This window comes from Colletotrichum jinshuiense, chromosome 8, assembly GCF_051148585.1.
Source record: "Colletotrichum jinshuiense chromosome 8, complete sequence".
Classification (NCBI taxonomy): Eukaryota; Fungi; Ascomycota; class Sordariomycetes; order Glomerellales; family Glomerellaceae; genus Colletotrichum; species Colletotrichum jinshuiense.
Window position 1 is genome coordinate 1,998,219 of NC_139315.1, and position 112,946 is coordinate 2,111,164.

The 112,946-nt window shown below is 56.6% G+C and overlaps 26 protein-coding genes across 26 annotated transcripts; 11 read left to right on the forward strand and 15 right to left on the reverse strand.

Moving 5' to 3' along the window:
• Nucleotides 1-2,191: 2,191 nt before the first annotated feature.
• On the reverse strand, nucleotides 2,192-3,679 carry EsH8_VIII_000548 (uncharacterized protein; the record flags this gene model as incomplete). Its single annotated transcript, XM_083269590.1, has 1 exon — nucleotides 2,192-3,679. The coding sequence occupies one exon, from the start codon at nucleotides 3,677-3,679 to the stop codon at nucleotides 2,192-2,194; it is 1,488 nt and encodes a 495-aa protein (XP_083129358.1).
• Nucleotides 3,680-8,726: 5,047 nt separating this feature from the next.
• On the reverse strand, nucleotides 8,727-10,190 carry EsH8_VIII_000549 (Zn(2+) transporter YKE4; the record flags this gene model as incomplete). Its single annotated transcript, XM_083269591.1, has 4 exons — nucleotides 8,727-8,909; nucleotides 8,962-9,262; nucleotides 9,355-9,962; nucleotides 10,047-10,190. 4 exons carry the CDS (start codon nucleotides 10,188-10,190, stop codon nucleotides 8,727-8,729), a joined length of 1,236 nt encoding a protein of 411 aa, XP_083129359.1.
• A 2,342-nt stretch (nucleotides 10,191-12,532) lies between these two features.
• EsH8_VIII_000550 (glycoside hydrolase superfamily) lies at nucleotides 12,533-13,933 on the reverse strand (the record flags this gene model as incomplete). The annotated part of the gene is made up of 1 exon (XM_083269592.1): nucleotides 12,533-13,933. The coding sequence occupies one exon, from the start codon at nucleotides 13,931-13,933 to the stop codon at nucleotides 12,533-12,535; it is 1,401 nt and encodes a 466-aa protein (XP_083129360.1).
• A 2,206-nt stretch (nucleotides 13,934-16,139) lies between these two features.
• Nucleotides 16,140-18,146, forward strand: EsH8_VIII_000551 (Zn(II)2Cys6 transcription factor domain-containing protein; the record flags this gene model as incomplete). The annotated part of the gene is made up of 2 exons (XM_083269593.1): nucleotides 16,140-16,180; nucleotides 16,247-18,146. 2 exons carry the CDS (start codon nucleotides 16,140-16,142, stop codon nucleotides 18,144-18,146), a joined length of 1,941 nt encoding a protein of 646 aa, XP_083129361.1.
• A 274-nt stretch (nucleotides 18,147-18,420) lies between these two features.
• Nucleotides 18,421-22,510, reverse strand: EsH8_VIII_000552 (ABC transporter B family protein; the record flags this gene model as incomplete). The annotated part of the gene is made up of 4 exons (XM_083269594.1): nucleotides 18,421-18,447; nucleotides 18,506-20,743; nucleotides 20,824-21,600; nucleotides 21,662-22,510. The coding sequence occupies 4 exons, from the start codon at nucleotides 22,508-22,510 to the stop codon at nucleotides 18,421-18,423; spliced, it is 3,891 nt and encodes a 1,296-aa protein (XP_083129362.1).
• A 2,528-nt stretch (nucleotides 22,511-25,038) lies between these two features.
• Nucleotides 25,039-26,686, reverse strand: EsH8_VIII_000553 (sedoheptulose 7-phosphate cyclase; the record flags this gene model as incomplete). The annotated part of the gene is made up of 3 exons (XM_083269595.1): nucleotides 25,039-25,702; nucleotides 25,756-26,297; nucleotides 26,354-26,686. 3 exons carry the CDS (start codon nucleotides 26,684-26,686, stop codon nucleotides 25,039-25,041), a joined length of 1,539 nt encoding a protein of 512 aa, XP_083129363.1.
• Nucleotides 26,687-28,715: 2,029 nt separating this feature from the next.
• On the forward strand, nucleotides 28,716-29,801 carry EsH8_VIII_000554 (S-adenosyl-L-methionine-dependent methyltransferase; the record flags this gene model as incomplete). The annotated part of the gene is made up of 3 exons (XM_083269596.1): nucleotides 28,716-28,964; nucleotides 29,122-29,694; nucleotides 29,757-29,801. The coding sequence occupies 3 exons, from the start codon at nucleotides 28,716-28,718 to the stop codon at nucleotides 29,799-29,801; spliced, it is 867 nt and encodes a 288-aa protein (XP_083129364.1).
• Nucleotides 29,802-30,117: 316 nt separating this feature from the next.
• EsH8_VIII_000555 (coenzyme A transporter) lies at nucleotides 30,118-31,315 on the reverse strand (the record flags this gene model as incomplete). Its single annotated transcript, XM_083269597.1, has 2 exons — nucleotides 30,118-31,071; nucleotides 31,145-31,315. 2 exons carry the CDS (start codon nucleotides 31,313-31,315, stop codon nucleotides 30,118-30,120), a joined length of 1,125 nt encoding a protein of 374 aa, XP_083129365.1.
• Nucleotides 31,316-32,232: 917 nt separating this feature from the next.
• On the forward strand, nucleotides 32,233-33,363 carry EsH8_VIII_000556 (MT-A70-domain-containing protein; the record flags this gene model as incomplete). The annotated part of the gene is made up of 1 exon (XM_083269598.1): nucleotides 32,233-33,363. One exon carries the CDS (start codon nucleotides 32,233-32,235, stop codon nucleotides 33,361-33,363), a length of 1,131 nt encoding a protein of 376 aa, XP_083129366.1.
• A 135-nt stretch (nucleotides 33,364-33,498) lies between these two features.
• EsH8_VIII_000557 (mitochondrial 54S ribosomal protein uL23m) lies at nucleotides 33,499-34,203 on the reverse strand (the record flags this gene model as incomplete). The annotated part of the gene is made up of 2 exons (XM_083269599.1): nucleotides 33,499-34,024; nucleotides 34,130-34,203. 2 exons carry the CDS (start codon nucleotides 34,201-34,203, stop codon nucleotides 33,499-33,501), a joined length of 600 nt encoding a protein of 199 aa, XP_083129367.1.
• A 1,104-nt stretch (nucleotides 34,204-35,307) lies between these two features.
• EsH8_VIII_000558 (class I glutamine amidotransferase-like protein) lies at nucleotides 35,308-36,339 on the reverse strand (the record flags this gene model as incomplete). The annotated part of the gene is made up of 3 exons (XM_083269600.1): nucleotides 35,308-35,539; nucleotides 35,599-36,100; nucleotides 36,204-36,339. The coding sequence occupies 3 exons, from the start codon at nucleotides 36,337-36,339 to the stop codon at nucleotides 35,308-35,310; spliced, it is 870 nt and encodes a 289-aa protein (XP_083129368.1).
• A 921-nt stretch (nucleotides 36,340-37,260) lies between these two features.
• On the forward strand, nucleotides 37,261-40,544 carry EsH8_VIII_000559 (Hamartin protein-domain-containing protein; the record flags this gene model as incomplete). Its single annotated transcript, XM_083269601.1, has 4 exons — nucleotides 37,261-37,274; nucleotides 37,421-37,961; nucleotides 38,019-40,365; nucleotides 40,438-40,544. The coding sequence occupies 4 exons, from the start codon at nucleotides 37,261-37,263 to the stop codon at nucleotides 40,542-40,544; spliced, it is 3,009 nt and encodes a 1,002-aa protein (XP_083129369.1).
• Nucleotides 40,545-41,187: 643 nt separating this feature from the next.
• On the forward strand, nucleotides 41,188-45,189 carry EsH8_VIII_000560 (tubulin folding cofactor D C terminal-domain-containing protein; the record flags this gene model as incomplete). The annotated part of the gene is made up of 3 exons (XM_083269602.1): nucleotides 41,188-41,313; nucleotides 41,423-44,346; nucleotides 44,445-45,189. 3 exons carry the CDS (start codon nucleotides 41,188-41,190, stop codon nucleotides 45,187-45,189), a joined length of 3,795 nt encoding a protein of 1,264 aa, XP_083129370.1.
• Nucleotides 45,190-52,695: 7,506 nt separating this feature from the next.
• On the forward strand, nucleotides 52,696-54,368 carry EsH8_VIII_000561 (uncharacterized protein; the record flags this gene model as incomplete). The annotated part of the gene is made up of 2 exons (XM_083269603.1): nucleotides 52,696-53,030; nucleotides 53,159-54,368. 2 exons carry the CDS (start codon nucleotides 52,696-52,698, stop codon nucleotides 54,366-54,368), a joined length of 1,545 nt encoding a protein of 514 aa, XP_083129371.1.
• A 2,360-nt stretch (nucleotides 54,369-56,728) lies between these two features.
• EsH8_VIII_000562 (DNA-directed RNA polymerase core subunit RPB5) lies at nucleotides 56,729-57,605 on the reverse strand (the record flags this gene model as incomplete). The annotated part of the gene is made up of 3 exons (XM_083269604.1): nucleotides 56,729-57,254; nucleotides 57,313-57,395; nucleotides 57,522-57,605. The coding sequence occupies 3 exons, from the start codon at nucleotides 57,603-57,605 to the stop codon at nucleotides 56,729-56,731; spliced, it is 693 nt and encodes a 230-aa protein (XP_083129372.1).
• A 736-nt stretch (nucleotides 57,606-58,341) lies between these two features.
• On the forward strand, nucleotides 58,342-59,988 carry EsH8_VIII_000563 (uncharacterized protein; the record flags this gene model as incomplete). Its single annotated transcript, XM_083269605.1, has 3 exons — nucleotides 58,342-58,485; nucleotides 58,640-59,800; nucleotides 59,857-59,988. 3 exons carry the CDS (start codon nucleotides 58,342-58,344, stop codon nucleotides 59,986-59,988), a joined length of 1,437 nt encoding a protein of 478 aa, XP_083129373.1.
• A 1,603-nt stretch (nucleotides 59,989-61,591) lies between these two features.
• EsH8_VIII_000564 (uncharacterized protein) lies at nucleotides 61,592-62,362 on the reverse strand (the record flags this gene model as incomplete). Its single annotated transcript, XM_083269606.1, has 2 exons — nucleotides 61,592-62,180; nucleotides 62,235-62,362. 2 exons carry the CDS (start codon nucleotides 62,360-62,362, stop codon nucleotides 61,592-61,594), a joined length of 717 nt encoding a protein of 238 aa, XP_083129374.1.
• A 2,245-nt stretch (nucleotides 62,363-64,607) lies between these two features.
• Nucleotides 64,608-66,398, forward strand: EsH8_VIII_000565 (protein MTG2; the record flags this gene model as incomplete). The annotated part of the gene is made up of 1 exon (XM_083269607.1): nucleotides 64,608-66,398. The coding sequence occupies one exon, from the start codon at nucleotides 64,608-64,610 to the stop codon at nucleotides 66,396-66,398; it is 1,791 nt and encodes a 596-aa protein (XP_083129375.1).
• Nucleotides 66,399-66,810: 412 nt separating this feature from the next.
• Nucleotides 66,811-67,874, reverse strand: EsH8_VIII_000566 (class II aldolase/adducin domain protein; the record flags this gene model as incomplete). Its single annotated transcript, XM_083269608.1, has 3 exons — nucleotides 66,811-67,310; nucleotides 67,395-67,533; nucleotides 67,608-67,874. 3 exons carry the CDS (start codon nucleotides 67,872-67,874, stop codon nucleotides 66,811-66,813), a joined length of 906 nt encoding a protein of 301 aa, XP_083129376.1.
• A 1,064-nt stretch (nucleotides 67,875-68,938) lies between these two features.
• Nucleotides 68,939-71,651, forward strand: EsH8_VIII_000567 (tRNA (cytosine-C5-)-methyltransferase; the record flags this gene model as incomplete). The annotated part of the gene is made up of 3 exons (XM_083269609.1): nucleotides 68,939-68,956; nucleotides 69,010-69,239; nucleotides 69,299-71,651. The coding sequence occupies 3 exons, from the start codon at nucleotides 68,939-68,941 to the stop codon at nucleotides 71,649-71,651; spliced, it is 2,601 nt and encodes an 866-aa protein (XP_083129377.1).
• Nucleotides 71,652-72,942: 1,291 nt separating this feature from the next.
• Nucleotides 72,943-75,148, forward strand: EsH8_VIII_000568 (HET domain-containing protein; the record flags this gene model as incomplete). Its single annotated transcript, XM_083269610.1, has 2 exons — nucleotides 72,943-73,408; nucleotides 73,494-75,148. The coding sequence occupies 2 exons, from the start codon at nucleotides 72,943-72,945 to the stop codon at nucleotides 75,146-75,148; spliced, it is 2,121 nt and encodes a 706-aa protein (XP_083129378.1).
• A 1,806-nt stretch (nucleotides 75,149-76,954) lies between these two features.
• EsH8_VIII_000569 (uncharacterized protein) lies at nucleotides 76,955-77,605 on the reverse strand (the record flags this gene model as incomplete). The annotated part of the gene is made up of 2 exons (XM_083269611.1): nucleotides 76,955-77,239; nucleotides 77,357-77,605. The coding sequence occupies 2 exons, from the start codon at nucleotides 77,603-77,605 to the stop codon at nucleotides 76,955-76,957; spliced, it is 534 nt and encodes a 177-aa protein (XP_083129379.1).
• A 1,622-nt stretch (nucleotides 77,606-79,227) lies between these two features.
• On the reverse strand, nucleotides 79,228-81,588 carry EsH8_VIII_000570 (regulator of G protein signaling domain-containing protein; the record flags this gene model as incomplete). The annotated part of the gene is made up of 3 exons (XM_083269612.1): nucleotides 79,228-79,350; nucleotides 79,418-80,752; nucleotides 80,890-81,588. The coding sequence occupies 3 exons, from the start codon at nucleotides 81,586-81,588 to the stop codon at nucleotides 79,228-79,230; spliced, it is 2,157 nt and encodes a 718-aa protein (XP_083129380.1).
• Nucleotides 81,589-97,002: 15,414 nt separating this feature from the next.
• On the forward strand, nucleotides 97,003-97,740 carry EsH8_VIII_000571 (uncharacterized protein; the record flags this gene model as incomplete). The annotated part of the gene is made up of 1 exon (XM_083269613.1): nucleotides 97,003-97,740. The coding sequence occupies one exon, from the start codon at nucleotides 97,003-97,005 to the stop codon at nucleotides 97,738-97,740; it is 738 nt and encodes a 245-aa protein (XP_083129381.1).
• Nucleotides 97,741-102,679: 4,939 nt separating this feature from the next.
• Nucleotides 102,680-103,738, reverse strand: EsH8_VIII_000572 (uncharacterized protein; the record flags this gene model as incomplete). Its single annotated transcript, XM_083269614.1, has 1 exon — nucleotides 102,680-103,738. One exon carries the CDS (start codon nucleotides 103,736-103,738, stop codon nucleotides 102,680-102,682), a length of 1,059 nt encoding a protein of 352 aa, XP_083129382.1.
• Nucleotides 103,739-106,317: 2,579 nt separating this feature from the next.
• Nucleotides 106,318-109,107, reverse strand: EsH8_VIII_000573 (origin recognition complex subunit 4 C-terminus-domain-containing protein; the record flags this gene model as incomplete). Its single annotated transcript, XM_083269615.1, has 4 exons — nucleotides 106,318-106,893; nucleotides 106,947-107,375; nucleotides 107,432-107,593; nucleotides 107,641-109,107. 4 exons carry the CDS (start codon nucleotides 109,105-109,107, stop codon nucleotides 106,318-106,320), a joined length of 2,634 nt encoding a protein of 877 aa, XP_083129383.1.
• Nucleotides 109,108-112,946: the final 3,839 nt, after the last annotated feature.

A 112,946-nucleotide genomic window follows, 5' to 3' on the forward strand; every position in this document is an offset into this window, starting at 1 on the left:
AATCGGTACCAAGTACCAGAAGAAGTTTAACACCAGAGTCAAATCTAAAGGCAGCCTGCTGGAAATGACGCAACACAGCCACCGTAATCCTTTTCTCGAGACGGGGTCAGCCTTGGTTGGCGGTGTTGCTGAGTGAGAAGTGTGCGGATTGTCGCCGGGGGAGAGAGAGGACGACAGCAATACATACAAGCTCCAGATGGGACGAAGAGGGGGAGGAGAAGGGGCAGTTGAAGGGTGAAATGAGACGGGACGGAATGGGCGGGAATGGGAATGGGAATGGGGATTGCATGGGGGGCGCACGGTTCAAGGCCACTTTACATATACTACCTACCTAGGTAGATCGGCCATGGCCCAAACTATACTAAGAGTAACCGTGGCCCGGAATAATCCAACTGGCCCAAGTGAGAGAGGTTGCTGCCGTCCATCGCAGACGTTGACTGCCATTCCTCACTCGTTTCGGCACCTGGGACCCTCCCGCTCCTCTGGCCTCTCCTAGAAGACTCGGCAGAGGCTTATCGCAGTGGGGAGTCGCGGGCCAAGCTGCAGCAGCGTGCAGAGCGTGTGCAGAGTGCAGACGCCGATTACTTCCCACCCCCTATATCTGCCGCCGCCCGCTGCCCCAAGGCGCCAATCATGCGGTCCTGTTGGGAAGCTAAATTCGACCGACACGAGGGGGCTCAAGCTTCAAGGTTGTCCGCGGACGTAGCCAAGATGAAAGGGGGTTGGCGTCGTCACGTGCGTGCAACGGGCAGCAATCCCGAAGCCGCCAGCGCCATGAATCGTTTCTATATACCTAGTGCATCCGTATCCATCCTGCTCTGCTCGTCGTGGTCGTGCCCGCTTGACTCAGATGTTGTTACACCCTCAGCCGCCTTCCTCAGCCGTTGCTGAAGTGCACCGTGGAATGTAGAATGGAGCATGTGGGCGCGATCGCCGCTTGCCGTCCTAGTACCTAGTGTGCGCGGCCGCCTTCTATCAATAGAAACTTGGAGAAATTTCCTTCGTTTGCACAGGAGATGGGTCAATCATGATCTGGAGGGTGGGTGGTGAGACCCAAGATATCGTCATCCTCATCCTCAACCCACACCCGTCCCCATTCCCAGTGTTACGACCCGCGCCAGCTCTCCACTAAAACTCACCTTTCCCCCATGTTCGCACAGCGACCCTCCAGTCCAAGCTCTTTCGGTGTCTGGGGGTGAATACCAGGAAGAAGAGGAAGAAGAAAAAAAGCGGGATTTGAACACTTGCAACTTGAACCGCGATTTTCGGTGGTGCTCCACACATATTCCTCCGACCAGGTCGTTCCCAATGCCCCTTTCCGCTCCGCTCTCTCAATCCATCCATCGTCGCCGACGCCGCCGCCCGCCCCGTCATCCCCGGAGGATTGGCTTGGCCTTTGTCCCCCTTCCCGGCGTGGCGACAAAAGCCGCAAATTTTCCATAAACAATCGACCAAATATTTTTTAGTCCGTCGGTTTGAGTCGGCACCATTAACCCGCTGACGCCAGCTCGTCCGATGAGGCTTCAACCTGACACTTGTTGCCAGGGAGACACTTGTCCTTGAAGCAATCAGCGAAGGAGACTAACACTGCTCGGCGCAGCGTCGTGCACATTTGCATCTCGGTCTATCGCTCCAAAGCATTCATACGTGTGCGGTTTGCATTATACATATTTCAACCTCCCAGTTCGGGTGAGAGCGTCGGTCGATTCGCAATCAGGGAGCGGCTACCGAACAGGCGCAATAGAACACGAACCAATAAAGGACGGCAGAATTATTACTTTTGTCATAGATGTTTCTTTGCATTATTTATATAAATAAACTAATTCTCCAATTTGCCCCTGCTCTCTGGGTATCTCTCATACGAATGATTGGTGTAGTCCAAAGTAATAACTGAGATCCCCCCAAATGAAGCCCCTCCCTTCTTTTTTTTAGTTAACCAAACTCCCTAAACCCAACGTACAACCCTGCCATCACAATCCGGCAAATTCTTTTTTTGGACTGGATCCTGTCGATAAATAAAAGTGAAAGAAGCAAGAACAGGAAGAAAACGATCTAAAAGTCCCTTTTGAAAAAAAGAAGGGCCGAAAACTGAACAAAGGAAATTTTTTGACAATAGTGGTATCGTTTATGAAACTCTCGGGAAGTCGTAAGTCGTCATTGTAAGGAAATCATAGTTCAGAACGCGAGCCCATCAAGCAGCTGGAACTGCTGAACGCCTGGTTGCCAGGTCGCCATAACTGGGCAATACAGCGTTGCCTTGGAGTTCGGGCGCCGGTTGTTGCAACAGCCTCGGGCGAAGGAACTCATCCGCCTCTGCCTCTTCTTGCTGAGCCATCGCGGCATCGAAGCTGGGAAGACCCATGTCCACCGAATCCTGTCCCATGGAAGGTTCGAGGGCGATTTGGAGTGGAACAGCCAAGTTGATCTTGGAGTCGCCAACCGTAACCGTCAACTGCAACGTGTATGTTCGAGAGACGAGGCAAGCATGGAAAGTCGGAATGAACGTCTTTCGGCATGTCGGCAGCTTGAAGGGGACTTTAAGGGCAGCAGTGTGGAAGATGGGCGAGGCGCTTCCTTTGCTGCTCGAACGACGGCTCCAGCCTTGGCGTTGGTTATCCGAGTCGGAGTGGCTGCCTTCGCGCAGGCCATCACTGGAGTATCCGGAATCGCGGCGAGTGGTCGAGGCCAGCTGTTGGCGCCAGGACACCTTGTCCGTCGAGGTCGAAAAGAGAGGGACGGAAGTGGAGTAAGCGAGCTGCTGGGCCATGGCAAAAGCCTCTTGGCTGTCGCCCAGGTTTGGTAGCTTTGTCATGGGGGTTGCGCTATACCATGTGTGAGACTGGATCTTGGCAGATACGGCGTTGACCTTGGGAGGCAAGACGTCGACAGATGTAGGCTCAAAGTTGAGGTTAACCAAGACGGAGCCCTCAGAGGCTGTGCGACCATCGGCGGTCAAATAGACAGCCCCGGGCTGTGCAGTAGCAGCTGTAATGTAGCCTTGCTTGGAGGAAAACAGATTCTTGCGAACAGTCTTGGTCTTGCTGAGCGAGTAACCCCTGTCCTGCTTGGTGATGTTCAAGGGCGGGTCCTCGGGTGAGGTGGGGAGGACTTTGATCAGATGGGTGTCCTCCATGATCTTGGTTGGCTTGCCGCCAATCTCATCCTGTCGCACAACGCGGGCCTTGATGGCGTACTGAACCTGAGCCATGTCGGGGGACATGTCGTCCTTCTCCCAGCCGCCCATGGTCGGAGGCAAGCGCATGTGGTAGTCGTGGATGTAGTCGGACTGGGCCTTGTGGGCGCAGGCGCTGATGGTGAGGTGCTGAGGAATAACAAAGTTGAAGGGAATGGTGTAAGTCCTTCCAGCCTCGAAAATCCGGGGCACGGGGTAGGCCGACTCAGGAATGGGCATATCGAGCTTGAGGAAGGTGTGGGAGGAAACCTGGGGGATTTGAACGGCGTCCAAGCGAGTCTTTGAGGTCCCGATCAGGATGATCTGGACGTAATCGAATCGGCTGTCATGTCCCGGTGTGATGACCACCTCTCCAGAGATGGGGTTGCCGGATGTGTAGACCTTGGAGTGATAGTGGTCGTTCACCCTGACCTCGACGCTTTGCTTCCGGGAGGCGGGCTGCCGGGCAAAGGAGATGACCGAGCTCATGTCACTGTGGCTCGACATTGTGACTAGGCGTTTGCGAGTCGACGATTGTAGATGAGTGGTTGCGGCTAAGCACGATTCCGTGTTTGTGGCTGACCGGGGATCAAGAGCACAAGAGCGCCGGATACGTTGGTGTAAGTCAAGCGAGCATCAAGCGAGTGAGGCTCTAGCTGCGCGTGGTAGTGTAGACGTTGGAGATGTCGTCTTGGGGGGAGGCGGGTCCGGTGTATAAGGGATGGATTGAATGGAGATCCCCCAGATATTGTATGGGAACAAGATGGAGTCAAGCAGTTCCAAGTATGGCGAATGGGAATGGGTTAAAGCTTGTGAGAATGATGCACAGAGATATGGGGTATGGCAATGACGAGAAGAAGGGCGAGCCGTCTCTCTTTAAGGCTGGGTCACGTCAAGCGTGGGCAGCCCAAGAAGACTCTGCTTGACTTACCTCGACTTGAACAATCCATGACAGCAGGGCGCCAGGGCCGGAAACGAATCCTCCACGCCCAACACTTGCAAAAGGCGGGCTCCCCCATCTTCAGCCTGCGTGATGGAGGGAGGTAGGAAACGTACCGGTACATGAGCGAGGTACCTGAGGTACTTGGCCAAGGCACAGACTTGGGGGGGAGTCCCCGGCGGGAGACACACTCGAAGGGCTGTGGCTGGGTGGGTAGCGGAAAAGTGGAGACAAAACAGGACACAACAGAAGGGGGGCCCAGGTCCACAAGCTGTGGATGACTGATGACTGGCGCACCAGGAAGACAATGACGCCCTTCCTGTCGAGCTTGGGAGCAGCACACAGTTTACAGTGCACCACAATAATTAGCCGATCACCTAGCTCACTCTGTAGCCCAGCGGTCGATGTGCGCATGTGGGGTCCCCGACCCCCGGTAAGTGTCATAGGGCGGGCTCTGGACATGGCCTGTTCCCGGAGCCTGTGACAAGACAACATGAAAGGCGTGGATGGCAGCTAGCAGCTCCGTATCCATGCTCCGCAAAACAGACTCTCTTAGCCATCAGGGTCTACTGCCAGTCTCTATTCTTTACTCTGCCTTGGGTATTCCAGTATTGGTTTCCCAGGGACAAGCAAAACCATGCCATTGCTGCCATAGTTACATGCGATGCCACGCTCGAACCTAGCAACTACAGCCAACGACAGCCAACTGTCGTTTGGCGCCTGCTTGCTCGTCCAGGCACCAAAATCCCTTCTTCTCAACGACATATAGAATTGCAACATGTCTCACCTCCCTTGGGATTGGTAAGCCCGGAGCTCTCATCCCAAACCCGACCGCTAGCGCATCGCGCTTGGTCGCCTGAGGAGTCATCATGTCAAGCTGAGGAAGGTTCAATGTGATCGAAAGGCGTAGGTCCCACTTTTTGAATGACAGGTACCCTTTGTTGGACCTTCCCATCCTCAAGCCGCCGATGATCGGCAAGCGCTCCTTGCGCAAAACGCATTGAAGCTTCCACCTGCGCGGCCGTCGCTGAATTCTCTACGAAGTAATAGCTACAAACTAACAACTGGCAACCTCAAGTCAGTCACAACCACGGGAAACTCTGGTTTCGCCGACATTGCTTATGAATCCAATTGATGTTCTCCGGCAGGCTCTTGACTGTCACAACGGAACTTTCCAGGACGGACTGGCTGCTGACACGCATGTCCTACCAACCCGCCCTCCATGATTGTGACATCAGTGCCGACCACCTGAGAAAATTCCAAGCCTCTTGGAAGCGACAATCTGTCCGTTATCGTTGATTGTCAGGAATACCATGGGCGACAAGAAGCAACAAGCAGCGTGCCGAGAACCTTGGCCGTAACCTTGATCAAGTCCGCTTGCAACTTATCCTGCATTCGATTGGACCGGCAAGCAAGTTTGGGCCTCTGGCGTTTTCATGCCATTGGCATGGCGCAACTGTCCTACTACGGTACCGCTCTTGTCTCTCTCCAGAAACCACAAGACAAACCTACGGCACGCCAACACCCTGCATGCAATACAAGGCAACGCGAAAAGCTGGCGACTGGGTGAATAATTGGAGGCTGCATCGCAGACCGTCCGACTCGGAGCTCAATCGGAGGAGGCATTGACAGACTCGTTGCTGTCCCCCAGACTGGGGATAGAGCTAAGAGAGCCACCCCGCGACACCGTGCCACAAGCAACTCAAACCGAGAGTGGGATGCGGGCACGCGGGGGGCCATGATGGATTTCAAGATCTGCGACCCCATGATCTGCGAATGGCTGCAGCAGGTCAACCTCCTGCTATCTCAACCGCGGTTTTGTTAGCGACACGACACCCAAGATATGGCAGTAAATACAAGGCATGTGGCGGGCAGCCCCGAGGAAAAACATCACTTCGCTACCCTTGAAGATCGACTCTCAAATGTGCTGCCAGTCCGACTTCGCTACTCCAACCATCAATTACAGTCCATTCAGGACAAGTCGTCGCCCTACACGACGTCTGCAAGCAGGGGTGCGAGAATTCTCCCCCAGCTCGTCGCTTCGTCATGGCTGCATTTTCAAGTCACACGCTGCAACCTTTTTCTCCCGGCCCTGGGCGACAAGGAACGGTGGGCCGTCGCCAAAAGGAGGGAGGAAAAAATTCTGGCCCGTCACGCAAACCAGGAGTGCCTAGGCTGGTTGGCAGAGAGTACAAGCCTTGAGAAGTACCTCAAGTACCTCTACCTGTGCTGCCATTGAATTCACTCTCAAACAAGCCCAGGTGGATATCGCAATTCGATGGACAAACGACGAAAAAACTAAAAAGATGCAAAAGTTCGAAACAACACACGACAACCGGCTGCGCTTTACGTACACGGAATCGATGTCTAATGAGATCCATCCAGGGGCGCGGCGCCTTGCCGTTAGGTGCCTGGCGGCTGGCGCTGGCATTACACAAGACCCATGCCTTCGGGTCCCCTTAACGTACACGGTCGAGAGTGGATTCCCGCGGCGGAGGCACATCGGTCACCCGCTTCGGCCTCCCGTTAGCGGTCGTTTGGCTATGTCACGCCGGTGGAGCCCCGGTAGTCTGGGGGTCATCCCAAGGATGCGTGATGGGGTGCCTCGCGAAGGCTTAACGTTAGGGGAAACCGACGGTAATGAGATCCATCCGAGCTGCGACCATCGCCATCGTGAAGTGAAAATTTTCTATCACATCCCATGCGCAACGCCAGAATGGCCGCACGGTTGGCACGCTCACCCACACGAACATGGACACTTGCACAACCGCAACGCCCCAAGTCGCCAATGGCCAACCGCCTTGGGAACAGCAGGAGAGACCCTGGGCGTATAGCTGATCACGTTGCGGCCGAACGAGAGCGCAATTGGATGCCCTTGAATTGCAGGCGCACGACCATGGCGAGCTTATGACTGATGGGATCCATCTTGACGATGACGCTAGAATGCATGGAACGCTCGATGGACGCTCGATGGAAGGCTGGAATGGCCAGGAACGTCAGGCCAAGGCACGGAAGCAAGCGGATCTCCAAACATTTGAGGCTCCATCGCGGAACAAAATGGGGCTCTTCGGGCTACATGCAATGCGGCTTTGAGCAGCGGCTGAAGCTGTGAGGCGGCATCCTCGACTGCCCATTCCGAATCAGGGGTGCATGCAGATACGTGCGTTTATTACCATACGTATCCGTACATACGCAGTAGAGACCAGAAACAACAGTGTGGGCTTCCATGGTGGATTCACAAGTGTCGTGGACGATGGTGCAATGCGGTGTATACCCACTTACAGCCGACGGCTGGCCACGGCCTAATGATGTCGTCCTCGTAAGTATCACGGCGTCAGTGTTGAAAGCTTTTTTTCCATATTTTTATTTTTATTCGAGAAAATTTTTACGAGTATTTTTCTTCCCCTTTTGGAACAGGTGGGTCCTCGTGGGTCGCCGTCTCCTTGGAACCCACGATGCGCCGCCCCTGCTTGACAAAGACATCCCACGCTCCGGAACAAGAGCCCGGAAAAATTACCTAACACCCGCCCTTCCGCACATGGGCTCATTGCCCAAACGTCACGTCAGAGTTCAGAGTCCAGACGAGATTCCGTCTCCAACCGGGACGGGAGATCGATCGGATGGAAACCAGCATTTCCAGGCCATTCCCGGAGCGTCAACTGCCTGCTTCCACGCACCCAGACAGAGTCGAGCGCTAAGCCCACGGTGACTCACGCGCCCTGTGCACACTGCGCCCTACAGCGCGCCTCATGTCAATATAGTTGCTGCGCTAGCAACGGCCATGGATGGATGGGCCAAGCGATGTTCTCCAAGCCTACGGCAAGCACACTCAACTCAACAGCTTACCAACCTCATGGTGATTAATAATTCCTCGCAGCGGAAATTATTATCCTCTCTGGAGCTGAAACAAGCACCATCCCCAGGGCTGTATTACGCGAAACTGGATGCTGACACCAAGCACATTGCGTGCTCCACCAAATACACTTGCTAGTCTCGCCAGGACATGGCATCATCTACGCCCAAGTCCATGAGAGCGGTCAGCGCAAGCTTACACGCAGCGTTCGTATCACGAGCCCGGTCTCGTAAAAGAGGTCATTGAGCCACAGACTCTACACCAGAAACTGGCTTCGCCGGTCCGAACAAGCTTGTTCCATCGCGGCAGCAAAGCCTATTATTTGGCTACTTGGATTGACATGTTCCTGTACATTATCTACTTTACCCCAACCTTCAAGAAAGCCACCTCTGACGCCCGCACCTTGGCCAAAAGCGGCTGGAACCAATACCCCGTCAACCAAGCTGTTGGAGTGCTGTGCACGCGGTATGTGACACGTTCACGCCGTTCAGCTGGAGTACGCCTCAACTCAGCTTACCCTTTTCCCATGCGTTTGCCAGCGGGCCTCAACTCTTTGGAGCTTGTTTGTTCCAATTTTGGACATCGACTGCGTTAGGTCCAACCGTCAGCTTGGATAAATGATGCCCGACCGATATGCTGTGCGCCAGCTCCGCGGTCCAGATTTCCATGTTTAATGTTGCCCCGTTACCAGGCAGTTGGGACTCCTGATCGACATGTCTAAATGCGGTGCCCATGTCTCAGTCACATGAGGGCTAGTTTTACTAATGCCACGAAATGTAAAGCATGATGCCAGCGCCAACAGCGATGGCAGCAAACTGGACGACCGTCTTACGTAGCTCGGCCATCTTGTTCGGGCCCGTCTCCAACAGCTCGGGAATAACGGCAACCGTGCCCACATAGAGGAACGTACCCGCCGTGAATGGCAGGAGCATGTCGCCCCAGGTCTGGCGGCGTCGTCAGCATAAATCCATCGCACAAGTTAGCTACCGCACTCACCAAGCTAGTTCCCCAGAGCCCAGAGTTGCGCGCCATGGCGCCCTCGCCGGAGCTGCCGCCGAGTTCTTGGACAGCGATACCAATGAGGGTTCCGAGCAGTGCACCAAGCGCAGTGACGAACTGGGCGCCCATGGCCGCCCGCTTGCTGAAGCCCGACTGTATCAGCAGCGCAAAATCGCCCACCTCGTGGGGGATCTCGTGGAAGAACACGGCCACTGTAGTCGTCGCGCCAATGGTGGGAGAGGCGTAGAAGCTCGCCGACATGGCCAGGCCGTCCGTGATGTTGTGCGTGAAGTCGGCGCTACACGTCAAAGTTAGCCGATGGTCATGACTGGCAGGTGGCAGCCAAGACCCGCGGTATACGGTCTCATCACCGCCGCAGGGAAGCCGTACATCAAGTTAAGGTAGCCTCCGAGCTTCACGCTGGGGTTGACCTCCTTCTCCGTCTTCTCCACAGCGCCGTTGGAGCCGGCGGCGCCCTCGGTCTTCTTCCGCGATTTGAGCTCGCCCACCTTCTCCACCGCCGACGACACGCCCTCGGCCTTTGTCTCGGCATGCGAGTGCGCGTGTCCGTGGTCGTGCGAATGGCCCTCCCCGCCCGTCGCGATCCTCAGCCCCTTGTCCATGGCCACAAACGTCATGAAGCCGACGAGGATGGCGACGCCCAGCAGCAGGTTGCGGTTCGGCTCCACGAGCACGAGGCGCGCGCGCTCCGGCTCGTCCTCGCCGAGGAAGATCTCCGGGAGCAGGTGGAAGAGGGTGTCGCCCATCAGGCCGCCGACGGCGAAGGCGACCATGACGGACAGCGAGGAGGGGTCGATGTTTGGCGGGCAGAGGGCCAGCAGGAAGTTGGGCGGGCCGGAGATGTAGAGCGTCGCGAGGATAGCGTTGACGGCAGGGCTGCCCGGGAAGAGGACAGCAAAGGCGCGGGACAGGAGGGAGGGGGTGTCGTCCAGCTTGGACAGCTTATCGGCCGTGAGGCTCTGCACGATTGCGCATTGCTAACCCGCATCAGTCAGTCAGTATGTGTCGTCGCCCGCATGTCGCACGCCTGGGCGGGCTTTTGCAAAGTTGCCGGTTCTCACCTGCAGCTGCTCGTCGAGCTCCTCGAGGCTAAGGGAGGCCGCGGACTTGGTGGCCGAAGTGAGCTTCTCGGCCACCGAGGACGCGATGCCCAGCTGCACTAGCAGGAAAAGAGCCCAGAAAATGGGCTTCCAGGAGCGGGCCATTTTTTCAAGCAATGGTTGGGACAATAAACGGCGTCAATGGCGAATGTTGGTTGCAGTCAATCCAATTCCAACTCGCACGTGTGTGATATCGGACGAGCTTGCGACGGGGCGCAGGCGACTGTGATCCTAACACTTGTTGAGATCCATTCCGTCCCGTTTCCTCCAATAAACCTGTCCTTGGCGAGCCCCCCTCCCACTGCCTCCCTCCGCCGAAGGGTAATTCCGACAGTTCGGTCGGGGAACACTGGCGCCGACAGCGCCGATGACCGGTGCGAGCTTAGGCACCCAGGGGGCGGCTCGCGGAGAACGAGAGCTGGAGTGAACCGGGGGAGATGCGAGGGAGGAGGGTAAAAAAAGGCCGCTAGGCCGTTTTTGGTTTGCGGACTGCATTTCCTGCATCTGACGTTGTGCCTGGCATTATTTTTTTGACTTTTATGAGTGACTGGAATAAGTAACTCTGTGGGGACACCTGGACAGGCTGGACAGCCACATCAGAACGGAGCAGAGGGTCCCGTGTATGTATACGTGTGCGAGTGCGAGTGCACGAAACGTACAAGACGGACAAGGAGTCGACGAACGGCTGCGACGAAGAGCAAGAGGGGAGAGATGGGGGTGGGCGGTCCGGCTCGACGACCTATTTATTCCTTTTCTGCGACGACAGACACCGAGCTGCGGTTTTCGTCTGTTCCGCCAAGCTACCCAGCACTCCCGGCAAACTACAACCCACACTCCACCCGGATGGCCCAAACTAGCAGTTTTCGAGGACCCGGAAGGGGTGGGAGGAGACGAGGCAACGGCCCAAGCCGCTCCGCTCCGCCACTTGCCGCGCGAACGAACTCGCGGGACCGCGTGCGGTGGTGCCTGGCCCCCCAATGCTCGTTGCGCATAACTGTGGCACTGACTGACCGTCGGAGGGGGGGAGTGCCCGATTAGAGAGTGAGAGAGGGCGCGACCCCTAGTTTTGCTGGGGGCCGGTGGGAGAGATGTGGTTATCAGGGTGGTATTTTTTCGGGATGTGGGAGAGGAGGGGGGGAGAGGAAGGGTTCTGGGCGTTCATCTGATGGATCGACAGCTATCCATGAAGGTGTGAAAGTTGAAATCGTGGATTTCTTCTCTTTCTTTCTTTTTCCTAACCACGAGTCTCTGGACCTGAAGAAACCCTTATCGGGAGGGGTTATTGAAAATTGAAGGAGGGAGGAGGGGGGAAACCCTTGGTTGTACCACTGCGAACCCCCAACTGAACACAAACCTGGTGAAGAACTGCCCAGGGCGGTTTTCCTCGGGCATCGCACGCACTTTCACAAGCATGCATATTGTTTGTTCTTTTCTAGAGTGGCAGGATTAAAGCCGACGACTTTTCCGGGGCATTGACCAAGACTCACGACCACCAGGAGATGGGATGAGGGACCCCGAAGGGGTAGTTATGCACATTGTTACTTGGGACTGCATCGAACAGCCAAGCAGGCCGGTACCGAACCCCCATTCACGAAATCTGCCATGTTTCGTCTCCCCTCCGCCTCGGACAACTTCTGTCTACACTGAGGATGATTCACGACTGCTTCAAACTTTGTTGACACATTTTTTTTATTTGTTTACTGGGGGAAAAGCTCAGACTCTCCAAACCACATCGTACCAAGCTTCAACGAGAGGAAACTCGGTCACCTCCCAGGGGCCAACTGGTACGCGGGTTGTCGAGCTCGGGGACGCTCGTCAACGACCTTTCAGTCCGGCCCCAACAACGTACACCCCTTTCGACCGCGACTTGGAGAGCAAGGTCGCCGACGGAAGATACACTGAACAATACCGCAACAGAACTTGAAGGCGGTACACACTAAGAAACACAGCACTAGTATACCCCTGTTATACATTAACACTCGGTTTGGTTCAGAATGAGAGGCATCCGCTACCACGGTTGTATACCGTGAACGGCCCAACGGTTCACCTGGTCTAGACTAGGAAGCAACCTCACATATACGTGCTGGAAGCTTGGCAAAAAAAAAATTGCCACGAAGATAAGGTTTCATAGAGCTCATTGTGTGGTAGGTTTGACGTAAAATTTCCTAATTCATAATCTCCCAAGTCGCATGCGTGGAAGGCACCAGACTTTTATTAGAGGAGTAGTGTTTCGATCCAACTAACGGTCCTGTTCCCCTCGTCTCACAACCAAGAATAAAACCCCAGGGCCGGTGGGAGGAACAACGTAAGAACTCATATATGCATTTCCCTGCCCCGCAAACATGCTGTGTATGCAAAGTACCACATCTGTCTCTGCCAACCATCGTAAGGGTATAATGCCAATATTATTATCGAAACCAAGTCATCTGTGGTTCATTTTCGAGACCTCAAAACATCGCGAGAGCAAACATGCCAGCGAGGAAAGCGACGCTGAAGGTGGCGGTGGTACCGCTGCCGGGGACGATGATTGAGGGTGTCGACGTTGGCACGCCGGTGGTAGCATTACTACTGGGGCGGCCGGTGCCGATGCTGGAACCGGAACCGGAACCAGACCCCTGAGAGGTAGAGGCAATACCTGTGGGGTTGGCGCTGGTGCTGCCAGAGGCGGAACCACCAGTAGGCACGACAGTCGTCAATGTGGTGGCTGTACCGGCGGCAGAGCTCTGCTGGGTAGAACTCGAGCCGGAACCAGAGCCCGTGCCAGTGGTAGTGGCGGTGACTGTGGCAGTGACTGTGGCGGTGGAAGATGCAGAAGCTGAGCTGCTGGCCAAAGTGGAAGCACTGGTGGGTGCGGTCTTGGTGGAGGAGGCAGAGGCCGAGGACGATGAAGTACCAGAGTTGGCCTTGTCGCACGACAAGTCGTACAGAGGCTTGTTGGTCAGAGTAGAGCCAATGACACCGAAGCTGGGGTTGGGAGTCGTGGGAGATGAATCCTGGAAAGTGTACCACCAGACATTGGTCTTGCCGAACATGGGGCAACCGACATCGTCCCAGAACTTCTTCGCGTTTTCGAGCGAGGGGACAGCAGCGCCGACAGTCTTGCCGCTGACAGGCCAGCCCGTCTCGGTGACCCAGACGGGCTTGCCGCCAACAGCGCCCTGAGTCGCACCCAGAGCATCGGCCCAGCGGGCTTTGCTGTCGGAGATGTCGTTGGGCTTGGTGTCCTCGAAGTACGGGTAAGCGTCCATCCCGATCCAGTCGGAAGCATCAATGACCGCCTTGTTGCTGCCGTTAACCCAGGCGGTCCATGTGTCTACGTGGCCGAGAGGAGCGCTGCTCAGGGGCGAGTTCTTGATGACCTCTCTGACCTGCTCGAAATACTTGACAAGCGTGCTGGGCTCGGCGCCGGAGTACTCGCCGTTGGCAATGCCGGTGGGCGAATGGCGGTAGAGATCCTCACTGCCGACGGAGATGCCGGCAACCAGGCCACTGAGCTGGCTGCCATACTGCGAGACGGTCTTCTTCAGGGCCTCGAGCTCGTTCGCAAAAGCAGCGTCGCCAGCAGAAGCCCACAGGCCGAGCAAGAGAGTCGTCTTGGTGGAGATGGCGGCCGGGATGGCCGAGATGGGGTCGTTGGTGCTGCCGCCCTGAACCATGGTGTAGAGGCGGGCGGATGTGAAGGCGCCTTTGGTGCCCTCGAGGCTGGCTGCCGTCTTAAATTCGGATTCGAAGTCGGATTGTGTCTTTGCTCGGCCATCGGTAAAGGTAGAACCGTAGTTGAAGCCCTGGAAGGCGCTGACCGTCGAAGCGGCGTAAAGAAGAGCCGCCAAACTCAGAGGAGCGTACATTTTTACGGTTGAGAGACCTGTCGGTGGCACAGTAGAGGAAGGTGTCAGACGCTAGTTATGATATGAGCGAGTGCTGCAAGTCAAATGGACAAGAGAAGTGGTTTGTGGTTGAGGGAAGAGCCGGGTGATCGGGGGGTAGCAGCTAAGTATTAATGTACGTAGGTGTAAGACGTTAAACGAGAGATGGCTCGGATAGGTTAGCCCAGAGCCCCGTAGGTATAAAGAAGGGCGCGTATTGTTAAGGGCTGTGAAGGCAGTGAAGACGAGGAGATGCGAAGACGAAGAGAACGGGCGATGGAAGGGTAGAAAAGGCAAAGCCGGTAGAAGGGCAGCGCAGAGCCGATCAGGAAGGGTTCCCCAGATGCAGGCCAGATGCTTGATCGGATCACATAACAAAGCTCAACGCAACCTGCAGGGTTGGTTCCCTGTTCCTTGCACCCGGTGGCGGAACTCCTCTTTCCTTCCTTGTCGTCTCTTTGTTTCCCACAGCCTGCACTTGCTTGCCCGTCCCAGTCCAGAAGCGATGGGCAAGTCGGCAAGGTGCGATGCCCCTGCAGGGTGGAAGGGCGCAAAGGTCTGGAAGGGGCAAGTTTAGTGTAGTCAGTCGGGCACTCCACAGCCCCGAGTTGACCGTGTTGGCCCCTCCATCGATGCTGTCAAGCATTGAACAACACGCATCCAGGAACCGGGTGTATCCCGTATCCAGCTCCAACCCCCGGCGTCTTTCCCGCCATTCCTCCCCTGGAGAAATGGTGGCGATGAGGTCACCTTGGGTGCAGGGCAACCGATTCGGGGCAGGCCGGTCGAAACAAAGACCCAATCACGGCTGCCACCCCAATTTTACCGGCGTACCGGCGCCCAACTAGGACGGCCGGGTACCCGCTGGCCTGCCATTTTTAGCAGCCACATGCACCATCCTCACCCCCCGGCCCCTGTCGTCCGGCCAGACCGTGGCCCCTCCCCCGCCGCCTGTCAACTGTCTGCTCCTCCCCCGTATTTTCCAGCAACCACAATTCTGTGAATGACCACACAAACACTCCACTTGCATGCGTGACATACCACCCTGACCACCACACCACCTGCTGGGATTAGCTCAACGGGTGTATTTTGCTCAAGGTGGCGGTGGACTTTTTGCAAATACGAGCTTTTGCTCTGCCGGTTCTTCGGTCATCGCTGCTCCTGCCGCATATGCTATGTAAAAAATGAACGGGAAAAGTCCACCACAAACGGAGGACATGACAAACCGCTTGCGATGGATGCTACCCTCCACCACCAACAGTCTTGCTCGTATTGCTGCATCTGCGATGAGATCATCGGCTGCCGCCCTTCTTTTACAGTACAATAGCTAAACCGAGGTAGCCTCGTGACCTTGTGCCGGTTGGGTGCGCATCCCCTCGAGGAGAAGAAACTAGCCTAGGGGAAATACATCAGATCTGAAAGCAGTGTCACCAATGACGGGCGGAAGACAGAAGAGTTTGGGAAAAGCAAAGAAACCGAGCTGGCAGCTGCAGGTACCAAGCGCTCGCTTCCCCCACTATGCAAGGGGCCGGGGGGTTGCGCCCACCGAACTATGTCTTCGGCTCTGTTTCTCAGAGTCCCGCAAGCAACGTCTGCTCTCCCAAGGTCTATGAGTTCTGGACCACACATGATTTAGCATTATCGCCAAGTCTTCTCTCGTCTACTTGTCATGGCAGTATGCGAATATCAAGTGGGCCGCCAAGCATTCGGTGCCCCGGCGGTTGAACCACGATCAGGGCCGTGACAAGACGGGGTTGCCCGGCGTTCTTAGGAGCACAGCCCGTGTAGAGTCACGGAGGCTCCAACTCACACTGACATGGCCGCTATCTCGGAGCAGCAGCGCTTGCCTCGACACGACGGCACGAAACTGTCGCGGCCATCAGTTTCCCTTTCGAAGCGAAAAGAAGGAGGCCCCAAGCCCGCGCCGCACGATTATATAATCTGCGAGCCCGATGAATGCTTCTCGGCTCCGGCTGATCCGATATCCCTTCCAACCAACCAGCTGCAGCTCATCCGGCGACAGCTGGATAAATCAGCCAGCCGAAGCACATCATCACTCGCAGCTCCACCTGGATGCCAGCCAAAAGTGGGGCACTGAGACCAGGTACCTAGTTGGTTCCAAGACACTGCTGTATCGTTATCAACCCACCTGGTCTTCAGACGATGCTCACACAAGTGACGGATAACGATGGCAGTGTTCAAGGCTATAGTGCCAAATGGCCCCGATACGTGAGAAGAAGAACATCTGCCTGCGGACCGTGGAAAAAGAATGCCATGCTGATGACCCCCATCCAGATCCATCCTCCTGAAGACTGAGCCAGCCCAAGACGCCAACGCGGGAAAGCTGTCCCGTACAAGCACGCGCAAGGTGCGGACCGGCTGCATCACCTGCAAGAAGCGCCACGTGAAATGCGACGAGGCCAAGCCTCACTGCGGTAACTGCCTCCAGACCCGGGGCCACTGCGAGGGCTACCTCATCAGTCCGAGGAAGAACGCGAAACCTGGTCAGCTCTACTGGAACTCCAAGCAGATCGTCCGCCATGCAGGGCCCCCGAGGGCCCAGGTCAGGCTCGACACGAGCGCCACTGATTTCCGCGACGATGCCAGCATGCTCTACTTCCGCGAGTTTGTGGGCCTGGTCCAAGGGCCCTGGATGAGCGCCGTGTCCAGCGGCGACTTGTGGGGGGTGACGCTGCCTCAGCTCGCCCGGAACAACGGCACGCTTCGCTCGGCCGCCATGGCAGTCGGCGCGCTCAGCGTGTGGCATCGCCAGTCCACGCAGCGGTCTCTCCGCACCGTGTCCGTGCCGGATCAGCAGGTGGTCGCCAGAGACGCCCACTACTTCCAGGCAGTCGCTCACTACTGCGAGTCTCTCAAGCTACAGAGGCAACGAGCTTCTTTGCAGGATGCCGTCTTCTTGTCGGTGCTCCTGCTCCTATTCGAAACCCTGCGAGGCAACAGGAAGGCTGGTCTGGACCATGTCAACCACGCCCTGTCTCTGCTGCTTGCCCTCATGACGGACGCGGATGCTCATCTGTACCTGGCCGGCCTGGCGCCCAATCCGAAGCCCGTCCTCGGGGCGGTAGCAGACGTCTTCCACCAACTGGCAAAGCAGGCCCGCACCGTCGTGCAAGGGACGGTGGCGGACGGCCCGCCTCTCCCGAACCTGACCAAGGGCCTGAGGGACAGGAAGCACACGATGGAGTCCTTCATGGTTCTCCTGAGCGAGGTGTCTTGGTCCTCCGCGGCCAGAAACCCCATACCGCCCGTGTTCAGCAGCCTGGAGGAGTTCGAGCAGGTCTGGCCCACAGTCAAACGCGAGCAGGCCGCGATGGGCTCGGTAATAGAAGACGCCATATTAACGCTGGGCGCCCACGGCCGGCAGGACGAGCACGCCATCAACAAGTTCCACGACGACCTTTTCAACAACCCCCGCATCCGGGAGTACAGCGGCAGCCTCCACAGGTCGATGGAGCAGCTCGACGCCGCGTTCCGGCCCCTGTTCGACAGGATCATCATGGCCGACGTCGAGTCGCCCGCGTATCTCAGGGCAGTCGTCCTCCGCCTCGAGTGCCTGGGGGTATACGCCTTCAACGACCCGCGGCCGTTCGGCAGCGCCGAGTCGCTCGCCGCGCTGACGCCGTTGCTCCGCGAATACCTGTCCGTCGGCCAGATCGCCCTCAGCGTGGCCAGGCGCGGGGCCCGGAAGAACCCGGCGTACCACCTGTCGCTGCAGTGCGGGCTGGCCTGGCACCTCATGATCATCGCGCTCTACTGCCGCGACGCCACGGTGCGCAACGAGGCCATGTGGATGCTGGAGGACTACCCGGGCCAGGACGGGCTGTGGAACGCCCGCGCCCTCCACGCCGTGGCCCTGAGGAACCGTCACATCGAGCGGGTGAACACGGCCGAGGGCACGGCAGACGAGCAGTGGCGGCGGCTGTGGCGGCGCGAGTTCGTCTTTGAGAACGGCGGCGACGGCATCGTGCTCCGTTACATGGAGAAAGACGGGTCCACCGGGGCGTGGCATTTGGTGGAGGAGGTAGCCACGGTCAGGGGAGAGGACGACGACGTGCAATGGACGCGACAGCCCGTCACCGGCCATGACGGGCTGATCATGTTGGACTTGTACTCCGCCTCAAATGGCGTCGAATTGGATTCGACAGAATTACACAGCGACAGCGCGGGCGCATGAGATTCTAGGGGGCATTACTTTTAACCCATAGAAAAGCTATGTTCTAATTATGATCTAGTAGAACTCCAAAGATGCTAGTTTGATACCCCGACAAAAGAAACATAATCAACACACACACACACACACACACACACACACACAAGGTTACAAAAGGAATCCAACGCTCCTCTTTAAAAGATTGTGCTGAAGAGCCTTGCAAAATTTGCTCCGTGGTTTTGCTCCGTTTACATTCGACCGCGCAACACCCTCCAACCTTGCCTGGCAAATTCTTTCACTATTGATCCAACGCCTGGCTTTGGCACTATAATCACCACGTTAGTAAATATCACTTAGGAAGGAAAACGGAGGAAAAAGCTTACCATTTCCCAATAAACACCCTGTTTCCTGATGAGCTCGTGGTGAGACCCTTTCTCCACCACGCGCCCCTCGCTGAATACGAAGATGACATCGGCGTTCTGGATCGTCGAAAGCCTATGAGCTACGGCAACCACGGTCCTTCCGTCACGCGCCCGTTCGAATGCGGCCTGGACGATCTTCTCGGACTCGGAATCCAGCGCCGACGTGGCCTCGTCCAGGAGCAGAAGTTTGGGGTCGCGAATCAGCGCGCGCGCGATGGCGATGCGCTGCTTCTGTCCACCAGACATGGAGACGCCCTTGGCACCGACGTCCGTATCGTAACCTTCGGGGAGCGAAATGATGAAATCATGGATGAAGGCGTCGATACAGACCTCGTGGATCCTCTCGTCGGAGACGGAGCCGGGGTCCTCGATGCCGAAGAGGATGTTGTCGCGGATCGTTCCTCGGAACATGATCGGCTCCTGGGCTACCAACGAAAGATTCCGCCGGTAATCGTATACGTCGAGGTCGTGGATGTTGACGCCGTTGCAGAGAATCGAGCCGTGTTTCGGGCTCAGGTCGTAAAACCGTTCCAGGAGGGAGATGATGGTTGTCTTGCCGCACCCGGAAGGTCCGACAAAGGCCGCGTACTGTCCCTTCTCGATGGTCAAGTTCAGACCCTCGAATACGACAACGTCGCGTGTGGGATACTTGAAGTGGACGTCTCGGAGCTCAATTCTCACGCCGCCCTCTGCTTCAGTAATCTCCTCGCCTGTCCTCGTCGCAGCTTGGCCAACATCTGCAGACTCCCGGACATCAAGAATACGATCCGCTGCCGCGGCGGCTTGGGCAGCGCTAGGAGCGACAGCCAAGGTTTGACTCGCCGCCTCTGCGCCTTGGATGATGGCCATGAAACAAACGAAGAATGCATCCATGGTGTACTCGCCACTAGCTAGAAGCCTGCCGCCGTACCAGAACACCAGGGCCTGGCAGCCAAGACTTACACTGTCCGCGAAGCCATACAGCACGGCCGTCCACTGCGCCTTGCGGCGCGCCTCTTGGATATGGCCGTTGAGAAGCTTTTCGTACCGGGCGTTTATCGTAGACTCCATGCCGAGGGAGGAGACCGTCCTGATGGCTCCGATAGCCTCGGTGGCGAACTGGGAGCTCTCGCCAAAGACGGCCATGTTCATCTTGTCGAACTGCACCTCGTGTCTGTACTTCCAGAGACCTGCGCCCAACATAATTGGCATGGTAATGAACATGGCGACCAGGCCGAGCTTCCATCCGAAAAGGAGCGCGATGATAACACATCCAATCACAGTGAAGACCCCAGAAAGCAGCATCCCCAGGTTCAGACCAAGTAGCTCCTCAAGCAATTTCGCATCGCCTGCAATCCTAGCGCTTAGAGAGCCGTGGGAATTCATGTCCTCGTCGAAAAAGCTGAGCTTCTGGTGAAGCATGTCGGTGAGATACTGCTTCTTGTATGCCGCACTCACGAAGTACTGGAGGCGCAGACCAACCCAGCCCTGGGCGATGTACGCGAGACCAACGCCCGCGGCGAGGACGAACCACATCAGACCCCAGAAGCTTGACTGTCTCTTGAGTTCATCACCAGTCAGGAGGAAGACACCGATGACTTTCGAAAAAAGCCACGCTTGGATAGGTGTGCCGGCCGCTGTTGCCATACAGGATAAGATGACCGCCGCATAGGACGTCCACTTCGCCCGCCGTTCATACAATAGCTTGCCGAAGCTGCGGACCAGGCCTCGAGATTTCTTGGCCGAATTGGCCTCGGAACTCTCGGTTTGAGTCATGCTCGTGGCCTCATCGTTATCATCGACGGCCTTCTCTTCCGCTTCTGAGTCAAGGCCCGAAGTAGACGCGTCGGGTTCTGACTTTGCGGAAGTCGACAAATGCAGCGCTTGGGCCCGAACCAGGCCACTGTAGACGCTGAGCGGATCACTCACGAGACTTTGATGCGTGCCTTGCTCAACTGCCTGCCCACGTTGCAGCACAATGATGTTGTCGGCCTTCTTGATCGTGGAGAGACGATGGGCGATGGTAATAGTGGTGCGACCTTGCGTGACTCTGTCGAGGGCGGCCTGGACAATCTTCTCGCTTTTAGCGTCAATTGCGCTGGTCGCTTCGTCGAGGATGATGATACGGGGCTTCTTGATGATGCTCCTGGCGATTGCAAGGCGCTGCTTTTGACCCCCAGATAGCTTCGCGCCGCCATCTCCAACTCGGGTGTCGTAGCCCTGCAAGAAAGCCGGTTAGAAACAGCTCATTATGAACAGGAAAAAGCTTGAGAGCCTGAAGCTACAAGAACGGTACTTACATCGGGTAGTCGGCTGATAAACTCGTGAGCGTAGGCTTCCTGGCATGCGTCGCGAACAAGCTCTCGCTTTCGGACCTCGGGCTCATTCTCCCACTCAGTACCGATAAGACCGTTTGCGACGTTGCCGAAAATGGTGCTGTTGAACAAAAAGGGCTCTTGCTGAACTAGACCGACTTGTGCCCTCCACCATTTCAGGTCGAAATCTTCCAGATTCACACCGCCGATGCTGATTGATCCGGAGAGCTCGGGTCGAATGAGTGCCTTCGACTCCTCGTTGACGGTTTCCGTCGTATCGTTGTCTGGCCTCTCTGATGAAGCATTCTCGACCACCCGGGGCAGGGCGTGCTGCTCTCTCAGGGAATACCATCGCTCCAGTAATCCGACGATTGTACTCTTTCCCGAGCCGGACGGACCAACTAGGGCGATGTTCTGACCTGGCTGAATGCGGAAGCTCAGCGAGTTCAAGACTTTGACACCAGGTCGGCTGGGATACTCGAACATCACGTCCTCGAAGACGATGTCTTGCGAGTCGATTTCGGGCTTGAGAGTACCTGAGGCGGGCAAGGGGGCATCGATCACGGTGAACAATTCACAAGCCGCAACCATGGCCTTGCTGACGGCTATAAGCGGGGTCGAAATGCGTTCCAACGAAGTGAGAATCATCATGACGGACATCAACACGACAACGACGACACCAGCATTGCTGAGGGCGCCGGCCGCAAATCGCTGAGTGCCGTACCAAAAGGCCAGACCGAAAGCTCCGAATACACCAAAGAACTGTTTCCAAGTTAGCTTGCTCATACGATTCAAAAGGCTGGAGGTCGGGATGAAAACTCACGATGAGACCAAACTGAATCGCCACAACAGGGGCGGTTTTCTGAGCACGCTTCATGGCTTCCTGCACCCATCCCTCATAACGTGAGATGATGTGTTTTTGCGCTCCGCACGCCATGACCAGCCGGATCCCCCCGAGAGCCTCGCTGGCGATGGCTGTACCCTGAGCGTCGGCTTCGCTCGTTGCTGTCTGCCCCTTGACGATCATGGGCAGGACTATGGACAGAACGACCAGGATGTATAGGATCAACGAGGAAGTCACCAGGGTGAGATCCCAGCTCCAAAGGAAGGCAATGACCAGCGCGGCCCAAATGGTTCCGTTGAACTGCAAAAAGGTTCCCAGGCGGTCGGAGATGCCGATTTGCAAAATTGCCGAAGTTCCAGTGATGGCGGTTGCTGCCGCACCCGGAGGCATCGAGTCGATGACGTGAATCGACTGGGCGAACAGCGAGCGTAGGTAGTGCAGGCGGATGGCCGAGGAGAGGCGGATGCCAATCATTCTGAAGCAGAACTTGTTGATAGAGTTCAGCGCCCAACGACCGAGGAAGAGGGCCATGATATACAGCGCCTGGCGGTTGAGAATGCTCTCAAACTGCTCGCGGGTTATGGCGGTCCCTGCGGTGAAAAAGCTGGTGAACTGGCCGACGAGCTGGCCGAAGATGATGTTCATGAGAGGAAGGGTCACGCCGGCGCCGATGGAGGCCACCGAGGCGATCACATAAACTGTGAAGTCCCATTTCGTTGCGTAGGTGAAGACTCTGAAGTAGTCGGCGAGTTTCGGTGTCCGTACCGGGGATTTTGCTGTGCCTGATGTTGACGTTGTCTCGTTTGTTCGAACTGGACTTTTCGCCATGTTGGGCACGTCGTGCCTTCGCAGGTTGCTGATGCGACCTAGATTAGTACCTGCTATGTTAGTTTGACAGTTCCCTCCCGATTTTTGACAAGGAAAGAAGGAATTGGGGGTTAACTTTGAAATGTCCGGACGTCCCTACTGATCAATTTTGTTTGTTGATGTTTTGACGTCAGAAGGTCCGACCTCGTGCTTCAAGGAGGCGGACGTTCTTGGACCCTCAGAAAATGCAGGTGCAGAAAATCGAAACGAGGGCACTGCTCAGCAGGAGGTGTAACTGGAGGTCCGGGAAGCACCGAGAACTAGAGGCAGCATGTTTGACGATACACCGAAGAATCCGGTCACGAGCAGAAGTGGTTTAAATCCCCCCCTTACAAACTGTACGCTGGTTTCACGCAAACTCAGCCGTTCATCTGGAGGACTCTGTCATCTGTTTTTTATTTGGATGTCTCGTCAACGGCACGAGAAATCACCCCCAGGACCTTGGGACTTGTTCCTGGGTTGCAAGGTCCGTAGCATTACCGCTTTTGGAAGGTTACAGGCCGTGCGCTCGGAAGCCCGGTCGCGGCCCAGCATCGAAGCTCGGTGGGTTTGGGCCAATCAGGTTAGCCGGTAAGACCACCGGTTCTCCGTGTACTTTGGGTTACGAAGGAATGCCGCTTCGATTTCGTGTAACTGGTGGAGACGCAGCGCTATGGAGGTGGTACTTGGCAAGGCATCTATCTGATGCCGTGCAGTCTTCGCCGGACATGAGGCGTACCGACGTGGCGACACCGCCCCTCGTTCATTCTGCGGGTTCTAGTGGCTAGTTAGTTGGATTGCAAATCGCGTTCGACTGCATTTGACGGGACGTCTACTACCCTCATGCCTCGTGCCCCCCATAACATAGAAGTTCTGGCCGGCCAGTGAGTCGCGGTCTGAGATGCGGGAGTGGCTGGTTATTTGAAAGAGTTTGATCGTGCTTCGTTGACACTTTTGTCTTCATGTTGGCCATTCTGTCAAGTCCCTCCCCCTCAAACTAACCTTCTTTTATCATGATGCGAACTAGAGTATCTCCAGATATGCTTATTGACCGTAGACCACTGCTTACACGACGACACTAGTAATGGTCTCGAGCACCTTCGAAACTACAAATAATTCATATGCAACATTTCATCTAATTTCGTCTGGTTTCTTTGTGGATGAGGGTATGCCCAGCAATGTCACATGAAGAGAGAGTCCAGCGGTAAAATAACACTCATGCTTGTCTACTGCTAGCGATCGTAAACGCCTCATTACGGCACGGATGCTTTTCTATTCGACGCGTCCAAAGTGACGCGAAACACCCGCGCTTACATCAGCTGATTGGCAGATGGCTCGGTCACTGACCTCCCAGATATCGCCAACACCGGCCGATGTACTGGTCTATTTTGAAACCCCCAAAAGTACCGGTATACCCCTCCTGCCTATCCTATGCTTACCACCATTATATGAAAACACAAGACGCATCACATTCAAAGAGCAAATTGCGATCATTCAGGCCAGAACTCCGTGTTGATTCCAAGTGCTCTCCCGCAACCCCGGCGCAGAGCAGAATCGCGGGTCTGGATCACCAGTCAAGTCCTCGAACGAGTGGAAGTTTCTAGGCCGTGCAGGATGACAGGAAATAGAGACCCGATCGCGCAGTAGTTAGTCCTCATGGTGCCATAGTCCATGACATAATCGGGGAAAAGAGAAAGCCAAAGGGGGCGCATGTGTCAATGCCGCAGTCGGCAGAAACACCGGCCTTTCCGCTGAGGTCGAGAGCTTGCATAAACTATCACCAGCGCAGCGAGACGCACTCGAGCCTTTAAGGGCCCAAAGAACAGGTATCATAATAGGCAGTAAGCGTATTTCTCGGTGGGCTGCACGGGCGGGGGTTTCAATGAGCCGCCGAACGCAAACCAAAGTCGGTCTAGACGGCCCGAGCAGACGGAATAGCGGCATGGCTGAACTCGCCCCCACTTTCCTGCTCTTTACTCCACCACAGCTCGCATGTAATACAGAAGCAGCACTTCAATGACAACGGGATCGGCCTCCATCTCGTGTCCGACGCGATGAGTGTGCCCTCTCGCCTGGAATAAACCTCGGTGGCTAATACGGTGACATTGTGTCGCATAGCCACATCGTCAGTCGGCACGACTTTACTAACAACTGGAAGTGCCGTCCGCTCTTGAAGATGATTCAGTTCCCATCATGCTTTCTTGACATGCCACTATGAAGAGAACAGCTATTCAAAAGTCTATCATGGCAAGATTGGTTAAAGCCACTGCTTGAGAATTAAAACTTCGTGAGATTCCAAAGTTTGAAGGTTCGTGAACATTTCAAAGCATTTTAAGTAAGCTTGGAGCAAAGGAGATTTAAACATTCATATTCAAAGTGTTAGGATGCTGACAAGTCTAACTCTGATTTGAAACATTAACGCGAACTATAATCAACGGACTATACTCTCTTTTTTTCCACGAATGCAACATCACCAGGTGTGTAAACCCAAGTTCAAAATACTGCGCCTTTTATGATCCGTTGATCGAAATCTCCTCGGCATAAATCTCGATTTTTCCGTTCAGCCCCTTCTCGCCGTCGACATTCTCCGGACCATCAAAGTCCGCAACTGTGTATTTGGCACTCTCTTGTCCCAAAGTCTTGCCATTTGAGAATCCATAATCGGGTCCAGAAGAAGACCCTTCAGATATGGTATCATCATTGGTAACTTGCTCCTCAAGGCCGTCCATATACTTCCGAGATTCGTCCTCGACGGACACACCGTTCATGGTGTAGCCAGTATCGCTGGCGTCGACATAAGCCTCGAGGCCGGCACCCTGGCGGGGATACTCCTTCATCAGGTTCTTGTGCACTCGCAAGGCGGAGCACATATCCTCGTGCGAAACATCATTGAGAAACTCGCACTGGCCCAGGGGTGAAGGGACAGCTGCACGCAACTTGCCGTCCCGGGTCTTCAGGATCGCAGAAGTTGCCTTGTCCAGCATGGCCTCGTCGAATTGCGGGTGGTCCATTGAAAGCCCGGCGCGTGAGAACAGGTTTAGAAGGCGACGGTGCTCTTCCGAAGAGAGCTTGCCGAGGACATTGGCCAGCGTTGCTGAGTAGGCCATATCAATGGAAATGGCATGACCGTGGCGTAGAGGAACATCAGGGCTGAGCTCGTGGAGAGGTGACCAACTGCGATGTGTTAGCTCTTCAGACTTATGCGTGTTGCGCAATGGATGTCTCACGTATGGCCATAGGCAATGACACGATCCAGCATAATCTCGTGTAAGTTGGGAGTCTCGAGCTTCAACATCTCGTGAATGCCATTGCGGTTGATCCTGTCAGCCGCCTCCCTGACCTCCCTGCTGGAGCCGTCGCAACGACCGAAGCCGGTCTTGATCAACTCCTCGCAGAAGCGGTCTAGCAGGTCGAAAGTCTCAATGTGCGCACATGTGGAGATTTTGATCAGCTCTGCGAAGCCGTTGCGGATCTGGGCTATGGGCAGAGATCGTAGAAAAGTGAAGTCAAGAAAGGTGTGCGTGGGAGCGTGATACGCGCCCAAACGGTTCTTGTAGTTGCCATAGTTGACGGCGACCTTGATGGAGACCGAGGCATCGATCAGGCCAATGACTGTGGTGGGAATACGGATGAACGGGGTGTTGCGACGGTAGGCAGCGCATGCGAAGCTAAGATTTGTTAGGAGATACAAGGATTGAGGGGTAGATGGATGACAAACATACCCAGCAACATCAGTAACGAGACCACCTCCGACAACGAGGACAGGTTCCTAAGATGTTGTTAGTCAATTGGTACACCACAATACCCAAACACCCATTACCGTACCTTGCGGTAAACACCAAACTCAGTCATGGAGTCGACGATGCTTAGTAGGGTATCCATGGACTTAGCCTTCTCGCCAATCATGGTTTTGTGGATCTTAAGATCAATGTCGTAATGCTCAAAGTATTCCTCCATCTCCTTGCCGTAGAGGTTGAAGATGTTGAGGTCCATGACGGCCAAGCATCGCTTCCAGCGCGTGTAGCAGTCTGCTAGCTGGCTGTTCTGCTTGTTGAAGACACCATCGAGGAACTCGAAGTCATACTCAATCTTCTCGTATCCGCAAACGGAAAAGCCCTTCTTGGTGGGCTCAACCGTTGCCTTCATGTCGGATGCCATTTTCAATTTTTATTGTGATGTAACAGGAGAGTATCTGAAGGTTGTGATTTGTGAGAGATGAGAAGAGAATCGTTGAAACAGGAAAACCTTGGGAGCTGTTGGGAGATGTGTGAGTGAGGACGAGAAGAAATAATGTTTCCAGGTGCTTCTAATGCCCTCCTTTTGAATGCATTGCGGTCTGATGCAGAGAGAGTCGAGGAAAAGCCGCAGCCGAACAAGACATGTTTCTTTCGGCAGTCGTCCACAATGCGCGGAAGCAAGTCTCCGGGGGTGTCGACATCATCACTTGTGATCTCAATGCTCGTCCAAGCCCATTCGAGCCTGACCGACTCTTCTGAGAGGCTACAGTTACACGGTCCTAAACAGAGACGAAAACGACCGATCGATAGAGAACTACCAGGGGTCGGAGGTAAAGAGCAGAGAAGCCGGCTTGGCCTGAGCGCCAAGGATGAATGTAATCTTCCTTTGACACTGTAAATGTGGTAAGAAGGTAACTTGGGGAGGTAAAGGGTGACAAGTACATTTGACCCATCGTCATCGCCAGACTTTAGTCACATAACTAGTTCGTGGGTACGAGAAATTCAGAGAATGGTTCGTCGGGCGTGCTTGAGACGCGGTGCAACAAGAGAACTCCTCGTCTCTCCTTAGCATACGGCATCGCAGAGACCAGTGGACGAAAGTGATGATGCTCATGATAATTGCAAATGGTTCCATGGGTTCCAGCCGAAGACGTTCATAAGCGAGGATGATGGGCCGGCATACCAACACTAGTTCCGCATGCCACATATGCCTCTCTCAGAGTAACAGCCGATGTGGAGAGAAATTGCGTGCTATACTCCTAGTGCGATCTGATCTCCCCCCTCTCTTAGCGCCTCAGGGAAAACAGGGCGAAAACTAGAGAAATCCCATGTTTCAACGTAAGAAGTCGATTCAGTCATTCCATCATTGATATTGGTGTGGCTGCGTAGCTAGCCTAGCTTAACTGGCATATTCAAAGACAATGCCTAGACCGCCGCAGTAGCTACCTCGTGTTCAGGAGGCGATCGACTCAGATCTTGAGATCTAGATATTAAACGTGGGGAAGGAGGGCAGACCAGGGGGAGGGAATTGTCCGGCGAGCCGCATCCGGGCAATGCCAGTTTCTCGTTGGCTAGTGGAACACCTCAGACAATTTGGCATGTGTGGCATCTTTGGTTCATCGGACTTTGCAATCTCTGTATTTTACGACACACGGATCGGATGAAAAGCATCTGTTGCCTGGATCAGCAGCGCCCTCCTCTTCCTTTGATATGTATCAATCGCTGCGGGGCTCAATGCCGGCGAGAGGTGGCCATGGCAGTTGGAGAGGAGAAATGAATACCCCCGCAATCAGCAGAGAGCGTGGTGAGCTGGATGATGACCTCGATTAAATCGTCGACGCGATTTGATGAGGCGTTGTGCGCGTCATGACTTTGCGGTGCCCAGCTAACCGTCCCTCGTCGCGCACCCGATCACGAAAGCACCTGACATGAAATGCATGTACCTTTGTACCGTTGTACCTCCGTACCCCGAGGTAGTGTATGGATACAATTACCCCGCCATCCACCCTCGTGGCGTCTTGCCTCTCGATCCCAATTGAGCTCTGTTGTCCGGGCATTTTTGTCTGGACAATGGACCCGAAGAGGGGAAGAGCTCCACAGCTATTGGGGAAGGAAGGTTGGGGTAGAGGTTGTAAAAGTGGTCACGGTCGCCGAGAGCTGCGGTTCCGGGCCATGTCATCACTCGGGATTCCTTGCTTTGCGGGATGAAGTCGGCGTTCAGTAATGGCGGCATGTGTTTCAACCATCGTGATGATATTAGACGGTGCTGCCGCGAGCGAGCGGATGGTCTGCACCAATGTTCTCTCTCCTTCACACACACACTCTCTCTCCTCCCCTTCCTCTCTTGTTCCATTCTCCTGGATAAACCATACTCGTAAATCCTGAATACTAGCACGCACTGCCTAGTTCAAGCAGTACCGACACCAGCAGTAGTAGCAGTGACAGTCAAGATGCCTCACTTTGACGAAAGCAAGGCGTACGCCGAACAGGAAGAGGTCTTCTTCGACGACGGCCGCGAGATCGAGTTGCTTCACTTCGTCTACGGCCAGCCCGACATTGACGAGATCCGGGGCTCTCCCCAGCGCGTCCTGAAGGCCATTGACGACTTCGGCCGGACAAAGAAGTACCTCATGAACGTCGGCGAGGACAAGGGCAAGATTGTAACAGACTTGATCGCCGAAGTTAAGCCCAAAATCATGGTGCGTCAGAACCCTCGAGCCCCCCTCCCCACACCAATGCTCCTTCATTTTCAGTCGCGAGTTGAGTTGCTGTCGTCCGATGACCTACGACTTGAACCGCTTGCCCCTGTCGCAACCGAGTGAGAGCGTCGTCTAATCTCTTTACCCCGAGGAACAGATCGAACTAGGCGGCTACGTAGGCTACTCCTGCATCCTCTTCGGCGCCGCCGTCCGTAAATCGTCTCCGGGAGCGCGGTACTACTCCTTGGAGCGCAACCCCGAGTTCGCCGCCGTGATCGGCTCGCTCGTCGAGCTCGCCGGCCTCTCCGACGTTGTAAAGGTCGTCGTGGGCCCCAGCGACGCATCCATCAAGCGACTGCACGCCGCCGGCTCCCTCCAGAAGATTGACCTCATGTTCCTGGACCACTACAAGCCCGCCTACACCACCGACCTCAAGCTGTGCGAGCAGCTGGGCATCGTCGGCCCCGGGTCCGTGCTCGCGGCCGACAACGTCATCAAGCCCGGCAACCCGCCGTACCTGGCGTACGTCCGGAGCACGATTGCGCAGAAGCGCGCCGCCGCCAAGGACGTCACGGCCGCGAGGAAGGAGAGCGGTTGGTTTGACGACCGGACGGCGAAACAGTACGAGAAGCGCGAGGGCGAGGAGAATTTGGACCTCACGCGCATCGGGAACCCGAATCTCAAGTATGAAAGCCAGTTGGTCAACAGCTTTGAGCCGACAGGTGTGCCTGTAAGTTTCCGCTCAGCAATGGCTATGAACTTAAGTATGTTTTGGACGCTAACGAGGCCTAGGACGGTGTCGAAATAACGAGATGTGTTGGCGAAGAGAAAGAATAAGTGACGAATTACGTGATGCCCAGGTTGCAAAGGCAAGATATAGCTTCAAGCCGCTCACTGAAAGAGACTGTCGGCATCTGCATCCCAAGAACGAAAAAAATAAAACAAACTTGCGGAATGTGACGCAACTAATCCAAGTATTTATTGGACAATGTCATGTGCAATCAGCCACCCGTTCTATCGCTCCCTCATACTCCTTTGGTCCCAGAGAACTGCTTCTAACCGCGTATTTCATAAAAATAACCCCAAAAATGCTGTTTGTCCCAGAGTGTTCCAACAACGCCAAACTTAAACGGTTCTCAAGAGAGCACGCAGTCTAGATCCCCAGCCAGGTTTTGGCTCTCTCATAGGTATAAAACGCTACTGCCGCCATGGGCATCACCTTGACATAACCGATCGTCAAGCCCACAAAGAACCCCTGAAATCCCCTCTCTCGGAAAATCATAGCGGCCGTTTCGCTGATGCGGAGTCGGTGGCCGTCTCCAACGGCGCCACCAACCTGCATCCGCCTGCGAATGACCTCCATGGGGTACGACGCTGTCTGAGACACCACTCCGGCAATTCCACCAGCAAGCAGCTCGGCCCAGGACCGAAGCGGTGCGGGCTTCCCGGCCGGCGAGTTTGTCGGCCGGGGAAGAGTTGTCCACTTGGCGAGGCTAGGGTGGCGAAGGACGTCGCCTGCGGTGTCGTGTGTAAGGAAGGACATGCCGGCATAAGGAAGCATGCCCAGTAGAGTTGGCGAGAAGCCTCTGTAGAAGTTGACCAGTCCTGACCGCGGTGCAATCGCGGCGACAGCGGAAGCGGCCGTGGCTTCAGTCGCCGCGGTGCCGACTGCTTGTGACGCCGGCGAGGTCCGCACAAAGCGCTCATTGTAAATCCGCCGACAAATCGCGGCTATTGAAGAACCGCCATGTTTTGTCTCGAATGCTAAGCGGACGCGGATAACCTCCAGGGGGTATGTGAAGAAGACAGAGGTAACGCCCGCCATGGAGCCGCTGATGAGACGGCGCCAGGGGGTCTCTTGGTCTTTCCGGCGGATAACAATAGATCGGATTTGTTCGTAGGCAAGGAATTTGATGCCAGCATAAGGGAAGATTCGAAGCAGCGTGGCCGAGTGTCCTCTAAATAGTCCAACAAGGCCTTCGTGAGAGCGGATGTCCTTCATTGCCGTCGCAACACCGAACCACGAGCCCGTGTACTTTGCGAACTGGGGATTGCTCGCCTGGAAGAGAATCTTGACTCGATCGAGAGGTGCGACGACCGTCTTTCCCTGCAAAATACATTGGAGTCAGACTACACCCTTCTTATCGTCTGTCTTGTTATGATTCCCCGTTCACACTTACAGCACAGCCCGCCAAGCCTCCCGCGACGCTGGAGCGCCAGGCATAGTCGAGCGTCCGCATCTGCTTGTTCGCCGCTACCGCATCATCGTCGGGTGGGTGGACAGGAGGTGTCCTCGTCTCTGACCTCGGTCGCATGGCATCTCGCTGTTTGTTCGGCGCTATCTCCGACATGGAGGCATGTTCCAGCAGCGCTGACGGCATTCCCTGGTCAGCGCGACCCGCCGCCACGCTCGCTCGCTGTTTCTGTGTATGGTGTAGCCGGTGCTACTCGAGAAGCATTCCGCTACTCGTGGTTGTTGTGAGTGGTGGGGTTCGGGATCTCTGGTCGAAGAAGAACAAAAAAGCAAACACACGAGCTGTTACGCAAAGAGGGTAAGGATCGTGGGGTGGTGATCGTGGAGAAAGAGCAGCAAGGGAAGGGATGGGGATGGAATGGGATGGGAATCTAAAGCCGAAATGCAACGGGGTGGGACGTCATAAAGGCGAGATTTTAAAAAGGCTCCTTCTCATTGCACTGTTTCCTTTGGGGGAGGAGCTGTGGCGCACGAGCGGTAAATGGGGGTACCTTTTTGGTGGGCTGCCCGCTGAGTCTAGTACAGGGGTCTGGCCACGAGCCGAAGATTGCCGAGCGTCACCACAGGCGGCCGGGCAGTCGGGGAACGTCGCGGCACAGCCTCTCCGGGGGGAAGGTCTCTTGCCAGCATCTTCTCTCCTGCCTGCTCGGCTCTGATCAGGGGGACTAAGCCTTTGATATCCACGATACCCGCATCTCCCGTATCATGCGAGTGAACCGTTTGGGCCTGAAAGAGTTTTTTTCCTACCCAGGAACAAAGATTGTGCCCCCAAAGAAAACTAACCCCAGACCGACCATCAAAGGAGAGGAAACGCGCCAACACAGGACCTCGGCACCATTGGACGGAGCTATCTCTCCCACGGTCCACCCCACTCAAGTCAAGCCCCGGCTTTGGTTCAGTGCACTTGGACTGGGCCGGGCCTCAAATCAAGTCTCTGGGGAAGACGCCCCGGTCCTAGCCACAAAGCAAGGCACATTGGCCTGATAGGGCGAAGTAGAGAAAATAATTTCCATCATGGCCTCTAGCCCCCCGTCAAAGCACCCCGTGGTAGGCTCTTCGCCACGGTGCATCTTATTCCAAGATGAGAGCCGGTCGGTGTTCCTCGTCGATATCCCCACCTCCCTGGAAGAGAGCCAATTCTTGCCGGGTCGAAGTGCCGAGACAATACAACCACAGAGGCGGCTCCTCTCGGTCGACCCCGTTGCTGCACCCTTTCCGTTACCGGAGCCCCGGGATCCCCAAACCAACCATCAGACGCCGGCCAGCCAGCTCGCAGACCTCATGATCGAGGCGGCGGTGAGGAGTGCCCTCGACACGCTAAGGAGAGACTACGCCGCGCCGTTTTGTCTCCCTCGGGTGATCGGCGGCGGGAGCACCAGCGGCACCAGCGGTGGTAGCGATAGTAGGAGCCCGCAGGGCCATCCCGCATGCAAGGAGGCCGCGGAAGATGCGGCTACGGCGCACTTTATCCCCGAAGAGTCTGCGTACCTGAGTGGTCCAATCCAAGAGACGAGGAAATCCTTCCTCTCCATGGCGCCCTTATTTGACCTCATAGTCCTGGATCCCCCTTGGCCGAACAAGTCCGCAAGAAGAAAGACAGGCGGCTATTCTACCGTCTCCGGTCTCAAGGAGACCCGGAGCCTTCTAGACCAGATACCCGTCGCCGGCCACCTTGCCGACGGCGGCCTCGTTGCCGTTTGGGTGACTAACAAAGCTAGTTTGGTAGACCTTCTTACTTCACCCCACGGGATCCTCGCTGGCTGGGGGTTGGAAGTTGTCGCCGAGTGGATTTGGGTCAAGATCACCTCCCAAGGAGATCCCATCTTCGACACCGAGTCCGCCTGGAGGAAGCCGTGGGAGAGACTCGTCATCGCTAGAAAACGGGGCGACAACCGCAAGGTGCAGCAGAGGGTGATTTTCGCAGTCCCTGACATACACTCACGGAAGCCCAACCTGCGCCCCTTGTTCGAGGACTTGCTACCTGCGGGGTTTCGTGGCCTCGAGGTGTTTGCACGCAACCTGACGGCGGGGTGGTGGGGATGGGGCGACGAGGTTCTTCGTTTCCAAGAGTCTCGTCATTGGGTCGTTCCAGCCGAGCCAGAGCAGGCCGAGCTTGAGAGTAATGAACCTGATGATACCAATTGACATGTTCTATATCTCCATGCCACCCTTGTCTGTTGTACAAACATGCGACCCGCATGTCAACTAGTGTTTCTTTTAATTTTGTACACGCAACTTCCCCTTCTCCTGCTCCCCAACCGCCCAGAGATCCGCCACGCCTCATGATGCCTTCTTGTCGCCCTCCGATGCCCTCGCAACGATTCTGTCCCACTTGCTGTCCAACTCGGACTCGTTCTTCCACTCCTGCTTTCCCTGAAGAAGGCTCTCGGCCTGGTGACGCAAGTTCTTCCGCTCGGAGCTCTCCTTGTCCTTGCTGGGGTATGCGAGCTTGCCAGTCTGCCTTCTGACGTCGGCGCGGTACTGCTTCTGTGCAGTCGCAGAGCGCGCGTCCCACAGCTTCTTGTTCCACGGCTCCAGGTCCTGGGGAGGGGTAGGCCACACGAACGGCTTGGTCATCTGCACCGTCATGAACTTTTGGCTCTGCGGGCGGTAGTAGCCCGCCGAAGCGCCCTTGCGTTCGATGGGCGACTGCTTCACCCACGAGCGCACCGCCGTCACCTCGACGTTGTACAGGTTCCAGAGGTAGTCGCGTAGATCGAACTTGGTGAAGGTAAGGGGTACGTTGAATGTGGCCCAGTTTGGCGGCGTCTTGTCCTTGCGGATAAGGGTGAGGACATGGTTCGGCCTGTGAGGGTAGGGAAAAGGGAGGTTAGCTTCAAGAGATATCGAGGAGGCGTGGCGCGACTGCTGAGGAGAAAGGAAGGGATTGTGTGGGGAGGGTCAGGCGTACAGGAAGACTGGTTTCGTTCCGAGCTTGAAGTTCGGTGCCTGGCGGGCTACCGCCTTTGTCAATGCCTCCGCCATTTTGTCGTCTGGTGATACTGCTGGTCTGGTCGGGGAGCTGTTGCGACTGACGAGAAATCCAAAATGTTCAAGGTCAGGATTGTACCGGTTGCTGATTGGCTCGGCCGGTCTCACTTATTTCCGCGATTGCTGGCGGAGTTCGCGGCGCTGAGTGGGGTCCCGGAAAAGGATCCGAGAGCATCGGCTCCACATAAACTCCGTTCATGTCCGGGTCCGGTAAAGCCTTCATGAGACTCTGCTCGGAGGGCATTCTGATACATTTAGTCGAGCGATCAAGGTACATACATCCAAGATATTATCTTATCAAGTTAACTGCTGAAGTTTCCCAGTGGCCACGGGCAGTAACGGGAAGCCTAACAGATTGATGGTAATCAAAAAAGTGATTCAAGAATTAATTACGTTATATCTTGCCTTCGATAACTCGGAAACTCAGACGTTGAATAAGACCAGCTGCAAATTAAAATAGGGCATTCTTCAGCTCCCGCAGCCGTAAGCGACTCTTGATTTCGGCAGCTGGTGTATAAGGCAGGCCACCGGTACAATACCTCTCATGCCTACGGTTGCACGCTTGGGAAGTGTGAGAGCGATACTTTCACTTACCCGATATTTAGCCTGGAAGGTGTGGCTAGACCAACGAGGCATCGAGAGTGCTGATCAAAGGGCCTTGAGTCAAAGTTGAACCCCGGATTTCAGTAACAAAACGTGCTTGGTTATGTAAGCCCACGCACAAACTTGAGTTAAACCCCACCGGTTTATGAGGGGAACTGGGTGCGCAAACTTTGGCCTATTTTGCCTTTCTAAGAAAAAGTTGGAAGAGATTGAGAAAAAGGAGTTCCGCGTGCAACACTGGGTTGAGTGAGACGCACACAAAGTGGGCTCGACAAGGGGACGATAGTCACTGGGGACAGTGGATCAATCCGCATCGCGGGGCGCAGTAAGGGTCTTAAAGTAGAGTGAATTGCACTAATAAACACAGCCTTGCTAGCAACATGGAGATTTCAATATCCCGTACACATCTGGAAGGCTTTTCCGTCCTTCTTACAGATCTTCATGATTCATGATGAACTTTTACCATCCATCCGTCATGGCTATCGATGCCCTTGTCTAGACATCGAGGCCGTCAACAACAACGCCCTTGTTCCAGGTCCAGTTCATAACGCGAGCCGTCTCCTCGGCCGACGCGTCGTCGACGAGAGCGCTGATGAGATACAGAGCCGCATCCACACCAGCGCTGTTTCCAGACGCCGTAATGACACGGAGACCACCGAGGCGCATCGCGGCGCGGCGAGTAATGGACTCGCGACGGCCTGAGCTCTTGAAGGACATGCTGCCCTTTCTGTTTGCCTGCATTAGCTTCGTCTGTAACGATGATGGGATGGGAGGCTGACAACATACCTGGCATTGGAGGGTCGACGGCCGGTGTCGGCTTTGCTGCGAACATACGGGTTCTCGTCCTCGTCGCCGAGGTCGAAGCGAAGGTTGTTGACGACGTATCGGGCATCGTCGATGACGTCGGTTCGCTCAGTGAGGTTGCGGGTGGCGGCCTCGCTGCAGAGGATCTCGAACTTGGTCAAGTAGTCCGAGTGGGTAGTGGCGGAGAGGCCGGCGAGGATACCCTGCTTGGCAAGGAAGAGAGCGCCAGTGCAAACAGAGAGAAGCGTCCGCTCGTGGGCGGGGTCCTTCTGCTGCAGCTCGGAGAAGGCCTCGATGAGGGCAAGAGGCTCGGCCTTCGCCTTGAGGACGGTATCGCTGTCGCCGCCAACAATGACGAGGACGTCAAAGTCACTGAGGCGTTCATAAGCCTCCTTGAAAGAGATCTGGGTGCCAATGGTGACACCGGAGTCGGAGACGACCTTGGGCTCTGCGGCCGCAATGGTACACTCGAAGGCCTTGGAGGCTGCGGGGATGGGGCACGGGTCAGCGTGGCTGCGGTACGGCATCGTGGGGAACGGAGCGGGGAAGCAGCGGAGGAAAGCTTCCCGGAAGACATGGGTACTGACTCTTGTCCTTCTGATCGTGGAGGGCAGTGGTCAAAGCCTCCATTGGGCCTGCCATGTCCAGGAGATCAAAGTTGGGCTGCAGGGCGAACAGAACCTCAATGGGTTCGTCCGCCACTGCAGAGCTCTTGTTTGCCATCTTGCCGACTGTTTCTGATGTGATTTAAGGGGGAAAGAAGAAGTGATACAGCTTGAGTTTGCTGGTGGGCTGATGGGAGCAATTGGAACCGTGAAGAGTTCTCTGGGAAGGTCGTTGCTTGGGGTTGATGGCGAGTTGGTTGGATTGCTTGCTTGGAGATGGCAGATGAGAAGGAGGAGAAGAAGAAGGAGACAGCTTGGAGCTACTCGGATGAAAAGAGGGAGGGGAAGGAAGTAATAAGGGTCGAGCCATCTGGACAAAGGAGGGGTTGCACCACCGCCCGAGCTCTCTGCCTCGTTTGCTCCTCTCCTCGCCTTGGTCGTTCAGGTACCTCGCAGCATGCCAGGCGACGGCCTTGGACATTGGTTCCAACCCCTCAGCTCAGGTCACTGTCTATCAGTGACTGATCAGGTGCGTTTCTGGACAAGACCACTACCCACAACAGCTTCAAGTGGCCCAATGGCCCCACAGTCTCCCGTACGTTTTCTGGGGTCGGGTGCATCGGTGGCCCACGCTTGCCCACGGTGCATGGCGCTCTCTCGCGGATTGCGGGGTTAGGGCCCCCGTGAGGTCACTGGTGGGTCCCGGTACATGGCTGCAGGGCGACCGGACCACCGAGATCCAAGTAGCTCCACCAGCGCTTCTCATCCTCGCCCATCTGACACCGTGGGACCCGCAGCAACACTAAGCGAGACCACCCAAGTTTCCTGTCGCATCCAGTGGTCCAATCTTTCCCATTCCCGGCCTTGCACATAGTATGAGAGAGGGTCCCCGGCAGAGCTTGTACCTTGCATCAGCAGATTCCGTTGCCTGACAGTTGCATGATATCGGCCTCTCTACCCGCGCCCACATACGGTCTTGCCTTGCTTTTTTGACGGACCAGAACATCGCAAGGCTCGATGAAGAGTCACAGCTAACAACATGGCGTCGTCGGCGTAAGTGGCCAGATTTCCTCTTCTCGTTTCGTCCGCCACAGCCTTGCAGCTCCGCCGTGTCATGCGGTGCGCGATATTCGTTCTAGCAGCATTCCAGTTCCCGCAACTCTGCGATGCCGCACACGGCCAACTAACACGCTGTTCAGGTCACTCAAGGACTTGTCCAAAGCCCTGACGTCTTTCTTTTCCTCGCCTTCCCTCCCTCTTCCCGACGATGTTACCGAGGTCATCGACGCCTACCTGAACAAGCACGAGAAGTACGACGAGTCGAGCGCTGATAGACTGCAAGATGACCTCCTTGGCATCTGGGAAAAGCAGGTCAAGGGCACGCCGGCCAAGTATGCAGCCTTCGTTCACGCCTTCCGCCTCTTGGTGCCCGCGATCCGTGCGCCGGCTCATTTATTCAAATGGTGGGACATACTGAACGACACGGCCCTGGAGCATTTTATTCAGGAGAAGGGTTTGATGGAAGAGTGCCACAACGCCACATTGGAGGTTCTGATGTTAGGCAACCCCGATAACGACGACTCGACCTCTGAGCCCGCCGTAAACCCCTTCGCCAAGCGACTATTGGCAACATGGTTCCAAAAGTACTACAAAGTGCAATCCGAAAGCGACTTGACCGCGCAATCTAGCGAGCGCGCCATACGCCAGGCTTTGATAACATATGGCAAGAGACGACCCAGGGTTTGTTAAACCATGAAAATGCTGCGGTTTCGGGTCATAGGCTGATATATATGCCAGGAGTTTCTCTTCACACTGAACAAATCCTTCGTGCGGGGTGAATTACGAGCAAGAGCCGCCAAGCTCCTTTGCGAGTTTGTCCAGAGCCAACCGCCACACTTGCATCTGATATTGCAGACACCGCTGTTCGGCAACTTGCTGAGATGCCTGCAACAGGACACCTCGACCACCGTCATCTCCGTGGCCATCACCGCTTTGATCATGATATTGCCACATATGCCAAGTTCCTTGGTGCCACATCTCCCGAATATGTTCAACATCTATGCGCGATTGCTATTCTGGGACAGCGAACGGACCGGAATCATCGAAGCTGCATCGGACGAAAGTGAGCAGAAGAGCATTGCATCGCCATCGGGGTGGGAGGCATGCACTTACTCCCCCGAGACCGACGACATTGACATACCTCACCTCGCCAACTATTTCACTATTCTCTACGGCCTCTATCCGATCAACTTCATGGATTACATTAGGAAGCCGCAACGCTATCTCCGGCATGCTAATGCGGCCAACCCAGACGAAGTTGAAGTCCAGCCGACTGAAATACGCTACAAGTCCGAGCGCTTTCGGCAAAGCCATCTTTTGCATCCAAACTTTTATACCCTGACGATTGAGTCTGAAAAGACCGATTTTGGGCGCTGGATGACCAGTGAGCCAGCGGAAGTTGTGGCAGAGTGCATGGCTCTGCGCTTCTCCACCGACACCTTTGCTGTTATTGACCCAGGAGTTGTCCAGGCTGCCCAAGGAGATATTTCTCTACTCAGTGAAGAGTCGGATCGCGACGGTCTCGGCCCTGCCCTACTCAGCAGCTCTGGGTTGGAACCCAGCGCCGAGAGCTGGAGAAGTACACAAAATCCGGAACAAGAGTCAAGGTCGAGCAGCCGCGTTCCCTCGATGACACAGCGTCAAAGCCCACTTTCTAGCGATCCCTCACACAGGGACTCGCTAGAAACTCCAAAAGTAGATGTGGCTGGCGATAGTCCGACCTTGCCCCCGCAGCTTATTTCGTCATCCTCACACACGCATTTGCAGGATATGATCCACTCGAACAAGGTCATTAAGTCGGGGTTGCATCAATCGTTGGCGAATGACAGTGTTCCTTCCTTGTCGTTGAGCCATCAGGACTCCGCGGCAGAGAAGTCAATTAACCAGATGCCGCCGCCATTACCGACTATGTCTGCGCCGCCCTCTGCCACCGATGGCCAGTCACAAATTGCGCATTTACAGCGACAAATTCTTCTTCTGCATAATGACCTGAATTTCGAGAGGTATCTTAAGCAGCAACACATGGCACATATCGGAGAGCTACGACGGCGACAGGTCCGCGAAGCTGCAAGTGAGGCCGAGACCCAGAATCTCATTTTGACCAACCGGACACTGAGGAAACGTTTGGAAGATTCGAAGAAGGCCGAGTTGCAAATCCGGAAGGAGTCGGAGAAGAGTCGGACACTGGCAAAGAAATGGGAGTCCGACTTGTCCGCAAAACTGAGAACCCTGCGTGAGGAGTCAAGGAAGACAAAGACGGAAATCCAGTCCTTGCAACAAGAGTTGCAGAGTGCGAGAGAGGAGTGCGAAAAGTTGAAGAAGCTGGTCTGCGACGCGGAGGTCAAGGAACTCAACTCGAAGCAGAACATGCAGTCCATCAATATCAACGCCGCCGAAAACGACCGATTGAAGGCCGAGGTGGAACGACTGACTACCTCGGAGAGGAATCTCCAAGCCAAGGAAGCGGAAAGACAGGCGGCGATTGCGTCTGCAGCAGAGGCGGAAACGCGAGCTGAGATGCTGGATCTGAAATCCAAAGCGCGCGAGGAGGAGCTTCAAAAGACCAAGAAGCTGTTCCAGACGCAGATTGGAGTACTGAATGCGAAGCTCTTGGAGGCACACGAGGGCATTCACAGCAGGCGAACCGCCGAAACTAAGGCTGCGGTTGAGAGCGCCCTGGCAGCGAGTCGGGCGAAGCAGGCTGAACTGCAGAAGCAATACACAACCCTGATGAGGAAGTACACTGTACTGCAGTCACAGGTCGAGGAAAACAGGTTTTCGGTTGGGTCGTCCCACTCGCAGGGACGAGGCGATTTTGTCTTCCGCATGGACGGCGATGGAGAAGGGTCGACGCACTCGACCAGCCCCGTCACGACCAGAGGCAGCCGCTCGGGGCTTCATAGAGTCTTGTCTGACCATGACTTCCTGGACCCGACGTCGTTCAACATGACGCCGCCCATCATGTCCAAGCCGTCGACCCCGGTCCCGTCGAGCTCGTTGCACCTTTCCCAGGTGCCGTCCAGTCCGGTAGAGGCGGATGACGCCAGCAGCTTCAGCACGATGGACCCGAAATATTTCGGCAGAGGTGAGTCTGGAACGGCCCGGCTTCGGTTCAAAGATGGGTTCTGGAGGATCAACTAATGGAAACCGGTTTCAGGTGGGGTCCAAAATCGACGCAAGGATGAGAAGGGGAAGAAGAAGGACGATGGCGACAAGAAGGAGAAGAAGTCAGGGGTGATACGGGGCATCCGCGGGTACATGTGAACAAAATCAAGTTTGGTTTGAACCGTGATCCCGCGTACACGGCGATGCACTTCATTAAGGAAGATACCCAATGTCTCCTGACATCTCTTAAAGAGTCAGGGCATGATTGCGATGCTTTGTACGAACGAGTAGGATTGGCAACTGTTGTAGGAGATTCGCGATGGAGCGATTCAATGTTGAAATCCCGTATTCAAATGCCACCACCAGTGATACTAGTTTCTAGCTTCCAAGACATAATGTGAAGGTAGAAGAATAGTGTAAGGAAGGTTGCCTTCATCCCGGATGGCGTATGGTACAGTGCCATCTAAGTGGGACCGTCATCCGGCACTGTGTGAACATGAATGCCTGAACATACCCACATCTTCTACTTCGCAACTCACTCGTCCTGACAAAGCGCCGTCCTCAATACAGCACCTCACAGCTTCCCAGAAACCCTTTTCGGAACTGATGGCACACCTTTCAGCTTAAGCCAACCGATTATTCCGCGAGAACACACCTGGTGGCTACTGTTTAAGGTAAGCAGGCTCAAATCCAGCTCTCACCGACTTGTCCCAAGCTCTCATTCACCCACTCACTCACTCACCCTAGGACACATGGAATAACACCCCCACCAACCAAAGTTTTAGCAACCAACTGCGCAGAGATGGACGCCCACGAAGATGACAGCGACATCAAGCTGCAAAAGGTCTCGTCAGACCTCATCGCGGACCTCTCCCGCTCTCTGCCCCTCTTCCTACGGAAACCCGACGGCAAGACGCTCCGCGCCCGCGTACGCACCTCGGAGACCTCACGTCTGACCTCAAGTGTAATAACCGCACACCCTCTCTCCCTCCCCCAGCCCCTGTCAACCACTTTCACGATGCTAACTATTCAAACAGCTCCTCGACCCCTTCCAAGAACTCCCTCAGCTCCTCGACCCCCATCTCCCAACCTGGCTCCCCCTCCTCGCATCAACTTACCTCGCCCATCTCAACTCCCGTACGCGCAACCGGCAGCTGTCGTCCCCATCGTCGTCATCAACCCGCTCCCAGCTCCTCGAGCCCCTGAACCTCGCCATCGCCAAAATCCTCTACACCTTCACCAAGATCCGCGGCGAAAAGGTCGTAGTTCGGTTCCTCAACGTCGAGTCCCGCCACATCGAACCTCTCCTCTCGGCCCTCGAGTCCGCGGAGCGCTCCTCATCCACTGGCCGCCCTTCCCCCCAACCCCTTTCCCCCCAGTCCGCGGTGCCAGCCGCAGCGGCTCCGGCACAATGGTCGTGGGAAGAGCGCTACCTCGTCCTCATCTGGCTCTCCCACCTCCTCCTCGCCCCCTTCGACCTCTCCTCCATCTCGTCCGCCTCCGCCGACCTCGACGTCACCCTTCCCGAAATCCCAAACTTTGAATGGCCCGAGAACCTGCCCGGCATCACCGCCCGCATCCTCCCCCTGGCCATAAAGTACCTCGCCTCCCCAGGAAAGGAGCGCGACGGCGCCCGCGCGCTGCTCGTCCGCATCGCCATGCGCCGCGACATGCAGTCCCTGGGCGTCCTCACGGCCCTCGTCCGCTGGGCCCTCACGTCCCTGGCCCCCAGCCCGGACGCCCTGCCGCAGCCGCCCTACTTCTACATCGGCATCCTCTCCTTCCTTGCCGGCGTCCTCCGCTCCTCCATCAACACCTCCGACATGGACGCCTACCTCTCGCCCATCTTCCGCGCGGCGCACTCCGTCGCGTCCTCCGAGGCCGGGGCCGAGACCCCCGTCTCGGCCGCGATCCGCTCCGTCGCGGTCGCCCGCAAGATGCTCATCAAAGTGATCCGCTCCGTCACCGTGCTCCTCCTCCGCAAATCCCCGCCGGACCCGGACAGCACCGAGCTCATCGAGACCTCCATCGGCTACCTCCTCGAGTGCCTCGCCGACAACGACACCCCCGTCCGCCTCGCCGCCTCCAAGGCCCTGAGCATCGTCACCCTGAAGCTCGACCCGGACATGGCCTCCCAGGTCGTCGACGCCGTCCTCGACTCCCTGAACCGCAACGTCCTCTGGACCCGCGACCCGGGCACCACCGCCACGGCGACCCGCGACCTCGCCGCCGTCGACCCCCTGGAATGGCACGGCCTCATGCTCACCCTCTCCCACCTCCTCTACCGCCGCTCCCCGCCGGCCTCCCAGCTCCCCGACATCGTCCACGGCCTCCTCCTCGGCCTCTCCTTCGAGAAGCGCAGCACCTCGGGCGGCTCCATCGGCACGAACGTCCGCGACGCCGCCTGCTTCGGCATCTGGGCCCTCGCCCGGCGCTACACGACCGCGGAGCTGCTCAAGGTCCCCACCGCCGCCGTCGTCGCCGCCCGGCCCCACGACCCGGACGCCTCCATCCTCCAGGTCCTCGCCACCGAGCTCGCCGTCACGGCCGCCCTGGACTCGGCCGGCAACATCCGCCGCGGCGCCTCCGCCGCCCTGCAGGAGCTCATCGGCCGGCACCCGGACACGGTGGAGAAGGGCATCTGGGTCGTGCAGACGGTCGACTACCACACCGTCGCGCTGCGGTCCCGCGCCATCCACGAGGTGGCCCTGAACGCCACCAAGCTCTCGCCCCAGTACGGCGCCGCGCTGCTGGACGGGCTGCTGGGCTGGCGTGGCATAGGCGACGCCGACGCGAGCGCCCGCCGCGTCGCCGGCACGTCCTTTGGCACGCTCACGCTGGAGCTCTCCCGGCAGAGCGCGCCCGGCAGCGTGCAGCAGTTCACGGCCTCCATCGACAGGGTGCTCGCGCGCCTGCGCACGCTCCAGACCCGCCAGGTCGACGAGCGGCACGGGCTCCTGCTCTGCCTCGCGGCCGTGCTGGACCGGTTCCCCGAGCTGCTCGCCGGCGCGCCTGCCGGCAGCGTCGCCGAGATCACACGCCGCATCACACGCGAGCTGGAAACAATCTTCAAGGAATTTGCGACGACGACGTACCGCCGACCGGAGCTGGTCGCCGAGGCATCGAGCCGTCTCATCACTTCATCGCTGCCTGTTTTACAAGCAGCGATGCTGCCTAGCCACGACGGCTTGGAATCACAGCCGGGTTACAAGGTTGCGTCAACAGAAAACACCGAGGGGCTGCTCAAGCTTATAACGGCGGTCGACGCACTCGACCAGATCCCCGACGATGTAGGTAGGCTTGTAGCGACCTTCAGCCCCGTGGTCACCGCGGGCCTCGCCCGCCCGGAAAAAGAGGCCGTCACGGCATCCTCCGAGGCAGCCCTCGTGCTCCTCGTATTCTCACGTGCACCGGAGCGCAGGCGCATCATCGAGGACTGGTCGAGAACCGTAAGGCAGCGCCCGACGTCGCGCGCGGCCAACGACACGGGCGTGCTCTTCGCCCTGACCATGGCCTATCCCGTAACCACCACCCTTGGCGACCCGGAATCCGCGGGCCAAGGTGTGGTCTGCGACACGATCCTCTTCAGGTGGGCCGCCGACAACGACATTGACACGCGCGTGGCCATCCTGCAGAGCCTGTCGCAGAGCGGTGTGCTCCGGGAGCGGGCCCTGGTGCTCCTGGACTTACTAGCGGAGGGCTTGAACGACTACACGACTAATGCGAGGGGAGATGTGGGATCCCATGTCAGGCTCGAGGCTCTCAGGGCAGCCAAGTCCTTGTGGAAGGTCGCCTTTGTGGCGGATGGCCCTGCCGGCCGTGCAGCAGCCACGGGTGGGATCGGCTGGTTGCCGACGGCAATCTCGAAGCTGTTCCTTCGCATCCTGCGTTTGGCCGCAGAGAAGCTGGACCGCGTCCGCACTGAGGCGCATGCGGTCCTTGCTTTGACTTTAGAACCGAGGTGAGAAGTTTATCCACGGCAGGGTCCACGACTCAGTGGTGGGAGGTGGGAGGTGGGAGGGAGGGGGACAAAGACGAAGTCGGCTAACAGCACCACAGTTTCGCATCGAGTTTTACAAAGCTTACGTTCTCGTCGAGGGAGTACTTCCACAACCTGCTCAACCTTTACTCCTCGGGCCAAAGCCTGCATCCCCTGATCTCGGACGCGGCCAGGGTCGACGAGGGAGCCTGGATGGCAGAGCTGCTGGCGGGTTATGTCACGTCGGCCGACACGGGCAACGAGGACCTGGTCATTGCCTCCCGCGCAGCACTCGCCGATTTCTGTGCCGGGTCGCCGCGGAACCTGGCCGTGGTGTGCGTCGCGCTGGTCGGCAACGTCAAGAACAGACAGGGGCAGGACCGCGTGGTGGTGCCGACGCTCGAAATCGTGGCGTTCCTTTGCCACGTCGGGCTTTTCCAGAAATGTCAGGAGGTTGACCTGCGGCATTTGTGCCTGCAGGCACAGAAGGCAGGGTACAAGACGGGCAACATCAGGAAGCTGGAGGCCTGCATCAAGGTGTACGGCTGCGTTGCTGGATTCGACCAGGAGGAGGCTGGCCTGGCCTCGCTGCCAGCAGAGCTCCGGGGCAGAAGGCAGGATGGCATACTGGAAGCAAAGAAGAGGCTCGGCGCGCTAATGTTTCACCCCTGGCCAAGGGTGAGGAGCTTGGTGGTCGACGAGCTGTGGAAGCTGTTTGGCGAGGATGGCAGCGCGGATTCTTTGAAGAGTGTCGACTGGAGCAAGGCCGAGAAAGGCTCCATCAATCGCATCGTAGCTCAGCTTGGTTTGAGTCGGGCAACATAGTACAGGCGGAGTACAGCGGAGATATTTTGGACAGAACGAAGATCCAATAGTCGTTGGTGCTGGTTCGAGGAGCTTCCCTCCGCATGCTACGATACTTGCGACAGCTGCCATGGAATTCCAGCAGCGTCAAAGTTCGGATCATCCCTGGAAAGTCACTTGGACCGGGAAACGCACGAGTGAACAAGTTGGGACAGAACTCAAAGTAGCAGCTGCTCAATCACGTTCAATGGCTCTTCAAAAACGCCACGGCAAGGCCAGTCATTTCAGAAACTATCGCTGCGTATGGTGTGTTTCCCGACAAGGAAGGTGGCGAGGGAAAGGTTGCAGATGAACTCACTTCTAGGGCCGACTCCCATGCCGATGCGTAGATACCGCAGGGGATGAGATTGCCATAGGGCTGGGCTGGCAATGAACCAACACGTCGAGCAGCTCGAACTCAACACGGAGCTCCGGTCGAGGAGGGAGACGTGCTTGAGTTCGCCAAGCAGCTTCTGCGACCTTTGATTGTGTTGTGTGGGCAGTCCGCAGGTGGCAACAAGCAAGGTTCGTAGTGATCATATCAGTCAACCCGTCGACTTCTGCAGGGGCCAGTGAACAGATTATAGGTGGCTGGGCGGCACTTGAGCTTGTGGTCATCTGGCCGAGCCTTCACCTTGGAAAAATATTGGCAATGCTACGACGGCAGAGCATTAGATGTGATAGACAAGCAGGACTGTCCTATCGCGCGAGATTATTTTCAGCCCATTTGGTGACGCGGAGGCTACAGGTTAAAGTTTATTCTGTGCCCACGGATTTGCCAGCCAGCCAAGCCCATAAAAAGAATTGGACCCGGCATTGGTGTTTCATGGCGAATTGTCTTCATCGTGTCTCTTCGTTGCACAACCTCCAGACAGCTTGCCCACGGGCCCTTTGACGTTTGTTGATCGGATGATACAGATATCCAATAAGGCCGTAAGGCAGGGGTTAAGAGTGCTAGCGGCCAGGTTGTTGTAGCCATGCATGCCAGTGATTCGATTTAGCCAGACGGTGTGGAGGCGGCCGTTGATGGACAAACCAGACGCTTCCCATGTCTTTCACGTGAAGTGACATTCCACAGAGGTGTCCGCCCGTGGGATCCAGGGGGATCGAGGTAGATTGCGCCGCGCATCCAACGCACAGTTGTGCGCACGTCGCAGCAGGGTTCGTTTCGTGAAGGATGGCGTCCTTTCGCACGAAGACGATATCTGGCCGAGGCGCAATTACTGTGCCAACAACCATGGGATTCAACCGCCCGCATTCCGAGATGCTCCTTTCAGCTTTGTGGAATAGTCCAGCTCGTTACCACTCTCTCGCCCATGTTGACCCACTGGCTAGTTTTGGTCTGCCTTCCACGTGGGCTTGACACAAAGCACCCTGTAAAGTAATTTCAGCCTCTAGAAGACGCAACGAGATAGCGGGCGCTGACGAGTTAACTCGATGCGGGCATGGCGTGGTGGGATGAAGCAGAGGCCCAGCAGCCTGAGACGAGACAATGCCCCGAATTGATGGGATGTCAGGTGGCAGTTTGGTTGAGCGAAGCCTGAAGGAGCAAAGCTCAGGGCAGTGAATTCGGAGACGAAGAGCTGAGAGACGGAGGGGGTGCGGGCATCGACTTGGCGGTTGATAAGTCGCTTTGGGGTTGGAGGGCGGAAGGCTGGGATTGGACGAGTGGCTGGCGTGGCGTCTCCAGCCCAAACGGCGTGGTTAGGAGACCCTACTGAGTTGGGGCACGCAGGCAGATAAGGTAATTATGCAGTGAAACTCTTCAACAGCTCGCGGAGCCGAGGGGTTTCCAGGCGGCGACTTTCGACCCGCAGCAGCGCCGGCGCCAGCGCCCCTGAGTTCGGAGGCTTGATTGCGGCCGGTTGATGACAATGTGCCAAACGGGAGAGAAACTGCGAGAGAGATGGCGGCCGCCCGCTGGGGAGGTACACCTGGGTCAGGAATCAGGAATCAGGAATCAGGACTCACCCTGGTCGGAAGGGTGTGGTTTGGTAGCGATCGGTATCGTGCTGCTGGTTGGGGTGGAGACGCTTTCCCGGCACCCAATGACTGGCATGGGCATTGGCTCAGTCCGAGACTTGGAGCGGCGGTGTCGCGTGAGCAGCGGTGAGGTAAGGCAGACACAGACACGGCAGCGTCATTCCATCGTTCTGTCATCCGACATCTCTTGGAACCCCCCGAGTGTCTGTATTTGTTATTGGGTGAGTCGGGCGTGGCCACGTTGTGCTTTGGTCAGGAGAGGCGGCCAACATGCTGCGACGAAATGGCAGTGCCACCGAAATGAGTGATAGCCTGATGTTATGTGGTGTACGAAGTAAGCTGGTAGGTAAGGTCTTGATTGGGAACTGCTGGGGAGGGGGAGGGAAAGTGGCGTGGGGATGAGGGGCGGCACAGGGCCCGGGAGGTGCATCCGCGGCCGAGCTGGGTATGGGCCAGCACCTGAAGTACACGGCTGACGGCTTCGAGATTGGCCGAGGACTTTTTTCGATAATGGACGATGCGTGCGATTTGATCTTGTTTGGTCTCAGACCATGGTGTTGTGGCGGGTACGAATACCTAGCTTAGAGCTGTCTTGTGCGTCTTAGGTAAGCCCAGAATTCGGATGCGCGGACGCAGACGCTGATGCAGGCGCAGACGTAGACCAAGACGAGAAGGAGGAGGAGGAGCAGGAGGGGAAGAAGAAAATCGGTCTCCCGGATACATCATCATTGCAAGGGATGCACCCGGGCCACGGTGGTTGATTGCTGGTAATGGCCCAAGACCACAGGAAAAAAAAACCATCGGCCACCCACTTCATCTCCATGATCCCATCTCGATTGTCGCCGCCGACGTGGGCCAGCTACGGGTACCGATGGAAAAGAGACTCCATCCAGTGTTCCCAGTGACAGGAAACCGGACTGGTCTGACCAGTGGGAGGCAGGAAACGCAACCTAAGCGGTGGTCCATGCTTTCCCGATCCTCGAATCGCGTGCTTGTGCGCCAGCCGTGTCCAGCAGCCGTCGGCCACGGGCCACTGTTTGCTCTGGTTGGATTGGACCTGGACCAACGGATGACGAGATGGCCGTTCCCGCCCGGGTGTTGTTCACTGCTGGATGCTGGGTGGGTGGATAGGGCAAGGTGGCCGACCGCATGCAGGGGAGCAGGACAGGGCAAGGAGGGCAGGCCGGGTCGGGTCAGGTCAGGGCAGGGCAAACAAGGCAAGACAGGGCAAGGCACGGCACGGCAGAGCAACGGGGCAGCAGGCAGAGAGTAACAATCATGGGCCTTGCCTTCCTTGCGTATCCGTAGACTCCAGTTGCATTCACCAGTTGCAAGGAAGTGCGTTTGCAGCTGCGGTGGCGCTCCATGAGTGTATCCGGCCTTGGGCTAAGTAGGTAATCAACGAGGTAACTCGCAAATGCTTGGGCCTGGGCCTGGGCCTGGACCACACTGAACGAGGTGTCCGTATCGCACCCGACGAGACGGGACCGGAGTGTCTCACAGGAACACCCTATCTATCCGTTTCTTTGGCCTAAAGTGGAAAAGGGTCATTTGGTTGGGAAGGCGGGCATGGGCTGCAGAGCGAGGAAGGATATCGAGCACCACCATGTGTTATGGGAGTTGTCTGGCGGCCACCGGAAACCAGCCCATAATACGGATAGGGTGAGTGCCAATTGTGTGTGTGAGAGAGACAGAGAGAGAAAGACGTGAGAGAGAGATGGATTAATCTTGGGCCCACTCACTCTCTGTCTGTCTGCCTTCCTTCCATGTCCATCTCCGTCTGTCGAGGCATCGTGCCTTGCCCTCTTCTTCCATAGTCCCTTCTCCACTCACACCCCCCCTATCAGCCCCCCACGCCTTGGCCCCTCTCACCTCTATACCTCTATCCCGTCCGTGCAGCATTTCCAAATCCTCTCCCTCCACAGCCACCTTGCCCTCTTCCTAATTCTAGTGTGCTGCCTTGTACCCTGTCACGCTGTATAGCTGGCCCGCCATTTCTCGAACTCGTTCTTTTTCAGCTGAACTGCCAAACTAATACCGCCAGATTCTTCGGAGACTAACACCAACCCATAGGAATGGCTGAGCCGCCCCAGAAGCACAACCACAAGCCTGTGCCTCTTTAACCCGTCTCTGTCTCGGGAGCTGCAGCGTTCAATCGAGTCGGAGGAGCAATCTTTGATGATGCATCTTGTCTTGTCTTACTCGACGTGCCCGGCCACAGCCAATGTCTCTTCCATGTCACCACCACCTCGTGCCGTACAGAGTCCTCCGCGTCACCTCAAACACGGGCGACATCCCAGGACATGCAGCGTGAACAAAAGGCACCCAACACCACACACGGCACGCTTCTATTCGACTGTTGAGCCACCTCGCCTGACGGCAACGGCCATGGCTTCCTTTTCCTGGCCCGCCGTCCACCTGGGCAACTTGGCAAATCGTCAGCCCTCGCCGCTTGGCCGTGATTGCGTCTTGTCTAGTCTTCATCTCGCCTGCCTCTTCCCCGGCCTCTTCGTCTTCTCGGCGCCGCTGGCGGTTTGCGAACAAGCCGGTTATTGCGCCTCCCGTCTACGTGGTCCTCACTTTTGACTCAAACCGCAACCTCCCACCCGCCCAGCGCTAGTGCACACTGGGGCGGGAGATACGACCCATCCCAAAGCACCGACAGAGGGTGGGAAAAAATACGGGGACACACGAGTTGATGCATCTGTCCATTTTGGGATGCCGGCCGAGAGACGCGACTCAACTTCCTGTTGCGCCACGGAACTTAATCACACATGCTCAAGCCGACTGGGCCAGCCCACTGCCGCCTCATTCCTCTCGTGATCCAGCATACACTGCTACATAGTGCCACCAGCTGCTGGCGATGAGCTCCCGCCTGTCAGCGGCAATCAGCGGGGCATCCCTTTTGCCTCTTCCAGTCTTCTAGTAGTACCCTGGCCGGCATGGCAGTCGAGACGGTGCCCTGGACTCCCTCACGACGACACACGAACGATATTGGCCCATAAGCCCAGCCTCGGCCGTTGGACAGAAGCCAATAAAGCAAACCGCGGTTATCTCTGTCTCTCCCTCCTCCTTGGATTCCCAACCTTCAGCCGTGCAGCACCATCAGGCCATGGCGGCCGTCAACTGCATCAAAGCAGCGACATGGATACGCCCGCCTGCCACGCAGCGATGTGCCAAAATCCTGTCTGCCCTTACCCTACCTTGCAAAGTTAACCAATGCGTCGGACCATGCCACCAATCTTCAGTCAGCAGGGCAGGCAGCCGACGAACAGCCCTTCCTTGTAGACCTTGCCTGACGCCAATTGGCAAATCCCTGGCGAGTGCGCTCCCCCGGTAAAGAAAGAGGGCAAGGGCCAAATCGCCTCCGCATTGCCTCCGCGCCTGCGGATGGAGCAGCTCCCAGGTTTAGTGTAGTGCGATACAGAAAAGATTGGAGAGGCAAAGAGATGGGGCCGCTGCTGATTCGACGAGGCAATGCCCTGAGGTTGGCAACTTTTCCGTCCATGGTCGGCAAGGGGGGCGTGCACACAACGGCCGTTCAACGGCCGGTCCACCAATCCTGCAAAAATCCTGGCCTCTCTTCTGCCGTAGCCTTATCTAAGTGGAGAGGCGCACAGGACTGGGAAATAAACATTGAGACGGCTTCTTAGGCAGTCGAGACAAGACAAGACAAGTACGTGGACAGGGGCAAGCTCCTGTTGGTTGCTGCTGTTTGGTTGTTTGCACCAGCATACGATAACGGAGAGACTTGCCAATGCGCCTAACAACCGATGCACACTTCTCCTTGCCTTGGGACTCGACAACGACGCCAAAAACATGAGGGGAGATAGCACGCGGACTACGGATGCCGCGCCTAGATGTGACGGTGGCGGTGGTTGTCCTGTTGCTGTTGGAGCAGCAGGTGGAGACAGCCGTTGCCACGAATGCGGTTGAGCAGACTGCCTGTTTGCCGGTAGTTGGTCTGGTAGACGAAAAAGCCATCCCGTCCTGTCTGGGCAGTATTTCCAACGATGCAGCACACCTCGAGACACGAATGCTGTGAGAGTAGTGGAGGCGGCGATGCGAGCTTATTAGCGCATGCTGCAGCAACCGCAGCAGTGCAGCTCCAGGGCCCGTTTTTCCCTCGGTCTCGACTCTGTCCGGCCGACCGCCGTGCTCAGCGCCGCGGGCGGCCAGGCACAAAATATTATCGTCGCTCCCAAACTGGAGCTGACATTTTCGAAGGGAAACCACCCGGACAGCAAAGCTAACACGAGCTGGCCATCGCCTTGCCTTACCTTGCCTTACCTTACCTTACGTCAAGGTACCTTGGCCCTGGGTGCCGAACAGAAGTGAGACATTGCCGCGGGACGAACATGTTCGAAGCGAACGACTCTGGGTAGCTTCTACACTAGCCCCTAGCTCCCCAGCCAGCCCCAAATCCCCCGCCAGAAGGACGAATGACTTAGACCTGGGGCAGAGATTAGCGTCGACCCAACGAACGTTGGCAGCTCTCCGGCTGCTGACCGCTATGTCTGTTGGAGTATCTGTTAAGGCGCTGGAGGGGACAAGATCACGGTGTCTTGGTTAGCCTTTGCTTTCTTTGGGGAAGTATGGGGGGGAACCGCTACTCAGCGGCTGACTGTCCCCTGAGCTCGTCGAATCCGCCGCCAATTCGCCCATTTCACCCACCCGACCTCCTCCAACCGACAGGATTGGGATTGGCCGGCCAAGAAAAGCTGCTGATGCACACCACCAATTCCTGGCCGCACACCCTCCTCACATGGCCCCTTGTCACTCTATCCCACACCCCCCGATTCTCCCATTATCCCAAGGGCCCAAATCCCCCATTATCCCTAGCGCGCAAAGGGACCATCACCAGGTATCCTTGACAGCCCCCCAACTTGTCCAACCCAGCCCGGCCTATCCCACTGCCCACCTTATCCTGGGGAGGGCCACTTGGAGAGCGGCGGTATGCTCACCAAGACCTGCCTCTATCAGTCTTCTGCTCGGCGCAGCCAAAGTATTACTTCCACCCACTCCTCCACAACATCAAGACCAGGCTCCATGTTCCCCTTCCGCCACGTTCGACCTGTGCCCGCGCTTCCTTCTACCCTCTTGTCGGTCCAGAAAGACAGGAATAGGTAGCGTTCTCGCCCATCGTCGTCTCGACGGCCATGCGCTCGACTCCATCATCGCCTCCAGTCACCCCCGGATCCGCCCTGCTCCATGTCGCACCGTTCGTCCCTTCGCAATCGCAAAGTTCATGCTTCGGACGCACCCGTCGCCACAATACGTCAACAAACCGCCCTGACGGCATTTTGTTGCTCTTCCGCCAACCGAAGAATTGCGTTGCTTCGAAATAGTCGCCAACACCCGCCATTCTGACAATCACTCGAACCGAAGACTCGCCGGAGTTGACCGCCCCCGCGGAACCGCTTCTCGAATCTCGACGACACCGTTTTCTCCCCGCTCGTCGTGCCCTCTGCGGAGGTCGACGGGCGTGGATTGCACGAGTTCATCATGGGTCTCTACACTGAGCCGCCCGAGCTGCGCAAGTTCTCGCAGGACAAGCCCTCGCTGTTGGTCTGCTGGTGGATAACATCATTCTGTACCGTCATCATCCTGCTGCGGGTTGCCGGCCGCTTCATTCGAACTGAGAGGTTGTTCCAGGAGGATAAAGTCGCGGCTCTCGCACTGATACCCCTATGGCTCCGAATGGCATGCGTGCATTTTATCCTGCTTTACGGAACCAACAATGCGCAGTTGGACGGCGTCGAGCTGTCCTTGGAAGAGATGGACAGGAAACGAATCGCAAGTGGCCTCGTGCTTGCTAGCCGCATCTTCTACGCAGCGACGTACGTTACACCTGTTCCCCTTCACCCGGCCACGTCTGGTATGCGGTCCGTTGGCGACACATCCATACGAATGTGTCACTCGAACCGGCCCGACGGTAGGATGGCTTGCTAATACTTTGTCTGTGCAGATTGTGGATTTTAAAGAACACCATTTTAGAGTTCTTCAAGCGCCTCACAGGCGTCACTTGGGCACGTTCCTACGAACAGACTCTCGTTTTTATCAGATGTACATTGGTGGCCACCTTCATTGCCATCATCATCAGTGACCTAGCAGAATGCCGACCCATCCACCACTATTGGCAGGTTACCCCTGACCCGGGGGGACAGTGCCGCCAAGGGTTCGCTCACCTCATCACCATGGCGACCTGCAACATCATCACAGATTTGCTCCTCGTCTTTTTCCCGATCCCCATTATCTTGCGGAGCCAGATGAACATCAAGAGGAAGGTCCAGCTCACACTGCTATTCTCCCTCAGCTTATCCGTCATCGGTGTCACCATCTACCGTGTCCCTCATGTCATGAGGGAGCACGGCCAGCAGCAACTGCGATCTGTGCTGGCATCCGTCGAACTCCTGTTTGCGACCACAGCAGCAAATGCTCTAGTCCTGGGCTCGTTCGTGCGGGACCGAGGAATCAAGAAACAAAAGTTCAAGTACGGCTCTGTCGCTGCGGACTCGATGGACCGGGGCTCCGAATCGCGACGGCCGACCCTTCACCGGCACTGGGGAAGCGACGAGGATCTTGTGCGAGATGTCGGTCTCGGTGTGGATTCCGACCTGCGAGAGTGCGCCGAGGCTCGAGATGAGTTCAACCGTGACCAGCTACGTTACACTCCGGCCCCGCTCGCCGGGCCATTTGGCGAGGAGCTGAGGCAGTGGCAATTTCCCCAACGCAAGAGGAGCAACGCTGAGCGTAGCGATTCTTCCCTTATACCGCATGACCAGCTCTCCTCCTCTCGAAGCAACTCGACCACGACCCCGCGAAGAGTATCCTTTTTCGACGTCGGAGGCCTGTTGTCGGAGGATCAAGCCGGAGGAAGCCCAACGTTGCGCAGAGACAGTGTCGTCTCAAGCGTGGATCCCATCTCATCCGGGGGGCACGGCGTGCCCTTGCCGACGCTTCCCGCCGCCTCGACCGGTTTACGGCGCGGGTCAACAGCCCTTCTGCAAGACCTCGGGGGTCTTTTGGGGCCTCTCAACACGAAGCAGTCACGTCGGAAATCCAGGGCCGGCACCGAACTACAGCCGATACCGCAATCGCAACACGACGACCATCCATCGTACAACCCCCGCCCCGGAGAACCAACGCTGCTCGATCCCGGTGGCCTTTTAAAGTAGTCTCGACACAACTACGACACCCCAACCTTATCGTACACCACGTTACCATCACCTAATCACAACACACCACGACCACATGTCCATGAAGACAACTTACGAGACACTACACGTCTTATGTATAATGACGACTTAAGCGGAAATATCAGGGCCTTTTTTTTATTTTTATATATTGAATGAGGAGTTATAGAGGTCTAGAGCCTTCAGCCGGCGTTTGTTTCCAGCCCCGGGGGAGGATTGGACACGTCCGTGGTATTTTTGTCCTTGTTGTTTCCAAGGAGGGATTATTTACGACGGAAGGGATTATGGAATCGGAGGAAAGCTGCCCGAAAAGAGACGAGGTCTCTGAAGCACGTTTCCGGGAGCGGCTGGTTTTGCCTTCACGATGATTCCGAGAGCTGTTGGCTTTGCTGCTTATCGTTATATATACCCCGGCGAAATCGCCATCATGTTTGTACTTGCACAGTTTGTCCCATCACCAATAGCCATATTGTCCACAGTGTTTTACGCTGTAATGGAAAGAAAAGAAAAAACACATCTATACATTTATTCGTCCACGCTCGCATTCGCGACTACGGCGCTGACTCCAAATTCCGCATGCAACCTGGTCCCTGCAACCTCGAGGACACTCTCTCCTTACGTCAAACTTACCTGTTCCCTACCCAATTTCAACGACTAACTCTTGCCTGCACTTGGCAAAACCCCTGAGGAGATGAACGACCTTTGGCCTTTGTCAAACCCTTCCCCCCCCTTTTTTTCTCTCTCTCTCTCGCCCAATGCTTTCTCGGTTTCTCCGCTCTCCGGCTTCCTGACTTACTTACAGTCAGCCGCACGTGCCTGATTGCTTGACCACCCCCCCCCCCCCTTTCCCTTTTTCTTCCGACCCGAGTTCCGAAAAGGCTCAGATAGCGTTCGTTCGGATGTTCGGAGGGTTGCAGCGCCGCGTCCATCGGCGTTGCATTTGCAAGGAGGATGGATCGAGGGCGGACCCCTTTTCCCATCAGCATATCTCCCGTTGAGGGGGGAAGCCGGTAAGGCCTTCCCGGTATCACTCGGGTCTTTTATTACGAGGAAGGGGGTGAGGGGGTGGGAGAGATATGCAATATTCGAGTCAATGCGTAGGATGTGAGATGTGGGAGGGGAAGGGCCATGTCGGATCTGTGCTGGGCCGTTCATCTGGTGTTCTGCCTCCTTTTTTAGCTGCTACAACGTGTGCCAGGAGAGCGGGCGGGGAGGTGAGTGTGATGAACCCGGGCATATCCCAAGGGGATCGATTTGGTGCAGCCCGTCCCCAAAAGAACGAGCCGTTTGGAGCGCAGGTGATGTCCGGAATACAGGCACGTTTCGTGAGGGCTTCAGTCGAACGGAAGGGGCGCAGGGTCCGATTAACGGGGCACGTGGAATTAAGGTTCTTCATAAAAGGGGGAGTCGGGTGTGCTTACTGATCGATCGGTTGCTCGCATCCGCGTCTCCCGAGTTCTTTTGTCCCCTCCCCACCACCCCTATCAGAGCCGAACTGGGTGAAATGAGCGCGGAAAAGTATGAGATAGTACAGGCGAGGTACTTCGTAGAGAAGAAGACGACGACGACGACCGGGCGGCAGGGTCCTGCCATCGGGGCCCGGGCACGGGGTGGAAGGTGAGGAAGAAGAAATTATGACGGAGGCGGCCCCGGGTGTAACAAGGGCGAGGAGAGAGAGTGTGTTTCCGAGCCTCTGAACAGGCTCCCGGATGCCCCAGCAGCAGTTGAGCACAGCTCTTTTCGCCGTTTCGTTTGTTGGAAAGGGGGGGGGGTTCCTTTCTTAATATTTCAGAACATGACGGTAACTCATTTGACCCAAAAGCAACACCAGGGTCTGTCAAAACGACCAAGCCCGCACCCGAAGTGCCGCCGCCGCCGCCACCACTTTCGTCGACTGCGAGACTGCGAGACTGCAGTTCTCTCTGGCGAGTGCCATGTTTCTCTGTCCTGTCCTCTTCTTCTCTTTTTGGTCTTCCCACAATGGCCGCTGTTGTGCCCGGGTCGAACCCAGTCGGCCTGCTTCACGATCCCGGCCCACTCGCTCTCAAGACTGCAAGCTACACCAATACAGTGGTAAATAGTTAGTTAGGTATTTGTCCTTCTAGAAGAAACCCTCCCCTTTTTTTTATCTTGTTCGTCTTTAATACACAAAACAGTTGACCGTAGCCGTCCCTCAACGCCAGACTCAAGAGTGATGCAAAGAGTATCGTAAACTCCCTCCCCGACCCGGGCGTCGTCCTCCTGCCGAAGCGGATCCCAATCCAGCCCACGCAATCATCTTCTTTCCGCCTTTCTTTTTCTTCCTCTTCTCTCCTCTACCCCAGGCCCAGCGCAGCAAAGGCTTATACGCACAACCTGTAACTGGCGTAGCGGCCGGCCGTCTCCGAGGTGCGGATAATCTTGACGACCTGCCCGCGCTTGAGGCCGAGGTACTTGGCGACGGGGTCCTTTTGCAGGATGCGGGGCAGCTGCGTCTCCTTGAGGCGGTAGCGCTTGAGGAGGGCGATCTTCTCCTCGCGGCTGAGGAGGATGTGCTTGGGGACGAGCTCGTGCTGGGTGATGTTGACGAGCAGATCCTCCTCCAGGAAGCACTCGACCTTGGCAAAGGACTCGATGGTGATGAGCATCTTGCGGGCGGCGGGGGACAGCGGCACGTGGGTGACCATGATTCCCGACGTGTACTTGTTGCTGATGAGGTGGTGGATGAACTTCTTGATCTCCTTGATGCCGAAGGTCGTGTCGGCGAGGAACTCGACCCAGAGGGTGCCGCAATCGGGCGTCGGGTTCGGGTTATGGGCCGTCGGAGGGGGGCTGAATTTGCGAATCATGTCGGCGGAGGGGTTGGCGGAGAATTGGAGCTTGCCGCGGCTGTAGGAAAGCGAGATGTCAGTATGATGGCGGGATGCAATGAGGTGGGGGCGCGTACTTTACGCTGCCGTCGGCGCTGGTGTACTCCATCTTGAAGCGGTCGAGAGAGATCTGGAGTTCCTCCTCGGCGAGTTCGTAGCCCTGCAAGTCGTCGTCAGTACTCATGTCGTGGATTCGCGAGGTTTCCCGAATGGCACGGAGAGAGAACAAGACGGCGCCAGAAGCGCGCTTTCTTCAATTCCAAGCACGGAGTTGAGGGTGCCATACACGATCCGCAGCCATCTCGTGGGCCGTCCGCCAGGCTCGCCACAGCCTGGTAACCTCCTTGTTGACATCCTTCTGATCCGACATATTGGCGACGGCGTGTTTTTGTCTTCGAGACTGTGGCTCCCGGGGTAGGTGAAAGAGGGGTGGTCACTGCCGAGTTAAGAGGCTGGTCGGGATGAGGGCGTGGGTGGTGGATGGGTATCGCGACGGGGAGTAGGTTCGAGATCGAAAAAAGATTGGCGTCGCAAAACGGGTAAGTCAAAAAGTTCTGGCGGCGGCGGGTTCAGCCTTGCAGCCAGCAAAAATCTGAGTGGGGCGCTCCGAACGCAGTTCCTCTGTCCCAGGCCCAGTCAGAGCGGAAAGGTTTCTGGAACAATCGCCATGGGATAATCCGACACAGACATGCCGGAATAATTCCAAACGGTCCGGGTACGTATCTACGTACCTTGTAAAGGTGATTGACGGGACCCCAGCAGCAGGAACCAGGTGGCAGGTGCACGCACCAGCCACGGGCCACCCCAAGGGTCCAGAGTCACAGTGCGCGCACGTGCCAACGTGGACCTGAACCCCACAATCGATTCCGTGCAAAGTAGGTGGCCTTACCTTCTGGAGAAGTACCTGCCACGGAACCCAAAAGGGCGAATTTCAACAAAATTGGGGTTCCCTTTTTACGAAAAGTTCACCTGTTGCGCAGCCAACTCCGATCATCTCCTTGCACCACCACCCCTTTCGCTCCCCTTGTCGACCGTGGCAGTGCGCGCAGACACCAGCTTTGTCTAATTGACTGTCTATTGTAAAGGGCGGCCGACTTACCAACACAATGGCGGACACCACGAAGGCACCCGCTGCGGCGGCTGAGAAGCCCACCGAGACCAAGACCAGGCCGACCATGCCCGACGAGGCAGAGTACCAGAAGAAGCTCAAGGTCGCCGAGAAGGAGCACAAGGATGCTCTTGATCAGCTGGTAAGTGCCACCTCTGGTTCCATTGACAGACTGCTCTGCGCTCCTCTTGTCGTGCAAAGTCGCAGTCTGGTCTCCGCCCAAAAAATGACACATCCCCCTTGGGTCGCAAAATCCCCCCTTGGGTCGCAAGTTGCTTACAAGACCACCTGTACAGAACGCTATCAAGGCCAAGATCGATATTGCGATGCCCAACAAGAGCAAGGACCAGCCCTCCCCTACCCAGAAGCGTCGCCAGGAGCTCATTGCTCAGGTCAACGAGATCCGCCAGAAGCAGGGCGCCGGCAAGAACGCCCGTACTTCCAAGCTTGACCAGATCAAGCGCCTCGACGAGCAGCTGCGCTCGCGCATCACCGAGCAGAAGAACGCCCGGTCCAAGGTCTCCTTCAAGAGCGTCGAGGATGTCGACCGCGAGATCGAGAAGCTCGACTCCCAGGTCAACTCTGGCTCCATGAAGATTGTCGACGAGAAGAAGGCTCTCGCCGAGATCTCCTCCCTCCGCAAGCTGAAGAAGAACTTCTCCCAATTCGACGACTCTCAGAAGCAGATCGACGACCTGAAGGCCAAGATCAAGGAGATCAAGGACTCCATGGACGATCCCGAGGCCAAGGCCATGTCCGAGCAGTACAACAAGATCCAGGCCGAGCTGGACGCCATCAAGGCCGAGGGTGACGAGGCCTACAAGAGCCTCTCTACCCTCCGCGACGAGCGTTCCAGGCTCCACACGCTCCAGAACGAGAAGTACCAGGCTGTCAAGACTCTTAAGGACGAGTACTGGCAGCAGCGCAAGGCCGCCCAGGCATACGAGCGCGAGGCCCGCGACAAGGCCCGCGAGAGGAGAAAGGCCGACCACGAGCGCATCATCAAGGAGCGCAAGAAGGCCGACGCCGAGAAGTTCCTCGCCGAGGCCAGCGACCCCGCCTACCTCGAGGAGATCCGCCGCGCCAACAGCCTCCTCCAGTTCCTCGACCCCTCTCACAAGGTCGAGAAGGCTCCTCTCCAGGCTGACAGCGGCCTCAGCGCCCAGGCTACCCGTGCCGTTGACGACTCTGGCATCAAGGGCATGAAGGTTGTCTCCAAGAAGGACCGTGACGACGAGCTGTTCCCTGCCGTCAAGAAGGGCAAGAAGGGCAAGAAGGGTGGTGCCGCCACCGAGAGCAAGGCTGGCAAGTACAACTGTCCGCCCTCCGTTGTCGAGGACTGCGCCTTCCTGAACATCGACCCCCCCATGAGCGCGGCCGACGTTCCCACCGTCGTTGAGAAGGTCAAGGCCAAGCTTGACAACTGGAAGTCCGACCAGGAGGCCCAGACGCAACGCGTAAGTCTTTAGGAACCCCTGTTCCCTGACCGTAATGATGCTAACAAATGTGCCAGAACATCGAGAAGGCCAAGAAGCAGCTCGAGAAGCTCGAGGCCGATGAGGCTAACGGCATCACCAGCAACGGCGACGCGGTCGAGGAGGTTACCAAGGACCTTAAGGAGACCTCCGTTGAGGAGAAGGCATAGTCGATCGACTTGCTGATCCAATACATGTGCCTGGTCCAAGAACCCGCCTGATTAACCTGGGCTATGCATTTCCTGAACTCTCACGCCACACTCGGCGATGAGTTCTGAACAAGAAGCCCAGGGAGCTCATCCTCACAAAACAATACACGAATACACCACACACTCCCAACTTGCATACAAAAAATCTCGGATCCCGGGGGACGCGAACCTTTTTATAACTCTCTGGCCTGTTTTTGCGTCTTTCTAGCCCCCCTCGAGGGGCTTTCTTGTACTTAGCAGCTCCCCCTAGTTCCAGCCAAAAATGAGAGGAAAAGAGAAAAGCTTCTTCGATTTGTAAAAACACACAAAGGAGGGCACGCAAACCTCGATTATTGTTCGGTGACGTTCGTATTGTGACGGAAGATGATGCTCTGGGCCTGGCTCGTAGATTATCCTAATATCCAATCGCGAAATGTGTGGGAATGTCACCCCCTTTGCGTCGTATCAGAAATAGCTCATCCCCGCGTACATGTCTGTCCACGTCGAGCTGCCTTGTCCATGTAGCTAAGCTAAGCTAAGCTATGCCCGCCTGCCTCGACAGCTACGGCAGCAAGCTCTCCTATCTGGCAGGTACATGCAACTCCCGCGTCGCGGCCGCCCTATCACGAGGCTCAATCGCCGACATTGGTCCACTGCCTTGGGCTCACTCGTCGGGCAGGTGTGCTCACGCGTCATGTCAAACAAGGGAAGGGGGGGGGTTGTCAGCCGATGATATGACGTGCCGCTGTATGAGAAAATGCGTGGGAGTTGGTGGTTCTTGGGGGGCGTGTAGGAGTAAACATCCCTCTCCTTTCTTCCATCGGGGGGGTCCCTGCGTTGCGTTGACCTGCGTGTAGCCTCGGTAGCAACGATTCCGCTCCACTTCCCCAGGCCTCGCATCGTGAGACGGGGGGAAGAAGAAGAAGGAAAATGACGTCTCTGAATCGTAGCAAGCTGCCTCGCCTGGGTCGCATTTTTACACGGTGATCGTGGTGATCGTGTTAATCGCCTGCTTTCACGGCGCGCGTGGGAAGCTTGGTTAGGTGATTTTTTTATGTATCTTTTTTTTTTCTTTTTTAGATTCTGCTCTAGCGACCTCGTATTTCGTGGCTGTTTCCCCTGTCGTAGACTACTAGTTGGCAAAAATGGGTGGGAGGAGGAAGAGGGAGGGGAGAAGAGAACAAGAGAATACGGCCTGCGCCGTCGTAAATGCTAGCCATGATGAGAACGTTCCTCTTTCCTTTGCCGATACTCCAACGCCGACCTACCAAAAACAGACGGACGTACAAAAAACTAACGAGACTAAGCACGAATTTCTGTGTCTCTCTCAGCACATTAAGCTTGGATGAGCAAAAAATAAAAAAGAGTAAACCCGAAAAAGGGGGCGTCTCCGAGGGTGCCACTCCGTACTGTAATGCAAGACTCTGGTGATTCCGTGTCAAATACGCCGGGAAAGGGGCTCATGCAGTTCGTGAATCTCATAACACATACAAGTGTAACAACGCCGCGTTCCATACCAAAGATTGATCAATTTCCGGGGGGGCCATCCAGCGCAAAAAACTTGTCATCGCTGAATTAAGGGTCATCAAGGAGGACCCCATTGATAATAATTCGAACCCGGTGGCATCGGAGGAGGTGCCGTTCGTCCGTAATGGCCCGCGGGCGGCATGTGTCCCATTGGCGGCATGGGTCTCCTGTCCCCTTCTCTCAACCCTGGAGTTCTTCGGCTGGGCGGGTCTATAGGAGGAGGAGATGGCCTCCTCATGGCGAACGGATCTCTTTCATGACCACCGGCAGCGGCAATGGCTGGGGGGCCGGATTGTGGTCTGCCTGACAGCCTTCTCCCCGACTTCCTAGAGCCGCTGAGGGCGCTCAAAGGAGGGTCCTTGACGATGGGATCATCGTCGGGTGGGACGGTCAAGTCGACCAAGCTGAAGAAGTACTCCAAAACCTCGGGATATCGTTGGACGCTGGATTGCCAATCCTCGTCAATGCCACGCTTCAAAGACGCCTGCGCCTGGGCGAGCTCGCTGGGATGGGGCGGGGCGTGGTAGTAATGGTAGGCGGTGGCGTTGATACGGTCGAGGTTGGCGGCGTGAGCCGCCTTGCGGCGCTCTGTGAGAAGGCGGAAATACTCCAAAATGTAATCTTGGGCATGAGCTCGGACCCAGGAACTGATAAAAGAGTCAGCACTGAGGCCATCACCATTGAGCCACTTTCGGGCTTACCGGATGTCGTTGTATATCGACTGCATCATGCGATGCTCGGCCTGCTTAATGGCAACATCCAGCCCCTTGGCCTCGCAGTCGCATGCCACAGAAGCAGGAGCATTACATATCGCGCAGTCAGGGTCCATCCTGACAGTAGACTTGCGCGTTCGCGGCGTCCGCGGTGTGCGCGGTGTACGCGGCCTGTAGTCTCTGCTATACATCTTAGCGGGATGTTGCCAGACGGGACACTAACGGCCTGGCTTTATGTGGGAAGGGGTAGGGTCGGCGGGGCGGGGATATTGTACAAGGAGGTCAAGATGGTTCATCCACTACTAGTACAATTGACATTATTCCTCGAGACCCAGAATTTGGGTCTCATGGAGGAAAGTGGTGGGATTGGGGGGTTGAGGGAGAGGCTTGTGGAATGGGAAGAAGGAATGGAAGGAGAGAGGACGGCGGTGATGTACTGACCTGACTTATTATTAAGAGGGGGAATGGTAACAGCGCAGTAGAGCGTCGGCGGTAAGGGGAAGAGTTGGGAATAAACAAAACTAGGACGAATGAAGCGAGTTGCTGCCGTCCGCTGGTGCTATGTATCCTGCAGCATCGAAGCATGAAACGACGCAAGCAAGCAAGCAAGCAAGCAGCAAGCAACGCTTCAAAGCGTGCACGATGGAGGAGACTTTGTCGGCAGCAACGATGTTGTGGCAGTCAACACCGGACTCTCATTCAACGGGAAGCAAAATCAGACGGTGCGGAGAGGACGTGGGGAGAAGATAGTTCGATCCACGAGGGCGCAGGTAGATGAAGAGCAGATCGAATGGGAACGGGGTTTTGACTGCAGCGAGTGTCGTGGCTCGAATGCGAGCGTCTTGCGATATGCAAGTGTTGGGGGGTGGAGTGGCCCAATGGAGGGGGCAAGCGAGAGAGGTCGTCTGCCCGACGAAGTCCCAATGAGATCTGATCGGCGACCAGTAGGAGGCGGACTCTCTTCCTGCTGGAGGGGGAGGGTGGAAGATGGAAGAAATTGCAGAAAAGCCCAGCAGCCCACGAGGTCTGCAGACGGAGAACGGAGAACAGGTCAGTGAGTGGAGGGGCTGATTATGTGTGCGTTGTCGCCGCCCCTCGTTTCCCTTCGGTGCCGTTCCCGCCCTTGGGCTTCAAGGCGGTCAAGGACAGGGGCAGCAAGTAGGAGAGCTGCAGTCAGAAGAAGCCGCGGGGCGGTTTGCTGTGAAGCGGGGAGGGGGGAGGTTGGGCGAGAAGCGAGCGACACACTGGACCGCGCGAGACACTGCGTTGGTGGCCCCGCTGTCCAACGGGAGACACCGAAGAGGAAAGAAAGCGGAGAGGGGCAGGTAGTCGGGCGGGTCAGCTACCAGAGGCCGAGACGACCGGCGGGGTGGGGTGGCAAGTGGCTGGACTGCCTTAGGTAAGGTGGTAAAATAGACCTGCACCACACAGCGCCGTGAGACGCAGAAGGGACGAACGAGACGAGTGGAGGGGGGGGAACAAGAGTACGGACACGCACTAATCAAGACATCGCTGAAAACCACCTGGTTCCACTCAGTGCAACGTCGCGGGCCGTATTCACCAGTTCCCTGAGTAGCAACGAACGCCTGGCGAAGATCCGGCCCAGCGTTCACAAAAGGCGAGCTAATCCCCTCGAATCTTCCCCAGCCCTGCTTTGGAAATGGTCAGACCATCCACCCAGTGTGTCACATCGCTTCCGCCGTACAGACAAACGACATCTGGGTTTGCCTTTGGGGGGGCGGGCTGCTGCTCCGGTGCATCTGCGACCTATGCTTTGGGTCGCGGGTTCTGGCTGGCTCACCGCATCTTGCCCCGTGCAGCCAGCCTCTCAACCAGAGCCTGCCGCAGGTGGGTGAAGCATGCCTTGACAATTCGATCTGTCAGATTTTGGATTCGTGTAGAAGCTGTGGCAATCCGCCATTGGTAAGCTGCAGCACTGCTTTTCATGTGGCCCCGGGTCGACCGGGCTGGGTTGGCATTACAGTGGTCTGCCACGGAGCCTCATCTCGCGAAGTGAAGGAGTGACGTTGAAGAGGCTGAAAAGACAAGCGAGATCCGCCGTTATACTCCTCTTCCTCAGGCAAATTGAGCAAGGGAGGCAGTGCACTGGGCGAAGACATCACGTCTCAGCCCCAATTGTTTCCCAGTGATTTGGGCACTGGTCCGATTGACAGCGCCGTTCCGTGGTTGATCCCAGTCTCAAACGGCTGCTCCCGCCCCTGCTGGATTATATAATCATGTTTCTTATCTTATCGTAATGGCGCCGCCAGATCCCAAAATTTCCAGAGCTTCATTTCGTCCGAAGGAGTCGCCAAACCTTGACGACGACCGGCCACAACCGGTGTCATACGCGAGACGAAGATGGCGGCTAGATGTTCAGGCGGCAGTTCCCTCTTTCTCCCGTTTCTTTATCCCTCACTATTCCTCTCCAGAGGCACCACGGCGCCTCGCCTTGCCGCGAGAGCGTTCGCATGCCGCCGCCATAGCTCGACCCACGTCGCCCAAGAACCGCCGTCCAGTCGACTTAACCCGGCTCCCGACGACTACTCCGCGCCAATCTTCGCCGATAACGCCCAGCTTACCCTCTATGCAGGCCCCGGTGGCCATGGTTGCATCTCGTTCTTCCGCGACGCATACCTCCCGGACGGTCCACCCAATGGCGGCGACGGCGGCCATGGAGGCAACATCTACATCCAGGCAGTGCATGGCGAAACATCTCTGCACAAGCTGGCAAGGAGGCGCTTCATTCGCGCCGGAAAAGGGAAATCCGGAATGGGCAGCTCAAAGGGTGGTCAACGTGGAGACGATGTCATCATCACTGTACCCGTCGGTACCGTGCTTCGCGAGGTCAGCAGAGAAGACCCCGTCGCCGAGGACGCGATGCTACAGCGCACATTGAAGGCGCAAAGGAAGGCCGAGAAACGAGCAGCACGGGAGCGGGAGGCGGAATTGGCGAGGCGACAACTAGTGGACGGCGTCGAAGAGGAGGAAGACGACATGGTCGATGAGCAAAGCAAAAATAGGAAATCGAAAGTCGAAGAAGACCTCGACGAGCCTGAGGACCCCGACCGCAACAAATTCCTTCTATATCCAGGTCTCTCGAAGAGCGACCTGAAGACGATCTCTCTTCCCCCGGCTCCTCGCCGTCAGCGTCTTTATCATCAACCACCTGGACCGATCCAGCTCGATTTGTCACGCCCGTCGTCGCAACCCATCCTGCTTGCCGTCGGTGGCATCGGCGGCCTTGGCAACCCGCACTTTACATCGCGAGAGTACCCGCGGCCCATATTCGCGACCAAGGGCGAGCGCGCTGTTACCATGGAGATTGAGCTCGAGCTAAAGCTGCTTGCCGACGTTGGTCTCGTGGGTCTGCCCAACGCTGGCAAGAGCACTCTGCTCCGCGCGCTTACCAATTCACGCACGCGCATCGGCAACTGGGCTTTTACGACGTTGCAGCCGAACATCGGCACCGTGGTTTTGGATAGTTACAAAGGCCGGCCCGTTATCAAGAGTTACAAGCGGTATCCGACCGCCGACTCTGGACCCGGTGGCCCCGGCGGGGAGGAGGTCCTGGTCGAGCAACGGACCCGCTTCACGGTTGCGGATATCCCGGGTCTTATTGAAGGTGCCCACCTGGATCGGGGACTCGGCATTGCATTCTTGCGCCATGTCGAGCGTGCCGGCGTGCTCGCCTTCGTCGTCGACCTCTCTGCGGGCCCGGCCGTGAAGGCACTCAAGGCGCTGTGGAAAGAGGTCGGCCTCTACGCCCAAATGCGTGAGGAGGAGGAGCGCGATCGCGAGATCGACTCCCGCATCGACTGGGATCTGGCATCCGGCGCTCGCGATCAGCAAGCGTTCGAGGGCACCATGATGGTTGCCGACGCTCCCCCGACGCCCGAGCAGCCGACCGGTCTGCATATTGCGGCCAAGCCTTGGTTCGTGGTCGCCACCAAAGCAGATCTTCCCGAGACGCAGGAGAATTTCAAGGAGCTGAGGCAATACCTGGACCAGATCAACCAGGGAACCACGCCTCATCCGAGCGGGATCGAGAACGCCTGGACGGAAAAGTGTACCGTCATTCCCGTGAGCGCCATCAACGGCCAGGGAGTCGACCGGATTGTCCATTGGACTGTAGGATTGCTTGACGAGTAAAATGTATCATATATGTGTGTACTATCATTGTATAATATCACTTTGTCGGTGGGGGTGACTACTTCACCGTCTACAACCACTCAGTTGCTGCAAAATGGATTGAGCCGCGCACTTGACAACGGAGACGGATGACGGTGCACGTAGCATGATTCGGCTTCACGGCAATGGCGCGGAACCACATCTTCAAGCAATGAACTCATGTCAGCTACACCAGCGTGTGCATATCGGTATTTTACAAAGGGTCCTCCTTCTCGATAATCCTGTCCGCCGAGTCCCCTGCAGATCCGAGCCTCACATACCCGCCCGCAGGACAAGCAGCCGTTTTAGCTTATCAAAAGCCAGTGATTACATTCCCTGGCATGTCCAATCGTGGACCATCGCCCTGCCAGCCCGCTCAAGAAGCACGGCAAATCTACATCTTGTACGCGTAGCCCGACTCGTGCTCCATCATGTCGAAAGTCGGCTTCCCCGAGAACCACCCCGCAGGCTCCGTGCCGATGGACTTGTACGTGAACTCGGCGTCCTCGGCGTCTATCTTGACCGTCTCGTGGCCCCTGCCCCCCGCGGCGGCGTCGGCGAGGAGCTGCTGGTGGCAGCAGCGCTCGAGGCTCAGGAACCAGTACACGCAGCTCTCGACGCTCTTCCCGCAGGTGATGAGGCCGTGGTTCTGCAGGATGGCGGCTTTCTTGTCGCCCAGAGCCGCCGCGATGCGGAGGCCTTCCTCCTTGCCGAGAACGATGCCGCCAAAGCTGTTGTAGAGGACGATGTCCTCGTAAAAGGCGCACGTGTCCTGGCTGGTGATGTCGAGGTTGCGGCCCAGGGTGGAGAATGCCTGGCCGTAGAGGGAGTGGGAGTGGGCTACACACATGATGTCGGGGCGGGCTTCATGGACGGCGTGGTGGATCATGTATGCTATAGGGGGTTGGGTGTCAGTTGGGTAACTGAAGAGGGTAGCCGGCCACTAAGGGCTGTGAAAGTTTGGAAAGAGAAGCATACCGGCTGTATTCAAGAGTTTAACTGGGCCGCCTTCGATGACCTCTCCCTTCTCATTTACGCGAATGAGGTCGGATGCCTTGAGGAGCGGCCAGGGGACGCCGAACGGGTTCAGCCAGAAGGTGTGCGGGTCAACGGGGTCCTGTATACACCAGTCAGATGTTTGTGAACGCGAGGTGAGATTGTCATTGGGGAGGGGGAAGGTTGAAGACGTGCCCGAACTGTAATGTGGCCGGCTACACCAGCGTCGAAGCCGTTCTTGGCAAAGATGCGGAAGCCTAGAGCCAGCCGCTCCTTGAGATGCTGTCGTTGCTGGTACGGGTCATCGAATTTCTGCGGCCTGGGGAATCCCGCCGTTTCGATAGTCTTGGTTCTGTCCTGCTTGAGAGTGCTGGGCGCGCTGGGTACGCCATTGCCGTTGGTGTGGGCGGCGGCTGAGGCGTCTACCTGGGGGAGTTGGCTGACTGACGTTGGAGGGGCCATGATTTTTATTCCAAAAAGCACTTTACGTTAGAAAGGGAATTGTGGCAGCGAAAGAGAGACAGAGAGAGACGGGGTTTTGCTTTTAAGAGTCGGTCGTATTTAAGTTGGTCAAAGTCAGGCAATTGTCGATCACGCCGCCCGTCGATCCGAAAGGCGCGCAGCTGCTTTATACGGATAGCTCGTAACCTTTCGGCCTCCTGACTTCGCATGCCGGTCTCTAAGCTAACGACAAACCCAGTCCCTGTCGGGGACAGCTTCTTAACGAAATTGAACTACAGTTTGCGGGAATGACAGATAGAAAATGCGGCGTGAGTTGCTAAGAGGCTCCGACTCCCGAGGTAACAACCCCGCATTGTACGCTCTGATGTCGGGCCATCCTTGAATTGAGTGCTTCGGTGCCCACTCCACCCCGTTGACGAGGACCCAATCGCTTTCGGGATATTAGTACAAAAGCATACTCCCGCCCTTCACGGTACATTATGCAGCGGCGAAATTCGTGGATCCCATTGCAGGCTGCAAGTGGCGGCGGCGGGGGGCATGCATTTGTTGTCATGCTCCCTCGTGACCGCGATGGAGCTTCAAGGTCTCAGGAGTTCGAACTATCCAGTAGGGGAAGCCAGAGAGCTCTCATGAGTAGTATCATAAATAAACAGCCAACAACCTCGATGCATGATTGCCGATATGTCCGCGCCGATTAACGAAAACGCGCACCTGGGAACCCACGAGGTTGAGACGAAGCGTAATGGCCGTGAGGAAGGTTGAAGGATGGAGCTGTCTGGATGCGGTACGTCTCTCATCAGATTGAGCGGATACGAGCCGGGGCAGACCCTGGGCTGCAGGGGTGCGATGCGGGGTGATAAGATATCCACAGGCCTCGCGGCTGATTGGCCAATCTACACCCATCGAGGGGCTGCGCATTCCACCCGAACCTCCAACTTTTTTTTCTGGTGACGGCAAAATTTCACACCGCGCGACACGCCGACTCAACTCACTTGCGATCCCCTTCCATCGCAACTCACACACGTGCGCAACAACAAACCAACGCACGTCAACAAACCGACATCATGGGTCGCAAATTCAGAGTAAGTCCAGTGCTATCCGGTACAGTCATCATTTGCGCTGACCTTTGTAACAGGGAGGAAAGAAGGGCAAGGGTGGACGCGGCGGTGCCACCGGCGGCGCTGACCGCGGTCGTCAGCCCCGAAGCGAGTCGTGGCAGTCGTACCCTGCTGTCAAGAAGGAGAACGAGAGACTGCAGCGCTACTACAACACCATCATCGGCCTCTCGGAGGAGGAGCAGGCCCCCTTCTGGGATGCGCTGCGGAGAGATCTGCCCAACAGCTTCCGCTTCTGCGGCTCCAAGGGGTAGGTGGCAGCCACTCTCGACCATGTCCTCTTTCGCAACGGTGCTGACCTTAACCCAGCCACGCCTTGGCCGTGAAGAAGCTTCTGCAAAGCCGATACATGCCCGAGATCGAAACGATCGAACACGCTGATGGACGCACCGTCGAGCCCCCCAAGCCGCTTTCCTGGTACCCCAACGAGCTCGCCTGGTGGATGACCACCCCGAAGAACATCATCCGCAAATACCCTCCCTTCGCGGCTTTCCAGAAGTTCTTGGTTTCGGAGACGACCGTCGGAAACATCAGCAGACAGGAGGTCGTCAGCATGATCCCTCCTCTTTTGATGGACGTCCGCCCGGGCATGACCGTGTTGGACATGTGCGCTGCCCCCGGCAGCAAGGCTGGCCAGCTTCTCGAGATGATCCACCAGGGCGAGGAGGCGAGAGTCAGAAAGGTTCTGCGCGCCTTTGCCAAGGAGGACGGACTTGACCTCGGCGAGGAGACGGAGGAGGAGCGCCAGGCAGACCTCTCGGCCGACCCGTCCGATTCTGGACGAACCACTGGCCTGCTGATCGCCAACGACGCCGATTACAAGCGAGGACACATGCTTGTTCACCAGCTCAAGCGCCTCGGCTCCCCGAACCTGCTCGTCACGAACCACGACGCCACCCAGTACCCCGCGATCAAGCTCCCCTCGGACCCGGCCACCCCGACCAAGCCGCAATACCTCAAGTTCGACCGTATTCTTGCCGACGTGCCCTGCTCGGGTGACGGCACCCTGAGGAAGAACATGAACCTGTGGAAGGATTGGCAGCCCGGCAACGCCCTGGGTCTCCATGTGACCCAGGTCAGAATCCTGCTGCGCGCGCTCGCCATGCTCAAGGTTGGAGGTCGCGTTGTCTACTCCACGTGCAGCATGAACCCTGTCGAGAACGAGTCCGTCATCGCCGCCGCCATTGATCGGTGCGGTGGCCCGGACAAGGTCGAGATCGTCGACTGCAGCAACGAGCTGCAGGGTCTCGTCCGAGCCCCCGGCATGCGGAAGTGGCAGATCATGGACAAGTCCGGCCGGTTGTGGAGCTCTCAGGCCGAGGTTGACGAGTTCACGAAGGCCAGCGCAGACGGCATTGCGCCCGGAAGACTTGTCGAGACCATGTTCCCGCCTTTGGAGGGCAGCGTGTGCGCCGACCTCCCCCTTGAGCGCTGCATGAGAGTCTACGCCCACCAGCAGGACACCGGCGGATTCTTCATCACCGTGCTGCAGAAGAAGTCCGAGGTCAAGGTCCGCCCCGAAGACCAGAAGAGCGACGACGCCGCGAAGTCAAACGGAACAACAGCGGCTGCCACGCCCGCCGCCGAGAACGGCGCCGAGGAGACCCCCGAAGCAAAGGCCGAGGAGGAGACCGCGGTGGAGGCAGCGCAGACCGAGGAGAAGGTCGAGGTTTCGACGGAAGAAAAAAGTGAGGAAACGGCCGAGGCCAGCGCCGAGGATGCTGAGCAGGAGGCTACGAACGGCGTCAAGCGACCGAGAGAGGACGAGACGGCTGACGGTGAGACCCAAGAGACCAAGAAGCCCAAGCTCGAAACGTCGCAAGCCAAGCCCCAGAGAACCAACCGGAACGTCCACGGCCGGGTTGAGGAGCCCTTCAAGTACCTGAACCCCAAGCACGAGGTCATCCAGCACATCAAGACATTCTACCACGTCTCGTCGCGATTCCCCGAGGACCGCTTCATGGTCCGCAACGCCGTCGGCGAGCCCGCCAAGGCGATCTACTACACCTCCGCCCTCGCCCGCGACATCCTCGTAGAAAACGAGGGCCGGGGCATCAAGGTCATCCACGGCGGTGTCAAGATGTTTATGAAGCAGGACGCCCCCTCGGCCGAGGTCTGCCGCTGGCGCATCCAGTCCGAGGGCATGCCCATCCTTCAGGGCTACGTCGGCGAGCAGCGCGTCGTCCGTCTCACCTCGAAGGAGACGCTCCGCCGCCTCCTCATCGAGATGTTCCCCCGCATCGCCGACGGCGAGTGGGAGAAGATGGGCGAGATTGGCGAGCGGGTGCGCGACATCGGCATGGGCTGCTGCGTGCTGCGCGTCGAGCCCGACGGCACCGACCCGGCTTTCAGCGAGCGCATGGCGCTCCCGCTGTGGAAGAGCATCCACTCTCTCAACCTCATGCTTCCCAAGGAGGACCGGACGGCCATGCTGCTCCGCATCTTCAATGACACCACGCCCCTCATCAACAACAGCCTTCAGAAGCAGAAGCAGATTGACGAGGCGGCCAGGGCCAAGGCGGCCGGGGAAACCTACGTCGCGGAGTCGGAACTCATCGACATTGAGGATGCCCCCACGCCGGAGGAGATGGACGCCGAGCCTACAGCCGCCGAGCCGGTCGCCGAGCCGGTCGCTGAGCCGGCCACTACCGAGGACTCTTAGAACAAGTCCGATGCGTACGTTGACGAGTTGTGGGCCCCCGGGAGCAAGAAGATTGCGCGGGAGGCGAGGAATTATGCGACGCGCGGCTGCGGACGGTTGGGAAGATTCCGGGTGAGCCCTCGTCCATAACGCGGTTCCTTGCCCTAGAATTGGCGATTGGACGAGAGGTAGGGTTGGATGACGGGGAAAATGTATGAGTACATGAGAATCGTTGAGATGGGCGTTCTACAGTCTAAAGAATAAAGGATCATGTCACAAGTCTAGACTCACACTTCGTCTGCCTTACTGGCCCGGGTGTTCCTTCGTAAAGTGAGGCATGTATTGGCTCTGGTCAATGATTGACGCAGGTCGAATCCGAGACCGTCAAATCACCGCAGCCGCCCAAAGCGAGTCCGCAGACGCCACAAACATGATTCGCCTTTATACGAGTTGTTTAAGGTGAACGGTCTGTCTCTGATGTATTTTCCTCGAAGATAGTCTCACCCACGTGAATGAGCAAAAAGAGAAGCAGAAAAAAAAGAATGTGCGCTTCAATCGCGGACGGGAATTGAGCCCGACGTGGCTAGTATGATGTTAGATACATTGTTGTATGTTGTGCACAAGGGAAGGTGAGCTTACGGGTCGAACCCACAACCTTGAGATTAAGAGTCTCACGCTCTACCGATTGAGCTAGCCGGGCAGGCTATTTGGTGGTGCTGGAGGTGAATGGGATGAGGGGTTATTACGGAGGGCCAGCGCCGGGGTTGGTGCGTAGCTCCAGTGAGTGGGGGAGTGGTCTTTTGTGCGTGTGCGTGTGTGTGTGTGTGTGTGTGTGTGTGTGTGTCGTGGACTGGACTGGTGTAATTTCCATGGCTTTTTAAAAGCGACAGGACTTCTTCAAATTTGGCTGGCAGAGTAAAAGTGTACTGGAAAGTGTGGTGTAAGTGAGAGGCGCGTCAACGGAATCGGCCTCTCTGTTGGCTTACACCCGCCGGGGGCTTCGTCTCAACTCAGCGATTCCGAATACAGCCCTGGCGGTTAAGGAAGCAGTTATTTCTGTTATTTCTGTAGTGGGTTTTTACCAACATGGACTTCTATTCTTTCCGTTTAAAGAGAATTTGTTGCGCCTCTTTTTTGTTCGTTGGCAGTTGAATCCTACGAATCCCAAGTTGCGAGGGGTGCGGGGTTGGCGGGGACATGTCAGTCGACAACCTGTTTCCTCTTCGCATCGCAACTACACCATGTCATGGCATTGAGAACTGACTATCGACGCTGCTAACCAAGGGGTATCCGGGATACTCCTTTAGAGGAAATGAGCCGCCAGACTTCCAACATTGACGGCCCCCATTCAGGGCAAAGTCACAGGAGCCCATTAACACACTTCGACGGACTCAACCCTCCTCAGCGGAGCCATCAGGGCCTACAACCCCAGCCTTTGCACCCTGACACAGCCCGTCTCTGTAGCGCATGCCAAAGGGCCTTTAGCAGGGACTCTGTAAAGGTCGACGACTTTCGTCGGCGGCGTCGCAACCGGCACCATGCCTCCCTCGAACATCTTGCCAGGGCCGTCGGGGACGGCTGTGGCTTTTGCAGGCGCTTCGCGAGGCACTCTGCGGGAGCAAGCATTTCGACTTCGTTGAATTCGGACATCATCCTGCACCCGAGACCCGAGCCCGTACGCCTCTTCTTCGCGGGGTCGGAGCAGCATCTGGGGCGCGAGTGGAGGGAGGGCGACCTCGACGACCTTGTGTGTTTTAACCTGGCGAGGCGAGGCCCGGGTAAGTCTCCCTGCGCGTCCCTGCAGTTTCGATGTTTGGTGTCGGAAGTTGTTCAATCCAAGTTGACGTTCTATGGTTGACGCAGACGATGCCGTGCCCGCGCGCCTGGATCCATGCATGGACTCTGAAGATACCTTCAGGGTTATGAGCAAGTGGCTCGACTACTGTGTCAGCAAACACGATGGTTGCACCCGGCGCACCGGGAATTCTACTGCATGGTACCCGACCAGACTGGTTGACGTCGGGCCTCCGGGAAGTTCTGTTTGGAATGTCCACATCGCCACACAAGAGCCCCCGCCGTTCCTCTCTCGGGGCTATCTCACTCTCAGTCACCGCTGGGGCCCATCGCCATTTATACAGCTCACCTCGGACACTCTCGCCGAGTTCCAAGAACCAGTACCCATTGAATATCTCCCCCGGACTTTCAGGGACGCCGTCTCCCTGGCACATCGCTTCGACATACGATATGTGTGGATCGACTCTCTGTGTATTCTCCAGGACAGCCGGGAAGACTGGCAGAGAGAAGCGTCGACAATGCAGGACGTGTACTCGCACTCGGCCTGCAACATCATCGCGGCACACTCGGACGGGCCACAGGGGGGGCTCTTTAGAGAGCGGGACCCGTCGGTCTCGGAAGCCTTCCTCGTTCGCTCGGAGAGGAGGGACATACCATCAGGAGACTACACGGCCTGGGACGGCACCGCAGTCCTCGACGACTACTCTCGGGCGCCGCTGAACAAGCGCGGCTGGGTCTTTCAAGAGCGGCTCTTGCCCCCCAGGTCCCTCCATTTCGGCAAAGACCAGGTCTTTTGGAAGTGTTCGCGGCTTTTTGCCTGCGAGAGCCTGCCCGACGGCATTCCCCGGAGCCAGGACGAGAGCGCCGAGGGGCCCGGCAGGACGCTAGCCCGGCTCCACAGGATATCGAAGCTCGGGCAGTCATCCACGCAGGACTCCGAGGAGGCTGCTGAGATGTGGGAGGATCTGGTCGAGGAATACTCTGGCTGCGTTTTGACGTACGAAGAGGACAAGCTTGTGGCCCTGGCCGGCATAGCCAAGATCTTCCGACAGGCCACGGGGGACAGATACCTGGCGGGCCTCTGGGGGTCCCGGCTCGTCTGGCAGCTCTGCTGGAGGCTGAAGGGGCCGGCGGTTCAGGAACGCCGATCCGCATACCGCGCGCCGTCTTGGTCGTGGGCGTCGGTGGAAGGCCAAGTATCCTTTGACGCTGTGGTGAACAGCGACGAGGAAATCGTGGATCTCGCACGCGTTGTTCAGTCAAACGTGGTACCGCTATCCGGAGACGATACCGGGCAGCTCATCGACGGCTCTGTCATTTTGGAGGGCAAGCTTTACGCCGTTGAGATACTGGAACGGGCGGGTGCGGGGGTCACAATCGTGGTAGATGGGCGTACGGGGAGGCTAGACTATGACCCGTTTGTGTTTGATCGCCGCGAGGAAGAAGAGCCGCACGCCGGCCCTCTCTTCCTCCTGCCCATGTTGCGCTCTCGGGAGCGGCCCGTAAACGCCGCAGGAGTCGAGATCACGGGCTTGGCATTACGAGAGGCCAGCACTGCAGATGCCCGGGCCGCGGCGGATGAGCACAGTTACCGGCGGGTAGGGTACTTCAACTTCAGACCAGACGACGGGAAAGGGAGTCGTCTCATGTTCGGGCCGGCGGGCTCTGAGTCATTTGCCGACCATGAACGAAGAGACGACGTTAGAAGCATTGAAATCATGTAGACATCCCCATAGACTCGGCGCGCGTGTGTGCCCATTCGATCGACGCAAAGATGTTAGCGCCGGCCGTGGCGCCCAACTTCGTTTGCAGAAACCCATCGAGCCACAAAATGAAGGACAATGCAAAACCAGCACTCGCATCATCCCCTTGGTTTGCCAACGGCCCCATCGACTAGCCATTCCCGACTCACCCCGTGAAACCTGGCGCGCGCCTCTGGGGCCTCGACTGAAGCATTCGACATAGACACCGAGGCCAGCCTGACTGTGGTGGCAAGGGCGCTAACTCGAATCGGTGGTCGCGATGAATCCGACAGGGGTCGGTCGCCCAATGGCATGTTATTCTTCGTCTTCGCCAACAAGGAGACGAGGCCCCCAACTCGCAGCCAGCACCCCCTCCCCCGACGTCGATCCGCCACCCTCTTCCTTGTGATTCACGTCGGTTTCCATTGCAATTCTCCCCTTTATAAGCGTTTAGGATGAGAAAGATGTTCTCTTCCGACTCTCTGGACTATCTTGATATCTCGAGGCGGCATTCCGGCGGGTGGGGGGGAAGGCGGGAAAGCCAGCCACCTTGACGACGACTAGGGAAAGGCCTTTCCAGGCACGGCACCAAATCCGTCGCCGTCCTACCGCTTTCGGCATACGGCACGTTGGAAGACCGTGGCAGGTTAGGCCGGCCCACTCGAGCATGTCGGCTCCGGCAACTCGCACGGCGACCGCGCCCTCCAAGCTACACTCACACCAGCCCCGCTCGTGTTAGTGGCCACGGGTCCACGGCCAGTCGACGAGTGCGGAGGAGTCCACTCGGGCGAGTTCGGCAATGGGCCCGGCCGAGATGGACTATCACACACGCACACAAGGCTACCCGTTCCTGCTCGAGGTGGCTCTCATGGTCGAGGCGCTTTGGATGATGAATGGGGGTTCATTAATATCACACACACGCACACAAGTCAATAGTTGTACATGCCAAGACGGACGTACAAGCATCAGTAAAAGAAAGAAGGGGAAGGGGGAATCCAAGGTATAAGTTCACCTCGTAAGTAAAGGGCAATGCCTGTATTGGGAGCGAAAATCGCTCGAGATAGAACATTACCCATCCCCTTCCTTTCCTCGCCCCTTGACCTCCCTTCTCGGGGGTGGCCAAGAGTCCGGAAATCCCCCGGGTGCTTCATACAAAGGAAAAGTTTCATTCGTCCCCTCATCCACTGCGCGAAGAATCGCCCTTCCCCCGGTCTTTCATCCAGGTTCCAGCGAAACCGCATATAATGTTTCGTCTTTCTCTCTCTTTCTCTCTCTCTCTCCGCGTCTCCGTCTCTCTCCTATTCTATCAACCACTCTCCCATCGTCTACCATCTATTCGTCTATGGGGGCATGTCGGCGTTGAAGTATAAAGGCGTAATAATCTTGACGTTAAAAAGGAAAATGGAGAGGGGTGGGAATTTAGCGGCAACCGACAAAAAAAAGGGGGGGGTGAAATGTAATCTTCCCAACCACGTGGCAATCCAAACTCATATCTCTTTCTTTTTCTTTTCCTCTTCTTCCCCCACCGTCTGGGTTTCAAGGGAGATGGGAGACAACGAGAAGAAGAAAAAATGGAAGGAAGAAAACGAAGGGGCGGTGGGGGGCTGCGGAAACGAAAGTGCAGAAGGCGCAGAGAAAATCTGGCTTCACACCCACACACATCCCCCCTTACCCCCCCCTTTTTTTTTTCTCTCCTTCCCCTTTTCTTCCACTCACCCGCCCGCAACACCAGACGGGAAAGAAGAAAAGAAAGCCCTCACCCCGAGACGTAGTCGCCGGCCCGTTCCGCTACAGGACGAGAGCAGCAACGGCGGCGGCGGCGGCGACGGCGGCGACACCAAGGACGGCGCGGTTCTCAGGGGCCCCGGCCGCGACGACGGGAGGCTTGCTGCCGTTGCCGCCGCCGGGGGCGCCGGTCGGGGCAGAGACGCCGGGGTTGGCGGACTGGGCCGGCTGGCCGGGCTGGCCGGGCTGGTAGTTCTGGTAGGTGCCGTAGCCGGCGGCGGGGGTCTGGATGGGCGGGCTGGCGGGGACGGGGGCGGTGGGCTTGTCGCCTTCGCTCTGGTAGGTGGTCTGGTGGAAGGAGAGGGAGATTTAGCACCATGTCACGGAGTACAAGGAAAGGGAGGCACAGCGGTTTGTGTGTGTGTGTGTGTGTGTGTGTGTGTGTGTGTGTGTGTGTGCACTTACGTAGGTCTGCGTGCAAGGGCAGTCGGGGATGACGAACGTCTTCGGCTTGTCAATGACGTACGTGCGGTTGTTGAAGTACAGCGTTGTCGGCTCCGGGCAGTACGTCGTCACCCGGTCCCACACCTTCGTGACCGTGAAGGTGCCCGTGCCGTTGTAGCCCGGGGGGTGGATGGGGCCGGGGACTACGTAGGCGGCCGACGCCGAGGCGGCGGCCAGGGCGATGGTTGCGACGACGGACTGGATCTGCATCTTGTCTTGCTGTCCCTTTTGCCTTCTTCTTCTTCTTCTTCCGCTTTTTCTCTTTGTTGTTCCGGGGGGGGACGCGTCTTTCCTATACCGTTTTGGAGATGTCTCACTGTCGGGAGGTTTGCCGAGGGAGCGAATGCGAGTATCGAGATTTGAATAATAGATATTAATGGAATTATATAAAAAAGTTTGAATTACTGCGTCTTTGCGATGTTTGTTTGGTTTTGCGGTATTTCCTCTTTTTGTAACAGTTATAAGTGAGTGACTGGGGCCAGTTGAAGACAAAAAAAAAAAGTAGGGGCGGGCGGGTTGATCCTCCGAACGAACGAAAGATGCAAGTCCTGTGGTGTGGTGTGCGTAAGGGTAGGAAGAGGAGAAGACACGACGCCGGAGGGGGACTGAACAGCCGGCTCTTTATGTCGACAAGGCCCTCTCTGTCTACCTACTCGGCATGGAGAGAATAATCAGCGGCGGCCGAAGAGCCTCGGAGGCATGACGTGACGGGCGAGAATCAGGAACCCGGGCCAGGAACACTACAAAATTAAACACCATGCAATCTTCCCGAGACTCGCTCGCGTCCAATGAGGTCCTCCGACATCGCGGCCGGGAATGACGGCGGAGCTCTCCCGGGCCCGTGTTTGGTGTGGCCTGCCGAGGGCCAAGAATGCTTCTACCGGCCTCCGATAATGTAGTGCATTCCAGGCGTCGGGTCCAGATGCGAAGACCTCACGGGAAGCGGGTAAACTAGCATTGCCTTTTCTCTCATTCGAGGGTTTTCTGCACTTCATTAAAACGGCATTCCGGGCACTGCAAGATTTGTTTGGTACTGCTTTGATATGCTTTTTCTTTCATTCAGGGTCAGGTCGGAGGAAGGTTGAGCGTCTTTCCCCCAACGCAGGGTCGAGGAGCTCTGAAATATGTACAGTTGAGTCAAGTCGCTCCACGACCGCTCTCCTCCCTTTTCGCCTTTTCCCTAGCCGCCTCTTCCCTTCCGTGATGTCTGCAAGACATCACCCTCCAGCGTGCCAATGGGCAGCAGCGGAGGCCATTTCGTCCTCCACTCTCTGACCAACAAAGTCGTTCATCAGTCGCCGTTGGCTTGTCTCGGGATCGTGGTCGAGACTTGCGCTTTCATGCCGCCCTTCTATGATCGTCCGCCCCGCCAGCCAGTTATGATTCAAACAAATGAAAATAATTAAAAGAAACAAATGAAGCCCGCATGTGATGATGATGACGTGATCATGTCCCACGGACTCGGTTTCGCCGACTCATGGGGTCTCCTTCTAAGAATAGTCCATCCCCAACGCCTTCGTTTCCAAAAGAATCCAGATGGCGACCAAGATCGGCCCGCGTGGGGCCCTCTGTCGGAAAAGTAAAAGATCCTGCCCACCGCCTGGTAATGAATCAAAGACCACCGTGTATGCACATGATTATGGTTCGAGGAAAGTGCCGTAAATGCCAGCTTGGTCTTCGCAAACCGGCACCGGAGAGGCGAGATTCTAGTTATGCAAGTCGGTCGTGTCGCGATGAGAAATTTGAGCATAGAAATGCCAATTCTCAAGCTTGATAAGGGTATATTTTTTTTTTCGTTTTTCGGGAGGGGCCTCGTAAAAATTTTCGAGCGCTCATTTGCGGTTCGATCTGCTCGTGCTGCGTTCTAAGCCACGGCCGCCGGTAACTGCGTCAAAGTCGTAGTTCTTGAGAGTATGCTCGTACTTGGGGCTTCTCAGGAATTTGGGGACCGAGTCCTGCAGAAATTGGGTTAGTCCACAAGTCCAAACATTCCGGGTTCAATGACGGAAGGGGTAGACATACGCTCGCCATCAGCTTAAACACGGCATTTTGGGCATCCTCGAACAAGGACATGACCTCTTGCAAGGTGTCAATCATGGCAACATCTTGGCCGACAGCCTTCGTCATCCGGGTGGCCAGGTTGTTTCGGAGCTGGTGGTCGATGTTCAATTCGCAGGGAGAACCGGGGGCGAGGAATGCGTTATAAATCCCGTAGGCCTGCGCCATGATCTCCTTGATGCCATCCATCGAGCTCGCGTTGGGGTTCTTCTGGGCGACCCTGATCGCCTGCCGGCAGCTCCGAACAAAATCGTCCACGTCCAGGTAAAAGGACAGGTTCTCCTCGCAATGCGTTTCCCTGAGGTTCTCCCTGAAGAGCAAGCGAAGGGCGGCGTCGTTGAGAATCTTGTCCAGTCTCTGGGTGTTGGAGTCTCGCGCGATGGCGTTGCGAGACGGCACGACGGCTTCACTTTCCGACGTTCTGCCTCTTGTGCCGACACCGTTGATCAGATCCTTACCCTTGGCCGTCAACTGGTAGATGGAGTGCTTGGTCGGCTGGAACAGGTTATTGCTTGGGTATTGTGCCATGTGAGCGCGGTCCTGCACGACGGGCTCCATCAAGTCGTACTCTACGAACAGGGACGCAATGTCGTACGTCTCCCGCCTGTCTACGGTTGTGCAGCAGTCCATCAGCCAATCACCGGCGGCTTTGCCAGTAAACGTATCCTTGTACGTCTTGCCGTTGACCTTGCGCTCGCTAGCCATCTTCACACCGGTAAGACCGTCCTTGTAGTCGCTCAAGGAGTCGGAGTCGGCCGAGCTGACGCTCGATTTGACGTTGGGGCCATGTGTGCCAATGAATCTCCTGAAGATGACCTCGATAGTACCGCGGTCGGTGATGAGCTTGTCGGTCTGGCCGTCCCTCTCCAGAATGACTAGTTGCGACAGCGTGGCGCCGACCAGCTCGGCTATCGACTTTTGTTGGATACCGTTGCGGGAGCAGAAGCGGTCCAGCACGGTGACGCCCTTGGGAGTCAATTGCCACACTGAACCCTTCATGTTATACACTTGCTGGTACTTTCCGTCGGCCGACTCGATAAACCTTGCCTCGAGGAATTTTTGGCAGATTGAGCGAGCCATGTCCTTGGCCATGGAGAAGGTCGTTGTGGTGGTTGTGGTAACTATCCTGGAGGGATCCTTTGGGTCGGGCATGCGGTTGGACTGGGAGAACTTGAGGGAACCCAAGTTGTTGATCGCATCTTCGGACAAGAACGTGTTTTCCACGCGTGTCAAGCGCACTCGGTGTGCGGATAGAGGCAGTAGGCTGACAAGCAGTGTTGAGAAGAGGTCTTTGAAATCCTACGGGTGCGGTTTGTTAGCCATCGCTGCCGGCGGGGTTGGAAGTGGACTGGGAACAACTGGGAGGGGGGGCAATTGATACGCAGCAGTCGCGGCCTGCGCATGTTGCCCAGAGAGGCGATTTGACGGCTACTAACCTTGGTAAATGGCCGGTCATCATCCGTCATGCGGAGAAGTCGCGAGGATGTTTGATGCATTTTGCTCTCTATGCTCGGCTGTCGGAAGGGGAGAGGCCTATTGGGGTCGGTCTCGCTGTATGGTTGAGAGGGTATGTCGTGCACCAGTGATACCTGGCTTGGATACTTGCCGTCGAACTGATTGAGGGTGCTGCTTGACGACGACGAGTAGTTGGAAGGACTCCTGTAACGCGGGGATTTCTCTGGCGGGCCAAAACTGGCAGTGTCGGATGCAGACTCGGGGATGAAAGACGCCCTGCCTAATGCGGAACTGGAGGCGCGCTGGCGGATTGACTGGTCCGAGGAAAAGGTAGCGAGTGCGGACTGGGTCTTGTCAAAGGCAGCGGCAGCGAAGCCAAAAAGACCACCAGAGCGTTGCAGCTTGTAAATGGAACTGGTTGATGGCGAGTGGTGATGGGAGCGATACTGCGGGCGGTTCACGGAGGGAACGGCGTGGTAGGGGTCGGTCGATGATGATGTAGTGGTGGCAGTAGCTGGCGGAGGAGCAGAAGTGGTGGTGGTGGTGGTAGCAGCGGTGGATCGTGGATCGGCACTGCTGGTAGGGTTGGGGTTGACTTTGTGTGTGGGAGGTTGAGAGCTGGCCTCGGTTGACAATGGCTCGTGGTTCGGAGGTCGGGACGTCTTGGAGACAGCAGCCATCTATTGGGAAGGGGAGGTTAAAGAGGAAGCGCGGATGGCAAGACGGGTGTTCAAATAGAAAGGTAGGCGCAAAAAAAAAAAAAAGAAGAGAAAGCGGGTTTGGTGAGGTAGGGCGTGGAGGAGTAAGAGAGGAGGTGTGTGGTGGTGGTAATGGTGGAGGAGAAGGAGAATAAGGAACATGGGAGCGAAATGGAGCTAGGTACAAGAGCGATACCATGTACAGTACGGAGGACACAGGCCCCAAGGGGCTGATGTACATGTAGACGGCGGAACCCTGCAAGTGAAAGATACAAGGGGGGGGAGGCTAGTGGGAGTGAGGATGGAAACGGGAGTGGGAGTAGGCACACGGGACTTGGGAGACACCACACGCTACGAGGGGCGGACGGGCGGGCGACTGTCAGGGCAGCAGGCTCCCAGGCCACTGGAGAATGGAGCCGCGGGATACTTGGTGCGATAAAGTTAGGGTACGGGGGGGTAGAGGGGTGGGAGAGAAGGGGAAAAGAAGAAGGGGGGAAAGAGGGAGAGAGGCAGAGACGGGCGATATAATGAACGGCAGTGGGCGAGAGAGATATTGAAAGTGCGGGTACGGGGGCCGTATACCGTCGGGGGGAGGGCAATACTGACTGAAGCTGATGGTGATGCACCTGGTTCTGGCCACGCCAGGCGCGACGTGGGAGTCAAGGCTTGAGGAGGTGAATGAGGAGCACGGAGGGCCAAGGCGGGCGGGAATAAGAGGCGTGCGATATGGCAATAAGCGCAGGCCAGGAAGCAGGAGGCGGAGGACGGCGAGGACGAGGATGGGCGGCGAGGGCGAGGGCGCTGGGATACAGAGATGGGCAGCAAAGGGCGTCGGTCTGGTGCCGTTTCCTTAAACGGAGAGACAGAGTGAGACTGAGACGGAGACCTGAAGCCTCGGAAGAGCGAATGGAGCTAGAACAGGACCGGACCGGCCTGTTTGGATTTTCTGCCCGCGAAGCAAGGTAGGTAGCGAGTGGTTCGATTAGGCTGAGAGTTGGTCGGCGGGTTAGGGAACTCGGGGGTTGAGCTGGGACTCGAATTGGGAGATGGGATTGGGACGACTGGATTTAGACCGAACTTGGTCCAAGAACTGAGGGTGCACAGAAATGGAAGAGAGCTATAGACTAGAGACAGGGCAGAGCAGAGCAAGGTGAGGCGAGGCAGTGATTAGTATGTATGTAAGTAAGGCAAGATGAGCCAGCCGATTGACAGGGGTGGAGGAGCCCGGCCAATTTTTTATTTTTATTTTTATTCTTAATTTTTATTCAGTTTAGGGGGAGAGGAACAGTCGACTTGTCGACTGTTGAACCTGCATGCAGGAAAACACTCACCTCACCTCGTGTCGCCTAGCCTCTCCTCTCCTCATCGGTCTTGCTGCAGCCTGCCATGAATGGGATGCCACGAGCCACGAGCCATGAGCCATGAGGTAGGAAGGCAGGTAGGCAGGCGAGTGAGTGAGTGAGTGAGTGAGTGAGTGAGCGAGTGAATGCATGCATGCATGCACGCATGTCCATACTTGCGCAGTACAGTACGACGGCAGCACACATAGTATCCACCCACTGCATCGGCGCGTGCCCCCCTCCCCTGGCAACTGGGTCCCAGGTTTTGCAGAGAAAACTGCCACCTGCCGTTGGACCCCTGGTCTGGTCCAGGTCCCGGCCAAGGTCCACTTTGGTCCCCGCTGAAGGGCAGTCCATTGCAGTGAAATCTTGTATGGGCCCCCTTCCGTCCACCACCCATCCCCAGCACGTCGTAAGTTACTCACTGTAAGGTAAGGTAAGGTAGTAGGAAAGCAAAAGGTTGGCAGTCTCCCCCCCCACCTCACCTCACTTCACCCCTCACTGTCCAGTTCATGGATGCATCACTGATGAGAGGGCGAGGCATGTTCTGGCTCCCTTCTCTCATCTCAGTCTCACATTTCCACTCTACTGCTGGGGGGAGGCACAGTCGTTACACTCGCTCGCTGGCGGGGGCTGCCATTGTACCTCACACCCACCACACCCCTCCTCAGCGTCGCGTCCAGGGCTCCTGGTACTTACTTCTCTGCCATGTGCCCTGCCCTGTCCTCCCCTTTGCCAAAAGTGAACCACCCCCCCCCCTTCTCCTAAATCGTCCATGAATTGAGGCGTCTTCAATTCCATCGTCGTCACAACCACACCTCACCCTCACCCTCACCCTCACCTTACCTCACCCTACCCCAGCACGCCCTACGCGGTGCATAGGGATATCCTACCGACACCTAGTGCGAAAGAACTCGGCACACCTTGTCGTCGTCGTGGTGCCCTACCGTACCCTACCTACCCCCTAGCAAGCACTCAACCACACACCCCATTCCCAGCTCACCAACGGTGTCTGTGACCTTGAGGTGTGCTGAGAGACGCGGCTGGGAAGGCTGGGGCATGGGACAGCTTTGGCTAACGATGCAGGTATGTAGGTACGTAGGCATCCAAGGAGTTAAAGTAATAGTAACGCCGTCAATGGGCGATGCGGTAGGGATCATCATGTGTCTCCCCATCCCCTCCTTGTGTTGAAGCGCGGGTAGGGGGCCATGCAGGTGTTCCTCACGCATCTCGACCAGGTCCTGAGAACGAAAGCTATTACGTACAGTGTGAGTTTAAGACGACGATGTGGCATGGCATCTCTTGACCAGATGGGGCGCGTTTTTCTTCCCCATCCTCCCCTGAGAGATAGAGAGAGGGGTGAAAAAAAGGAAAGAAAAAAAAAAGGTCCTACCACGTCGTAGTTGATCCCGAAGGGGCCAATTAGGACGGCCTAGCAGCGTATGAGCCTGACATGAATCAAATCAAACCCTCAGCTATCCGCATAGTCGGCCTGCGCGGGAAATCAAGTAGCCTCCCCTCCCCCCGGGAGCTGTCAAAGCATCAAACCGTCTGTCAGCATTTACCAAGACGCCACTTCGGAGCCGTCGCCCGCCACCTCGCTTCTGAAAGCAGTCGTTGGGTGGCCTTGCACCGGCCGGTTGGTTCGCGTTGGCGCGCGTTTGGTCCCTACTTTCCCAAAAAGCCTAACAACACGGATACAATTTCCCTTGCTCCCCTCGCAGTCCGTCTTGCCGTCGCTCGTGCTCGTGCTCACCCGGGAGCGTCTTCCGATCCCGAGAGTGACATCACCGACACAAACGGGAGGGCTGTGTGTACACACGGCATACTTTTTTTCGACTGATGAAAATGGTGTAAAATAAGTTAAGCGACTGCGAGACTGAGTCTCGGCCAATCTCATGTCGTCCGTGTCGAGTTGCCCGTTCCCCCGAGGGGGCCCCCCATTTGCCCATGACTAAGAACCTCGGTCAACACCCCCCCCGGCCCCTCTTCACGTCCACGGACGACATCGCCGTTCTGCCCTCGTCTCTCTCAGGGAATGTGCGGATAATGTACGAGGTTTCGACGGTTGGGTCCTGTTTGAACGGATGCTGCGGGCAGAACATCTGCCTTTTTTCAATATTTGGCTGCATGAAAGGCCATGCACCACCCTCGTCATGCGCACAGCCTGGTCCATCCAGCCCAGGCCAGCTCTGAAAAAGACTGATGCCTAGCAGGTACAGCGTCATAGCATGATTCGCACCGAGCAATTCTGCCATCAGACACGAATCGGTTTGCTTCCGCAGGAATTACATGGTAGAGATGACATGGCATGGCATCACGTGGTCCAATATGGATATGGCATTGCCGCGTGTTAGCGCAGTTGCTGCACTTGGGCCATGGTTACAAATGCCGGCCAAAGCACTCTCAGGCTACGAAGGAGGATCGGGAAGCCGACACCAAAACGCTCGTGGATGGGCGGATAGGGGACGAAGTGAAGGAGCCGTCTAAGCACGGAGCCGGGCGGTGCAGTGAAGGGGAGAGTGCCGGTAACAAGGAACAAGAGACATGTCGAAGGGGGTGTAGGGTATGCGAGTCTGGACCAAGACAGGATAAGGATTGCTCGGGTTCCTGGCCGTCTGATATTGTCTCCCAAAGCCAGTTTCTCCCACACCATTGGAAAGATGGAGACGCCAAAAAGGTGTCGTGAGGAGCGGCGTCAAAGCACGAGTGCGGCTGGGGGTTTGGCCGGCAAGCAAACGAACGCCCCCAACACTACAAAACACTTACAAAATCTGGACATGCTAGCGTATCGCATGAGGCCCAGAAACGTGGGGTTTTTCGTGTGCGAAGTGGGACGTGATTGGGCTAGGAGGCGTCTTTGATCCTGTGGAGCGGGCAAGGGAGTTGGGAATGGGAATGAAGCAGAATAATATCTAGTGCAACTGCAATTGATGGAAAAGCACCGTACTGTACGGATATCTGCCTTGCAGATAATGTGTACCATTGTACTCTGCACTACAGAAAGGGATACCTCACCCACTTGGTGCCCCCCAGAAACTGATGGACAGGTATTGTGTGTTCCCACTGCTGTGGCTGGGGTATTGAAAAGGCGGTGATGCGAGTACACGAGGTAAATGGCACTCGGTGTTGCAGCCGGGCCAGTGTCGTGCAATTGGATGCTCTTGGGTGATGGTGAAGTGGATATGAGTGGGAAAAGAGACGAGGACGGAGGAGGCAAGGTACTTGGACGCATAGTAAGGCCATGCGCCTCGTACTGTACGTACCCGTCCTGGGCAGAGGCGTGCAAAGTGCAAAATACAACATCAGGTGGCTCCGTCTCATGGCTTCCATGTGTCGCCGGGTACTTCAGGCAGGTACCCAGATCTCCCAGCCAATCATACCAGTCCAAAAAAAGATGTGGTGGGGCTGACGAGGGTGCGAGGGAAGTTACCTCGGGGAGAAAGCGGTAAGGCGGTGGAGGCGCGTATCGACGGTACCTACCAAAAGTTGCAAGGTCAGGAAGGTGCGGAGAAGAGGACAGAGAGAGAGAGAGAGAGAGAGAGCGCGGAACGAAGAGAGAAGGAGAAGGAGAGAGAGTGTGTGTGTGTCTGTGTTTGTGTGTTTCGCTGACCGCCGGGCTCCGTCCCCCGCCCATCGCTCCTCATTCATTCAACTTTCAGATCCTACACTAACTATGGCTGTTTCCGTACACTAGAGTACACTACATACGCGTCGAGGAGAGAGCACGGTCCCAAACCATCGTGCCGGAACACAAGCTCTCGACGTGTACGACGGCCAAAATAAATCAAAAAAACGTCAGCGGAGGAAATTCCGGGCCTGGCGGGTTTTGCGTTGCATCCTGCGTTCTGCAGACCCGCGCACCTCCAGTAACGTGATCGCCCGTAAATCACACGCGGCCGTCCTGCACCATGCCATGCCATCCCCCCCTCCCATGCCATGCCCCATACCGTAGCACTCTCCAATGAGGCATGGAGCAGGGTACCGCTCCTGGAAGTCTCACCACAGGCCGACAGATCGGCGCGTGGCCTCAGGGATTCCTCCCACCAGGCCAAGCTGTTTTGGGCCCGCACCTTCCCTGCAAGCCACGCAGTGGATTCCAAGGATGGGTCCCCGCGCCTTCTTTTGCGGCGTCACGTTGCTGCCACGCAGCGCCACCCCTGTCCCCGTCCTTGCGTCTTTCCCCCCTCATTTCCCATCAATTTTGCTTCCTTTTTTCTCGCTCTTTTTTTCCTTTCTTTTCTGTCTCCTCTCCTCCTCGTGGCGGTGCTGTGCTCGCTGCTCATTGATCGTCACCATGCAGGACACACCCAAACCCAAATTTGTCCACACCACCCTTTCCCACCATACACCATACCCCAAACCCTACCTAACACGAACCACGGACACCTGGCCGATGACATTCGGTAAGCAGCCCGACAGTGTCGGTGTTCAGACTGGTGGCACTGTACAGCCTGGCATATGAGCACCGCTTACTCTCTTGGTTTACGTCCCCTCAACTGACACATTCAAAGTTGTCCAATGTCTGTCAGTCCGGCCTGGCCTTGCCGAGTCTGACATAGACTGTCAGAGTCAGAATGTTTCCGCCCTTGCACATGCCTCGCTACATTTTCGCCCCTTTGGACCAGAATGGAGGCGTTTTCTCCACCGGCGATTGACCAAGACTGAAACGATATGCCAGCAGTTGCAAAGGGCCTGATCGATGACCACTAACCACTCCCTCCTCCAAGCCCAAGTGATGATGATGATGATGATGATAATAATAAAGGAAAAGAAGAAAAGAAAAAAAAAGGGGGAACACAAGAAAACGCAACATGCCCGAGTAGCCAACTTACGATGGCATTCTTGATTGCCATTCTCTCACTGAAGCAGCTCTCCGTTGGCCAGCTGTCTAACCCCTTCTACAGAATAAAATAACTAAGCATTGCACGATTGGCCTTCCTGTGGACGTCAAGGCCGACAAGACGATAGCCCTCAGCAGAGACGATGGACCCGCCCGAGCCCAATGAGCCGTGTGTGTGTGTGTGTGCGCGGTATCGTACTCTATGGCCGACGGTTTGTGTGCCAAGGCACAGGCCTCGAGATGGATTTCGGAGTCACCGTGATGACTGAGGAGTTGCTGGATGGGCCCCTCGTGGCTCGTTATTTCCGAAGGGACTGCCTTCTTTCATTGGCCTTTGGCCGCTGATCTTTACCCCCTTGGCTGTGGGAGCCTTGTCGACGCCGTCCAAAGCGCCCACTCAGACGCCGTTGCCAACCAGGTCCACCTTCCAACTTCCTAACAAAGCATCGCCTGAAGCGCTAATCGACAAGCAGTCTACTCAACAGACTATGTAGCACTGTGCTTCAGAAATTGCCATGGTTCCCAAACCCCGCTTACTGGCGATGCGCGGGCAACGTGGTAACTCTCTCTCAATTTCTGCTTCTGTGGAACGCGCACCACAGGCTTTAGCCTCTCCGAGACAGGGCGGGGGAGGGCGTCTCCAATGAACGCTGGGCTACGGATACTTCAGCACCCGGCTCGCTGGTGGCCGGTCATCAACCCGGCTCCGTCGTTGTCGCCGTCTGGCGAGGCTGAAAACATCTGATGCCATAATCAGTCACGTTTCATAAACTGCAAGGCGAGCCATGGGCCCAGACTGATGCAGGCGGCTGCCCTGACGTGTGACTTGGCTTGATTTCCAGCGTCTCGAAAAACGAAAGGCCGATGGGCCCGCTCCACAGGCGAGTGCCGTCGCCCATTGTGTCTGTGTCGCCAGTGCTGGTGGATCAGACTCCAGAGGATCCCTGCACCACGGCCTGGAACCCACTCAACGTCCGTAGACGGTACGGCTAGGCTTCTAGAAGCCTTCATGGAAACACAAGCTAGGGGAGCCAGGGTTTGATTGCGGTTTTGGACCGGGAAGAACGAACCACGTTGTGTGACGCGGGCAACGGGAACCAGGGCCGAAATGGGAGATGGCCACAGACTACCAAAGGAACGCAGAAAAGAAAGGAAACCGAACGGGCTGTCCAGTCAGCACGAGATACGGCTGGTACATCGACTGTCGGTCTTCTCATTCCCATTCAACGTCCCTTTGAGACCGGGGGCTCCAAGCTTTACTCCAGCCAGCCTGGCCCGCCTCGGTTTCAAACGTCTGACGTTTCGCTGGCCGCCATCCCGCGTCTGCCCTTGACGTACCGTAATACTGCATAGTACGGGGTAATAAATTTAGTAGTGATGGGGGTCATTAGTTGTTCGGTAGTCCTGGAACAACCCAAACCTTGCCATCTGCCCGAGTCGGAGATCAGATCGAACGAAATTCCGCGGGCGCCCGGCTCGAAGCATCATGTCAGATTATGCTCCAAGCACACCGAAAATGGCAATTGCGCCTGTCAGACGCGAAGAGGGCGCTGGTGCATGGGAATGGAAGCCTAAAAATGTAGTCGCCATCTGAGCTCTCTCAGCGTGTTCAAAACGACGCACCATTGACGGCAGAGAACCAGCAACAAGCGTTCGCAAGTACCATCGTCAGGAAGGTGCTTTATGACCGGATCACACTCATGCCTTGCGTTTCATATACGATGGTCAGGAAGACAATGTTCCCACACTTCATTTGCAGACAGTTGCCGCTTCTTTCCCGTAACGAACAAGACGGACGCGCGACGAGCACGGGGCGTGAGCGGGCAGGTCAGCGTTTTTGCGACGAAAAACCCACGATACGAAGATGATCGGGTCACCCCCTGCCGGCCAGACTTCTACGGTAGGGAACGCAGCGGTCTCCAACTGCCAAGCTCAGCACCATCTCGCGGCGCAAACTACACTAGTGTGTCCGTACGGATACTTCTATCCACTTCCAAACTGCAACGGCTGATTATGGCGGTGGATACCAGTGATCAAAGCAGGAGTGAATGCCGAAAGTCTGCCTACGCCCAAAGAAGCCAGCAAGTATACCTGCTAACTGCGAGTGCGGCTTACGGTCCGTATTGCCTAGCACAGTCACAGTGCCAGGCGGCATTCTCTCGACTTGGGGGTGTGGCATATTTCAGTAATTAAAACCCGGTTCATGCAAAACCCAGGGAGCCCAGACAAAGGAAACCTACGCAATCGGTTGCCTTGGTACAGATGTCAGCGCACAGCTCATCTAGGGTGCGGTCAGAAAAGAAAAGCATCGATACAACCCTGACACCGAAAAGCAGCCCTGGTTGCTAGCGACAGCGGCATTGGCCATGTAGAAGCCTCAAATGACAGCTCTGCCCTTCTACCACAGGAGCATTCCAGTCTAGTTTCATGTGCTCCTCAGTGGCTAGGGCGGAGGCGTTGGGGATCACGTTTTTTTTTTCCTTCTTTTTTTTTTAAACAGGCGGGTGGCGCTCATTCAGCACGTGTCTTCCCTTTCAGCAAACAGCTGGACGCGTTTCAGCGACATCTGAGACGACCGATCCACTGGGGAGCTGAAATAATGCGACAGATTAAAGACATGGCTCATCACTCGCCAGGCGGGGCGACAGGGGGCGTGGCAGTCAATGAAGCTACTGGTCGTGCCTAGCACCTTGTTTGACCTGAGAGCTATTTGCAGACAGATCTTCTAGAATGCAGTCAGGAGCTTAGCCTGGGGGCTAGTGATCTGGCAGTCAATCGTCCCGTCGCGGAAAACGATAATCAACTATGCTTCTGGGTCCCCTCTGATACCAGGACATGCTTAGCGAACTACATGTTGCCTATTGGTCAAGCCACCACAGTTTGTGTCTGGGCTACACATCAAGCGCCCCATCGGCGACTTACACAACAGGTCCATTTTGGGGCTCGTCCCAGATACGGTGACAAACTCCGCCTCCGTCTCCCCATCGGGTCTCGGTGCCCGGGCAAGTGAACCACCCCCACGGCAACATTGGCCTGGAAGAGGGGGTCGCGGTATTCAAGAGCGGACGGCCTTTGTTCGGCGATGAAGACCCTTTTGCTGGACTGCGGGTGCTGTGCTATTCTCATGTGTTGACAGCCTGCAGTTGTTGCTCGTGGAAAATCTCCCACCATTGGCAGGGAACCGCCCGCACAAACAGGCGCATAGGAAGGAATGTGAGCAACTGGAACGGAATGTTACGACAATACCACGCGGTTTGAGCAGCCTGCCTCGCCCTTCCTGCACCCCCTAATCCCCACGTGGGTATCTCGTGAGGGGGTCTTTACAAATTTCTTCTCTCGTTTCTGCCGTCAAACCCGGATCTGGGGTGCTTTCCGTCATTATGCAGCCACACGTGTTCTGAAGGCTTATTTTGCGCTGTCGTTTCTTCTTCCTCGTGTTTGTCGGCTAGGATTGACTCACATGAGGGGTTTCCTTGCCAATTGAACACAATGTTTTGCAGCTTCGTTGTTGCGCAGCCTCCATTTGTCCGGGGCCTCTACAAAAACACCATCGCAACCGACCGACCACCTCCCTTCTCCCTGCTGCACACTTGCGGGCTCTTCGGAACCCAACCCAACCAATACAAAGGGGGGGGGTTGGTTCTTTCTTTCCTCTGCGGATTGTCAGTCACTGTGCAAAACACCCCGCTTCTTGCGAGGAAATTAAACTCAGATTCATCTCAACCTTCTGATTAAACCCCCTTTCACCAAACAATCAACGAGCTTCTTGGTACTGGCGGCTGGCTGGCTGGCCCCTAGGGTCTCATCGTGTATACCGTAATACTGGCGCCAGACCAGTTCGTCTTATCGAGGTAGAACCCTGTCCGCCACACAAATCTATTGATAAGCATGCAACACCCTTCACCGGAGCGGGCGCTTCCCCTCGAACACGCAGATACCGAAACCGAACATCGAATCATACCGCCCCCGACCAGCTGGCTCGTGTGCCAAGCTCTTCACTAACGGCGAATTCAACCGGAAGTCCCCTGGAACTACTGCGTCGCGTGGTGTACACGATTCGCTAGTCCTCAACGGTCGACAGGTAAGCACTGCTGTGAAGAGAGGGAAAAGCGCTGGGCCCTGCCTGGCCTGGCCGGGCTCGGTCTCAGCGGTGGAGATTGCCACGTGGTTGGGCAAGCCACACGGAAATTCGCACACGACGCCCGGGGCCCTGGTTAAGGAGGATTTGGGAGTTGGGCTAGGGGCCGGGGTTAGGCTGGTACGCTGGCACATGGGAGGCTGGGCTGGAAGATGAAGCTTACGCCGCTTACGAGGCCTTCACTGGTTGACTGGCAAGGAGCAACGAACCATGGCTTGTCACCTGAGTCATCAAATTCCCGAGGCCCTGTCGCGTCTCTGACGGATACCAAGACGCCAGCTGCCATCCGCCCCCGGACGCTCATTCACTTGATGAAATGATGCGGTCGCTAGTTCCCATCGCCAATCTCGCCGTCTTGCCACCACTGGCGGCTACGCCGATCAAGTGTGAAACCACGAAAGGGCAACAGGCAGCAGGGTACGGTACGGATGCCGGCGTGGCTTTCGCACTTCGTATGCATGCCATGGTGTTTAAATTGCAGGTCGGCGGGATCGTGGGAAAAATCTCTAATGCCACATGGCAAGACCGGGAGCTCCCTTGCCGCCCTGCCATGCCCTCTGGCTGAGATCGGTAGTGCAAGCCGTTCGCCTCAGAGGAGAGCCACCCCCCTCAGGTCATGCCACCCGGCGTGTGCTTCTTTCGGCACTACACAAAGCAACTGCAATCGAACACGGAAGCCGGCAGCAACCAGAAGATTCCGGGTACCGCGAGCAGGTGTTATTTCCCTGGCCGGGTTGAGGCGGCGAGCGACGGAAGATGGCAGCCGGGCCGGGTAACAGCACTTCATAGTGTCCAGTCACACGGCCGCAGAGGGCGACGGAAAAGCAGGTGTAGGCTGACGAGAGGCTGTGACTCGCACAGTTACCGTCCCAAGGCACAAGGCAACAGGAAAATGTGCAAGAGCTCGAGCGCTGCGGCTCGGTAACCAATGATTGCAATATGAACAGACGCATGCCATGACAGGTTTTGCTTTCCGGCCCAACCTAGTGTACCTCAGCGCCCGCACGTCGGGAAGCCCCCCCGACCGACGAACCAGCGACAATATACGATGACAGGTCTGCAAGCCGGGCACAATTGACGCCCAACCGTAATGCGGCTGCCTTGACTTCGTTCACTCCCAGCTGCGCCGCAGAAACTTGACAATATACGAAACTTTTTTCCTGGGTCAGTCAACACCGCTCCTTCTCACCCCCCCACTCGGCACAAACAAGGTCGCGAGGTACCTCATCTGACACCAGGTCTAGATCAACCACACACTTGGCCGACCCTTTCACGGCCAATCCCTGGGTTCGAGGCACACACAGCACTACGTACCAAGCAAGGGGGTGGCGGCTTCCTCGGTGGGCCATGGCCGATCGGCACCCCTCCGGTCGTACGATGCCACGGACATTCTTCGCTCCTCAGCCAGCCTCCAGGGCGACTACAGACGGCAAAGGCGAATAGCTCCGTACAGTACGGAGTACTTCGCCATGTGTCGAATTGCGTACAGCCCGGCGGGCACGACGAGGGTCACCCTATGAACTACCCGACCTCATTTCGAGGCGTTTGACCTAGTGCCTGTATCCATGTCTCCTAGTCCTCCGAGCCAGATGGCTTTGTTTCATTCAAAATGCTCACAAATTGGGTCACGAGGGGCCGGACCCAACGTCTTGTTCTCTTGGACCAAAAACGTAACAGTGGATTCCATCTCGGGGTGGGCTTGGTTCTAGAATGCCCGTGGAAGATGAGCTTAATAGCGGGCAAGGCAGGAATGGCCATGTCTTGGATCCTTCGTTACCATGTAGGGGCCCCGGGGGGGGGGTTCGTTATGGCTAATCGTCTGACGGCTTTGGAAGCCCTTTCCCAATTCCCGCCCATGACTGTCCGGCAGCCCATCCTAGCCATCGGTACATGATGGTCAGTTTGGAAATTGCGTTCTTCGGCCTTCCGGTCTCTGGGCGTTGACAATCAATGCTCAGGCCGGCAGTGAGAGGGCGTCGTCAGCGAAAACGAACAAAACACTGCCGTGGTACTGGCCCATTTTGCTGGTTCTGGGGAGAGCCTCAGCGTAGGCTTCCGCTCGCGAATTTACTCAAACAGCCAGAGATTCCCTGACAAGGGCAGCTACACGCTGGAGTCCGACTGCCGTCCTGATTCTCGTCGAGCACCGTGCGTGCCAGTTGACGAGAGACGCACCTGGGCCGTTGTGTCCGCCAACCTCGGAAAGTCTATTGCGCAAACTTGGACATCTTTGCCATTACAACTCGGCTGCTCCCCTCACCCTCCAAACTCCTTTTGGCTACGTTTTGCTGCGACATCCTGAAAGAAACCCTCTGGCGCGCTAAATGGTGTTTTATCCCGTCATGCCCTGGACAAAGGGGCGCGGCAGCCATCCGATACCAAGGTTTCGACTGTCTTCGGCGCTAGGCAACGTGGATGCAGTCGTCCTACCTCCCTCGCGTGGCCGAGGAGAATCACTCGTACGACAACGGCCCCAGCCGTGCTCTTGATGACATGTCTCCCTGGGCTCCAATTCCCCCAATTGGACGCCCAATGGAATGTACACGCCGTGTCTAGCAGTCAAGTGACTCAATCTCGCGGCCGGACCAGGCCTGGGGGTTTCACGGCCGTTGCAAGACAGCCATGCCAATTAATCATTCTGCGCTTTCAGCTATCGAGTACCGCGGGATCGTATGCGAACTTCCCATCTCCGGCGGAAAAGGTCTCACCCGTCGTTTTCAGTAGGCCATTGAACAACTCTGTCATTAAACTTTCCTTTCCTGGCTGCCGACTAGCGATGGCGCGGGCCCAGACCAGTCGCCACCGCACATACGCACACGCCTTCAACCTGTCAACTGGCTCTCGTCCCAAGGGACATGGAACCAGAGGCGCATTGGTTACATGGTCTCGGTAACCGCTAGACAATGCGTAGCCGGTGTGCCGGCCTCGCGCAGAACATGGCCGGAATGCAGGAGAGCCCGTCGCAGACGCTGATTTTGCGGCCACGGAAATGATGGTCACCGTCCGATTGGGAGACATATATAGGCATCGAGTTCCTTAAAATAGGTGTATTGTCGCAGATGTGGGAAGGAAGGAAGAGGCGACCGTAGATTCTGCTCCGGCCTCGAACTGCCGATGATGTGGTTGCCGGACATGCATCGGATTACCAGCGTGTTGCTTGATCAGCCCTGGCGGTGTGACGGGGAGAGCAAGGAGACGCCCCGGATCCAAAGCAATGCGACGACAACCGCGCAACGTGCTCATCCCGTTGTGGCCCGTGGCCGCCATTTTTACTCTCTGCCAGGGACCAGCGTCGCCCGCAGGTGGCCTTGCCTTGTTTTCTATCCCGGCAGTTGCAGAGGAGAGCGAGGTGCGGTTTGCCGTGAGGAGCCTTTCGCTGACTGTCGCCTCGGGCTCCTGTTGGGGGGGCTGGGCCGGCCATCTCCCGGTGCCACACACGGACGGCCTGCCTAATCACGGGTTCGAGCGTATTGCCACCCCAGATAATCTCACGAAAGCATGTTATGCCGTTATTCCGCAACGTGCGAGGCTACCTGTTTCCCGTTTGGCGATTCTCGGGCATCTACCGCCGACCACTACGCACAATAAATGGCCGCCGCGGCAGATGAGCCTCATTCCCGATGTTCCGACCCAAACACGGACCGGCCTTTGGTCTAGTCATCTTTGGGGTGGGAAGACCATCATTAATTTGCCCCGCGTAAATGTCCAGTAGAATTTACCCACGATGACATGCCGTGACGGATGGCATTGAACCCCCCAATAGCCGACACGACTGACTCGAATCAAGGTGGCAAACGAACGTGAACCGGTATTTTGTTCAACCGACCTCGGGCGATTCGACACGAAACCGACGGCATGCTGCCCTTAATCCTTCGCCCCTCTCCACCCCTTCCCCGGCCGGGCCCATCATCGACATCAGCCGGCTCCGATATCCCCCAATGCCCCGCCGCGCCAAGATCGTCGCTCCGAGAGCTGTGTGATACATGCGAGACGGCGGCGCGGCCACGAAACAACTGTTTGCTGAACGGTTCCTAGATAAACTCCTCTTTTATTTTGATTTTCGTTTACGCGATGGGTTTCCCCGGGGGGCCCCCTCATTTTCCTGAGACTCGTATGTGGTAAAACAAAGCATGCGTACAATACTAACCCCACAACGCGGCTCCATCACACACATGATCAATATAACTACACAGCGGACGCAAACCAAGAAACAGCACGTCAGAAACTCTGAATAGAGGAAGGACGTCATCGTTTGTGCATGCGGGCTGGGACGACCCTCGGACCCGTTGGGAAGCGCAACTCCTGAACTCCTGAACTTTGAACTCTTCTGCTGGCCAACGGGGGCGATGCCCAGCCGCCCCTTTTCCCCCTACAAGGAAGGGGGGGAATGGAGGAGGGAGACGGCAAGGAAACGTACGCTCCCGCGCCTGGGACCCGTGGGCCAAGGCTGCGAGGGCGAAGCTTGAGCCAAGCCCGAAGTTAATCTGGGTTTCGTTTTCGTAGTGTAGATGGGAGGATGCTCCGTGCACTCCAGATGATGCTGCTGCTGCCGCCGCCCCGTTGGCAGTGAGGCTCAGCAAACATGCGCCCAAGATCGGACGGCTATTCTCGGTGCGCGCGGGGCGGACGGGCATCGGGAACGTCGGACCAGACGTCTGCGAGATGCCAACTCACCAAACCCTACTGTTGCTCGAGCTTTGCGTTGCGCGTCTTTGCCATCAGCGATTTCTGATCCATGGGTTTCCGGGGAGGGCGCAAGCGCGCGAATTCCCTTGCGAGCGTGTGTGTGCGCGAGAGTGCCCGTCCTGCCCGCAAAAGCTGGAGTGAGTGCATACTGCCCTGAGCGTCGTCCCGTCTCCGAGTCAGTAGAGTCTCCAGTTGGGGTTTGATACAGCCCTTTTCCCCCTCCTCCTCGCCATCAGTTGGCCACCCACTGTTGCGGCCCGACGTTCCGTAGAGAGACTGGAGATAGGGTGAGTGGCCAAACCCAACGCTCGGTGAACCATACCTCTCCTGCAATACCTCGTCCTGCTTCTCAAAACACACCTCGTCCCCTTCCTTCCCCTTCTCCGAGTATGGAACGTCCGGCCATGCAGCAGCTGCGCGACCTCCAGGAGCTGCAGATGCAACACAGCCAGCAGATGCAGCGGGTGCAGCGGCAGAGGGATGATCTGGCACGAGAGGCGGGGGCGACTCCCACCAGCAGCGAGCGCGGCCTTCGTGACTTCAACTACAACGGACGAGTCCGCAACAGCGACCGAGCCAGCGCCCGAGCCAGCTCGGGTGTGCTCGGGAACCACCAAGCCCACCGCAGCTCCTATTCCATCTACTCGAACTATTCGTCCTATCCATCTTCAGACGCAGAGGGGAGCGGGAGCGGGAGCGGGAGAGGGAGCCGGGCCGGAGGGGGGAGAGGCGGCAGAGGAGGGGGGGCGTCGCCACCACCGGCACCGGCACCGCAGCGATCACAGTCGCGGTCAGGGAAGCCGTCCCACAACGAGCAGCCCCGACGGATGCCGGCGATGGAGATGCGGCCGGCGCCGGGAACCTCTGGCACCGTCGACACGGCGACCACCGCCGTGGCCGGCACCGAGTCGGTACGGCACCCGCCGCCGACGTACGTGCCGTCGCAGGACCCCTACAATCGCGTGAGGTTCGCCGACGAGGAGCGTTGGCGGGGGGCCGAGGCGAGGCCCCAGGCGGCGCAGATCGACATGGCCCATATCGCGGGGGGGCATAACATGCGCGCCCTCTGGGTCTTTGCCTGCTGCGCCTTCTTCTGCTATCGGTGCATAATGGACGAGGACTTTTGACGGCCCTCGCCATTGAGCCTCTTCTTTCCTTTTTTTTTTCTTCTTCTCTTCTTCTTTTTCTTCTTTTCTCCTTCATCTTAGGACTCGACAAAACTGGGTCAACGAAGAAACGACTATCAAAGCCGATGTGCAAACCTCCCATGTTACATACAAACAAAACGAAAAAAGGGGGGGGCTAGAGGTTTTGTATGTACGAGGGCACGAAACCATACGACCGAGAGAAACGGAAGAGAAGAGTCGTGATCACACAAGACATTACGACGTATGTATAAACAACACAAACAAAGAGATGATGACTGATGAACGGTCGGGACGGGAGACGCGGGGGCCGGGGGGGTATATAGGCAGCAAGGCATCGGATATTGCATAGCTATGACAGCATTGGGAACATCAAAGTGTGGTTCTTTTTAGGGGCAACGAGGGGATCGGAGTTTTTTGTTTTATATAACATTCTTAACCTGGGGGGGTTTCTCCCCCCCCTCGTTCGCATGAGTCGTTGGGATCTTCATTGTATTATAGAGCATCTGTAACTCTTATCACATCAACAAAGAACAAGCATGCTGTATGATGGCATGTTTTTTGGTATTGGCATTATTATTACATCGCCACCCTTGCATGTGTCTTGCGAGTGTGGGGGGGGGAAGAGAAGTCCGAAGCGGGACAGAGGTTCCCAGGCGAGAGGCCTCCTCGTCAAGTACTATACAGTAATTATATATCTTCAGGGTAGGTGTATATTTGCACGTTGCAAACCTCATTTTATTTTTATTTTCTTTATTTATTTTTGGGAGGACAAGGGGAAGGGGGGCAGGGTGTCTTTTGCCGTGGAGCCCCCCCCCGCGTGGTTTCGTGTACGCCTTTCTCCCCCGCCGATTTCGTTGGAAGAAATGCTCCGAAGGAATGAATGGGTTCATGCTAATGCGTCGTCGACTGTCGGAGGGGGGGGGGACGGGGGTCTGGAGCCTGCCCTCCCGCCTCCGCCTGACCCCCACCTTCCTATGTTTTTTTTCTTTTTCCCACGATACTTGCAGGAGACGGACTTGCGGAGAATGTTCTTTCGAGGCGCCCTCTTCTTTCGGGTTCTCGCTGTTTCTGTTTTCTGGAGGACGGCGGGGGGGAGGGGGAAGGGTAAATCCCTCCCTCCCTCCCTCAACCCCCTCCCTGCCGCTGTCCCCTTCCCCAGTGTAACGCGAAACCAATCCTACGTAACCGAACCCGCCCCTCCCCTTCTGTCGCGTGATGTTGCTTTGCCGGCGATGTTTCGCTCCAGACGGGGTGTCAGCCCGGCAAAACCTGACGTTTCGACGGCGGAGGATGTGCAGTGGGGAGGACCGATCTCGACGCTCGGAAGGCCAAGAGGGGGTGCGAGACTTCTGGTATAGCACATCTAGGAAAGGAAAGGGGAGGGGGGGTAGGACTAGGTAGGTCGCCGAATGGGAGGGGTTATTCGGCGATGACTTTATAGCCTTTGTCGGTTCTCGACGGGGGTTGGCGAGGGTTGCGTCTTTCCTTGGGTGGCCATGCCTTCCATGTGGCATCTTGGGCTCCCGCCGACCTGGGCGGGCTGGGCTGGTGGCGCACATCTCTTGTCGATGGAGAGCGGCTCTGGTGGCTCTTGAACGGTAGGTCTAGGGTGAGATGTGCTCCGGTGCTGCTGAGCCTGCCCGAGGGTCGTGTGCAGTTCAGGCCTGATGGTCACACGCCGCAGTCTGCTCGGGGGGGTCTTGTCTCGTCTCCCCGTCTCCTAGCGTATACGATGTACTTGGAACTTTGATGATACCGTGGATAAGAAAAAACGGCCGGTGATATCCGTATATCTGGGGGGTTGAGTTCTGTTGTTATGCGTATCTTCTCGGTGTGTCTCGCCACTATTCGCAGTCCCGTTGTGGGAGTGCTTGAATGATATAAATCCATTCCAGGCAACTGTTTTGCGTCAAATTGACAAAGTGCGAGGCGGGCTTATGAATTAACACTCAACGCCTGGCATATGTACGTATATGTATATGCCTAAACACTGGCAACTTGGTCCATGTAGAAAAGGAGCTGTACCCTTGAGGATGCTGCCGCATTGAGATTGTTCAATACTTAGTGGGATGTTTCTCTAGCGTCATTATATTACGAATATCTACAGTCACAGTAGCAACGAGAATTGCTTGATAAAGCGGCGCTCATGCTGGCACCTACCAGAAACCCAGCCGTCTTCAGAGTGGTCGTCGTTGCGCTTGAACAAGTCGTTGCTCTTCTCTCCCTCACCACTCGACATTACTTCCAGAACACTATCCAAAGAATGCGAATAGAACGCATGGCCTTTATCTTCACTCTCCTCCGGCCAAGTTACACTTTATACCATTCGTGTTCTCTTGGCGGAAATTTACGTATCTTTGCACAACATATGTCTTCTACCCTTTAAGGTTCCTCGGATATCCTGCGCGGCCAGGGTCATCATCTCTTCAGCAGGAAACAAAACAGGGCAGAGGGTGAAATTTCAGATTTCATCGACACATTACAAAAATTAGAAAAATAAACAAAATAGGATGGAAAACAGCAAGACAAGCAAAAATGAAGGGAAAAAGGAACCGCCCGGCCCAACCTGTATCTCACCTCCCCCCCCTTGTTGGCGATGACGGAAGAATAACATGCCATTGGCCAATCGACCCCCGGCCCCTTTCATAAATCGCGACCGATTCGGGTAAGAGATCTCGCCGCCCGGCAGTGACGGCCAGTCTGGACCTCCAGATAACAGATCCCGGGCGAAGTGCATCTCGTTCAAAAATCGACTCTGCATGTAAGTTTGTTCGTCATTGAGTTGGTGTTTTCGTGGGGAGTTTATTATTTTCCTTTCATGCCACCAGCTTCGCCGGGCTGGCGGGGACGACACTTGGCTTCCGGGCTCCGGTTCCTCCATTCCTCGTCGCGACTCGCTTCGCGCAGCGTCCGAAACGCCTGCGTACCCATTGGGAGTAGATTTGCCAAATCACTGCAGCCTGGGGGGAAGGATTCACCAAAAGTCCTTGTCTGGCCATACGGCTCCTTGGCGCTGTGGAGCACTTGGCGAGCACTGCCGTTAAAATAGCCCGAAGGATGGGAGAGAAGAGGGGCGGAGCTTAACCACCGCCCCTCCTTCCGGTACGAAATGGCCAAATCTGTGGTTATCACGTACCGTTCCCCCCCAGGGACACGAAATCAAACACTGAACGATGGACGGTTTACATCCCACCTGGACACCGCCGGCGCATTTGGCTGCAAAACCTCGCAGGGGGGGTACGGGTCGGGTGGCCAAGCCAATCGTGCTTTCTCGTGGGGGTGCAGCGTAAGGGGAGCCCGAAGCCCAGCGTCTTGAATCGACGCCCAACCCAAGAGAGGCGCGTATGATCACACGCTTTCCTGGGTCCCGTGTTCCTTCATGACCAGGGCAGCGGTCCTTGCTGACTAGGGATGCGTTCCAAAGACATGGGGGGTGAGCGCGTTGTTTATTGTCCATCCACTCCCAATCCGTCACCTTCGAAATCCACCCAACGGGCCCGGCTGCGAGGCCAGTCCGCCATCGACTTGCATGCCTCTGACGACGGGTTCCGTTGAACGCCCCGATAAATCAACGGGAGTCGTTCCGCTCCCATCTCTCGCGAACATGATGCGGGCCCCCAAGCCCCTGAAATTTCGTCCCCCCATCCTATCAACGTGCTTCCAAACGTGCCCCGTACCCTCTCCGCCGCTTCCGGCGCGGCAATCCTCATCCTCCCATCCATCCATGCCTCTTTCCTCACACCGCCTCTTCTCTCTCCCTTCCCGTCTCCTCAGACTGATCTGGCGGTTAGCCAAAATACCCCGCATGACATCAAACATTGGAAGTGTACTGAGGCCCCACAAGCAGCATCTCCCCTTGGACGTACGCAGCCGCCTCCTGCCCGGGTACATTGCCGTATCCAAGGTCTCCCGCGCCCAAGCCGGAAGTCGCCGGGCAGCGTGGGCGACCCACACACCGGGCGATTTGCATCCGGCCCTCAGTCGCTCCCGGGTGGGGCGGGAAACTCGGCCCAGCCTCGAGCCCAAGGCACCGGGCTCCCAAGGGGGGGCTGATATTCGGCCATGCCCGCGCCGTCTCTGGTGGCAACTTTCACCTGCAAAATTTCCTTTTCATTCTGGGATCCGGGGTTCCCTCCCCCCAAGACTGATTAAGAAACTCCGCTCCCTCCCACATCCCCTTCATACATAAAAACACCCCAGGAAACACGTTGCCGAAGTAGCCGTACAAGCATTGGAAGCAAACCAGGGCGACGCGTAATCACATCGTCACTGCTGGCAACGGCGAGGAACAGTCTCCTGCGCTGTCTACAGGTATTCTCCGGTCCCTTGTCCGTCGTGCTGTTCAGGAGGAGGTCGGCGACCAAACCTAGTTGTATGCTTTTGTGCAGGGTTCTGCGTGCCGGACAGAGCACCCCCACGATTCAGAAGGCAGGGTCTGCAGGTTTATTTTCCGGCAGGCTCATTTCTCGTACCAACCAGATCCGCACCGAGCTTTCGTCGTCCCAAGACATCGTGCCTGCGTGGGACACATTGTGGAAAACATGTGTCAAGCATTTTTATACAGTTAGAGTTGTGCGGTTGAGGGAATGGCTCGGACCAGCATCTGACTCGGAAGGAGGGAGTTGAATCTAGGTGTCTGGTGTTGGTTCGTCCTTGTCCGGCAGCCGCCTAGGTTAGTCGTCGCCGACAGCAGGGTCTTGCCCATGTGCAGATACAATTGCCAATTGCGGCAGGCTGTGCCGCACCCACACATACATTCACATATATGACGTAATGGGACGATGTAACATGTAGCATGTAGTGGTTCGATGAATTGCGAGATATGGGGGGGGGGTATCGACTATTGAAACTAATTCGCAAAGGCTGCGTCTCGATGGCAACGTATAGAAGACAAACACATGGAAGGGGGGAGCTCAGCTCACTCCAACTCAGCAACGAAAGGCCCATTCAGAGCCCCCCCGCTGGCCTGCTGGCGCTCGGCGCGCTGGCGGGCATTACCCCCGGGCAAGCCACCCGCGTAGGGTGACGGAGAAGCAGATGGCGTCGGCTTGACGTCATAGGTGTTGCTACCAACTTCTGAGTAGCTCGCATGGGTGTAGTTGTTGAGGGCGCTGGGCTGCGACTTAATATCCGGCCACGACGACTTGGAAGCGTGGCGGATGCGCAAAGGCTCCGGGTAGGCGCTGAGATGGGCATCACTGGCCGGGGCCGGTGATGGTTTGGTATATGATGGTCTGTACGGAAGGTTGATTTCGTTGCCGAGGGAGCTGGTTTGGCCGGGGTCCTGGCGTGTTTGTTGCGGGGGCATGTGCGATGCGCTGTTCAGGCTGGAGCTTGATCTGATGGAGCCTGATAGTGAGCTCTGACTGCTATGCCGTTGATGCGTCGACAGCTGCTGCTGTTGAAGCGAGCCCACCGTTGTCTGACTGAGACTCGGGTGCGAAACAGCAGCGACGGAAGCTTGCTGGGCCTTGGATTTGAGACGTCCTACTAAGAGGCCGTGGCTCTTCTTCAGCGTCTTCTTCACGAATGAAGTGGTGAAGACGTTGCAGCGCATGTCGATGTCCTCGCGGATGTACAGTCCGGTAAGGGGGGCTCCGAGGCCGAGCTCGACGGGCTCAACGGGCTCGCCGGGTAGGGAGCCGGCAACGGTCCACTTGTCCCGGATGTCGAGGCCCATTGGGGCGTAGCAGTGGGTCTGCAGACCGGTGGGAAGGTCGTGGAAGCAGCAGGTGTAGCTGATGTCGCCGGTGACCAGGCCGCCTGGTAGGTAGGAGATCTCGTCGGTGAGGGAGTACCAGGCGCATGAGTGCTCCTCCGGCGGTGCGTGTGACGGAGGCTTGATGAGGTGACGCTCCTTGATGAGGGGGTTGAGGTCGATCATCTCGAGGTGGTTGTGGAGGAAGTCGAGGACGACCTCGCGGCTGATGCCGGCGGGCAGGGGTGAGATGGTGGTGAAGGTGGTGCGTCTCGACATGGTTGTCGAGGGAAAAGGAGAGCGGGCGGGAGAAGAAGCTGGGGTTTGAAGGCCGTGAACCATGCAACGGGGGAGATTGGCGAAGTAGAGGACGTGAGGCGAGTTCAGGGTCTAGCACGGGTGGGTTCGTGAGGCAGCGCCTTTCGCAACTGGGATGGAGCGAGATTTTGGAGTTGGCCGGGATCGACGAGGTTGGCCAATGAGGAAATTTGGTACGGAAAGTCCAGTGACGGATGTTGTGCAAAAGTTTGAGTTTTTTTGCCATGCAAGCCTGACAGTGATTGAGGATGACGGCGAGGCCAGCTTATGCGGTCGAATGTAAGTTGAAGTGTTGCACTTTCGGGGGCAGTGCTCGCGGAGACGGAGGACGGAGGAGGCGCAGGAGGTGGCCGGGTGAGTTGCAGTTCCGCGGGGCGTAGCGGTGGTAGTGGCGTCGTTTGCACGCACGGTGAGGCCGATTACGCTCTTCAGTCCCCTGCCGGAAGGGGGAGGAGCCGGTAAGACGGATGGAAGAAAAAAATAGTGTAGAGAACAACCCGGTACACACAAACCCACGGTAAGCAAGCAAGTAAGCAAGCAAGCAGGGGGAAGATGATAAAGGTGCAGGGGAGCTTGGTGGCAAGAAGGAGAAATAAAAATTGTCAAGGGAGACACTACTACGTTGGAAAATGAAACAAGATGGACGATGCCCATTGATCTACCTAGAAGAGAAGTGAAAAGAAGGTACAGGCAGCTAACGGGCTGCGGGGGGGAGAGGGATGGAACCGATGCCACTCTGGCACGCGGAGTCGATTCCGAAAGAGGCCGGTCAAAGTTGACTGACTTTGGGGAATGAAAATGAAATGTTCGAGCAGGGCGGCCGCCGCGTTGCGCCCTGGCTCGTTTGTGGTGCACTAATAGCTGTCGGTTGTCGGCTCGGGTAGCCTTAGCTTAGCAGGAGAGGTGGGTGCGCTTCCCATTCGTTCAGCTTCGGGGTTATTTCTGGCGTTGGCTGACAAACAAGAGACATGGAGGCTCAAAATTTGTATGCACGCACATGGTCAGATTGGCCCATGTCTGGCCGCCAGTTGCTCGGATCCGCGACGCCAGTGACATACGAGAGACACTGGGATCCATGGAATGACCGAAAGTGTGCGGAATCACGACCGTGACTTGGCGGCGGCCGCCCTGCCAAGTGGGTCTCTCGGGGAACCTGCTGCATGTCATTGGGCCGGCGCCTGCGCCCCGCGATCACACTAATGCCTAAGCTACAGGAGCTGTCCCTCCGCACGGAATCCCGACTCCCCCCCTCGGACTATGGTACATCAGACCTTTTTCTTTCCCACCCAAAGTGACTTGAGAACACCATCGGCAGGTGGACCAAAAGTTGACGCACCGTCCGTTCCAATGGGAGCCATAGAAAAACTGAAAAAAGAATGAAAAGGCCCTCTCATGTAATCATGTAATTGGGCCACGAACCAACAATGGAGGCAACCACCCGCCTGGACGCCCGCCTCAAGATTCTTCCCCATGCCCTGCACAGATTTCCGTGCCCCTTGCCAATCAAATAAATTGCCCAAGAGCTGATCCTACCTGGGCAACGGCACTTTGGTCCCAGAATCGTCAGCTTCTGTCCATCCAGTCGGCCGCCAGCCAAGCCAGCACTCGGTCCTCTCACCAACTTCCTCGCGCGCTCCCCCCCTAGACAGCACGTCACATTCGGGTTCGCTAATATGTTTGTTGCGCAATGGCTTTTGCTCTACACCACCTCTGCGCGCCGCGGCTGGGCAGGTGATTGATTAATTGTTTCACCACGCATTCCACCCAACGATCTTCCAAGATCACCGCCCTCTCCCCCCTCCACCTCTCCCGGCGATCAGCAAATCGGCCCAAGGGATCACTTCACAATAGCACGTGTGTTTGGCAAACACTTGCAGGGTCCTTGCATAGAGTGCTGACTAGTTTGCGCTTCGTTTGGTGCCCGTCGACGAACCACAGCGAGGGGTCACTTGTCTCAAGAGCACGCCCAGCAGACAGACCGCTGCGCGTCGCCTGACATATGCGATGCTTGATCACTAAACAAACATGCTATCACAAAAACAACGCCGTTGATTGCGGGAAGCAGTTAACGCCTGATACCCTTTGCGTACATGGAGTACTCAGAACTCCTCAGACTTCATCTGTGTTATCCCTCCACTGCTACAAGACTGTAGGCAGCTTACACCAGGGTGATTGGGACAAGAGGCCCGAAGGAGGGAGCCGGGCGCATTCCCTGATATTTTACAAGGGCATGCAGCCCCCCTGAAATACATGTTCCGTTGATCCATCATGGGTAAAGGACTAAAAAATAAACTAAAGTACGCCACGCTAAATCTCCACCTATCGTGGTGGAGGCGCAGAGGTTGCTCAGTTACTGTGTCGAGCAGGTATTGTATCGAGAGCACGAGACGGCCCTGGACCAGCCCTTGTCTTCCTTTAGAATCGCCGAGCCAGGACTGCTGTGGAACACAGCAGCCAAGCCCACGCGGCCGGGAGCCCTTTATTAGCTATACTCCATGTATGCCACCCTTGATATGCTGTCGTTAGGCATGTCCCAGTGCTCATATCTCCTTACACCACCGCGCCAGCACATTGTTCAGCTTGACGCCCACCGGGATCTCCTCCAGGGCCATGTCCACCTTCCACATCTTGCCCTCCAGTCCACCATACCCGGACGCCCTACCGGTGCCAAGACCCGCCGGCACCAACAACCCCAGCGCCACGAGCCGCTCCCACGCCAGACCGGCGACGCCGCGGCCCCACACCCGAACGCCACCCCCGAGCGCCAACATGCCCGAGCTCGCCGACTGCACGCGCTGCCGGCCCATCAGTGAACCATATTCATCATACGCCATCGCAAAGTTGACCGTATCCGTGTGCGCCACGATATCCAGCCGCGCCGCCGCGATGAGCAGCCCCAGGTCCAGCTCCGAGAGTGATGGCAGGATGTGTAACTTGGAGTTTGGTGATGCGAGGGAGACGATAGGGCCGCTTTGTGGGGGGACGACGAGGTCCAGAGATGTGTGTGAGAGAGTGGCAAGGGGGAGAATACATTCCGACAGGAAAGCCGAAACCGACTTTGATGTCGCATAGTGAGACAGCAGGAGATTCTGGAACGCCTTCTCCTTGTGTAATGCCTATGACCGCGTAAGTAATTGATACCCTCAAGGACAGTCAAAATTAGGCGTACCTCGATCATAGCCTTCCAGTTCGCGTGGAAAGCTTCATGGCCCTCAAGGCCAACGTCGATGCCTTCAACATCCATGTCCTCGTCGTCGACACACAGGCCTTGCTTGCACACTTGCCAGTAAGCCGGCAAGCTCCTTGGGAGCGACAGGTAGACATAGCGGTGACTGAATCGACTTTTTACACGCTTCTCGAGCATTTCCACAACGTCCATGCGTGTTGTGCAACCCAGCACTGCAATGGGAGCTTTTCGTGCTTGCGCAATGTCGAATAGGTTATAGAGCAGCGTCTGGCGGGGATGAGTGGCGAACATGTCGAACTCGTCAATGATGAAGACGACCGCTTGGGACGTTACGCCCTCTTCCGCTCGAGCCATTTCAGACGGGTGGGAGAGAAGAGCAAGTAGCGAGGCCATCGTGTCGGCGTAATTTGACTACAGAAACCGGTCAGCATTAGCAACTTTTGGTGTACTTCACTCGAGGCACTTACGCGGGCGTTGGCTTCGTCCTCGGCCTCCATTTCCTTGCCCAACTGGCGCCAAATCTCCTTCAGGGCCAGCTTGTCGTCAGTGTGAATAAACCCGTTCAGCCTCACCACATGGAATTCTTGTTTGTGCTGCAAGGATAGGTCGTCGACTATACTCTCAACAAGCTGCCGTGCGTTAGACTCAGATTTGCGCCCAGCGGTTCCGTACATACCGTAGTCTTGCCGCAACCCCTGGCTCCTATAACCAGCATTGAGTTGCCTTCTCCTGACAGCACAGTCTGCTCAACCAACTGGTGGGCCTTCTCGAACGCCTCATCCTGGTCGACAAGCTTGATACGTCGACGGCCAGTGCAGCGGTCTAGCAGCACCCTCTTCAGATTACTCAAATGTTGCTCAAAGTTGGGTATCTTGACCGCCTCATCCGCAGCAGCCGCGCGTGACTCTTTCAACTCCACGCAATCGATGCAGAACCAGTCCCCTCGGGGAACCTTGGGGACGTTGTAGCATTTCTGGTGGTAACCTTTGTCGCAGCCGTCACAGAATAGGATCCGGTTTCCGGGTTTGGAATCAGGCTTTGAGCATATAGAGCAGACGTCTTCGTCCTCTTCTTCTTGCTCTTCGGCCACCTGTTCCTCTTCTTGCGCCTCAACTTCCGGCTCAGCTTCCGGCTCCTCCTCCGGCTCCTCCTCCGGCTCCTCTTCCGGCTCCTCTTCCGGCTCCTCTTCCGACTCCTGCTTTGCAACCTTCGTAGGCGCCTTTCGTGGCTTCGAAGTCTTTGCTACAGTCGTCTTTGTCTCGACGAGTTTCTGCGAAGGTTTCCTCTTTCTCCCCGACTTGGTCGGGAGATCCTCGAAGAAGACCTCCTCTTTGTCCTGAGAATTGCCCGGGTCAAATGCTACACTCTTGCTTCTCTTCGCTGAACTATCCCGCTTGGACGGCGTCAGGATACCCTTTAAAGGCATGGAGATGTTGCGATTCGTCTTCGTTGTAGCCTTTTTCGACTCTGGAACATCATGTGCGGCGGCAGATGACCTTGTGTGGGATACCGGAGTAGCAGATCGACTTCCAACCTTCTTTTCCTGCACCTCGAGAGCCTTGGCCGTTAGGGTCCTACGCCTTCCGCTTGAGCGCACCTGCAAGGACGACGGTTCCTCGACCGTGGCAACCTTCTCTTCCGGGTTCACAGCCGGTTTATTATTTTCCTTTTGAGATGTCCGCTTCTCAGTTGCCTTCGCCGCACCGACCCCACCATTGCTCCTCCTCCTTGTAGGGCTCGCCTTCTGTGCAGACACCTCTTCCGGGCTGGAGTGTAACTCATCGCCGGAATCAGGGATGTCGTAGATGTCGGTCTCGGTCTTTCGACGAGGGGGTATCGGAACCTTGTCGGTCGGTCGGTCAACGCTCCTAATGTTACGAAGCCGCTGCGGCGGCGGGTTGTTTTCGGGGGAGTCTGGCACATCGTAGGCCGAGGTGGGCGACGATTCTATCTGACGGGTGGGCTTCTTAGCGGTCGAGGAGCCGGCACCGGGGGTAGTCTTCGGCGTCGTTGGGGAGGATGTGATGGGGAGGCCGGCGGCGTTTAGCTTTCGTTTCTTGAAGGACCACGGAATCGCGGGCTCCCGGGCCGCGGGTGTAGCTCGAGTGCGTTTGCGGCTCTCGGCACTGCCATCGGTACCCATCTTCGAGGTCACTTTGTATGTGCAATTGGGTCGAAGGCAAGGTAGCTGGGCGAGAAACGGACAATGCAGCCGTTTGCTCGTCCTTGGTGGAATGAATGGACGAGCTTGTGGCTTTACACAGAAGGTCTGTCTACTGTAGTATGAGGTTGCTTCGGGAATTTTGGAGACTGGGACAGGGGTCCGACGCGTTAACTGATTTCAGCGCGCCGTGCCTTAGCTGACATGGCCCAAGCGCGGAAGGCCCGTTGCCTCGCCAACGACCACATGCTGCCAGGTAGCTCCCGCACGCCCCTGTCCAGAAGCTCGCGCAATCTCAGTACATTGGACGAAGGCAAAAATTGGGGACAGCACAGCAAAAGGGGCCCTATGGATTATCCAGGAACTTCTTCATTCAGCAGGGATACACCGTTGGCTCAAGAATGCATGCGTTCTTGTCATTCTGCTCAGATTATAGCGGCTATAACCCCAATGCCTTTCCTTATGCTGCCAAAACGCCTAGAACCAAAGTGATTTCCTTAACAGTCTTGCTCCCTTGGCAAGAAAGAATACACGCAGTCATTCGATTCTGCCTAGTGATTTCCTCATGAGCGCGTTCGCATGTGCAACCAACACAGCTGTAAACCAACAACGGAAAAACAACAACATCAATAACAACGCCGAGCTGCAGGCGGCGCTTAAGCCAAATCCTTGCTCATCTCGTAAGACCAACCGCCCTGTGTGCGCAACTTGTCTCGAGCCGCAAGATCCTTCCTAATTTCGTCCTCTGTCAGACGATCCGATCCACTCCAGTTTGCACTCGACGTCCGCGCCCGGAACTTGTGCCATCTATTCTTGTCGTCAAACACTTCCTCCATAACGAGGGCCCGCGGAGGACCGAAGATTGCCGAGGGGTCGACAGTCTCTTGGCTCATGAGAGCTCGTCGCAGGACGGGCGAATCAACCCAAGCTGCAACGCCAATGTGCGAAGCATCCTCGTCGTCATCCTCATCAGTGTCAATTTCAGGCAGCTCAATCTTCTCGCCATCCTGGAATCTAGGCGATGATCTCGTGGCCTTGGCTGTCGATTTGGTGCTTGCAACGCCCATAGGCCGTGCCGGTGTCTTGTGGGCTGGGCCAGCGGGGTTGGGATTAGGAGCAAATGGAATGTGTCCCTGAGCAAACTGGGCCATGTCCACTTTCTTGGCGGACTTAATTGTGCTGTGATGCTGGGCGGTGACAGTGGACTTGAACAAGTCCCTGGATGCACTTGGGGGTACATTGTTGTACCCGTACGCCGTCTTGGTGGGCATATCCTGATGTTCTACGTTAGCAAAAGCTCCAATGCTCGACGCGAATACTACGCGACATACCTTCTTGAAACCGACTGACGGAGGGCGGACAGGGGGCCCCTTAATGTTAGGGGGCTGAATGTCCATGTCAAGCTCGTCAGCAAAGTCATCGCTTGTGCGTCGTCGCTTAGCATCCTTGGTCTGGTAGGATGGCCCGTTACGCGGAGCGGGATTACGCGAGCTGCTCTCCTCTTTGCCTTCTTGCGGGAAAGGTCTCTTCGAGCCCGGCTTGGAAAGATTCGAAAGAACAGTGCTGACTGGTCGATCTTCTTGAGGTCGATGGATTGTAGAGTTCAGACGAGACGGCGGCCGCGACGGCTGGCCATCACTTCGTTGGCTTGCAGTGTAATCTGGAGGACCATTCGGCTGTGATCGTACAGCAGGTGGCGGTGCCCGAGTCTGCTTAGCACGTTCAATCGCGGCCTGTCTTTGCGCGTGCTTCTTTGCCTCGGCTTGTCTCTCTGCTTCCTGTCGCCTTTGCAATTCCTGCTTGCGCTCGTCGTCCTGGATAGCAGCGCGCTTTCGCTCAAGCTCGACCTTGGCATCCCTTTTCCTCTGAGCCTCACGCTCCTCTTGTTCTTTCCGCTTGGCGGCAAGTTCGAGAGCTTTTGGTCGACCATTTGACGAAACGGAGCTCTTAAGACTTTGCAAGGATTGCTTGCTGTGCGAGCCTGGCTGGCTGGTCTTGGATTTGGCCGACGATCCAAAAGTCTCCTGCAAACCAGAAGACAGCGTGCTGTTTGAGGGGTGGTACTGCGAGTGTTGCGAGCCAGTGTTAACGCGGATGACTGTCGGCGCTTGCTTGATCTTGCTAGATGCCTCCTTAGTAGGCTTTGTTGGACGACGGAGTTCTCTGGGCCTTGCCGCCTGGCTCGGACCAACAGATCGAGGGGCGGAAGGTGGCGGCATTGGGGTTTGCACCTCGGCCATGTCCACATCTGGCTTCGTGGACTGCGAAGCTTGGGCTGAAGCCTCGACCTCGCCGTAACCCTTGGCTTTGCGTGGACTAGTTCTGGTGGGCTTTGGCGCTTCCTTCGGGGCCGGTGTTCGCGCAGGCTTCTCCACTTCCCTCCCCTCTTCCTCTTCAGACTCCTTCTCTTTTTGTGCCGCAATCCTCTTCTCCATAGCAGCGACCTTCTCTTGTTCTTTGCTGAAAGTCCGGGCCTTTTCGCGCTCTTCCGCACGAGCCTTGTCTAGTTTGCTCATCTGATCAGCCATCAACTTGGCTTCCTTCTCTTTGCGCTTATCCTCCCTTTCCTTTTCAACAGAAGCCCTTGTCCTTCGTGCAACAGGCCGTTCGGGGCTTCCCATGCTAGCAATCGTTTGGGCATCGGTTGCTATACGCTTGGAAAGATCCGGGTACAATGGCTCAGCGGACACTGACTGAGGAACGATCGAGTCTGTGGACGGGCCATTGTGAACACCGAAACGAGTGGTAGAGGGCGACATTATCGACGACTTGCCCTCCGCGCTAAGTGCCGCGCTGCTTGCAAGAAGACCCTTGGAACTCTTTAGGATAGAAGACAACTTGTTTTTAACGTGCTTCAGTGGGCTGTCACGTAAACCTCGCGTGGGCGATTGCGGAGTCTCGGGACGCCCATCTTCTGGCACCACAGATAGCGGATTAGAAACAGAGATGTGTTTCTTGGCGGAGGACGAATCTTCGGCAATCTTGGCCTGCGAAAGGTCGGGCAAGACGGAAACGGAAGCCGATTTGCCGTGACCAAAAACACTAGTAGTCCGCTCAGGAATGACAGGCGCCCGTTTCGGAGAGCCCGACCGACCTGGTGATCGCCGCTGCTTAGGCAAAGCAAACTCTGGGCCACTGACAGTCTCAACCCCGTCGATTCCTTCCATAACATCTGCAGTGTGGCTCTTAGGCAAAAGCGGTCGTGGGCTGGTGAGAGGCGTGTCTTTCGCAGGGACGGGCGGTGCAATCCAATCATCCTCATCGTCCTCATCCTCGTCATCTTCTGGGAATGCCCCAGGAGTCGGCGGTGCTGCTGACTTCTTCATCGGCGATGCCTGCTTGCTCTCTGGCGCTGGCTGCGCTGCGCTGACTTGGTTGGATTGCTGGGCCGCCGCTGAGCTTGGGATGGACTTTGAAGGCCTGGTTGCATTTGGCTGGGATTTCCCGAGCAAGTTGATCTGATCCTGTAGCCGTTGAGTGTAGGTCTTGTTGTGTTTGGAGGCGTAAGTATCGCCATCTTTCATCACGTCGGCCGTGTCGTCGATGTTCATTTCGTCGTCGCCTTCTTCCTCGTCATCTGACGCGCCAAACACTTCCATATTATTACCCAAACTCTTGCCACCAGTGTGCCTGCTGTAATAACTTTGACGGTGGTTGTCCAAGTGGCTAGTTCTGGAGACGCGGCCTCCAATACTCTTGTTCTTCAAAGGCTCCCTGGCCGGGAGTGAAGCAAAATTGAGACTGCTCTTTCTGACCGGGCGAATTGGGCTTGATTCATCAGATGGGGATCGCGTGTCGTCGTCCATATGTACATCCACGTC